This window comes from Hemiscyllium ocellatum, chromosome 4 (genome assembly GCF_020745735.1).
Source record: "Hemiscyllium ocellatum isolate sHemOce1 chromosome 4, sHemOce1.pat.X.cur, whole genome shotgun sequence".
In the NCBI taxonomy this organism is placed as follows: Eukaryota; Metazoa; Chordata; class Chondrichthyes; order Orectolobiformes; family Hemiscylliidae; genus Hemiscyllium; species Hemiscyllium ocellatum.
The window spans coordinates 74,884,972-75,029,150 of NC_083404.1; the positions used below are offsets into that span (position 1 = coordinate 74,884,972).

Here is a 144,179-nt window from a genome sequence, read left to right on the forward strand (position 1 = left end):
TATCTGATCAAGATCCCGTTGTAATCTGAGGTAACCTTCTTTGCTGTCCACTACACCTCCAATTTTGGTATCATCAGCAAACTTACTAACTATACCTCTTATGCTCACATCCAAATCATTTATATAAATGATGAAAAGTAGTGGATCCAGCACTTGTGGCACTCCACTGGTCACAGGCCTCCAGTCTGAAAAACAACCCTCCACCACCATCCTCTGTCTTCTACCCTGAAGCCAGTTTGTTGAAGGTGATTATAAAAGGATTTATGGCCAGTTAGAGAAGCAAAAATTGATTGAAGATAGACAGCATGGTTTCATGCAAGGAAAATCGTGTCTTGCAAACTTGATTGAGTTTTTTGAGGAAGTTACCAAAAAGATTGATGATTGCAGAGCAGTCGACATTGTCCATTTGGATTTTAGTGAAGCCTTTGACAAGGTTCCGCATGGTAGACTAATCAGTAAATTTAGGTCACATGGGATTCAGGGTGAGCTTGCTAATTGGATACTTAATTGGCTTAATGGCTGGAGACAGAGAGTAATGGTGGGGGGTTGCTTTTCGGACTGGAGGCCTGTGACCAGCGATCCACAGGGACCGATTCTGTCTCCTCTTTTGTTTATCATTTAAATAAATGATTTTGATGAGAATATAGAAGGCATGGTTAGTATGTTTGTGGATGAAAACAAAATTGATGGCACAGTAAAGTGTGAAGAAAGTTTTCTCGCTTTACAAAGGGATCTTGATCAAATGGGTCATTGGGCTGAAAAATGGCAGATGGAGTTCAATCTGGATAAATGCAAGATATTGCATTTTGGCACACCAAACAAGGGTGGTGCTTGCACAATTAATGGTAGAGCCTTGGGTAGTGTTGTAGAACTGAGGGACCTGTGGTACAATTACATAATTCTTTGAAGTTTGTGTCACATATAGGCAGGATTTTAAACAGGTATTTGGTACATTTGTCTTAATTGTTCAGTCCTTTGAGAACAGGAGTTGGGAAGTCATATTGAGGTTGTAGAGGACATTGGTGAGGCCTCTGCTGGAATACTGTTTTTTGTTCGGTCACCTGGTTTTAGGAAGGATATTATCGAGCTGGAGGGGATTCAGAAGAGATTTACCACAATGTTGCTGGATATGGAAGGTTAGAATTATAAACAAAGGCTGAATAGACTAGGACTTTTTTTTAATCGGAGACTAGGAGGTGAGAAGCGATCTAATAGAAGTTTATAAAATAATGAGGGGTATAGATAGAGTTAAGGGTAGTTGTCTTTTTTGTAGGATATTTCAAAAATAGGGGTCATATTTTTAAGGTGATAGGACAGCTATGTAAAAAAGACATCAGAAGCACATCCTTTACACAGAAGGTGACACGAGTATGGATTGAACTTCCTGAGAAAGTAGTGAATATGAGTACACTTACAATATTTAAAAGACATTTGGATAGACACATGTACAGGAAAGGTTTGGAGGGATATGGACCAGGAGCAGGCAGATGGGACTAGTTGAGTTTGGGATTATATTCAACGTGGACTGGTCGGACCAATGAGTCTGATTCCGTGCTGTATGATTATATGACTCTGTTACTTTCTTATAAAGGCTTACATTTTTATCAGTAGCAAGGACACAGATTGTACTTTGGATAGGAAATGTCAACAATTATCACTAAAGATTCTTCAGTAGCTGCAATACACACAAATTGACTGAAGCCTGAAGAATTTTCAGGGATGTGAGTGGCTAAAGATAAAAAGAACTGAAACTTTTTTGTGATGAATATTTATCTAGCTACCATATTCTCATTGAATATTAACTCCCTCAGCATCATCTTTTCCTAATTCCCCTCCTACCAAACTGGCCTTTCCAACAGCTTTTAGGCAACATTAAAATATCTTGGGCTGTACGCATTCCTTTATGGTTAGATCATTATGATAGAAGATTGGCAATAAGTTTTACTGAAAATCCACTGGCTTTTGATGTTATATTAAGTTGGGCTGTGTAGCATTTTTGCATTTCATTTTGATTGTTGTTTGCTGCTCTAATTCAACAAAAAAACAACAAAGTGGCAACATTCAAAAAGCTAAAACCAATTCACTACAGATAGCTAAAACCCCATTTGTACTGCTTCCACTTCTAGCCTTTGCATCAAACCTCCTCTGCACAAGCAGCAAAAAGTGCATCCTTCTGGTGTTATGGTGATAGCAATGAGTCCGAGTTGACTGAAGGCTAAGTGGCAGCTGCCTTGGTCTTGCTCCTAATACAGGCAGAGGTCTGAAAAAACTAGCAGAGTTTCATTCTCTAAATAAAAACCGAATGAACTGTGGATAATGTAACTCAGAAACAAAAACAGGGGTAGAAAATTACACAATTTAGTGGAATTCCAAACTGTAGAGAATGGGCACAAAAATAGAAACTGTTGGAAAAGCTCAGCAGGCTGGCAGCAACTGTGGAAAGAAAACGAGTCACTGGACCCAAAATGTTAACTCAGATTTCTCTCCACAGATACTGCCAGCCTGCTGAGCTTTTCCAGCAGTTTCTATTTTTGTGCCCATTCTCTACAGTTTGGAATTCCATTAAATTGTGTGATTTTTACCCCTGGGACCTATTCACTAGTTTGGGCTGCAGGTGGTGAAAGAATCAAGAGAGAAAACCCTACTTGATCTCATCTTATCCAATCTACCTTTAGGTGCATTTGTTCAGGATAGCATTGGTACAACTTACCTGTGCACAGTCCTCATGAAGATATTGTCCCATCTTATACTGAGAATAGTATTGTGTGGCAGTAACACCATGCTAAATGTGATATATGCAGAACAGGTCTAGCAACTCAAAACTGGGCATCAATGGACTATCATTAGCAGTAAAAATGCATTCAATCACAATCTGTTACCTTATAGCCAGGAATATCCATCATTCTTCCATATTTACCAAGACAGGGGGTCAACCCTGATTCAATGAGACATATAGGAGAGAATGCCAGCAGCAGCACCAGGTTTGCTTGAATTGATACGTCGACCCAATGACACTGCAACACAGGGATACATGTACATTAAACAGTAGATATTTGTGATAGAGAAAAGCAATTGCACAACTAAATAACTAACTGGAGAAGGAAATTCTATAAATATGGTGCAGCCCAGGCAGTGCAAAGAATAAAGTTGACGCACATGCAACTACCTTTACCCAATCGATGATGCATCTATGCCACTTCCAGTAAATCCAGATCACAGATCATAATAGTCTTCGACAAATTCAGTTCATTTCTTGTAACCATGCAAGTGCTTACATGTTTCAATTTTTTTGGGCAGCAATTCATTTTATGTTGCACCAATATACTTCACCTGCTACTTTAAGAAAAGATATAACTGAAAACAAGATCATGAGTATGCACAGTTCAACATAAAAATGGAGCTGTTCTATTAAGTTTAGAGAAATAAGGTATCAGGAATAGCTTCAGATATGCAAGGAAGCTGACATGCCCTCTAATGTGCCCAGTGCTATGGATTTGGCCATGATATCTGTCACTTTTCTCTTAATTTGTGCCAGCATTGCCTCTTCCAATGACTGAAAGGTAAGATAGCCAGGTTCTGCTGACACTGTTAAGTGCTATCTTGTACTGGCGGACGAATTCAGTGAATGGATGCTTTGGTTGCTGTGCATGTAAGTGTCTCACATGGTACAAGTTGCGCCTGTGAATATATGATATATTCAGTTGTGTGAATGTTTACGCACAGCTTGTGATGGAAACAGTCAGTTAGAGAAGTATTACTGGAAGATCTTTGCTGACCAATCATGCCAAATCATTAAATGAATAGAGCACGCTAGTCACATTCTGGATGCAACGCTTATGGTTCTGACCTCCTCCCACTGTGCCTCATTCACCAGAATTGTCAATGCTGTCTGACAACCTCTCCTTGATATATGCATTTGTCTGCCTGTTGTCCCAGCCCTTTAGGACTGGTCAGACACTTCGACCAATAGATTATAAATGAAGTTACCTAGTTATCTCTCAATACCAGACAGTCAAATCACTACAGACACAAGTTGCTACTGATGCAAACTGTCAACACTAATAATGCTAATTCAAATCCTACCCAATCCCTTTAGTTGTTACAATACTTACAAACCCTCTTGTAACTTTAGGCAGGTTTGCAAGTTGTTGTCCTTTCTCTCTCACTCCGCATATTCAGTTGGTCTGTACCTTTGTCATGCTAGTTGCTCCTTCTTCCTCTTCTATAGGCCCAAGAGATTGATCTACAGGTAAGGCCTTTTCTTAAACCTTTTTTAATGTTTTTCTGAAACTCCCATCATTCTCATCAATCAAGGAGACTCGCTTAATGTTTTGAAACACTGTTAATCTTTTGGACGGATTGCTAATGTTTGTTTCTTTGTGTAGTCAAGCTTGGGTGCCTTTCTGTCTGTTTTTTGGTTAAAAATATGTGTTTTCACCTTGTTTGGTTGAGACGCTCTTGGGGATGAGTCTGTCCAGGATAATTGTTGATGAGATGTGTCCTTTTACACAGTGCTAATATCATTAGTACCTGACTGCTGGGTTTGTACTGTGTCTGGTTTCTGGATTTGCAATTTGTAGAGCTTTACTTGCTCAAAGTGTCACATCCTCAGCATCCTTTGCTGTTTGGCCATATTGACAATCTACTTGTGTTTTAGCAGACATTTCCCCCTTTTGAACAGAAAAAGCCCATGCAAATGCAATACAAACCTAGTTGTAGAAGGTTAGTTTTGGTTATTGTCAGAGAGGGGACACTAAATGATCTAGAGGAGGGGCTTGAAAGCTGGGTGAGCAAGTTTGCGGATGACACGAAAGTCGGTGGAGTTGTGGACAGCGAAGAAGGATGTGGCAGGTTACAGCGGGATATAGATAAGTTGCAGAGCTGGGCAGAAAGGTGGCAAATGGAGTTCAATGTAGCTAAGTGTGAAGTCATTCACTTTGGTAGGAGTAACAAGAAGATGGATTACTGGGCTAATGGTAGGCTACTTGGTAGTGTGGATGAGCAGAGGGATCTTGGTGTCCATGTACTCAGATCTCTGAAAGTTGCCACCCAGGTAAATAGAGCTGTGAAGACGGCATATGGTGTACTGTGCTTTATTGGTAGAGGAATTGAGTTCCAGAGTCCTGAGGTCATGTTGCAGTTGTATAAGACTCTGGTGCGGCCTCATCTGGAGTATTGTGTGCAGTTTTGGTCGTCATACTATAGGAAGGATGTGGAGGCATTGGAACGAGTGCAGAGGAGATTTACCAGGATGTTGCCTGGCATGGTAGGAAGATTGTATGAGGAAAGGCTGAGGCACTTGGGGCTGTTCTCATTGGAGAAAAGAAGGTTTAGGGGAGATTTGATAGAGGTGTACAAGATGATTAGGGGTTTAGATAGGGTAGACACTGAGAACCTTTTTCTGTTAATGGAGTCAGCTGTTACTAGGGGACACAGCTTTAAATTAAGGAGTGGTAGGTATAGGACAGATGTTAGGGGTAGATTCTTTACTCAGCGGTTTGTGAGTTCATGGAATGCCCTGCCAGTAGCAGTGGTGAACTCTCCCTCTTTATGGTCGTTTAAGTGGGCATTGGATAAGTATATGGAGGTTATAGGGCTAGTGTAGGTTAGGTAGATTTTGGTCGGCGCAATATCGAGGGCCGAAGGGCCTGTACTGCGCTGTATTTTTCTATGTTCTATGTTCTATGTCATTGTTAAAGTCATTGCATATACTGGTCAAATCTCTACACATTTCACAAATGATTTGGTGACAAAGTCATAGAAATGTACAGCATGGTAACAGACCCTTTGGTCCAACTCAACCATGCCAACCAGATATCTTAACCCAGTCTAGTCCCATTTGCCAGCACTTGGCCCATATCCCTCTAAACCTTTCCTATTCATTTACCCATCCAGATGTCTTTTAAACACTGCAATTGTACCACATGTATAGACTGAGAGAAAAAAAGTTAATCCGTCATAAAAACTCTGACAGAATGTGTGAGACTCAAACGCATATTTATAAACGTTACAACATACAAAATCCAGTATTAAATCTAATAGAGGTGAGAGTAGCGGTATAATAATCATGAGAGTTCTTTCTCTGCTACAATCTCCGCGCACATGCATATGTATTACTTGTAGTGAGCATGTCCATCTGCTGGGCCATCTCTCCCTCTTCCAGGTGATAATCATAACTGCCATTACAGTGAGGTACACTAAAGTAACTGCAATTAGGACTACAGCTAAATGTAAAGGGAGGCAGATCCACAGAAGAATGCGTATATTTGAGCACTAATTCTAAAAGTCATCCCATCAGTTTATGGGTTTAATCTCATCTCTCTCATCTTTTAACTGTTTTCTGTTTGCATTTTTTGAGTAAATGTTTGGGCTCTCATTAATTGAATTCAAACTTGATCCAACTTCTCTGGCAGAGGTTTTAAATCTGTGTGATATTTTTCAAAATATTTGCCAAGCCATTCTCTTAAGTTGTCACTAGCATTTATGAATGCCATTTGACTTTTGATGGATGTTGGTTAGTTGTTGTGGTTCTGTTCGCCGAGCTGGAAGTTTTTGTTGCAAACGTTTTGTCCCCTGGCTAGGCGACATCATCAGTGCTCTGGAGCCTCCTGTGAAGCGCTTCTTTGATGTTTCTTCCGGTATTTATAGTGGTCTGTCCTTGCCACTTCCGGGTGTCAGTTTCAGCTGTCCGCTGTAGTGGTTGGTATATTGGGTCCAGGTCGATGTGTTTGTTGATGGAGTTTGTGGATGAATGCCATGCCTCTAGGAATTCCCTGGCTGTTCTCTGTCTGGCTTGCCCTATGATAGTAGTGTTTTCCCAGTCGAATTCATGTTGCTTGTTGTCTGCGTGTGTGGCTACTAGGGATAGCTGGTCGTGTCATTTCGTGGCTAGTTGATGTTCATGTATGCGGATTGTTAGCTGTCTTCCTGTTTGTCCTATATAGTGTTTTGTGCAGTCCTTGTATGGTATTTTGTAAACTACATTAGTTTTGCTCATGTTGGGTATCGGGTCCTTTGTTCTAGTGAGTTGTTGTCTGAGCATGGCTGTTGGTTTGTGTGCCATTATGAGTCCTAAGGGTCGCAGTAGTCCGGCTGTCAGTTCTGAAACGCTCCTGATGTATGGTAGTGTGGCTAGTCCTTTTGGTTGTGGCATGTCCTCGTTCCGTGGTCTGTCTCTTAGGCATCTGTTGATAAAGTTGCGCGGGTATCCGTTTTTGGCGAATACCTTGTATAGGTGTTCCTCTTCCTCTTTTTGCAGTTCTGGTGTACTGCAGTGTGTTGTGGCTCTTTTGAATAGTGTCCTGATGCAGCTTCGTTTGTGTGTGTTGGGGTGGTTACTTTCATAGTTTAGGACTTGGTCTGTGTGTGTTGTTTTCTTGTGTACCCTTGTGGTGAATTCTCCGTTCGGTGTTCTCTGTACTATCACATCTAGGAATGGGAGTTGGCTATCCTTTTCTTCTTCTCTTGTGAATCGGATTCCTGTGAGTGTGGTGTTGATGATCCGGTGTGTTGGTTAGTTCTATGAGACCTATCTATGCAGGAATTTGAGATACAGCTTGAATCCCCATACTTACATTTCTTGACACAGCAATCACACTTCCCCTTTTAGAGACTTTTGCGATATCAATACTCAGTCTCCTACCATCCAAAGTGCAGTTTAAATCAATAGTTTTAAAATCATACAGGGTACAGCCATACATTGGTATTGGTTTTTTGTTGGCATTTAGAGTGATCCTGATACAGCATATAGGAGAGTACCATGATATCCCATCCACACTCCTTTCTTTATAATGTCAATGTTTTTGACTTCAAGGGTTCTCAACCCCACTCTGTCACTAGGAATGATTGGGATTCCTAGCACCAAGCCTTGGGCCTAACTGAAAGCTTCCAGCTGTCATTAAATTATAGCTTGAGCAATTGCCTCAGTTGGCAGCTGTACATGTCGACATGTATTCTTTCCAGTGCCAGGTGTTCCAAATTTTCATCGCTGATCCAGAATGGGACATTCCCTTGGCTAGCCTGTCAGAGATCCTGCTTCAGTTGCTCAACTATCTAGTTCCCATGGTTGCCATACAAGGTGCGATATTGCCACCTACGATCATCCATTTTACCCTGGATGATCTTATTGACAGTTTTGCATCACTTTGGAGTATGGTCACTAGGTAGTGGTTCCCTGTCAATTGTCCTGTTATCTCCTTTCAGTTGTCCTTTAATTCCTCCAAGGTTTGTTTGACTTGTTGGGCCAAGACCCTGAATTTATTCTCCAAATGAGATCAAGTATATTAACTGTTGACCATCCTGCCCCATATGCTGTAGCTGTATCATGATGGAGTTCTCTTCTCTCACGCTTAGTTACAGGTCATAGTTTACCCTCATATTTCCTGTCTCTCCTCCCATTATCCTATGAGTCAAGTGTGAGCACTGTTTAATTGGGGAAGGGTACCATCCCAAATAGCTATGTCCCTGCTATATTTATCATTAATGACATGAATTCATGGTGGATATTGTTGAACAAAATTTTGCCTGCGGACTTAATCACCAGTCTGTTGAGAGGACCTGGAATGCTTGTGGAACATGTTGAAGCAGGAGCTTTTACTGCCACCGTGGTCTGCTTTTAATTTCATATTCTTGAAATTCTACCTGGCAAGGCCTCCAAAACAGGATTCGAATTTGTCCAAAGCTTTGTCCAGGCTGTGCACTAGGCATCTCACTATCGTGCACCGATTTCCAATCAATCATCTGTGATCATTATTTGTGGGTGGCACAGTGGTTAGTACTGCTGCCTCACAGCGCCTGAGACCCGGGTTCAATTCCCGCCTAGGCGACTGACTGTGTGGAGTTTGCACGTTCTCCCCGTGTCTGCGTGGGTTTCCCTGGGGTGCTCCGGTTTCCTCCCACAGTCTAAAGATGTGCAGGTCAGATGAATTGGCTATGCTAAATTGCCCACAGTGTTAAGTAAGGGGTAAATGTAGGGGTATGGGTGGGTTGCGCTTCGGTGGGTCGGTGTGGACTTGTTGGGCCAAAGGGCCTGTTTCCACACTGTAAGTAATCTAATTTAATCCGTGCCACCACCTATGAGCCTGCAGCAAGCCCAATAGCTTGTGCTAGGGAGCTTTAATTTTTTTTCCTTTTTTCTTCATTTCCCCTCACCCCCATCTAATGACAGTAGTACTTATTTTTCCCCAGCACCCATGTCATGTATGTGCAGGTTTAAGACAGTGAATAACAACAAGTGCATAAATCTTTATTTATAGTTCACAACCAGGAAGAAAGGAGACACCAGAGTAGCCAGTGACAAGCAGTGCCCTTCTCAACAAAGGACAATGCTGCATGGTCAGAAGAAGTGAAGGGGAGGGCAGGGATTAAATCAAAATAGAGCCAGAGGGGGAAATAAAACACTTCACTCCCTGCAGTACCCACCTTTCCTTGAACAGCTCAAGGGTGTTCGTGAACACCGTGTACTCCTTCTCCGAGACACTCTGTGCACTTTCTCTTCAAGGAGCCCATGATCAAGATCAACATTAAATTTAAAATTTGAGGTCCATTCAGAAGTTAATAAGTAAGAAGAATCTGTTCTTGAATTTGTTGGTACATGTTTAAGCCTTTGTATTTTCTGCCTGATGGAAGAAGTTACAAGAGACTATAATCTGAGATCCCTCCCACCCAGGTTATGTTGGCTACCTTCCAAAGGCAGCGAGAAGCATAGATGGAGTCAAAGGACTGGATCACGACCGTTCACCTTAATTTCTGGTTCTAGCTCACCATGCCAATTTAAGTCTACCATCTAACAGTACAGGTAGTTGTCCTATAATGCATGTGTATTAAACACTATTTGGTTGTAACGTAATTTGCGAATACCCTTCGGATTTGTTGGGCCAAATGGCCTGTTCCCACACTGTAGGGATTCTTATGATTCAGGAATTTGCTTGATCATAATTTTGGGGCTAGTTTATTGCCCAGAGACAAAAACTGCAGATGCTGGAATCCAAGGTAGACAAGCAGGAGGCTAGAAGAACACAGCAAGCCAGACAGCATCAGGTGGTAAAGTCAACCCAAGCACTACCCCAACAGTCCTTTAGACTATGGTATTTACATCCTATACAAATTCTCTCTGTTCTTAAATTCTAGTTGGGATTTCTTAGCGTCTGCTTGGTTTTAAGTTGTGTACATCTCAAGCTGTAAAAATACAATAGTTGGAACTTGTGTACAAGTGTCAAAATCATATGTGCAAATTGAGAGAAATTCGGAAGAGACACAGTAGAGGAAAAATTTAACACAAGCAATAGAAAAAACAGAAAGAGTCATAAAAGGATTGCAAGAAAGGATAGAAAAGAAAGACAAGTAGAAAACAATACATTGTAAAGATTAAAAGTTAATTTATTTTAATTTTTCTCCAAGAGCACCAGCACAGGAGAATACAATGTTAAAATACATTGTGCATTAAATCAAAGAACAACAGTACATCTTCCAAATCACCATGAGCAATACCACCAGTTACTAGCTAAGTTTTAATGCCAGTATCTACTTAAAGTCAATAGAAAACTTCAACTCAGAAATACATAACCAAGTAGAAAACAAACATTTAATTCATTACTTAGTTCACATTGACAAATAATCAACATTAAGTTACAACTACATCATTATCAGTTTCAAGAACTATAGTAACTACACAGCTCTTCATCAGTTGGTTTTAAAATTTTCTTTTCTGATAAGTTTACCACCCAACCAGGAGCAAGCCCAAAGAAAATTTGTCGAGGATCTTTACGCATTGTTAACATGTTGTACATTTCATCTTTAGTGATGTCTGGTAGAATATAGCCATATTTCTTAGCAAGATCTATCCGTGCTTCTTGAACTTTTGCTGGGTCTGCTAAATAACCACGATTTTGTGCATCTGTATAGTAAGGAACCAGTTCTTCAGGTGGAAGCATGCGTTTTGGAATAGGTTGTCCTCTTAGAAAAAAAGGCACTGGCTTACATAAAACATCTGTTGAAATGCAGAAACATTGTTAAATGGTTAAGCATGCTGAAACATAACTTTTTTTTTGAAACCAATTAAGATTTTAAAATCCATAAGTTTATTGCTAAAATCCATGAATGTAAGCCATGCCTGTTACAAATACTTCCTTCTGATAACATTTCACATGCTTACGTTTGACCTTTTGTTTTCTGTTGATCAGGAAGAACAAAGAGTACTACTGCATATTTACTCATTTTGTGCAACTCCGAGTCATGCTAAATCCATCACTTTAGTGCCAATTGTGAGCAGTTTAGTGCATTACACCTATACCCACTGTGAAATTACACAAGGCATTTAGATTTTAATAAGTACACTTTCAATTTGCTGTATCTGAAGCTCAAGCATCTATTTATATCCTGAGAATTAAGCATGAAGGTTGCAAATTTCTAGGCCAAAGAATCAACAGCATAAAGCCCTTAGAGTGAAAAATTAATTGTAGATAATTTCAACAGTGGGAAAACTCTTAAATAAAACAAAGAACTGTGGATGCTGGAAATCTGAAACAAAAACAATTATTGCTAAAGCAAGTCAGCATGAGTAGAAGGGTCACTGGACTCAAAGTATTATCTCTGCTTTTTCTCCACAGACACTGCCAGACCCAGTGAAAAACTCCACGGTTTAAACAAATATATGCATAAATGGCTAAAAACACTTACCCAAACTTCGTGGATCATAGAATCCTGTAGTTATAATTCCACCATTCTTTTCAATTGCAGCTATAGCAAGCTCTGATACCCACTGGACTTCAATGCTTACTTTTGCTACAAAGTTGTCAGCACCCTATGATAAATTAAGCACAAGCTGTGGGAATTGTAGTAGATCGTGTAACTTACATTAACTAATGCAATAAACTACTGGTTCACACCTGTGGTCATATTTTACAGTAATTTATACAAAAATGTTATGCTAACAACAGTTTGCGAATACAAACAGATTTCACAGTTTCTAAAATTCTCGATAAACTATAAAAGACCTCCTAGAGGAATAGTCTATAAGTTCACATATACTGTACATTTGCTGCCATCTAATGGCAGCAAGAGAAATAACTATCCAAAAAAAATTGCTTTGTTTTGCCTTATGCTGGTCATATGTTAGCAAGGAGAACAAATCAAAACATTTGATAAAGAAGTCATGTGATTAAAAAATTGCAAGGTTAAGTATTTTAATGATCTCCTAGATTGCATCCCATTAAACTTCAGCTCACCTGTTCTTAATCTATCTGGTGCCAAGCTGCTTTCATTTTTACCATAGCTAATAAACCTAACCCAAACATCCCTGGACGCTATGGGTATATTTTTAGCATGGCCAATCTACCTTACTTGTATGTCTTTGGACTGTGGGAGGAAACCGGAGCATCAGAGGAAATCCATGCAGACTTGGGGTGGACCTGCAAACTCTATATAGACAGACTTGAATCGAACCTGGGTCCATGGCCCAGTGAGGCAGCAGTGCTAACCACTTTACTGCCATGCTGTATATTGGCCCAGAATTATAAAATATGTGGTGGATTTATTTCCTATTGTTGCATACAGATAGATTTCCTGAAATAACAAAGCAACTGGAAAATTGCTGAGCCAAGTTGAGATATAGTAATAGAGCTGTGACTTTGTGTCATTGTTGTGACAGAACAATGCTGGTTTATATTACCTCCTCCACTAGCTGGATTCCGTAGTCTCGTTTGAGTGGCTGGACAGTTACTCCTCTCGCATTCACTAATTGGGTCAGATCAATAGGTTGACTGGGATCCACTCTACCCAGATCTATTAAATACTGAAGACGATTTAGACTTAGTGGTTGGTATTGTCGTCGATAACTAGAAAAGAATTTTAAGTTAAGAATATTTTAGTTTTAAAATATGGTACAAGAAATGATAATTCCTTTACAGATCATTTGTTTTTTTTAAGATTAGATTCCCTACAGTGTGGAAACAGGCCCTTCGGAGCAACAAGTCCATACCGACCCTCCCAAGAACAACCCACCCAGACCCATTCCCCTACATTCACCCCTGACTAATGCACCGAACACTATGGGCAATTTAGCATGGCCAATTCACCTAACCTGCACATCATTGCACTGTGGGAGGAAATTGGAGCATTCGAAGGAAATCCACGCAGACATGGGGAGAATATGCAAACTCCACACAAACAGTTGCCTGAGGCAGGAAGTGAATCCGGATCCCTGACGCTGTAAGGCAGCAGTGCTAACCACTGAGCCATCGTGCTATCTCCCCCAAACAAAAACTACCTTTGGCATTTTGTTCTTCAATACAAATCAACATCCATTATACATAAGTACGCAGGCATATAAACAAGTACACACAATTCCAAACAGGAGTAAACCATTCAGGCCCTTGAAGCTGCTTTACCATTAGATAAGATCATGGCTGATCTCATGGTCGTTTAATCTTCATTCCCCTCTCTGCCATTTCATGAAATTACAACATTCAAATAGTGCATTTCACAAGTTTAGAAAGGCTGTAAGTTTTTTCTACAGTGAGTCAATGCAAAAACAAAACAGGCAATTGTCATACAGTAGGATTAACAGCAACATAAAATTGACCTTTTGCATATTTATGGAATGGGCTTAGATCCCCAGCATTATGAACCTTGTGATTCAGAAATGAGAGTTCTATCAAAAGTCATTGTCAAAATACATCTGCATAAGATACAGAAAACCACCCTTGGCGTTTTGCCCAAATGTATCAAGCTCAAGTGGTTCATCTTAATAACAAGGCAAAAGGCCTCCTCCAGCCAAAACTGAAACTTGCTCCAGAACCCCACCATCACTAAATCCTGTGTATGTGCTCTGTCTTTGGGAAGCTGCTCAGTTAAGTCTTCATTAAACATCATTTGCAATCGATGCAAAGGTTGCAGTCTACAAGGCTATCATATTCCTGAAATTCATCTAAAAACTATGAAACGTGGGTAGATTAACAACACTCAAGAAAGCATTGAGGTGCATCACAGCTAACCATGTAATATACACCCTCCAAAAACAAATAACAAAGAGCAGTAAGGTGGAGGACATGAGAGCAAGGACAAAGTGCAAAAAGCCATGCAACCCCTCATCAACCACAGGCCAACCAAAAGACCAGCTGATGAGTGACTGCTTTAATGGAATGTGGAAACTCCCCCAACCCCCACATGCTGTCTCTTCTTCATCCTTTTGCTTTTCCTCTTTTTATCTTTCATTGACTTCACTTATCTCTTACAGCATCTCTCGCTCTCTCTTTTTATTCCAGACTCCAATGCAAAGATCAGCACAGAGACCAGAAAACAGAGGTATGAGTGCATATGTACATACCATTAGATATGAATATTTGTTCATATATACATATTTGTGTGTATATATACACACACATATCTGTATCACTAAATTATGAATGTCTAATTTGCCTGTACATGCCAAGTAGTAAGTAACAACGAAATTCAACACCTTGTTAAAACATGCAATATTTGCCTCAAGCTCCATGCTTGCGAATGTCATCATTGGCAGAGGTTGTCAGGAACAGAACCCTCACAGATACAGATGAATGACTGTATGCACTTACCCCCAGCCACTTGCAAATAAGTACAGATATGCAACAAGCATATGTATACAGCAGGTGGGCACATATGCATGTGCATACATAAGGCGTGAAATCACTTCCGAATAAACTGATACACATGTAATCAGGCAAACGCTGGCATTGAGATGTATAAGCATGTACACAGCAAGTTATCTATACACAAGAACATGGGTAGCTATTTATATGTTCATATGAATGTTTAAACATGCATGATCTCATTGCACATACACACGTACAACGAAATCCATGTACATCTTCCATGAAAACCATGTTTTCAAAATATAGCATACCAATAGGTTGTAATGTGGATAACCACTGCATAGTCAATAGATTTTATTTTAAACCAACCTGTGCCCCTCATTGTATCCATATTTTGGAATAACAATGTAAAATGGAGTCTGTCCACCTTCAAATCCTAATCGGGGCCGATTTCCACGCTGGGTTTGCCCCTTGTGACCTCGGCCACTCTTTTTCCCTCCATGGATTCCCCTGCCACGTCTTTTTTCCTGAAAGTTGAGCATTAGTTAATTATCAACAATACATCTTTTATTCATCGTAGTTAGTTGGCTATGAAACCTTTTTAGTTCCCATTTCTAGCAACAAACACCTAAGAATATTCATTTCAGAAGTCACAGAAAGTTGCACTTGGGCTTACATGAATGGCAAGAAATATTGCTAATTTGGCCACAGCAATTTTATTACCACCTTAAATAACATTAAAGTTATTTCTAAAAAGACTCCATGAGGATTCAGGACTAATCAGGACAGAGTTAACTACTGTCAGCACTACAGAACACAGGTGTTGGGATGACTAGGCAATCAAGAACAAGGGGACATAATACAATCGGGGATATGGCATGGACCACTTAGGAGTGAAGAGAAATTTCTTCAAAGGTTGGTGAAGCTTTGAAATTCTCTACTACATTAAGGTGGGAGACCAAGCTACTGAAAACAGATTTGTAGACTTTAACAGCATTAATGGGTATGGGAAGATAGACGATCAACCATAATCATCGAATGACAGAGTAGAGTTGATCAACTTCATGACCTACTTTTGTTCCTATTTTCAACATCCAATGTTTCATATTTCTACCTTTACGTAAGTTACTCTGGCTATTATGTTTTGGCTGTTTTGTAGTTAACTTAGTGTTGTAATGCATGCCTGGGATCATATTAACGGACTCCAGTAAAAGATAATGGTAATACACTGTGATAGGCTAGTTTAATCACTGGTAAATGACCTAACGATGATGGGGTAATGTGATAGATTAAGTGTAATGTAGGGAACCAGTGTGGCAGACAATGATTAGTTTAGAAAGACAAAGGAAGCCAGTATGATTGGTTACGCTAATGTTATACGAAATAAGGTAGGTGAACTTGCAGCGTGGGTTGGTACCTGGGATTTCGATGTTGTGGCTATTACGGAGACATGGGTAGAACAGGGACAGGATTGGCTGTTGCAGGTTCCAGGGTTTAAATGTTTTAGTAGGGTCAGAGGTGGGGGTAAAAGAGGGGGAGGTGTGGCATTGCTTGTCAAAGATAGTATCACAGCAGCGGAAAGGACGAAGGATGAAGACTCGCAATCTGAGGTAGTTTGGGCTGAGCTTAGAAATAGGAAAGGTGAGGTCACCCTGTTAGGAGTTTTCTACAAGCCTCCTAATAGTCCTAGAGACATTGAAGAAAGGACTGCGAGGATGATTCAGGAGAAGAATGAAAGTAATAGGGTGGTTGTTATGGGGGACTTTAACTTTCCAGATATTGACTGGGAAAGCATAGCTCGAGTACGTTAGATGGGTCGGTGTTTGTCCAATGTGTGCAGGAGAGTTTTCTGACACAATATGTAGATAGGCCAACAAGAGGTGAGGCCATACTGGATTTGGTTCTGGGTAACGAACCAGGCCAGGTGTTAGAATTGGAGGTAGGTGAGCACTTTGGAGACAGTGACCACAATTTGGTGACTTTTACTCTAGTGATGGAGAGGGATAAGTGTGCACTACAGGGCAAGAGTTATAGCTGGGGGCAGGGAAATTATGATGCGGTGAGGCATGACTTAGGATGCGTGGCTTGAAAAAGTAGGCTTCAAGGGAAGGGTACAATAGATATGTGGAGCTTGATCAAGGAGCAACTATTGAGTGTCCTTGATAAGTATGTACCTGTCAGGCAGGGAGGAAAGGGTCGTGTGAGGGAGCCGTGGTTTAATAAGGAATTGGAATCCCTTGTTAAAGGGAAGGGGGCGGCCTATGTAAAGATGAGGCATGAAGGTTCAATTGGGGCAATTGAGAGTTATAAGGTAGCCAGGAAGGATCTAAAGAGAGAGCTAAGAGCAGCAAGGAGGGGACATGAAAAATCCTTGGTTGGTAGGATTAGGGAAAACACAAAGGCTTTCTATAGGTATGTCAGGAATAAAAGAATGACTAGGGTAGGAATAGGTCCAGTCAAGGATAGTAATGGGAAGTTGCGTGTGGAGGCTGAAGAAATTGAGGAGACACTGAATGAATACTTTTCGTCAGTATTCACTCAGGAACAGGACATTGTTGCCATGTGAATATTGAGTCACAATTAGAATGGATGGCTTTGAGGTATGCAGGGAAGAGGTGTTGGAAATTCTGGAAAGGGTGAAAATAGATAAGTTCCCTGGGCCTGATGGCATTTATCCTAGGATTCTCTGGGAAGCAAGGGAAGAGATTGCAGAGTCATTGGTCTTGATTTTTATGTCCTCTTTGTCTACAGGAATAGTGCCAGAAGACTGGAGGATAGCAAATGTGGTTCCCCTGTTTGAGAAGGGGGATAACCCTAGTAACTATAGGCTGGTGATTCTTACCTCTGTTGTGGGTAAAGTCTTAGAGAGAATTGTAAGGGATAGGATTTATTCCTATCCAGATGTTCATAATGTGATCAAGGATAGTCAGCATGGTTTTGTGAAGGGTAGGTCGTGCCTCACAAACCTTATTGAATTCTTTGAGAAGGTGACTAAGGAGGTGGATGAGGGTAAAGCGGTAGATGTGGTATATGTGGATTTTAGTAAGGCGAAGTTCTGGTTACCGCATTATAAGAAGGATGTGGAAGCTTTAGAAAGGGTGCAGAGGAGATTTACTGGGATGTTGCCTGGTATGGAGGGAAGGTCTTATGAGGAAAGGCTGAGGGACTTGAGGCTGTTTTCGTTAGAGAGAAGAAGGTTGAGCGGTGACTTAATGGAGACATATAAGATAATCAGAGGATTAGATAGGATGGGCAGGGACAGCCTTTTTCCAAATATGGTGACGGTGACTACGAGGGGGCATAGCTTTAAATTGAGGGGTGATTGATATAGGACAGATGTCAGAAGTAGTTTCTTTACTCAGAGAGTAGTAAGTGTATGGAATGCTTTTCCTACAATGGTAGTAGATTCGCCAACTTTAAGTACATTTAAGTCGTCATTGGACAAGCAAATGGAAGTAAATTGAATAGTGTAGGTTAGATGGGCTTCAGATTGGTATGACAGGTCGGCACAACATTGAGGGCCGAAGGGCCTGTACTGCGCTGTCATGTTCTATGTAAGGTTCCCCATGGTAGGCTACTGCAAAAAAAAATACGGAGGTATGGCATGGAGGGTGAGTTGGAAGTTTGGATTAGCAATTGGCTGGCTGGAAGAAGACAGAGTAGGAGTTAATGGTAAAGGTTAATCTTGGAGTGCAGTTACCAGTGGTGTTCCGCAAGGATTTGTTTTGGGACCATTGCTCTTTGTCATTTTTATAAATGACCTGGAGGAGGGGCTAGAAGGTTAGGTGAGCAAGTTTGCGGATGACATGAAAGTCAGTGGAGTTGTGGACAGCGAAGAAGGATGTGGCAGGTTATAGCGGGATATAGATAAGTTGCAGAGCTGAGCAGAAAGGTGGCAAATGGAGTTCAATGTAGCTAAGTGAGAAGTGATTCACCTTGGTAAGAGTAACAAGAAGATGGGGTACTGGGCTAATGGTCGGATACTTGGTAGTGTGGATGAGCAGAGGGATCTTGGTGTCCATGTACACAGATCTCTGAAAGTTAAACCCAGGTAAATAGTGCTGTGAAGGCGGCATATGGCGTACTGGCTTTTATTGGTAGAGGAATCGAGTTCCGGAGTCCTGAGGTCATGTTGCAGTTGTATAAGACTCTGGTGCGGCCGCATCTGGAGTATTGGACTCTCCCTCTTGATGGGCATTTAAATGGGTATTGGATAGGCATATGGAGGATAGTGGCTAGTGTAGGTTAGGTGGGCTTGGATCGGCACAACATCGAGGGCCAAAGGGCCTGTACTGCACTGTATTTTTCTATGTTCTATGTTATCCAAAATGTGCGGGAACAACAACTGTATAAATTGCAGGCAGAAAGGATTGGTGGGCAATCGGGAAACTATTAGCTGATTGCCACAGTTTTTCTTTGCAAATTAAAGTTTAACTCCTTGAGGGATTTTCTGTATCTCCTGGTAATTTTTACAGACTATTGAGGGATTCTTCCACAACACCTTCCTCCAAGACCCTTGGAGGATATAATAATGTGGTGGCAAGGTCACTAGATTAATAATCCAGTGACCCCGGTGACCACCGCACACGCGATCGCCGCCCCAACAACTGCCCCGGTGACCACCGCACACAGCCATTACACATGTGGCCTCCACAGCGCCCGCGGCACCAAAGGCTGCCGCCGACCGTTACGTCACTTCCGCCTCCACCGACCTCGGAGCCTCCGCGATCGCCGCCCCAACAACTGCCCCGGTGCCCACCGCACACACAACCGCTTCCACGATCGCCGACGGACCCGCGACCCACGTGGCCACCGGGAATGACCATCATTCCTCCGTCGCCGCAACCATTTCCGCCCCTCCGGTTGCCGTCGGCGCAGCCACTTCCGCCCCCACTGACATCACTAACCTGCAGGAGCACAAATCCTCAGGTTTCCCCGCCCCCACGCCGTCTTTCGTCACTACGCGTAACCCCGCCCCCACGCAAACAATCGTCACCACGCATAACCCCACCCCGTCTTTCGTCACTTCACGTAACCCCGCCCCCACGCAAACCCTCGTCACCACGCATAACCCCGCCCCCACGCTTATTTCCGTCACAACACATGACTCCGCCCCCACATCGAGCAACGTCACCACGTCTAACTCCGCTCCTACTTCGATCTCTGTCCCCGCCCCTAGCCCCGCCCCCAGCCCCAGCTCCAGTCCCACACCAGGTCCTAGCTCCCAACCATGCCGGATTTTCACCATCCCTCCAGATCTCCCCCTCGCTGAGGATGAAAGATCAGTCCTCAGCAGGGGCCTCACCTTCATTCCACTACGCCCTCGGATTAATGAGTTCAACACGCGCCGAGATATTGAACAATTCTTCCGCCGCCTTCGCCTCCGTGCCTACTTTCACAACCAAGACTCCCGCCCACCCTCTGACGACCCCTTCTCCCGCCTCCAACACACCCCATCCACCTGGACACCCCGTGCTGGCCTCCTACCTGCCCTCGACCTCTTTATAGCCAACTGCCGCCGTGACATTAACCGACTCAACCTGTCCATCCCTCTCACCCACTCCAACCTCTCACCCTCAGAACGTGCAGCCCTCCACTCCAATCCCAACCTCACCATCAAACCCACAGACAAGGGAGGCACGGTGGTAGTTTGGCGCACTGACCTTTATACCGCTGAGGCCAAACGCCAGCTCGCGGACGCCTCCTCTTATCGCCCCCTTGACCACGACCCCACCTCCCACCACCAAACCATCAACTCCCAGACCATCCATGACCTCATCACCTCAGGGGATCTCCCATCCACCGCCTCCAACCTCATAGTCCCACAACCCCGCACCGCCCGTTTCTACCTCCTGCCCAAAATCCACAAACCTGCCTGCCCCGGCCGACTCACTGTCTCAGCCTGCTCCTGCCCCACCGAACACATCTCCCAATACCTCGACACAGTCCTGTCCCCTTTAGTCCAAGAACTCCCCACCTACGTTCGGGACACCACCCATGCCCTCCACCTCCTCCAGGATTTTCGCTTCCCCGGTCCCCAACGCCTTATTTTCACTATGGACATCCAGTCCCTGTACACCTCCATCCCCCATCACGAAGGACTCAAAGCCCTCCGCTTCTTCCTTTCCCGCCGCACCAACCAGTACCCTTCCACTGACACCCTCCATCGACTGACTGAACTGGTCCTCACCCTGAATAACTTCTCTTTTCAATCCTCCCACTTCCTCCAAACTAAAGGAGTTGCCATGGGCACCCGCATGGGCCCCAGCTATGCCTGTCTCTTCGTAGGATATGTGGAACAGTCCATCTTCCGCAACTACACTGGCACCACCCCCCACCTTTTCCTCCGCTACATCGATGACTGTATTGGCGCTGCCTCGTGCTCCCACGAGGAGGTTGAACAGTTCATCAACTTTACTAACACCTTCCATCCCGACCTGAAATTCACCTGGATTGTCTCAGACTCCTCCCTCCCCTTCCTAGACCTTTCCATCTCTATCTCGGGCGACCGACTCAACACAGACATCTATTATAAACCGACTGACTCCCACAGCTACCTGGACTACACCTCCTCCCACCCTGCCCCCTGTAAAAACTCCATCCCATATTCCCAATTCCTTCGTCTCCGCCGCATCTGCTCCCAGGAGGACCAGTTCCAATACCGTACAGCCCAGATGGCCTCCTTCTTCAAGGACCGCAGATTCCCCCCAGACGTGATCGACGATGCCCTCCACCGCACCTCCTCCACTTCCCACTCCTCCACCCTTGAGCCCCACTCCTCCAACCGCCACCAAGACAGAACCCCACTGGTTCTCACCTACCACCCCACCAACCTCCGCATACAACGTATCATCCACCGTCATTTCCGCCACCTCCAAACGGACCCCACCACCAAGGATATATTTCCCTCCCCTCCCCTATCAGCGTTCCGCAAGGACCACTCCCTTCGTGACTCCCTCGTCAGGTCCACACCCCCCACCAACCCAACCTCCACCCCGGCACCTTCCCCTGCAACCGCAGGAAATGTAAAACTTGCGCCCACACCTCCACACTCACTTCCCTCCAAGACCCCAAGGGATCCTTCCATATCCGCCACAAGTTCACCTGTACCTCCACACACATCATCTATTGCATCCGCTGCACCCGATGTGGCCTCCTCTATATTGGTGAGACAGGCCGCTTACTTGCGGAATGCTTCAGAGAACACCTCAGGGACGCCCGGACCAACCAACCCAACCACCCCGTGGCTCAACACTTTAACTCTCCCTCCCACTCCACCGAGGACATGCAGGTCCTTGGACTCCTCCACCGGCAGAACATAACAACACGACGGCTGGAGGAGGAGCGCCTCATCTTCTGCCTGGGAACCCTCCAACCACAAGGTATGAATTCAGATTTCTCCAGTTTCCTCATTTCCCCTCCCCCTACCTTGTCTCAGTCGGTTCCCTCAACTCAGCACCGCCCTCCTAACCTGCAATCTTCTTCCTGACCTCTCCACCCCCACCCCACTCTGGCCTATCACCCTCACCTTGACCTCCTTCCACCTATCCCACCTCCATCGCCCCTCCCCCAAGTCCCTCCTCCCTACCTTTTATCTTAGCCTGCTTGGCTACTCTCTCTCATTCCTGATGAAGGGCTTATGCTCGAAACGTCGAATTCTCTATTCCTGAGATGCTGCCTGGCCTGCTGTGCTTTGACCAGCAACACATTTTCAGTAATAATCCAGAGGACCAACTAATTAGTTCATGGGCTCAAATTCAATTAAGATAGCTGGTGGAATTTATATTAAGTTAATAAAACTTTTAAGACATCTCCATTATTACCTGGTCTGACTAACATGGGGGCAGCAACACCCTCTGCAGCAGCCTAACGAGCCACTCAGTTGAAGAGTAATTGAAGGTGGACAACAAATGCTGGCCTTGCCGATGATGTCAGCATTTCATGAAAAAAGATCAATGAAATAAAACTTAACCAAGTCACTTCTCTTATTCAAAAGCAAAATAATACTAGTTAGAGATCTTAAGTAAAAACAAACAAAGTGCTGAAGAAATACAGAAAGGATATTGGAGACATCTCTGGAGAGAAACAATTAACATGGAGTCCAATATTTGAGTAATAACAGTTTTTCCTCTCCCCACAGATGCTATCACAATTGCTGAGGTTACCTGATTTGATTCTCCTTCTCTTAGTATCTCCTTCTTTGTTTATGATCACAACATGAAGGAGCAGAAGTAGGCCATTCTGACCATTGAATCTGCTCTACAATTTAATGAGATTTTAGCAGATCTTATCATCCTCAACTCTACTTTCCTCTTTCCCTATAACATTCAATTTCCTTAGCGATTAAAGGTCTATCACAGCTTTGAATATACTTCTATGCGGCTGCTTTCCATAGTCATTCTCCATTTAAATATTCAGGTCTTATATTCTTCCTACTAAAGTGCATAATCTAATCTTTCCACGTTATATTTCATGTGCAAACTTTTTGCTCACTCGCTTAACATGCCTATATCCCTCTTTAGACTAATTTTGTCATCGTGACTATGTACCTTCCCATCTATTTTTGTATCGTCTGCAAACTTGGCAAAACTTCTGTCATCCAAATCATTAGTATATGTTGTAAATAACTATAGCCTCAGCATGGATTCCTATGCCAATCTGCTAGTCACAGGTTATCATCCTGAAAATATTCCCTTTATCCCAACTCTGCCTTATAACAATTAGCTAACCCCACTATCCATATTAATATACTTAATTGTGCAATACCTTATCAAACACCTTTTGGAAATTCAAATATACTCCTGCTACTGATTTTTCTGTTTTCTGTCCCCTTAGTGGATTGGAATAAATTTGTCAGGAATGTTTTCCTCTTTATGAAGCCATGTTGACTTGGCCTGTTTTCCTCTTTACAAAGCGATGTTTACCCAGCTTGATTCTGTTACGGATTTTTAAATGCTTTGTTATTACATCTTTTATGACAAACTGTGGCATTTTCCCAATGACAGATGTTCAGCCAACTAGCCTATAGTTGCCTTTTGTCTTCTTTTCCCATTGAATAAAGTTCTTACATTGGGCTTATAACCCTCTGGGAATTTTCCAGAGTCTAAAGATTCTTGAAAGATTACTATTAGTGAATCTGCTATTTCTGTTGATACTTATTTTAAAATCCTAGGATGTAACCCATTAGGTCCAAGGGACATGTCAGCCTTTAGACCCATTAGCCTCTCTAGAACCTTTTTTTTCCTAATGACAACTATTGTGTTTATTGCCCACCTCGATCCACAGCAAGGCTTTTATTACTTCGTATTTTTGGAATGCTCAGAGAGTAGTAGGGCATGGAATGGCCTGCCTGCAGCAATAGTAGACTCGCTGACATCAAGGGCATTTAAATGGGCATTGGACAGACATATAGATAATATTGAATGGTGTAGGTTAGATGAGCATCAGATTATTTTCACAGGTCAGCGCAACATCGAGGGCCAAAGGACCTGTACTGTGCAGTAATGTTCTATATTCTACATTCTACTAATGTAAAGGCTGATGTGAAATATTTATTCAACTTTTCTCCTATTTTTGGCCCCCATTATTACTGCCCTAGCCTCATCCTCTAAAAGTCGATGTTCATTTGGGCATTGCACTTTCTTTTTGTATATGCAAAGAAACTAACACTGTCTGGTCCTATATTAGTTTGAGTTTGCACTCAGCTTATTTTCTTCCTCAATTATGTTTGGTCATGTTTTGTTAGCTTGTAACTTTCCCAATCATCTGGTTTACGAATAACCTTTGTTAAATTGCATTTTTTATTTCAATTTGGTACTATACTTAACTACCTTGGTTTATCATGGTCACTTTATCCCCTTCCTATAAACCTTCCTTTGCACTGGGATAGATCTTTGCTGAGAGCCATGAACAATTTTCTCAAGTTGTAAGCCATTGCTTCTCAATTTCTATTAAGCCCCTTTTTCAGTCCACTCCAGCTAACTCAGCCCTCATCCCTACGTAATGATCCGTATTTACTTTTAGCACAGTTGTTTTCAACCCAGGTTTCCTACGCAAACTGAATGCTAAGTGCTATCATGTCATTTTCACTGTTCTGCAGAGGTCACTTATTCCATCTCATTATACATTACCTGATCCCTGACTGGATCCACAACATATTGCTATACACAACTGTCCTAAATACACTTTGAATTCCTCTTCATTAATACCCCTGCCAATTTAATTTTCCCAGTCAAAGTTATGGATGATTAAGATTAAGGCCTTTTCTACATGTCTTCATTATCTCATGAGTTGTTCTTTGTCCTTTCTCAGAACAAAGCAGCTGTCAAGCAGACAACAGACAATCACATCATCTTCCCTTTCTATTTCATACTTCTACCCACATGATTCTACGTGTTTCAATCGAAGACCGTTTCTTGCCATCGTACTTATTCTACTCCACACTAACAAAGCTACTCCATAATTCTACCTTTCCTACCTCTCCTTTTGAAAAATCATATATCCCCGAGTATTTAGTTCTCAACTTTAATTTGCTTGTAGCCATGTATCTGTAATGGTTTAAAAGAAAGAAATGGAAAATACGAACAGTCGGCCAACTAGCTCTTCAAGCTTGAAACAATTCATTATGATTGTCATGATTTGGAGATGCCGGTGTTGGACTGGGGTGTACAAAGTTAAAAATCACACAACACCAGGTTATAGTCCAACAGTTTAAATTGGAAGCACACTAGCTTTCGGATTGAGCAGCCAATATGAAGCAGTCAATATATGATTGGAATAGTGCAGGTGAACATGAAACAGCCAAACTGCATACAAATCACTTACCAATGGATTCAGCAACAAAACCAATTTGCAATCTGAACTGCCTGTACCCAAGTTCTTCTTGAAATTATACAATGTTTCGGCCTTGACTGCCTTCTATGGTAGTGAATTCCACAGGCTGCCTAAATGGTTTACTCCATATCACTAAACTGTGACCTCTATTTCTGGACTCCCCCTGTGATTTAGTCCTATTAGAAATTTTGTAGGTTTTTATGAGATTTCGCTGCTATCCCCAGCACTTGCCGATTTACCTTCAGTGACTAGCGTACAAGGATACCCAGGCCTTGTTGCACATTTTCCTCTCTCAACTTATAGCCAAACAGATAATAATCGACCTTCCTCTTTCGGCTCCCAAAGTGTACAGCCTTACATTTATCCATGTTATCTTGTATCTGCCAACTCACTCAGCTTGTTCAAATCACACTGAAGCATTGCTGCATCCTCCTCACAGCTCACCCTCCCTTCCAGCTTTGCATCATCTGCAAATTTGGGCATATTACATTTAATTCCCTCATCAAAATCACTAATATATATTGTTAATAGCTGGTATCCATGCATTGATCCCCACTATTTAGCAAGAAATCTTATTTCCCAACTGCCAACAAGCATTCCATCCATTTCAATACACTATCCCACATACACTTTAACTTTACACACTAATCTCTTATGTGGCAAATTGTCAAAATCCTTCTAAAAGTCCAAGTGCATCACATCGCATTGATGAAGGCAGAGCGATAGATATTGTCTGTATGGATTTCAGCAAGGTATTTGATACAGTTCTACATGGTTGACTGGTTTGATCACAAGGAATCCATTGGAGCTAGTCAACTGGGTACAAAATAAGCTTGAAGGTAGGAGACAGAGGTGGTGGTAGAGGGCTGTTTTTGGTCTCGAGGCCTGTGACCACAGCAGTGTGCCGCTGGGTCTACTGGTTTTCATCATTTATATAAATGATTTGAATGTGAATATAGGAAGTATGGTTAGTAAGTTGGCAGATGACTGCAAAATTGGTGGAGTAGCGGACAGAGAAGAAGGTTACTCAGAGTACAACGGGACCTTGATCAGATGGGCCAAAGAGTGGCAATTGGAGTTTTATTTAGATAAATGTGAGAAAGAATGTCATGAAACTTGGAAGATTTCAGAAAAGATTTTGAAGGATGTTACCAGAGTTGGAGGGTTTCAGCGATAAGGAGAGGCTGAATACGCTGGGACTGTTTTTCCCCCCAGAGCAGAGATTGAAGGGTGATCTCAAAGAGGTTATAAAATCATGAGACACATGATAGAGTAATAGCCAACGTCTTTTTCCCAGGGTAGCAGAGTCCAAAACTAGAGGGCATAGGTTTAAGATGAGAAGGGAAAGATTTAAAAAGGGATCGGAGGGACAACCTTTTCACACAAAGGGTCATGTATGAATGAATGAGCTGCCAGAGGAAATGGTGAAGACAGGTACAATTACAAAATTTAAAAAGCACCTGGGTGGATACATGAATAGGAAGAGGTTAGAGAGAGATATGGGCCTAATGCTGGCAAATGGAAGTAGATCAGTTCAAGATGTATGTTTGACGCAGATGAGTTAGACCAAAGGTTCCGTCTCTGTGTTATATAAATCTATGACACTGGCTCCCCCTCAGTAACTCGACGAATTACATCCCTAGTGAATTTATAAGAGAGAAAGTACTCTGAACAAATTTATGTTGAATCTGTTTGATCCTGCCACTGTTTCCAAATGCTTGGCTTATATTTCTTTTACAAAGGTATTCTAGCAAGATTCTTCCCCACTACCAACATCAGGCTGACTAGCGAGTTTTGAGATGATTTGTAGCTCAGGTTGAGGTTCTGGATGTAGGTTTGCTCACTGAGCTGGAAGGTTTGTTTTCAGACATTTCGTCACCATACTAGGTCTTCAGTGAGCCTCTGATTGAAGCTGGTGTAGCCCGCTTTCTATTTATATGTTTGAGTTTCCTAGGGTCGGTGATGCCATTTCCTGTGGTGACATCATTTCCTATGGTGATGTCATTTCCTGTTCTTTTTCTCAAGGGGTGGTAAATGGGACCAAGGACAAGCCAAACAGAGACATGCACGAGACCGAAGGATCTGTTTCCATGCTGTACATCTCTTTGACTCTATAAGCATAGCATTCCAACCAGACCTTTATCAACAAATCTTTATGCCCGTTTCTTGGATACAATACTGTTTAAATTTCCTTGTAAGCCATACTGCGGCCACTGTTCCTATTTTGCATTTGGGCCAAACAGGAATGAACAATTGTTGCAGTTCATCATGCACTCTGAACACTTACCATTGACTTTCCACTATCCTTCAAGTGAACTCACTCCTCCACCCGTAACACCAATCAAAGTCAACTTGCATCTCCAGAAGACCATAAGACATAAGGAGCAGAAATTAGGCCATTTAGTCCATCCGTCATTCAATCATGGCTGATAAGTTTTTTCAACCCCATTCTCCCATTTTCTCCCCATGACAATCAAGAACCTACCTCAGTCTTCAATGCACTCAATGACCTGATCTCAACAGCTTTCTGTGGCAATGAATTCCATAGCTTCACCATTTTTGGCTAAAGACCTTCATCCTTACCTAAAAAAAAGTCTTCCCTTTACTGTAAAATTGAGCCGTCAGGTCCTAGTGTCTCCTACCAATGCAACATCTTCCCAATATCCACTCTGTCCAGGCCATTCAGTGTTCTGTATGCTTCAATTAGACAACCCCACCATCCTTCCAAACTCCAAATATTGATCCAGAGTCCTTAGAAGTTCCTTATATGTTAGGCTTTTCATTCCTGTGACCATTCTTCTGAACCACCTGAAGGCCAGTATATCCTTCCTGAGATATGGGGCCCAAAACTGCACACAATACTCCAAATGTGGTCTGACCAGAACCTTAGAGAACCTCTGACATACATCCCGCCTTTATGTTCAAGTCCTCTCAAAATAAGTCCCATCATTGCATTCGCCTTCCTAACTACTGACTCAACCTGCATGAGAAGATCCTGGATGAGAACTCCCAAATCTCTTTGTACTTCACATTTCTGAATTTTCTCCCCATTTAGAAAACAGTTCATACCTCTATTCTTCCTACCAAATTGCATTACCTCACACTTTCCCATGTTATACTCCATCTACCACTTCTTTGCCCATTCTCCTAATCTGTCCAAATCCTTCTGCAGCCTCCCCACCTCCTTAATACTATCTGTCACTCTACCTATCTTTATATCGTCTACAAACTTAGCCAGAATATCCTCAGTTCCTTCATCTAGATCGTTAATGTATAAAGTGAAAAGTTCATCTGTTGTCTTTCACTGTGTCTCACACCTGCACACATGCGCGCGCGCGCACACACACACACACACACACACGAAAAAAAAAGGTGAAAAATTATGGTCCCAACACTGAGCACTGTGGAACACCACTCGTCAGTGGCTGCCTTCCTCAGAAAGATCCTTTTATTCTCATTCTCTGCTTTCTGCCAGACAGCCAGGCTCCTATTCGTGCTAACTCCTTGCCTCTAACACCATGGGCCCTTATCCTCCTCAGTAGCCTCCTGTGCAGCACCTTGCCAAAGGCCTTCTTGAAGTCCAGACAGATAGCATCCATTGGCTCCCTTTGGTCTAACATGCTCATTAATTCCTCTAAGAATTCCAGCAGATTTCTCAAGCATGACCCACCCCTTGATGAAACCATGGAATTGCTCTATTTTACCATACACTTCCAAGTACAGAGGAACCTCAATTATCTGAATATTGGATTATCCGAAGAAGATCTCAAGGTCCTGATAGAAACATTACATCAAAGATGTGTTTCCAACACTGATCGCTTCTTTTGTTTGCAGTGATTAAAAGTGAATTCAGCTTACTGAAATGCTGCCGAGAAGAGTCCTGGACATCGATGGGAGCCCAGGCACTGTCTCCTACCCTCTTTCTCCCCATACACTTTCCCTGGAGTTCTACATAGGCGTGTACCCTAAACTCCCCCCTTCCCCATATAATTTTTCCAACATTGTCCTGTAAAGGGCAAAGGTAAACTGTCAAAAGGTTGCAGTAAAAACTTGCGTGTATGCACGCTATTTGGACACTCAGCCCCCAAAAGGCAATCTTGTTGTTTGTGTCCAGTCCGGCTGCCCAGGAGAAGGGGTGGTTGACGGACAGGGGATGGTGTTGGTTGTGATTGGGTGTCGGGAGGTGTTTGGGGGGTGGGGGGAGCAGAAGGGTGTGGGGTTGGGGGGTAGTGTTGTACGGGCGAGCAGATGACTTCGGGGGGGATGTTGTAAGAAGGGGTTGAGTGGACAGAAGGGAGATGGGGGATTCGGGGGTGCGGTGTTAGACAGGTTGGGTGTGGTTGGAGGATTGGTGTTGGATGGGGGTTGGGGGCAGTCGGGGGTGGTGTTGGACGGGGTTGGGGAGGTGAGGCGGGCTTGGGGGGCAAGAGGTGTTGGATTGGGTTGGGGTGGGCGGGGTGGTGGTGTTGGACAGGGTTGACATGGTTGGGGATACAGTCAGGAGGGGGAGGTGTTTGACTGGGTCGGAGAAGGTGCAGGCTGGAGGCGGGGAGGCTGTGTTGGTTGGGTTTGGGAGGCGGGTGGGGGCGCAGTGTTGGACAGGGTTAGGGGGCGGATTGGGTTCGGGGGTCATGTGCAGTGTGCTGTTGCGTTGTCTCCTGAATGGGGAGCAGACTTAATAGAAAATGAGCCCCAGAGGAAAGGCATTGGATCAATTAACCAAATATTCAATTATCCAAAGGAAATAGTGCCCGCCCATCTCTTTCAGACAATCGAGTTCCTCTGTATTCAGAAATCTCATCTATCACAATGGATTCCAGAATCTTACCAATGATTGAAGTTAGGCTGATCAGTTTATAATTTTCTGTCTTTTGCCTTACTCCCTTTCCACACAGGGATGTCACGTTAGCAATTTTCCAGTCCTCTGGGACCCTCCCTGACTCTAGCGATTCCTGAAGGATTATCATTAATGCCTCCATTGTCTCTTTAGCTAACTCCCTTAGAACTATGGGGTATTGTCCATCTGGTCCAGGTGATTTATCCACCTTCAGGACATTCAGTTTTTCTCCTTGGCAACCATACTCAGCTCTGCTCTCTCACTCTTGAATTTTTTTTGATATTACCAGTGTCTTCCACCGTGAAGACTCCTCAGCCATTTCCTTGCTCCCCCCCTACTAATAATCTGGTGCTATTTTCCAGCAATCTAATGTCCACTTTTACCTCTCTTTTGCCCTTAATATATCTAAAGACTTTTTTTTGTTCTTTATATATCTGAAAAATCTTACAGCATTGTAATTTCCTCTCTTTAGATTCAGGACTCTAGTTCAAAATCAACTACATCACTGTCCATTGTGATGAGTAATTCTACTATACAATGTCACTCATTCCCAAGGAGCCACGTGGTACTGGATTGCCAATGGTTTCTTTGTGGTTACAAAATAATTAGTCTGGGATGGCCCGTTTCACTTGCCTCCTCAATGGATCAATTCAGAAAACCATCCTGTATCGACTCCAGGAATTCCTCCTATGGAATTTTAACTAATTTGATTTGCCAATCTTATATGTACATTAAAGTTACCCAAAATTACAGATGTTCCTTTATCGCATCTATCTCTAATTTCCCATTTTATGCCATTCCCAACTTCACATAAGACATAGCAGAAGAAATTAGGCTGTTCAGCTGCTCAAGTCTGCTCAAGCCATTCAATCCTGGTCGATAAGTTTCTTAACCCCATTGTCCCGCTTTCTCATTGCAACCCTTGATCCTTAAAGAACCTATAACTCTGTCTTAAATATACTCAATGACCTGGCCTGCACAGCCTTCTGTGGCAATGAATTCCACAAGTTCATCACTGACTGGCTGAAAAAGTTTCTTTTATCTCGAAGACTGTGTCCTCAGGTCCTAGCCTCTCCTACCAATGGAAACACCTTCCCAATGTCTACTTTGTCCAGGCCATTCAGTATTCCGCATGTTTCAATTAGATCCCCCCTCATCCTTCTAAGCTCAGAGTATAGACCTAGAGTCCTCAAATATTCCTCATATGTTAAGCTCCTGGAACCATTCCTCTGAACCTCCTCTGAACACGCTTCAAGCCAGTCCATCCTTCCTGAGATGTGGGACCCAAAATTGTGCACAATACTCCAAATGTGGTCTGATCAGAACCTTAGAAACTCAGAAATACATCCCTGCTTTTATATTCAAGTCCTCTCCAAATAAATCTCAGCATTGCATGTGCCTTCCTAACTACTGACTCAACCTGAAAGAATACTGGACAGGAATATCCAAGACTCCAGACTTCTGAATTTTCTCTACATTTAGAAAACAGTCCATGCCTCTATGCTTCTTACCAAAGTATTACTTCACACTTTCTGACATTGTAATCAATCTGCCACTTCCTTGCCAACTCTGTTAACCTGTTCAAATCCTTCTGCAGCTTCCCACCTCATCATTGATACAAAGATAGGTAGAGGAAGAGGTATCGTTTGCAAACTTAGCCAGAATGCCCTCAGTTCCTTCATCTAAGTTGTTAATGTATAAAGTGAAAGGTTATGATCCAACGGAGCCTTGTGGAACACCACTTTTCACCAACTGCCATCCTGAGGACCATTCTATCCTCACTCTGCTTTCTGCCACAGTCAAGTTCGATCCATGCTAGCACCTTGCCTACAAAACCATGGCTGTTATCGTACTCAGCAGCCTCCTGTGCGGCACCTTGTCAAAGGCCTTCTTGAAGTCAGAGTCATCACATTCATTGGCCCTCCTTGGTCTAATCTGCTCATTATTTCCTCAAAGAATTCTACAAGATTTGTTCGGCATGACTTCCCCCTGATGATGTCATGGTGATTTGCCCTATTTTACCATATATTTTCAAGTATTCAGAAATCTCATCCCTCACAATGGATTTCAGGATCTTACCCACGATCAAAGTTAGGCTTATCTATCTATAATTTTGCATCTTTTGCCTATCTCCCTTTTTAAATAGGGGTGTTATTTTAGAGATTTAAGTCCTCTGGGCCCCTCCCTGACTCTAGCAACTTTTGAAAGATCATCAATAATGTCTCCATGTCTCTTAAGCTATCTCCCTCATAATTCTGGAGCGTGGACCTGAAAAGGAGTCGCAGAGAGAACAGTCTCTCCGAAACTGAGTTAGGGGTGGGGATGAAATATATACCTCTGATGGTGGGGTCTGTTTATAGGTGGCAGAAATGGCAGAGCATGATGCAGCGTATTCGGAGGTTGGTTGGATGGAAGGTGAGGACCGGGGGATTCTGTCCTCGTTGCAGATGGAGGGGTAGGGTTCAAGGGCAGAGGTGCGGTGGTGGGCATCATTGACCACTAAGGAGGGGAAATTGCTGCCTTTGAAAGAGTGGAATGTTCTATGGTGGAATTGGTCCTCCCGGGAGCAGGTGCAGCAGAGGCGGAAGAATTGGGAATAAGGGATAGCATTTTGACAAGAGGCAGGGTGGGAGGTATCTGGGTCCAGGTAGCTGGGGGAAGTTGATGAGTTTGTGTTGGATGTACATGTTGAGTTGGTTGCTCCACGTGATTTATCCATTTATCCACCTCACGCCATCCTTAAAAAGAAACCCCACAAATTAAATTTATGCCCCATGGTATTTATCACACACAAAGCCATTCATTTTGTACTTTTACCATGCCTAATCTGCTGGTGGTTTGTTATCCTTGTACACTCAGTTTCTTCCTGTCTCACTCTGGTTATTGTTATCAAATTAGTTGCTCTGAAAGGCTCCTTCTGTTTTGTAGGTCATTGTATGACCTCTCCAAAGCCCTACCTCTCTAATTAAAGCCTTTTCTACATTTCCATTCAATTCTATAAGACAGTGGTTCAAGTGAAGCCCATTGAATGGAACAGTTCAAACATCTTAGCATATTTCTTTCCATGCCAAAGAAGCTTTATAAATGCAAAATTTGACAGTGCTGATTTCCAAAGTGACAAAAATCATAAAATGTTGAAAAAACTCACCAGGTCTGACAGCAGTTGTGGAGCTAAAGCAGAGTTCAAGTTTTGGGTGCAGTGGCCCTTCAGAACTGACTGTAGCTAAGACAAAGTTGGTAGAGTATATGTGCTGGAGAAGAGGTGGGGAGAGGGGACAAATATTAAACTATAGGTGGAAATGGAATCTGAAGAGAGAAAAAAACAGTTGGGCAAAGAAATGGGGAAAGGTCAGCTTGAGAGAATGAATGGGGACCGTTACGACTGATAATGGGTTGTTTCTAGTCGCAGTCATGTAAATGACCAGCCTGGTAAAGAGACAGAAGATGGTGTTCTGGCCATAAAGTTACTGAACTTGATATTTTTCCATCTTCATGTGGCCTTTTCTTTGGACAAGACTCCATCCTAGACCCCTTCACCCACCTCCAATTCTCTCTCACCTGGATTCCTCCTTCTAGCTGTTTACTGACATTGAGAAACAGTGATCATTCTCTCAGGCTGACCTTTATCCGTTCATTTGTCTGCCCAACTCTTTCTCTTCCTCTCACTGGTCTCCATCTCCACCTATAGTGTACTCTTTACCCCTCCACCTTTCATTTCTTCAGTATATATACTAACTTTTTCCTATCAAATTTGAAACGTTAACTCTACTTTCTCTCCACAGATGCCACTAGAACTGAGTCTTTTTCAACAATTTCTGATTTCCACCATCCGTAGTTTTTTTTTGTTTGTGTTGAAATGAGTTGGACAAGCTTAAGAGAACATGTGCAAAGTTATGGGGAAAGAGCTGAAAACCAACCGAACCACTCTTGCAGAGTAATTACTGTGACTAGGGGCTGAGTGGTCTCTCCACCTCTTTCCGTTCTGCAATTATTCTGTGATCAGAATAATGTGGTTAAGCAGTAGTCCATCACGGTCATCAACTTCTGAATGGGCTTTTAGAAGCAAGCGACTCACGCCCTCCTACTCGTGGGGGGGGGGTGGAATCGAAAGTTCACCCACCACCTCAACCATCGCTTCCCCAATTCTAGAAACTAGTAACTCTCTCCTCGCACTCTCCTGCTATGCAGCAACAGTCATATGAACTCTCCCAGCTGCTAGCTGTCTCCGGTACGTTTGTCTGGATCTACCTCCTTCCCAATTCTCACAGTGGACTCACCTTCTTCTTCGCGCCAGGGTTCGGTCTCAGGTTGGCAAGAGAGACTCGCGGCAGCCGCCGAAGCAGCTCGAGCCCAGCCGAGCCACCTCCTCGCGCCGCCATTTTTCACAACCGTCAACACCAACAGCTTTGTCGTAAAGGTCAGAGCGACTTTACGACATATTCGAAAGCGGCGGGTCCCTAAAATCTCCAGATGACCCATTAGTCCTCTATTTTTTAGTTAATGACTTTTATTTTTAAAATGATACGCGTGACTGTTAAATTTATTTGTGTGTCGTTCACTGCTTAAAAATGCAAATTGTGAAAGTACCAAATAATCGAATCTTGACCAACAGCCATATTTAGTTTTATTACATTGCTGATTAACGTTAATATTTGTATATGTTTACCAGAGCTAGATTTGGAGAGTGAAAAAGACGAATCATTCACGGTCGACGACCACAACTTGGCAAGCGCGCCACTGCAACTGCGCAGTCAACCCATTACCGATTGTTTCCTATGATTGACATCGGACTCAGCCAATCATATGGCGCAATACGTATTTCCGTTTGTAAAGGCATCAAATTCGGCTGAGGGGGAGGCGGGATATCTGACGGGTGAAGGTGGATGTAACGGTCTGAAGCGCGGGTAGGAGGAGTGTGGAAAACGGCGGCTGGGGCCGTGTCTGTTAGAGGTGACCTGCGGGTTAGCTGGACGCTTTCCTTTTGATTGTGTATGTGTGGTAACAACATGTCAGCGCCAGTTCCTGCTATTGTCCCCGCTGCAAAAAAAGCCACGGCCGCGGTGAGTCTCACCTGGGAAGGCGATGGGAAGAGGGTGGGTCCAGCTTTCCAGTGTTTGATTTCAACACAACAGCAAGAATTGTGCGTTAGCCTCGCACAGTACCGAGAAAGCGTGGCCAGTGATTGATTACAGGGGAAGGGAGACGCTATTGGAGGGTTCGGTAATTGCCATTCGTGCTAAATTGTCCTCTACTTTCTAAACTCGTTAAGCTAACATAATTTTTGTGGTGGAAAGGGTGAATATACATTATGTACAATGACAACCTAAAGAATTGCGAATTGTGTAAAGCAGAAAACCAATTTGCTGGAAAAGCTCAGGTATGTATATTACGTATAATTGGAGGAAACAACTCAGAACAATTTACAAGGGTACTGAAGAGAAGAATATTAGACAGTTGGGGCAGAAACGTTAACCACTTTCAAAAACTGATTAGTGTTGCAAAATATTAATTTAAGTTCCTTTGCTACCCTAAGAATCCATTTAACCTCAACTTGGGAACATTTCAATTTCTTTAGTCTTTAACACTCCTCTGCTATCCAATATAGTCTAGATAGCTGTATTCTGCCACCTAGTAGAAAGTTGGAGACAAATTAAGTCAGGGTGTTAGCTTAGCCTAATTTCTTTCAACTTTGCAAAACCTGTCTGATCAGATGACGTTCACCCGAGTCTTGTAAAAGGGAGGGTGTATGTTTTTAAGAGTTCCACGCTTGCATCTCTCAAAGCACAGAAAGAGAGTTCCGAGAGGCATAGCACTCATCTACTGATGCAATCAACAAGCACATCGACCTGGACCCATATACCGGCCACTGGAGTGGACAGCTGGAACTGACAACCGGTAGTGGCAGATATAAATCCCTATAAACGCCGGAGGAAACCTCACCGAAGCGCTTCACAGGAGGTTCCCGAGCACCGAGGATGTCACCTGGACAGGGGACGAAACGTCTGCAACACAAATTCACAGCTTGGCGAACAAACCCACAACAACAAGCACCCAAGCTACAAATCTTCTCCCAAACTTTGTTCAGAAAGAGAAAACTGGATAACAAAAACCAGGATCTAGAAGTAAGAAAAGCTTGAAATCATCTGGCATCTTGATATCCCAAAGCATTCATAGCTTTTTAAATACTTTTCAGTTTTGAGTTTCGGAAATGTGGCCAACAATTTGCCCACTTCAATTTTCCACAAGCAGCATTGTCATAAGGATCACAACGTTTGTAATTTGTGATGCTGATTTTCGGATTAAATCTAGCCATGACGCTAGTGAACAACCCTGCTCTATGTTTTTGAAATTTTACTGGGATTTTAAAATTCTACTTGAAAATGTTATCCAAAATACACTACCCCTCAGTGCAGTACTCAAAAAAAATCTTTGATATTAAAGTCTGAATTAGGCCTTCTGATTCAAGTTGCATGATTGCTACCAACTGGGCCATGACTGACATGGCAAACCTGTAAGCTAATTAGTTTGACCAGCTTTTGACGTGATGCTCAAATGAATTGCAGTCAGTTCTAACCTAATAGTAGAATACCTAACTAGTCTTCTGGAAAAGATTAATGTTTTACTAAACTGAGTGAAATTTTGTGAAGAAAGATGGCCTCCTATGAACACAAGTAGCTTTTTTAAGTAAGTTCTACCATTCAATTAAATCGTGATTCTGTATCTCAAATTCATTTACCAACCATTGTTCCTGACTTAGTTAAACACACCTTTATCAAAAATCCATCAACTTCAGTGTTGAATGCTCCAGTTGTTCCAATAATGGCAGCCTTTTGAAGAGTGTTTTTTGCACATTTTCTTGACATGCTATGTGGGAAAGAATGCTTCCTGATTTCCCTCCTGAATTGTCTGACCTAATTTTGAGATTGTGCTCCCTTATTTTTCCTCACTAGAAATAGTTATTGCCATGTTTCATCCTATTGAATCCTTCACACTAAATTGTCTTTACCAGGGGGATTTCAAGCCAAATTTGCGTATCCTGTCCTCATAATTAACTTTCTGCATCATTCTGGTAAACTTGCCTCACACTTGCCTGTGGTTTATCTGTATTTGAACACAGTAGTCAAATGGAGTCTCACCAAAGGTCTATATGATTGAAGTGTAACTTACTCTTTTAGTTTTGTATTCCAGCTCCCAAACATCATTAAGCCAACATTCCGTTAATAATTTGTCTAACAACCAACTTTTAATGACTTATGTAATTTGGATGACCAAATTTCTCTTGTTTTACCTCCTCTTAGTTAACATTTGAACATATTCCAATTTTTTTGCACCTAATGCAGTTTTGCCCATGCATCCTCATCTGTATCCTTCCTTACGTTTGCTCCAGCCTGTACAAATTACTGTGCTTCTAATTTACTATTATCTACCGACTTGAATGTACAACTTACTGCGCAGTGATCCAAGAAATGATGTTGATGCTGAAAAACTGGCTCCTTAGTACAGGACCTTGGGAGCAGAACCTGTTCGATCCTTCCATTCTTTCTCTCTCCTAATTCCCAACCAATTTCCAACTCTTGCAGCAAACATGCCCCTCATCATTTACGTTTTTATTTTTGTTGCTAAGCACCTATATGGACTTTTAGAAGGTATTTAATAATATTCAAAGACAGTCCTTTATCCATCATGTTAGTAATCTAAATCGGAACCTGAATTATCAAATGTGACCTATGCTTTATAAATTGAGCAGTTCATACTTAACACTATAAGATATCGGAGCAGAAGTAGACTATTCAGCCCATTGAGTCGACTATGCCATTCAACAAGATCATGGCTAATCTGATGACACTCAACGCACCTTCCTGCCTCTTTCCTCTCTTTCTTTCTCTTTCTCTTCCCCTGCCCGAAAAAATATTAGGTCCCTTACTGAGTTAAAACTCTGTCTCTTTTGGCATTGAATAGACTTAATGATCCAGCCTCGATAGCATTCTGTGGTTTAAAAATTCTACAGGTTGAAATTGCTCCTCAACTGTCTTAAATCTGAAGTTTGTGTAAGAAGTCCTTTCTCCATCCTCCAATTTATCATAACCATTTTCTTTGTTCTCTACTTTCTCCCTCCACCATTTTCCTTTTCCTCATATTTCCTTGCAAACCTTCTAAATCTCTAGCTCTGTTCAAAGGTCACTGACCTGAAATGTTAACTATTTCATTGTTCACAAATGCTATCTGACTCATTTTTCCAGCACTTTCTGCTTTGCTTCAGAATACACTGGAACAGGAGTGAGCTATTTAGCCCATCAAGTTTTCCCTGCCATTCAAAGTGATCATTGCTGATTAACTTTTCAATGCCTTTTCCTTGCCTCATCCCTATAACTGAGTTGAAAAATGTGGTTTGGAAAGGCTGAATGGATTGGGCTATTTTCTCTGGAGCATCAGAGGTTGGGTGGTGACCTTTTACAGCAGGCCAGGCAGCATCCGAGGAGCAGGAGAATCGATGTTTCTTTTTTAGATGACTTAGTGTGGAAACAGGCCCTTCGGCCCAACAAGTCCACACTGACCCGCCAAAGCGCAACCCACCCATACCCCTACATTTACCCCTTACCTAACACTACGGGCAATTTAGCATTGCCAATTCACCTGACCCGCACATCTTTGGACTGTGAAAGGAAATCGGAGCACCCGGAGGAAACCCACGCAGACACTGGGAGAACGTGCAAACTCCACACAGTCAGTCGCCTGAGGCGGGAATTGAACCCGGGTCTCTGGTGCTGTGAGGCAGCAGTGCTAACCACTGTGCCACCGTGTCACCCGCCACCGTGTCACCCACCACTGTGCCACCATGCCACCGTTTCAGGTGTGAGCCCTTCTTCAGGAATCATCCCTATAACTCTCTGCCACTGGAAATCAGAAATCTGTCAGTCTATACCTTAAATAAATTCAAAGACTGAACTTCCTTCCAAGTGGCATCCCCCTTATTTGTCAATTGTGCCCCCCAATTCTAGACATTTCAACCAGGAAATGCATCATCCACTTATAATTTATTTTATACATTACGTACATCTGGCATTGCCATTCATTATTTTTATCGCATCAAGGCCAGATGGAATTTAAATTTATAATTATGCTTTGCATCAGATTCAAACATTGATTTGTCAGGTTAACCTAACAATGTTGTAAACATCCCAATCCAAGTCCATATGGAACAGAAACTTGACAGCGTAATTTCAATAATTTGTTAAGAGTAATTGTATTTTAAATGTCGTATTAGAAATGTTTTCAGCACCCAAATATACTGGTGCAGTTTTTGATCTTCTGCGGATTACATTGATTTGTTTTCTCAATTTCTGATGAACTTCATTTTATTTAAACAAAAGTGACCAACCTGCAAGCAAACAAAGCCAAACTTTTCCACTCCGAGTATAACAAAACCCATATCAGATGGATGGAGGAGTGGCGTATGAAGATTAATGTAGATAAATGTGAAGTGCTGCATTTTGGTTAGGCAAATCAGGGCAGGGCATACACACCTAATGGAAAGGTCCTGGGGAGTGTTGCCAAACAGAGACTTTAAGTTGCAGGTTCATAATTCCTTGAAAGTGGAGTCACAGGTAGACAAGGTAGGGTACACTTGCCTTTATTTGTAAGTGCATTGAGTATAGGAGTTGGGAGGTCATGTTGTGGCTGTCCAAGACATTGGATAGGGCACTTTTGGAATACTGTTCAATTCTGATCTCCCTGCTAGTGGGCGGCACGGTGGTTAGCACTGTTGCCTCACAGCGCCAGAGACCTGGGTTCAATTCCCGCCTCAGGCAACTGACTGTGTGGAATTTGCACAATATCCCCGTGTCTGTGTGTGTTTCCTCCGGGTGCTCCGGTTTCCTCCCACAATCCAAAAATGTGCAGGTTGGGTGAATTGGCCATGCTAAATTGCCTGTAGTGTTAGGTGAAGGGGTAAATGTAGGGGAATGGGTCTGGGTGGGTTACGCTTGGCGGGTCGGTGTGGACTTGTTGGGCCAAAGGGCCTGTTTCCACACTAAGTAATCTAATCTAATCTATAGGAAAGATGGTGTGAAACTTAAAAGGGTTCAGAAAAGATTGACCAGGATGTTGCCAGGTTTGGAAGGTTTGAGCTATGGGAAAGGCTGAATGGGTTGGGGCTATTTTCTCTGGAGCATCAGAGGTTGAGTGGTGACCCTTTATAGAAGCTTATGAAATCATGAGGGGCATGAGTAGGATAAATAAACGAGGTACTTTTTTTCCAGGGTATAACACTGGAGAGCATAGGTTTAAGGTGAGAGAGGAGAGATTTAAAAAGGACCTCTGGCAACTTTTTCAAGGAAAAGGTGGTACGTGTATGAAATGAGCTGCCGGGGAGTGGTGAAGGCTAGTACAAGTAAACATTTAAAAGATGGTTATGTGAATATGAAGGATTTGGGGGAATATGGGTGAAATGCTGGCAAATAGGACTAGATTGATTTTTGGATATCTGCTCAGCGTTGGATGCGTTGAACAAAAGAGTCTGTTTTCGTGCTGTAAATTTCATTGACTTTACGTGCCTGCAGAAAATAGACATTCGTCTATCATTGCAAATTTAAACTGAGTGCTTTGGTGCAACGTTAGGTGAAGATAAACAAACAGTTGGCTTGCTGATTAAGGACATATTTCTCCAATTGTTCAACCCTTTTGCCCATAATGACAGATCCTGGTAACTTTCCCAAAATAGATGTTGAGCTCATGGGGCTGTTGTTCCGATATTTTTTTTCCCCCCCTCTATTTCTGTTGCCATTTTCAAACAATGGAGTCGCTTTTGCAAGTTTCAAAGCTTCAGGAATAATTACTGAATAATGACTGCATCTGTAATTCCCTTAGCTGTTTTGTTTTTCCTTGTACCTCTCTTTGTCACCATTCTCTGCTTACACAACATACTCATTTATAAAGTTTACCACTTGTCTGTTCTTTTCTCCTCTGTGTATCTCTCGAGTGAGCCTGAAATCCTCTGTAACCATTTTTTTCTAACAGTACTTGGAAAAGCTGTTACTAGGGCTTTGATATTCCTTTAAGCTTTTGTCTTTTGTTCTGCCTTTCCTTTTCATAGACTCCCAGCGATTGATTTGTCGCATTTTACATTTTCTTCCTCCATTCTTTCCTTGTACCTTAAAATTAAAACTTAGCTTGCGATAGTCCTCTGTCTCTCTCTCTCAAATATACCCAACTTGATCCTGTTATGTTCTCAGAAAGAATGTCTATCTGGAATTTCAGAAAATGTAATTTTCACAATTTGTTCTGCCAAATAATGAATGTGAAACAATTGGGAAATGTTCATCATTGATAAAGTATTGGCTGCATGCCTTTCAGCAGAAAAGTTTTATCAATGAATAAGGATTTGCTTGAAGATCGATTTACCAGTGCTGTTGTGCGTGATAGTGTTGATCCCTTTGTTCAGTGACCTTGATGAAAATGTTGAGATTGATGTGGAATTTTGAACTAATGTTATTACTATGGAGGAGCCTTAAAAACTGAGATCAAAATCAAATTCATGGGAATGAGGCCGTTTCTGACAAAGTCTTTAACTTGAAACAAAATGTTATGTACAGTGGAAGGTTATCAGTAAGCATTTTTTAAAAAAAAATCATGGGATGTAGATGTTGCTAGCTGGGGCAGCATTTGTGGCCAATCCATATATGCCCTTATCACACACAACAGCACTTGGTGGTGATGAGCAGCCTTCTTGAACTGCTGCAGTCCATTTGGTGAAGATCAATATTGCTGTAAGGAACTCTTTCCAGGATTTTAACCTTATGGTTATAAAGAAACTGCCATATTCAAGTGACGATGGTGAGTGGTTTGAGGGTGATCTTGCGAGTTATGCTGTTCCTAGGTACCTGCCCCTCTCCCTCTAAATGATAATGATTATTAGTTTTGAAGAAGTAACAAAGAAGATTGAGGGGAGAGCAGTAGATGTGATCTATCTTCAGTAAGGCGTTCGACAAGGTTCCCCATGGGAGACTGATTAGCAAGGTTAGATCTCATGGAATACAGGGAGAACTAGCCATTTGGATACAGAATTGGCTCAAAGTTAGAAGACGGTGGTGGTGGAGGGTTGTTTTTCAGACTGGGGGCCTGTGACCAGTGGAGTGGCACAAGGATTGGTGCTGGGCCCTCTACTTTTTGTCATTTACATAAATGATTTGGATGAGAGCATAGGAGGTACAGTTAGTAAGTTTGCAGATGACGCCAAAATTGGAGGTGTACTGGACAGTGAAGAGGGTTACCTCGGATTACAACAGGATCTGGACCAGATAGGCCAATGGGCTGAGAAGTGGCAGATGGAGTTTAATTCCGATTAAATGCGAGATGCTGCATTTTGGGAAAGCAAATCTTTGCAGGACTTCTACACTTAATGGTAAGGTCCTAGGGAGTGTTGCTGAACAAAGAGACCTTGGAGTACAGGTTCATAGCTCCTTGAAAGTGGAGTTGCAGCTGGATAGGATAGTGATGAAGGTGTTTTGTATGTTTTCCATTATTGGTCAGACTATTGAGTACAGGAGTTGGGAGGTCATATTACGGCTGTACAGGACATTGGTTAAGCTGCAAATGTGTTGCTGGTCAAAGCACAGCAGGTTAGGCAGCATCTCAGGAATAGAGAATTCGACGTTTCGAGCACAAGCCCTTCATCAGGAATAAGAGAGAGAGAGCCAAGCCGGCTGAGATAAAAGGTAGGGAGGAGGGACTAGGGGGAGGGGCGATGGAGGTGGGATAGGTGGAAGGAGGTCAAGGTGAGGGTGATAGGCCGGAGTGGGGTGGGGGCGGAGAGGTCAGGAAGAGGATTGCAGGTTAGGAGGGCGGTGCTGAGTTGAGGGAACCGACTGAGACAAGGTGGGGGGAGGGGAAATGAGGAAGCTGGAGAAATCTGAATTCATACCTTGTGGTTGGAGGGTTCCCAGGCGGAAGATGAGGCGCTCCTCCTCCAGCCGTCGTGTAGTTGTGTTCTGCCGGTGGAGGAGTCCAAGGACCTGCATGTCCTCGGTGGAGTGGGCATTGGTTAAGCCACTGTTGGAATATTGCGTGCAATTCTGGTCTCCTTCCTGTCGGAAAGATATTGTGAAACTTGAAAGGATTCAGAAAAGATTTACAAGGATGTTGCCAAGGTTGGAGGATCTGAGCTACAGGGAGAGATTGAACAGGCTGGGGCTATTATGATAATAGACAATAGGTGCAGGAGTAGGCCATTCTGCTCTTCGAGCCTGCACCACCATTCATTATGATCAGTATCCTGTTCCTGCCTTATTTCCATAACCCTTGATTCCACTATCCTTGAGAGCTCTATCTAACTCTTTCTTAAATGAATCCAGAGAATGGGCCTCCACTGCCTTTTGTGGCAGAGCATTCCACACACCCGCCACTCTGGGTGAAGAAGTTTCTCCTCATCTCTGTCCTAAATTGCCTACCCCTTATTTTTAAGCTGTGTCCCCTGGTTCGGGACTCACCCATCAGCAGAAACATGTTTCCTGCCTCCAGAGTGTCCAATCCTTTAATAATCTTGTACGTCTCAATCAGATCCCCTCTCAGTCTTCTAAACTCAAGGGTATACAAGCCCAATCGCCCAATCTTTCAACATAAGATGGTCCCGCCATTCCAGGAATTGAACTCATGAACCTACACTGCACTCCCTCAATAGCCAGAATGTCTTTCCTCAAATTTGGAAACCAGAACTGCGCACAATATTCCAGATGCGGTCTCACCAGGGCTCTGTACAGCTGTAGAAGAACCTCTTTGCTTCTATATTCAATCCCTCTTGTTATGAAGGCCAGCATGCTATTAGCTTTCTTCACTGCCTGCTGTACCTGCATGTTTGCCTTCATTGACTGGTGTACACAAACACCCAGATCTCTCTGTACTGCCCCTTTACCTAAATTGACTCCATTTAGGTAGTAATCTGCCTTCCTGTTCTTGCCACCAAAGTGGATAACCATACATTTACCCACAGTAAACTGCATCTGCCATGCATCTGTCCAGGTCACCCTGTAATCTCCTAACATCCTCCTCACATTTCACCCTGCCACCCAGCTTTGTATCATCAGCAAATTTGCTAATGTTGCTATTAATACCATCTTCTATATCATTAATATATATTGTAAAAACCTGCGGTACCCCACTGGTCGCTGCCTGCCATTCTGAAAGGGAGCCGTTTATCACTACTGTTTGTTTCCTGTCAGCCAACCAAGTCAGTACTTTGCCTCCAATACCATGCGCCCTAATTTTGCTCACTAACCTCCTGTGTGGGACTTTATCAAGGCTTTCTGGAAGTCCAGGTACACTACATCCAGTGGATGTCCCTTGCCCATCTTCAGAGTTACATCCTCAAAAGATTCCAGAAGATTAATCAAGCATGATTTCCCCTTCATAGATCCATGCTGACTCTGACCTATCCTGTTACTGCTATACAGATGTGTCGTAATTTCATCCTTTATAATTGACTCCAGCACCTTTTCCACCATCGAGGTCAGACAAACTGGTCTATAATTTCCTTCTTTCTCTCTTGCTCCTTTCTTAAAAAGTGGTACAACATTAGCCACCCTCCAATCTGCAGGAACTGATCCTGAATCTATTGAACTCTGGAAAATAATCACCAATGCATCCACGATTTCTAGAGCCACCTTCTTTAGTACCCTGGAATGTTGACCAGGCCCTGGGGACTTATCAGCCTTCAGACCTAACAGTCTCTCCAACACCAATTCCTGGCAAATATAAATTCACTTCCGTTCAGGTCCTTCAGCCACTGTTACGTCCGGGAGATTGCTTGTGTCTTCCCCAGTGAACACAGATCTGAAGTACCAATTCAACTCTTCTGCCATTTCTTTGTTCCCTGTAATATATTCCACTGTTCTGTCTTCAAGGGCCCAATTTTAGTCTTAACCATTTTTTCCCCTTTCACATACCTAAAAAAAGCTTTTACTATTCTCCTTTATATTTTTGGCCAGTTTACCTTGGTACCTCATTTTTTCTCTGCGTATTTCCTTCTTAGTAATCCTCTGTTCTTTAAAAGCTTCCCAGTCCTCCGTTTTCCCACTCATTTTTGCTATGTTATACTTTTTCTCTTTTTTGACTTTATATGTTTCTTAACTTCCCTCTTCAGCCACAGCTACCCCTGCCTCCTCATAGGATTTTTCTTCCTTTTTGGAATGAACTGATCCTGCATCTTCTGCATTATACCCAGAAATATCTGCCATTGTTCCTCCACTGTCATCCCTGCTAAGGTATTCCACCATTGAACTTTGGCCAGCTCCTCCCTCATATCTCCATAGTTCCCTTTATTCAACTGAAATATTGTCACTACCGATTGTACCCTCTCCCTTTCAAATTGCAGATTGAAGCTTATGGTCACTACCTCCTTTTTATAAAAAAAACCTACTTCTTCAACCAGGATTTTCGCCCACCCTCTGACGACCCCTTCTTCTGCCTCCAATACACCCCATCAAAAAAACACCTGGACACCCCGTGCTGGCCTCTTACCCGCCCTCCATCTCTTCATAGCCAACTGCCGTCGCGACAATAACCGCCTCAACCTGTCCACCCCTCCTACCCACTCCAACCTCTCCCCCTCGCAACATACAGCTCTCCACTCCCTCCGCTCCAACCCCAACCTCACTATCAAACTGGCAGAAAAGGGAGGCACAGTGGTAGTTTGGCCCACCGATCTTTATATTGCTGAGGCTAAACGCCAGCTCGCGGACAACTCCTACTGCCCCCTTGACCATGACCCCACCTCCCACTACCAAACCATCATCTCCCAGACCATCCATTACCTCAGGGATCTCCCATCCATCGCCTCCAACCTCATTGTCCCACAACCCCACACCACCTGTTTCTACCTCCTGCCCAAAATCCACAAACCTGACTGCCCCAGCTGACCCATTGTCTTAGCCTGCTCCTGCCCCACCGAACTCCTCTCTGCATACCTCAACACTGTCCTGTCCACCTTAGTCCAAGAACTCCCCACCCATGTTTGGGACACCTCCCATGCCCTCCACCACCTCCATGATTTTTGCTTCCCCGACACCCAATGCCTTATCTTCACCATAGACATCCAGTCCCTATACACCTCCATCCCACATCACGAAGGCCTCCAAGCCCTCTGCTGCTTCCTTTCCCGCCGACCCAACCAGTACCCTTCCACTGACACCCTCCATCGACTGACTGAACTGGTCCTCACTATGAACAACTTCTTCTCTTTCCAACCCTCCCACTTCCTCCAAACCAAAGGAGTAACCATGGGCACCCGCATGGGCTCCAACTATGCCTGCCTCTTCGTCGGGTATGTGGAACAGTCCATCTTCTGCAGCTACACTGGCACCACACCCCCACCTTTTCCTCCACTACATCGATGACTGTATCGGCGCTACCTCATGCTCCCATGAGGTGGTTGAACAGTTCATCCACTTTACTAACACCTTCCACCCTGACCTCAAATTTACCTGGACCGTCTCAGACTCCTCTCTCCCCTTCCTAGACCTCTCCATTTCTATCTTGGGCGACCGACTCAACAAGGACATTCACTATAAACCGACCGACTCGCACAGCTACCTAGATTACACCTCCCACCCTGTCCCCTGTTTTAAAAAAAAACACCGTCCCATATTCCCAATTCCTTCACCTCCGCCGCATCTGCTCCCAGGAGGACCAATTCCAACACCAAACAACCCAGATGGCCGCCGCCTTCCAAGACTGCAATTTCCCCTCAGACATGGTTGACGATACTCTCCACTGCATCTCCACTTCCCACTCCTCCACCCTTGAATCCCGCCCCTCCAATCGCCACCAGGACAGAACCCCACTGGTTCCTCGTGTACCACCCCACCAATCTCCAGATACATCGTATCATCCTTCTTCATTTCCGTTACCTCCAAACAGACCCCACCACCAAGGATATATTTCCCTCCCCACCCCAATCAGCATTCCGGAAAGACCACTCCCTCCGTGACTCCCTCGTCAGGTCCACACGCCCCCACCAACCCAACCTCCACTCCCGGCATCTTCCCCTGCAACTGCAAGAAATTCAAAACTTGCGTCTACACCTCCCCCCTCACTTCCCTCCAAGGCCCCAAGGGTTCCTTCCATATCCATCACAAATTCACCTGCACCTCCGCACACATCATTTACTACATCTGCTGCACCTGATGTGGCCTCCTCTACGTTGGGGAGACAGGCCGCCTACTTGCAGAACATTTCAGAGAACATCTCTGGGACACCCGCACTAACCAACCCAACTGCCCTGTGGCTGAACACTTCAACTCCCCTCCCACTTCGCCAAGGACATGCAGGTCCTTGGCCTCCTCCATCACCAGACCATGGCAAGACCATGTCTTGAAGAAGAGCGCCTTATCTTCCACCTAGGAACCCTCCAACCACAAGGGATGAATGCAGATTTCTCCAACTTCCTCATTTCCCCTCCCTCCACCTTATCTCAGTCCCAACCGTCTGATTCGACGCAGCCTTCTTGACCTGCAATCATCTTCCCGACCTCTCCGGCCTATCGCCCTCGCCTTAACCTCCTTCCACCTATCGCGTTCCCAATGCCCCTCCTCCCTACCTTTTTATCCTAGTCTGCTTGGCACACCCTCCTCATTTCTAAAGAAGAGCTTATGCCCGAAACGTCGATTCTCCTGCTCCTTGGATGCTGCCTGATCTGCTGCGCTTTTCCAGCAACACATTTTTCAGCAGTACCTCCTAATAGCGCCTTCACTTCGAGATCCCTGATCAGTTCTGGTTCGTTGCACAATACCAGATCCAGAATTGTCTTCTCCCTGGTAGGCTTCAGCACCAGCTATTCTAAAAATCCATCTCCGAGGCACTCCACAAAGTCTCTTTCTTGAGGTCCAATACCATCCCGATTCTCCCAGTCTACCTGCATGTTGAAATCCCCCATAACAACTGTAGTAACATCTTTGCGACAGGCCAATTTCATCTCCTTATTCAACTTACACCCGACATCCATATTTGGGGGCGTATAGATAACTCCCAAGAGGGTCTTTCTACCCCTAGAATTTCTCAGCTCTATCCGTACTGGCTCCACATCCCCTGATTCTAGCTGCCCCCCCCCCCCCCCGTGCACAGGGCCATCCCACCCCCTCTGCCAGTCAGTCTGTCCTTACGATAGCACGTATAGCCTTGAATATTCGTTTCCCAGGCCCTGTCCCTTCAAACCACGTCTCAGTTATCCCCACAATATCATAGCTGCCAATTTCCAAAAGAGCCTCAAACTCATCCATCTTATTTCTAATATTTCGTGCATTCATATATAGTATTTTTAATTTGTTACTGCCCTTACCCTTCCTATCAACCCCTATTTCACTCAACCTTACGGCATGATCCCTTTTTGAGTTTTCTGCTTCATTGATACCGTTGTCTTGACTTCCCGTGTTCTAAATTTCCCTTCAATTTCGTTCTTAAACTTCCAGTTTGTCCCCTCCCCCCACCACTATGTAGTTTAAACGCAGCTGTGTTGCAGTCACGAACCTGTCTGCCAGCATGCTGGACCCAACCTATTAAGGTGCACACTGTCTCTTTTGTATAATTTATGCTTACCACAAAACATACCCCAGTGATCCAAGAATTTAAATCCTTGCTTCTTGCACCAGTTCCCTAGCTGCACATTCAAGTCCATTATCTCCCTGTTCCCAGCCTCTCCAGCCCGAGGAATTGGAAGCAAACCGGAGATAACCACTCTGGACGTCCTGCTTTTCAGCCTTCTTCCTAGTTCTCTGAAGTCCTGCTGTATTATATTCCTCCTCCACATCCTGACGACATTTGTGCCGACATGTACCACCACCTCTGGCTCTTTACCTTTCGCCCTTGAGGATTTCGTGCACTCTGTCTACAATGTCCTTCATCCTGGCACCAGGAAGGCAACACACCATCCTTGAATCCCACCTGTTGCCGCAGAAGCCCCATTCAGTCCCTCTCACTATGGAGTCCCCTATCACCACGGCTCTGTGCGATGCCTGACTCTTTGGCTCTGCCTCCATGCCAAATTTTGATCGACAGACCTGACCGCCTCGCGGACTGGCAGTGTCATCTGTCTCTACTGTTTTCAAAAGATTCAACTTGTTCCTGACAGGTACTTCCCCAGTGATCTCTTGCACCTGTCTCCTCTCTGCCTTCCTCATCATCTTCTCTCTTCTGCTCTCTTCTGGTATGGTCGGTGTAATAACCTCGCTGAAGGTCCTGTCCAGAAAGATCTCGTTCTCTCGGATGAGCCTAAGGTCCTCTAGTTCTTTCCTCAGTGCTGCGATATGCTATGTCAGTAGCTGAACATAAACACACTTTCCACAGATATACAAGCCAGATACACCAGAGTTGTTGACCTCCCACATCATGCACGCAGCACACTGAACCCGCTGGGCAATCATGTCTTCACCCTCTTCAACTGTGGCGTAATCACTTCACTTAACCTCCTTGTCAAAGACTCCTGAGCTAAAGTCTCTCTCTTTGTGGGCGGCACGGTGGCACAGTGGTTAGCACTGCTGCCTCACAGCGCCTGAGACCCGGGTTCAATTCAGACTCAGGCGACTGACTGTGTGGAGTTTGCATGTTCTCCCTGTGTCTGCGTGGGTTTCCTCCGGGTGCTCCAGTTTCCTCCCACAGTCCAAAGATGTGTGGGTCAGGTGAATTGGCCATGCTAAATTGCCCGTAGTGTTAGGTAAGGGGTAAATGTAAGGGTATGGGTGGGTTACGCTTCGGCGGGTCGGTGTGGACTTGTTGGGCCGAAGGGCCTGTGTTCACACTGTAAGTAATCTAATCTAATTCTCTCAATAGGAACTTCCCTGGCCCCTCTTTTTGGGGCAAGTCTGTGGACTTTAAAGTTAGGTTAGAGGAGGAGGGTGGGAGGGACGCCCTACTTTGTAGGACCTGGGGGTCTAGAACACACCCACTCAAATAACAATCACTTACCTTCCCAACCGGCTCTGTGCTCAGACTTCACTTCTGTCCAGCTCCTGCCGCTCTCTGCTGCAAAAAGCGTCTGAGGCTGAGGGGTGACCTTCATAGAGGTTTACAAAATTGAGGGTCATGGATAGGATAAATAGGCAAAGTCTTTTCCCTGGGGTGGGGGAGTCCAGAACTAAAGGGTGAGAGGGGAAAGAACTAAAAGACACCTCAGGGGCAGCTTTTTCACGCAGAGAGTGGTACGTGTATGGAATGAGCTGCCAGAGGATGTGGTGGAAGCTGGTACAATTGCAACATTTGAGACATTTGGATGAGTATATGAATAGGAAGGGTTTGGAGGGATATGGGCCGGGTGCTGGCAGGTGGGACTAGATTGGGTTGGAATATCTGGTCGGCATGGATGAGTTGGACCGAAGGGTCTGTTTCCATGCTGTACATCTGACTCTATAACTCTATGAAGATACTATCAGAGGAACTTGATGAATTTCAGTTGTGCATCTTGTAGATGGTACACGATGGGGCGGCGAGGTGGCACAGTGGTTAGCACTGCTGCATCACAGCGCCAGAGACCAGTGTTCAATTCCCGCCTCCGGCAACTATCTATGTGGAGTTTGCACATTCTCCCCATGTCTGCGTGAGGTTTCCTCCCACAATCCTAAGGTGTGCAGGTTAGGTGAATTTGCCGTGCTAAATTGCCCGTAGTGTTAGGTAGAGGTGTAAATGTTGGGGAATGGTTTGGGTGGGTTGCTCTTCGGAGGGTCAATGTGGACTTGTTGGGCTGAAGGGCCTGTTTCCACTCTGTTAGTTATCTAATCTAGTCTACACACTGCTACTATGGAATGTCTGTGGTATTGAGTGTTTGGCGCTGCCTCCAGAAACAATCAGTGCACTTTGTATTAGATTAGATTACTTACAGTGTGGAAACAGGCCCTTTGGCCCAACAAGTCCACACCGACCCGCCGAAGCGCAACACACCCATACCCCTATATTTACCCCTTAGCTAACACTACGGGCAATTTAGCATGGCCAATTCACCTGTCCCGCACATCTTTGGATTGTGGGAGGATGGTGATGGCTCGTACGAGGGGATGTAACTTTAAATTGAGGGGTGATAGAGGCAGAGTAGTTTCTTTATTCAGTGTAGTAAGGGCGTGGAATGCCCTGCGTGCAACAGTCGTATGAGCAGGTGAGGAAAGAGTTCTGTGTTTTGTGAAACAAGAAGTTTAGCTGAGCATGATTCAGATCAGATAGAAACTTGCAGTTAATAGGGTGCAAGGGTAATGGGTTGACAAGGTGGAAAAGCATTCATTACGTAGAACCATTTAACAATATTAGAAGCATTTGGTATGTAAGGTCAGTTTAACAAGGTGGAAAGTATTCATTATGTGAAACTAGTTAAGGTTAAGAACATTCATTCTATAACGGCAAATGACTTAATTTTTGCTATTAACACTTATTCATTGGGTGACCATTACAACCAGTATGTATGTTGCCTTAGCTGGATGCTCCTCCCTGTAAAATGACTATATAATTAATTAAGAAACTGTTCAAGAGAAAACCGAGAACTCATGTCCCTGTGCACATGGGTGATTGTTCTCTCCCTTCAGAACGCAGAATAAAGATGGCAGTAAAACTTGTACTGTGTTGCTGAACATTTTGCTTTGACTGAAGGAGAACGGGATGACATGTAGACTTGCCAACTTTAAGGATATTTAAATGGTCATTAGATAAACGTATGAATGAAAATGGAATAGTGTAGGTTAGAGCATGAACACATGATCAACCATAAGCCAAAAAGACCACGCCTGTGCCCGGTCCACACAGAACTAGCCCTGACAACCACCTCTGCAAGAGGCTCTGCAAAGGCTCCATGCACAGGGAATACAGCTGGCAGGACCTGACATATTCTGAAGCGAAGGGTCGCCATTAGGGACCTGTTAACTTTAACCACACAGTCAGCAGCAGTGTACAACTGTCAGATCTGGGTGATTGTGTCCTGAACCGGGTTGCCCGCAAAGTCCTGAGCAGATACTCTTGATTGATCCTGTCAAACACCTGATCAAGAAAGCACACAACAGACTAGTCCATTGACAAACATATAAACGAGAAGAGCCCCGACCAGATGGATGTTGTTGTGAATCCTTCTGCCCGGGTCAGTTTTAACTGGTTAGGGTGGGTCGTGTATGTTAGCACAGATACCAGGTGAGAAGCCAGCACCCTGGCAAAAAGTTTGTAATCCATGCTGAGGAGGGAGATCAGATGCCAGTTCTTGAGAGAACACAGGTCCTCTTCTTTGGCAGCAGGGCTTTGATCACCCTGTGCCAAGCGCTCCAGCAATCAGTCACTTCCCCAGCACCTGTGCATAATCATAGCACACGACATTCCAGAGTGCACTGAAGAACTCCACAGTAGCCTGTCTGGCACTGTTGACTTGCCACATGGGAGCCAGGTGAGGGTATCATTCAGTTCTTCAAAAACAACCAGAGTGTCAAGCCTTCTGGTGTCCTCCGGGCTGAGCAGTGGCAGGTCCTGTCACAGAATTCTGTGACCTGTCGTACACACCCCAGGGACCCAACAAACTGCAGTCTCGAAGCACAGCTGCCTTCTCTCCACACTCCTGCCCCACAGGGAGGAATCTGCATTGAGCTGACTGAGATGTGACTCCAGGTCAAGCATCTCCTTCTCCAACAGTTTAATCCTCGATTTCCTACCTCTTTATCAGATTTGTACTTCTGACAGCCTTGCTCACGCCCCATTATCCCCTCCAGGAAGAGGAATTCCCCCCCAACCCACTCCCTTCTCCAATTGGTCTAGAGCCACTTGTCCTCCAGCAGGTTGTTAAAATGCCTGAAAGTGGACCCGAGCTAGACGCTGAATGGAAGGAAGGTCACCTTCGTCCTGGGCCAAGCAAATAAAGACCTGGCGCTGGAAGGAATAAATATGTTGCAGGGTAGAGTCCTCTAGCCCAAGCAGGAGCGGTGTTACACCTGACTGGATTTCTTCCCAATATTCTATTTTGGGGGGAAGAGAGAGGAGGAGGAAGAGCTCACTGGCAGAAAAAAGGTGCGATATCAGGACCGTGACCTCCAGTGGGTCTAAGGGTAAATATGTCCTGCCAACAGTGAGCCCCTTCTACACAGCCAGTTGCACTGCCTGCTCGGACTGCAGGAAAAATATGGCCTTTCCGTGTGTTGGCCGCAACAGTGATGGCTAGTGGGCTGACTACACTAGCTATGGCCTTGCTGTGTATCTGAGTGAAGGTAGGCCTTAATCCCTTGGTCCTTGATAAAGGGCCTAAAGGGGATGGGGTTGTGGCCAGGACTGAAGCAGCTGAACCCAAGGTCATGGCTAGTGCAACAAGTGCAGTTGAAGCCTTCTATTTTGGGACTAGACATGCTGTTCTGCCAGATGCTCCAGGGGTCTTCTGACGTGTGGTCCTCAAACAACTGCAGCTGTTCCGGTTCTTAATGTACCTAGGTAACAGTAACAGTCCTGATTCCTAATGGGCCCATGCTATGCTGGCAGCAACAGTAACAGAAGAGGGACACCCTGGAAACAACCTGGGCCGTGTCCCCCGGTTCTGTTGCTAACAACCCTAATCGAGGATCTTATGGTCAACAAGATCCAGATGGTTCCACTCACTACAGGACGGTTCTGAGGAAGGCCGCATTTTTTTTTCGTTGAAAATACCTTCGGTTGAAATCCTGATCCCTTTCACCTAAGGGAGGTGTAGACTTGACCAATTTCACTGAGGACATTGACAATGGTTACGTGAACATGGAAAACTCACTCCAGCAAATAATTTTACTAAGGCCTGCATTTTACTAAGGTTATGCATTTAATTACACAAGGGAAGAAACCTGTTAGATGTTAGGTATTTTTTCTAATCAATTAGTAGGCCTGAAGAAAGTTGCTGACTTAAGCAGTGAGTGTCCTTTTCCTAGAGAGTAGACCTACATTTGTTCCTAGCTAGGGGAAGATCAAATTTTGGAAGTGGGTATCAATTAATATCAGTGTCACTTAGTTTCTTGGAGCAGTTTTGATTGCCTTGCGAGCTTAGAGGAGAATTTTCAACTTGGTTTCCTAATTGGATATAGATTTCTGATTTTTTTTTTCTCATTTTTTCCAGGACAATGTAACACCTAAGGGGCAAAGAAGTGATTGATATGCATTAGACTGAACTACAGTTTAGGAGAGGTTAGATACAACAACCTCCGCTCCTCTTTTTTGTTTCAGATGTTGCATTTCTTTTCATGCAACCCCTCAAATGTTACATGAAAAACCCACTGATCTATTAAGATAATTGTGATTTCACCTTGAAACTCAGGAGGAACAGCGTGTGCTATGTGCGATTGAATTATGCTTCACACAGAAGAAGATGGCTTGATCGGGAAGAACCAGCATAGATTTGTAAAGGGAAAATCACATTTAACTAAGTTGCTGGAGATTTTGAAGTGGTAACAGGGTTGATGTGGGTAATACTGTTATGTACATGAACTTTCAACAGGCATTTTGATACAGTGCCATGCAACAATTTTGTGAGAACTTGTAGCTCCTCAAAAGTGAGTACAATTGTGGTCATGGGATTATTTCGTAATATTCAGCCAGAGTAAAGGCTGTATGTTGGCCTGAAGGAATGTTTATAGTATAGTTCCCCAAGGATTGATGTTGGGACCCTTTGTTTTTCCTGATAAATATGAATGCTGTAGATCTTGATATGCAGGGAACAGTTAAATAATGTGTGGATGATACAAAACTTGTAAGCACTATAAATTTGTGCCAAGGACAGTGTGAGACTTCAAAGGCATGTAGACAGACAAGTTGACATTTACTGAACAGAAGTTAAGTGACCGCTCAATGCAGAGACTAATACACTTTGGTAAGAAACAAATGAACAAGCAAGGTAAAATAAGAGTACAGTTCTTAAGAAGGTGCAGGACCTGAGTGTCTCAGTGAATAGAACAACAGTATCCTGGTCTTTACTATTTGCAGCATAGAGTATACAAGAGAGGATGATGCTTAATTTGTTTAAGATACTTGTTCGGTCCTCGTGTGTGAAAGTTTGGTTCCACACATTAGGAAGGATGCAAATGCATTGAAGAAATTGCAGAAAAAACTTACAAGGCTCAATGATTCTATAACTTGGGGAAAGAAAAGTAATTCTCATTGGTATTGTCACATTGGCTTAAGCTTCACCTTTGAGTAATGTTAATTTTAAGGAAAGAAACCTCCTCAAACTACAGTTCCTAAAAGGAGTAGTCTGATAAATAGCAAGTTCACAGTGAAGTGTGGATCGATAAAGGTGGTTTGAAAATAATAGAAAAGTTTCAAGAACTCGACCAGGAGGATTGCAAGTAGTGTTCTTGAAACCTGGTGAGCAGTAGGCAATGTAGATAGTTCATATTCCTGCTATGATACATTAGAATGATAGTTCAGATGGGGTATTTTGGTGCAAATACCAGCAAGCTATTAAGTCATTGTTGATTTTGAGTTTCCCAAGTGTTGGAGCTGGTACCTGAAGTTCAGATTTCTTGCTCATGTCTCGGAGATGATTTGATAACAAGGACATTTGCTATCATCTCTGGAATTCAGGTCCTATCCATGTTGAATCAGGGCTGCAGTGAGGTCTGGGGGTGAATGTTTGTTTCTGCCAAAACACAAAGTGAATATCAAATTGTGTTTTCTGTTGCTTTGCTAATATTAGAGTGGTTAGTTGGTGATGTTCCTGGCCAAATTGGGTTTGTCACTCTTTAGTCAGGAATATGATTAAGATTTTCAAAAGTGTGAAGTGATTCGTTTTGACTGACCTGAAGAGGTTTTATAAACTAAATGGTAAGATTTCAAATGAGGTGCAGAAGCATACATTAAGTTTACACATAGAAATCTTTTGAAGGTGACCAGTTGAGAATGCTGTTTCCAGACAAAAATGTTCTTTGACTTTATAGAGGTGTGCATTCCATAACTTTGTTTTTTTTTGTAATTTTGACTCCTTTTATGGAAGGAAACTCCTGTTCCTATCTGCTTTGGCCTACATGTGACTCTAAAGACACAGCAATACAGTTGACTGTTCTCACTCTGGGCAGTTTTTGGAGTGGGCAATAAATGCTGGTCCAACCAATGATGCTTACATCCTGTGAAATGGTTTTGATATATTTTATCATTCAATCATAAAAAGCCTAGATTTCCCCATTTGGAATGATATGTCTTAATCTAGGTACCACATCTCTGCAAAGACGCCAAAGTCTTGGACAGTTTGCAGAACAGAAGAAATTCCCAAGCATAGTAGTAAGGATATGGGAATGGAATGAGTGAAGTTGGCATAGTTCTCCTTTTAAAACAGATAAAATTGGAAGAAAATTTAATGTTTCAAAATCCGTCATGATTTTGAAAGAGTAAGTGAGGCTAACTTGACAGTGGCAAGAGATCTGGTAATTGGTAGATGTACATTTAAAGTAATTGCTAGAAATTGGGAGTTTTGATCCTAATGCGTTGCCTGAGATTGGGGAGGTCAGGTTCGGCCATAACCTGTCAAAAGATAATTGCATAAATACTTGAAAGGGAAAAGTCTGTAAGGGAGCTGATCTGACATTGATGGGCAAAATGACCTTTTTATGATTGCGTCAATTATCAGGATTTCAAATCTCTCTCGCCCTTGTCAAGCTGTGGTCAACTTGCAATGCAAGCTATTTATAAGGTGGTAAATGTTTCAGATGCCTGAGATATTTGAACCATTTTTGAGGAAATGATATCATGGTGTGATAAAAGAACACATCTATCTCATTTGTATTTTCTGTGCAGTAAGTTTTTTGTTTTTCTTTAAACTTCATGTTGATTTTATTGATATAGTTTTTCTTGATCTTTTTATTTTGTTATTCCCCTTTTACTTGTAGGTTATCTTTCTCCATGGACTAGGAGACACTGGGTAAGAGACTTTTTTTTTGTGTATATTACTTCAGGTATATAATGAAAGTTGGTTATATTCAATATGTATTTGTCACTGATTTTTGAATAAATGTGTTCTAGTGTGTTGTGGGAATCGCATGTCTCATTCCTGAAATGTGGCTGGTTAGCCACCTTTGGAATGATTGATTGGCACTGCAAGAGCCCTTGGCACACCTCATCCATGGGTGGATCAAAAAATGTGTATGGATTCTATGCTTTATTTTTCCCAACAAACCAGTATAGATATGCGATCAGACCCAAGTTTGTGTTAAGCACAGGGTTGATCACTTATGAGGAGGTGATGGCCAAATGGTTTTATTGCTATTAATTCAGAAGTATGGGTAATGTTCCAGAATCCTGGGTTTGAATCCTGCCATGGAAGATGATTAAAATTTGACTTCAAATATTTTAAAAAATGAACTTCAGTATAATAGCGACCATGAAATGGTTGTCAATTGTCAGGGAGAAATTTATCTTATTCATTTGTGTCCATTATGGAAGGACAACTATCCTTGCCTTGACTGGCCTGCATGTGACTCTAGACCTACAGCATTGTGATTGACTCTTAACAACCCTATGTGGTTGACACTAAATGCTGGCCTAGTCAACAACCACCTCCTGTGAATAAATACTAAAAAGCTGATTTTTCTGCCTTAATGATGACTTGACATCCCAAACCCATTTCCTTGCATTGTATGTGATGAGCATGCATTTGGCAAAGCTATGAGGAGAGAGTATAGGCACACTTAATGCTCAACCATTGCTGTAATTATTATTTCTTTCTTGAATAATCTGAAAATTCACTGGAATAGCCGTTGATAACTTGAGTGCTTCCCATAATAAAAATAAGCTGTATAATAATTAGAAAATGTAGAAAAAGCATGAAACCACTGATATTGGAGAGTTATTGAGGTCTTTTATCAAACTGTAATTTTGATAATGCCAATTCGACAAAAATGTTTTTTTAGTGTATTAGAAAGCACAGCATGAAAAATTAGCTTGTTCTTTTTCTGTTCAGGACATACTGTCTTTTTTTATGCGCATGTGAGCCTGAAAAGTTTTTCTGCAAACTACCCTTTTGAAAATAAATCAAGAAGTGAGAAACAGGAGTAGGCCATTCAACCCCTGAGCCTCCTCTGCCATTCAGTAAGATCATGGCTGATCTGTGACCTAAATCCATTATGCCTGCCTGATATTATCTTTTGAAAATCTTAATACAAACTTGTGTACCTGAGATTAAAGTTGAATTAACATTTTTGAGAGAAAATTCCAAATTGCCATTATACTTTGTGTGTTAACATCTCTCTCAAATGGCCTGACTGAAATTCTTAGACTCTGTCTCTTGCTTTTTGAATTTTCAACCGTGGAAGTAGTTTATCTACTGTCTTTCATTATGATGGCAGAATCCCTACAAAGCAGATATAAGCCATTCGGCCCACCGAATCTACACTCTGTGAGGAGCATCCCACCCAGACCACCCTCTTCCTTATTCCCTGAAAACCTGCATTAGCCATGGCTAATAGACCTAGTCTACACATTTCTGAACACTATAGGGCAATTTAGCATGGGAATCCACCTAATCTGTACATCTTTGAACTGAGGAATTATCCAAATTGTTATTGAATATTGTAAATAGCTGAGGCCTAAACACTGATCCCTTCAGGACACCACTAGTCCTGTCTTGCCAGTTTGAATACTTACCCATTATTCTAACTATTTCCTGTCACTCAGCCAATTTCCTACCCACATCAGTAATTTGCCTTAAATTCCATTGGTTTCACTTTAGCGAACAGTCTCCATATGAATGACATCCATAGTCTTCCTTCTGTCCACCACTTTTGACACATCTTCAAAAAAACTCTTGAGATTTGTCAGGTGTGATCGATCCTTCATGAATTCATGCTGACTCTCCATGATTTAACTGGGGCGGGGAGGGGGGGAATTGAACGTTTTGGAAGCGTTGAAGGGTGTGGGGTGTGTCACAAATGTAAGTAGGGAGCTCCTGGGCCAGTGGGAAAAGAACAGTGTTGAGGTAGGAGGGGGTCAGCTTGGTGGAGCAGGCAGAGACAGGGGTACCGGGCAGTCAGGTTTATGGATTTTTAGATAGGAGATAGTTAACTAACTCCACATTGCCCATTTCTATCAAGTTGGAGGCTATGTATGGGAGAGCTCTTGAAGTGATAAGGTTTTTGATGGTCTGAGAGATGATGGCTTGTTGATCAGAGGTGTGGTCATAATCGAGGGAACGGTACAAAGAGGTGTCAGAGTTGACATCTGGCCTGAGCAATGTAAAGATCAATTCAGCATACTACCACCGTTCTCCTCCTTTTCCCCCCCCTCTTTCCCCCCCCTCTTAAATTGGCAGTCTAATGGTGAGGTTAGGATTGGAGCTGAGGGCTGCACGTTCTGAAGGGGAGAGGTTGGAGTAAGAGGAGTGCAGAGAGATTCAAGTGATTGATGTCATGGCGGCCATTTCAGATGAAGGTGTTGAGTGTAGGAGGCCAGGATGGAGTACACCAGAGGCTGGAGAAGGGTCGTTAGAGGATGAGTTGGATGCCCATTCAAAGAAATGGGTGTATCAGCAGTGGAAAAAGAACTTGACATCATGATTTGCGTGGAATTCGTTCACGTGTGGGCTAATGGATCATTGTAACTGTCTTTATGTAATTTGTACAATTTGTATATATAAATGGTTTCATAAAGACTCATGCCATTTTCAACTACTCTAACCCAAGCATCACCATCCGAGGAACTAAGCAAACCTGCAAACCATGTCATTCATACTGAGTTGCAAACAACATCTGGAAGGAGACATTTTTAATTTAGTATCTGAAAGGACAAATTAATTGTCTGATTGTAGATTTGTCAGTGTTGGAAATGAGGGGAAGTGCACAACTTAAGAGAATGGAATAAAATAAGAGGGGAAAAAATGGTATAACTAAGGATACTAATAGCTGTTGCACTAAGATGTTGTCAGCCTTGGATGTTCTCATGATTTGGAGATGCCCGTGTTGGACTGGCGTGTACAAAGTTAAAAACCACAACACCAGGTTATAGTCCAACAGATTTAATTGGAAGTACACTAGTTTTCGGAGCGATGCTCCTTCATCAGGTGATAGTGGAGAGCTCAATGGATTGAGCCCTCCACTATCACCTGATGAAGTAGCATCACTCCAAAAACTAGTGTGTTTCCAATTAAACCTGTTAGACTATAACCTGGTGTTGTGTGGTTTTTAACTTTGGATGTTCTCAGCAGTGAAAGATTTGTGAGAAATGCTGAATAATAGGTGAAGTTCATCTAAATCAGGCAGGTTGACTCATTAAAAATAGCATGCGGACAATCCCATGTCTTTCGTAACGATCCAGATTTTAAAGTCATCTGTTTCAGGTCTTCCACTGAAGACATATTATGAAATGTCTGCAGAATTGTGAAATTTCTTGGCTGTTCAAATATTTGAGCACAATCCAGAGCTGCAACATTTACTGAGTCAAATACTTTGGGTGAGTGCAAGAAAGAGTGTAAAGAATTGTCCAACTGAACTCTTAAATCTCTTTCTCTCTCCACATAGACCTCCACATCTGCAGTAATTCCATCTCTGGAATTACTTCCTGTTTTGTATTCGTTACTGCAGAGCTCCCAGTGAATTTTTATTGGGTTTTTTTCATATTTCTTTGTTTGACAATAAAGGCAATGTTACAGGTATCTCTGGATGGTATAATGCATACAATTTCTCTTGAAGGATTTCCTCAGCTAACAGATCAAAAAAAGTATGTCAGGATTTTGGTCCTGCAATGGGCAGCAGGGAAAAACCTCAACAGTTTCCATTTTTTATGTGGAAAAGTCTATTTTAAGAAATACAAATGAGCATATTAAATAGATTTACAGATGTTGTTTAATTATTGAAGATCAAACTTATTTTGTGACAGCTATCTTCTAGCACTCAGCCACTCAATCGTGTCTTATGTTGTGCACTAAGAAGTATGATGGCCCAACAGAAACCTAGTCAATTGTTGAAAATTTGCAAAATACCTAAAATAATCATTTAAAAAATTGTCATTTTCAAAGAGATGTATCTTCTATTGGTCTGACATCTCCAGCTTTGGGCCTTGGCACTTCTCAATGAGGAAAGAAAGGTGGTTTTCAGTGTCTCATTATGACCCTGAGCATAACATTGAAAGGGCCGACGTAAGCAGTTTGATAAAAGATTTTAAACATGTGATTTATATTCAGGTTATTTGCTGTTTAGTTGATATTTGCACATATACACCCTTTTGGTTGTGCACAAATGTGGCTCACATCCATTGTCGCTGAGATTATTTCACAGTTTACGTAAAATTCGTAGTCACTATCTTCTTTATTTTCTAGGTATGGCTGGGCAGAGGGCTTGACAGCTATCAGGGCACCACATGTAAAATACATATGCCCACATGCGTAAGTACATTAATTTCATTTGTTCAATTTTGACTTCTGTGCCTGTACCAAAATAAAGTTATAGTTAATTGTTTTACTGAATTGAAGTACCTTATTATAGATCTTGTCATTCTTGTGTTTCCTATACAATTGAATCTTTCTTCCGTGCAAGTCTTGTGACACAACACAACTGAGTTTTATTGAGACAAGGTTAGGACTGCAGATGCCAGAGAGTCGTAGAGATGTACAGCATGGAAACAGACCCTTGAGTCCAACCTGTCCATGCCGACCAGATATCCCAACCCAATCTAGTCCCACCTGCCAGCACCGGCCCATATCCCTCCAAAACCTTCCTAATCATATACCCATCCAAATGCCTCTTAAATGTTGCAATTCCTCTGGCAGCTCATTCCATACCCGTACCACCCTCTGCATGAAAAAGTTGCCCCATAGGTCTCTTTTTATATCTTTCCTCTCTGACCCTAAACTTATGCCCTCTAGTTCTGGACTCCCCGACCCCAGGGAAAGGATTTTGCCTGTTTACCCTATCCATGCCCCTCATAATTTTGTAAGCCTCTATAAGGTCACCCCTCAGCCTCCGACGCTCCAGGGAAAACAGGCCCAGCCTGCTCAGCCTCTCCCTGTAGCCGAAATCCTCCAATCCTGGCAACATCCTTAAATCTTTTCTGAACCCTTTCACATTTCACGACATCTTTCTGATAGGAAGGAGACCAGAATTGCATGCAGTATTCCAACAGTGGCCTAACCAATGTCCTGTACAGCTGCAACATGACCTCCCAACTCCTGTACTCAATACTCTGACCAATAAAGGAAAGCATGCCAAACGCCGTCTTCACTATCCTAAAGTGTAGCACTGGAAAAGCTCAACAGGTCATTCAGCATCCAAGGAGCAGGAGAGTCTACGTTTTGGGCATAAGCCCTTCCTGACGAAGAGAATGTTGGTGAAGAGAAATAAAATTTCTAAATGCTCACTGATAAGAGGCGGATACTGATTTTGAAAGACATACTTAGAGTCATAGAGATGTGCAGCACGGAAATAGATCCTTCGATCCAACTCGGCCATGCCAACCAGATATCCCAACCCAATCTAGTCTCACTTGCCAGCACCTGGCCCATATTCCTCCAAACCCTTCCTATTCATGTACCCATCCAGATGCCTTTTAAATGTTGCAATTATACTAACCTCCACCACTTCCTGTGGCAGCCCATTCCACACATGCACCACCCTCTGCGTGAAAAAGTTGCCCCTTAGGTCTCTCTTATATCTTTTTTTCCCCTCCCCTCAAAACCTATGCTGTATAGTTCTGGACTCCCCTACCCAGGGGAAAAGACCTAGCCTATTTACCCTATCCATGTCCCTCATGATTTTATAAACTTCTGCAATGTCACTGCTCAGACTCAGACTCAGACGCTCCAGGGAAAACATCCCCAGCCTATTCAACCTCTTCCCTCGAGCTCAAGTCCAACCCTGGCAGCATCCTTGTAAGTCTTTTCTGAACCCTTTCAAGTTTCGCAACATCCTTCCAATAGGAAGGAGACTAAAATTGCATGCAATATTCCATAAGTGGTCTAACCAATGTCCTGTACAGTCTCAACATGACCTCGCAACTCCTGTACTCTGACCAATAAAGGAAAGCATACCAAACACCATCACCACTGTCATATCCACCTGCAACCCCACTTTCAAGGAGCTATGAACCTGCACTCCAAGGTCTCTTTGTTCAGTAACACTCCCTAGAACCTTACCATTAAGTGTATATGTCCTGCCCTGAATTGCCTTTCCAAAATGTAGCACCTTGCATTTACCTAAATTAAACGCCATCTGCCACTCCTCAGCCCATTGGCCCATCTGAACAAAGTCCTGTTGTAATCTGAGGTAACCGTCTTTGCTGTCCACCACACCTCCAATTTTGGTGTTATCTGCAAATGTACTAAGTATACCTCTTAAGCTCACATCGAAATCATTTGTATAAATGATGGAAAGTAGTGGACCCAGCACCGATTTTTGTGGCACTCCACTGGTCACAGGCCTCCAGTCTGAAAAACAACCCTCCACCACCCTCTGTCTTCTACCTTTGAGCCAGTTCTGCATCCAAATGGCGAGCTCTCCCTATATTTCATGAGATCTAATCTTGCTAACCAGTCTCCCATGGGAACCTTGTCAAATGCCTTGCTGAAATCCGTATAGATCATATCTACTGCTCTGCGCTCATCAATCCTCTTTGTTACTTCTTCAAAAAAACTCAATTAAGTTTGTCAGACATGATTTCCCTTGTACAAAGCCATGTTGACTATCCCTAATCGGTCCTTGCCTTTGCAAATACACGTACATACTGTCCCTCAGGATTCCTTCCAACAACTTGTCCACTACCGACGTCAGGGTCGCCAGTCTGTAGTTCCTTGACTTGTCCTTACCAACTTTCTTAAATAGTGACACCATATTAGACAACCTCCAGTCTTTTAATACCTCACCTGTTACTATTGATGATACAAATATCTCAGCAAGAGGCCCAGCAATCACTTTCCCAGCTTCCCACAGAGGTCTAGGGTACACCTGATCAGGTCCTGGGGATCTTTCTGCTTTTATGCGTTTCAAGACATCCAGTACTTCTGCTCTATAATATGGACATTTTTCAAGATGTCACCATCTATTTCCCTACATTCTATATCTTCCATGTCCTTTTGCAGAGTAAACACTGGTGCAAAATAATTGTTTAGTATCTTCATCTCCTGCAGCTCCGCACAAAGTCTGCCTTCCTGATCTTTAGGGGGTCCTATTCTCTCCCTAGTTACCCTTTTGTCCTTAATGTATTAGTAAAAACCCTTTGGATCCTCCTCAACTCTATTTGCCAAAGCTATCTCATGTCCCCTTTTTTTTGCCCTCCTGATTTCTCTCTTATGTATACTCCTATTGCCTTTATAATTTTCTAAGGATTCACGTGCTCGGTCCTACCCATACCTGACCTATATTTTCTTCTTTTACTTAACCAAGCTCTCAATTTCTTTAGTCATGCAGCATTCCCTACACCTGTCAGCCTTTCCTTTCACCCTAACAGAAGTATACTATCTCTGGACTCTTGTCTCATTTCGGAAGGGTTCCCATTTTCCAGCTGTCCCTTTTACATACGAACTTCTGCCCCCAATTGGCTTTTGAAAGTCCTTGCCTGATACCGTCAGTTAGCCTGCCTCCAATTTAGAACTTCAGCTTTTAGATCCGGTCTATCCTTTTCCATGACTATTTTAAAACTAATAGAATTATGGGGCCAGCGACCAAGTGCTCCCCCACTAAGACGTCAGTCACTTGCCCTGCCTTATTTCCCAAGAGTAGGTCAAGTTTTTCACCTTCTCTTGCAGGTACATCCACATACTGAATCAAAAAGTTTTCTTGTTAACACTTAAGAAATTGCTCTCCATCTAAACCCTTAGACTGAGTGTGCCATAGTGCTATGTTTGGAAAGTTAAAATCCCCTACCATAGCCACCCTGTTATTCTTGCAGATAACTGAAATTTCCTTTTACAAATTTGTTTCTCAATTTTCTGCTGACCGCTCGGGGGTCTATAATGCAGTCCCAATAAGGTGATCATCCCTTTTCTTATTTCTCAGTTCCGCCCAAATAACTTCCCTGGATGTATTTCCAGAAATGTCCTCCCTCAATAAACTATCCCTTATCAAAAACACTGCTCCGCCTCCTCTCTTGCCTCCCTTTCTGTCCTTCCTGTAGCATTTGTATTCTGGAACATTAAGCTGCCAGTCTTGTCCATCCCTGAGCCACATTTCTGTATGCTATGATATCCCAGTCCCATGTTCCTAACCATGCCCTGAGTTCATCCACCTTCCCTGTTAGGCCTCTTGCATTGAAATAAATGCAGTTTAATTGATCAATCCTACTTTGTTCTCTCTGTCCCTGCCTGCCCTGACTGTTCGATTCTTCTCTCAACTGTACTAGTCTTAGATTGCTGTCTGTTCTCACTATCTCCCTGGATCCCACACCCCCACTGCACTAATTTAAATCCTCCAGAGCAGCTTGAGCAAATCTCTCTACCAGGCCCCTTCAATTTTAGGTTCCATCCATCCTCCTTGTACAGGTCACTTCTACCCCAGAAGAGATTCCAATGATCCAAAAATGTGAAATCTTCTCCATACACCCTCCAGTTCCTCAGCCATGCATTCATCTGCTCTATCCTCCTATTCCTATCCTCACTAGCTTGTAGCACCAAAAGTAATCCAGATATTACTCTCTCGAGGACCAACTTTTTTAAATTCACGCCTAACTCTGTATTCAGAATCTTCTTTTTTTTACCCCTTTGTGCACATTGGGACCAACGACAATGACCTCCTGCTGGGCCCTTTTCCCCCATTGAGAACATCCTGCACCCTCTCTGAGACATTCTTCATCCTGGCACCATGAAATGTCAAATTGTGGCCCCAGCCCTGATCCCTGTTGCAGGTTGCCAGCCTAAAAAGGCCCCTCCTTATTTTTTATTTGCTACCTTTGCTGCATCCACACTAATACTACCTCCAATTCTTACATTAAGTAGATTCAGGCTGAGTACTTTTTGTAAAACTCCTTTTACATCTACTTTTTACAATATATTACTTTTTTAATTTCCCCTTTAACTATCCTGCTTGTTATCTCCTCCAAAGAATTTTGTAAATTTTTCAGGCATACCTTCATGAAGGAGAAATTATGCTGAATTTGCTTAATCATATTATGCATTTTATAAATATTGTGTTTGATAATAGACTTTAATGTGTTCCTAATATTGGACATTAACTGGCCTGTAGTTAGCTATTTTGTCTCCTTCGCTTTTAGAAATAAAGCAATTTTCTAATCCTCTGGAGTATTTCTCGAATCTTAAGGATTCATGGGCGGTTATTGTCCGTGCATCCAGTATTGCTGCAGTCCTTTTAATATTCTTGGATGTATTCCAATAGCTCTAGGGGATTTTCCGGCTTTAGCCCCATTAGTTTCCCAAGCACTACTTATGTCATGATGGTTAGTTAGTTTAGATTTAGATTACTTACAGTGTGGAAACAGACCCTTTGGCCCAACAAGTCCACACCGACCCGCCGAAGCGCAACCCACCCATACATATACCCCTTACCTAACACTTTGGACTGTGGGAGGAAACCGGAGCACCCGGAGGAAACCCATGCAGACACAGGGAGAACGTGCAAACTCCATACAGTCAGTCACCTGAGGCGGGAATTGAACCCAGGTCCCTGGCGCTGTAAGGCAGCAGTGCTAACCACTGTGCCACCGTGCCGCCCAAGTTTATTTCCAGTCATTTTTTTCCCCTTGTATATTTTGTAGTTTTGGGATGTTATCAGTGTCTTCCACAATGAAGATTGGTGCAAAGTACTTATTTAACTCCTCTGCCATTCCCTGGTCCTACGTTATTTTCCCAGTCTCATTCTCTAAAGTGCTGAAAAAGTGTCGCTGGAAAAGCGCAGCAGGTCAGGCAGCATCCAAGGAGCAGGAGAATCAATGTTTTGGCATGAGCCCTTCTTCAGGAATGCAAGAGAATCGACATTTCGGGCATGAGCCCTTCAGGAATGGCCTTGGATGCTGCCTGACCTGCTGCGCTTTTCCCGCAACACATTTTCAGCTCTGATCTCCAGCATCTGCAGTCCTCACTTCCTCATTCTCTAAAGTACCTATGTTGTATTTCACTTTGGCTTCTCTCCCTTTATATACTGGAATAAACTCTTGATGTCAGTCTTGATATTTGCAATTTTACCCTCCAGGTTTGTCTTTTTCTTTAAGATTTTCCCAATCCTCTGGCTTATAACCAAGCCTTTGCCTCATTGTATGATGTTTTTTCTTTCAATCTGATACTATCCAAGTTAACCATGGTTTGCTTATTCTTTTCCTTGCATCCTTGTTCCTCATTAGAATATTTGATTAGACTTAGTGTGGAAACAGGCCCTTCGGCCCAACAAGTCCACACCGACCCGCCAAAGCGCAACCCACCCATACCCCTACATTTACCCCTTACCTAACACTACGGGCAATTTTTAGCATGGCCAATTCACCTGACCCGCACATCTTTGGACTGTGGGAGGAAACCGGAGTACCCGGAGGAAACCCACGCAGACACGGGGAGAACGTGCAAACTCCACACAGTCAGTCGCCTGAGTCGGGAATTGAACCCGGGTCTCAGGCGCTGTGAGGCAGCAGTGCTAACCACTGTGCCACCGTGCCGCTGCTATGTCGTTGCTGTGACCAATGAACTATTTTCTTAAATAACTGCCATTGATCCTCAATTGTTTTTGCTGCAAAGCTGCTTTACCAGTGCAGTGTAGCCAGTGCTGTCCTCATTCCTCTGCTAATAACCCTTGTATAAGCTTAGCACAATTTTCCTATCCCAAGTTCCTGTTCAAACAGAGTGCTAAATTCTGCCATGTGAAGTCCACTGCTTCTGAGGGGATCTTCTACTCTGGTTGGTCAGGTCTCATTATATATTGCCAGATCTAACACAGCGTGATCCCTAGTTGGATACACAGCATTGTTCTTAAAAAAAACTGTCCTGAATACGCTCTGAATCTTTCCTCATGCCCCCCTTTGTTAATCTATCTCAATCTACATCAACATTAAAGTCACCATACTTAGTCTGCTGTTCTTTATTACCTGCCCTCATTACCTCTGAAATTATTCTCCATTCCACGATATTGCTACTGTTAGTGTACCTATGGGCTGCTTCAACCGGTCTGGTCTTGCTGTTTTATTTCTCTTCTCCACCCATAAGGATTATGCTTCTGCTTCAGGATCACCTTCTTGTTGTGCTTATTACTTCCCAGCAATGCTGGTCCACCACCCTTTCCTTTCTTTGAAAAGTTACGTCCCTGGGAGAAAGTGAGGACTGCAGATGCTGGAGATCAGAGCTGAAAAATGTGTTGCTGGAAAAACGCAGCAGGTCAGGCAGTATCCAAGGAGCAGGAGAATCGACGTTTCGGGCATAAGCCCTTCTTCAGGAATCTTGAAGAAGGGCTCATGCCCGAAACGTTGATTCTCCTGCTCCTTGGATACTGCCTGACCTGCTGCACTTTTCCAGCAACACATTTTTCAGCAAAGTTACATCCCTGTGAATATTCACCTTGTAATGCTTTCTCTCTAATGGCCATAAGATCATACTCTACCTATATTTGTACTGTTAATTCGTCAGATTGCTGGGTCATTTTCAGGGTGCAAACTGTAACTAGTGGAAAAACAAGAATCAGTGTTAGGTCCTCAGCTATTTGTGATCAATATTAAATGCTTTCTTAGAGGCTTGTTGGTTGTTTTGTCAGCAAAAGATAGTAGGTAGGAAGGCAAATTGAGGAGTTTACAGATAATCTGTAAATGGATAATGCCTTGATAAGAGTGAGCAAAAATTTGGCAGGTAGAGTATATGTGAGATTGTCTATTTTGTCAGGAAGAATAGATTCCAGGAGTAGGCCATTTGGCCCTTTTTTGGTCTGCTCCGCTATTTCAAGCTGATAATGGTTGATCCTCTATCACAATGTCATATTCCTGCTTTTTTCTCAAAGCCCTTGCTGCCTATTAAAATGTAAAATGTTAATTATTTCTTGAATGTATTCAGTGACATGGCCTTCACAGCCTGCCGTGATAAAGAATTTCACAGGTTCAGTACCCTTTTGAAATTTTTCTTCCTCTCAATCCTTAATGGTTCACCCCCTACCCAGAGATAGCAGCCCCTAGTTCAAGACTCTCCAACCATGGAAAGCATCCTCCCTGAAACTGGTCTGTTTAGTCCTGTTAGTTTTGTTTCAATCAGATCTTCTCTCACCGTTCTAAACTCTGGTTCATCTGGGTCTATATACACTAATGTCTCCTATTAAGACAGTCTTGCCAACCCTGGTGCCAGCTTAGTGAACCTTCACTGCACTCAATCTATGGCAATTATGTCCTTTCTTGGGTGGGGAGACCAAAACTGCATGCAGTACTCCTGCATGTGATCTTACCAAGGCCCTTTAACTACAGTAAGATATCACTACTTCTGAACTCAAATCCTGTTCCAATAAAGGCTGATATGCCATTTGCATTTTGAATTGCTTGCTGAAACTCTATCTGTTTTTATTGACTGGTGTATAGGGACACGAGATCTCTTTGTCCCTCCATGTTGCCCCATTGTTATGGAGCAGACCATACCACCTCAAAACATTCAGAAGGTAGTCTGGACCCAAGTCTTTTTTTTATATTATTGTAAGGTGTTGCATTCCAGATGCAGTTGTTAGTCAAACTACTTGATGTTAAGTAAAACGCTCTTGTGTTTTAACTAGCGTGTAAAAATAGACAAAATAAGCATAAGAAAATAATCTGTAACTATTGAAATGCTTAACAAAATAATAGATGTATTAACTACTAAAATAACTGTACCAATATAGTAAGATCTCAAACATACCTTTGGCAAAAGTCAGTTTCAGTAAATCGGATTGTCTTACAGGCACTGGAGAACTAGCCATTTGGATGCAGAACTGGCTCAAAGGTAGAAGACAGAAGGTGGTGGTGGAGGGTTGTTTTTCAGATTGGAGGCCTGTGACCAGTGGGATGCCGCAAGGATCGGTGCTGGTTCCTCTGCTTCTGTCATTTACTTAAAATAATTTGGAATGCGAGCATAAGAGTTACAGTTAGTAAGTTTGCAGATGACACAAATTGGAGGTGTAGTGGACGGCGAAGAAGGTTACCTCCGATTACAACAGGATCTGGACCAGATGGGCCAATGGGCTAACACTTGACAGATGGAGTTTAATTCAGATAAATGCAAGGTGCTGCGTTTAGCAGGATTTATACACTTAACGGTAAGGTCCTAGGGAGTGTTGCTGAACCAAGAGACCTTGGAGTGCAGATTCATAGCTCCTTGAAAGTGGAGTCACAGGTAGATGGGATAGTGAAGAAGGCATTTGTTATGCTTTCCTTTATTGGTCAGAGTACTGAGTACAGTAGTTGGGAGGTCATGTTGCGGCGGTACATGACATTGGTTAGGCCACTGTTGGAATATTAAGTGCAATTCTGGTCTTCCTCTTGGAAAGATGTTATGAAACATGAAAGGGTTCAGAAAAGATTGAAAAGGATGTTGCCAGGGTTGGAGGATTTGAACTATAGGGAGATGCTGAACAGGCTGGGGTGGAGCGTCGGAGGATGAGGGTTGATCTTATCGAGATTTACAAAATAATGAGGGGTATGGATAGGATAAATAGACAAAGTCTTTTCCCTGGGGTCAGGGCATCCAGAACTAGAGAGCATAGGTTTAGGATGAGAGGTGAAAGATATAAAAGAGGGAAAAGATATATAAGGGGCAACTTTTTCACGCAGAGGGTGGTAAGTGTATGGAATGAACTGCCAGACGATGTGGTGGAGGCTGGTACAATTGCAACATTTAAGTGGCATTTGGATAGGTATATAAATAGGAAGGGTTTGGAGGGATATGGGCCGGGAGCTGGCAGGTGGGACTAGATTGGGTTGGGATATCTGGTTGGCATGGACAGGTTGGACCGAAGGGTCTGTTTCATGCTGTGCATCTCTATGACTATGACTATGACTATATATAACACCAACAGAGAGACCAGCATGGAAAGATATATATTGTCGCTTCCAACGGCAGCTTCAAGACCCCAGTAACTGCTATTACTGCAAAACTAAAAATCTTGGTACTGTAGGAGCTTGATCCCACCCATTCAGGCTGCTTATGTTCTAACTTTAAAAAAAACCCCGGGCCTCTCGAGCTGCTTACTAGTGGCTCTGATTAGACTGGGAGAAAGTGAGGACTGCAGATGCTAGAGATCAGAGCTGAAAAATGTGTTGCTGGAAAAGCGCAGCAGGTTAGGCAGCATCCAAAGAGCAGGAGAATCGACATTTCAGGCATAAGCCCTTCAGGCTCTGATTAGACTGCTTGCTTGTCCAGTGGTTAACACAGCTTTCAGGCTATTAAATGTCTTCTGACATTCCTTTTGTCCAGTGAAATTTTCTCAGTCTGTGGAACAACCACACTGCTAAAATTCTGTACAAACTTCCAATAAAAACCTCTCAATCCATAGTACTTCCCACTTTGTCAATCGTGTGAGAAGCTCCCTAATAACATATGTTTTCGCATCCTATGGGGCCATCTTTCCCTGTTCAATAACATGGTCCAGGAACGTGACTAGCTTTTGCGAACTCACTCTTAGCCAAGCTCATCACCAAGCCTGCTTCTCAAAGTTGATTGCACAATTTCATTGGATGCTCCAAATGTTCTTTCCTTGTATGATTAAAGATCACCACCAGATAGTCAATATACACTACACAATTGGGTAGTCCTGAAATGACTTCATTGATTAGAGTTTGAAATATGACTGGTGCATTTTTCATACCAAATAGCTTGATTTTAAACTGGTATAGTCGATTTGACACCATGAAAGCCCCAAACTTCCTTTACTTTTTCGGATGAAAGTACTTGCCATATCCTCTGAGTAAGTCCAACTTTGAGAAGTTGCTTGTCCAGCCTTATCAACACAGTCTTGCAGATATGGCAAAAGATATAAATAAGTTTTTGTAATTGCATTGACTTTGATACTCCACACACAATCATTGGCTACTATCCGATTTTGGCATAGTTACTGTGGGGGAACTCAATTTGCTGCAGTTCAATTCAATTATATTGTCTTGTACATGCATTCCTCAAATTAAATGAGGAAGTTCTTAAAAATTGGGATAAATTGAGTTATCTTCCAGAGGAAAATCAAAATCAATCTTTAACCCTTGTCAATTTTAGAGAATTAAGTCTATAAGGAGTTGATAAATGTGGAGCTGGAAAAAACACAGCACGTCAAGCAGCACCAAGAGCAGGAGAGTCGATGTTTTGGACAGAACCTTTCATTAGGACTATAAGGATGTTGCTTGTATAGCATTTCTTTTGCCTATGTCATGTAATCAGATTAGTACTCCCCAGCTTATTCCCACATATCTCCCCGTGTGATTGTAATAACATTCAGTTCATTTTGATTTTCCCCTGGAAGATAACTCAATTTATCCCAATTTTGAAGAACTTCCTCATTTAATTTGAGGAATGTCCAGTTCAGAATCATCTGAGCTTGTTTCTTCATTTTGTGCTGTAACCAGTAACACCATATTTTGCTTTTCTTCCTTCTCAAGATACATTTTGAGCGTATTCACATGACGTACTGAGATTTCTTCCTACCTGAAGTAAATAGGTCATCTTACTCAGTTTCTTTTCAATTTGATAAGACCCACTAAACCTTGTCCTTTAAAGATTCACCTACTATTGGAAGTAACACTAACACTTTGTCTCCACTATCAAAGTTGCAAATTTGATTTTTTTTATCTGCTTCCTGTTTCATCACTGCTCTGCAGCCTTTTAAATGCTGTCTATCCAACTCACCCTCTCTATTTAATCTTTCCCTAAACTTTGACACCAAATTTTATCCAAATGTATGGTTTCTGAGCTCTGGCTCAACAATCTTTAGGGCAGCATGGTGGTTTGGTGGTTCAGTGGTTAGCACTGCTGCAAGATTCCAACCTTGAACGACTGTCTGTGTGGAGTTTGCACATTCTGCCTGTGTCTGCGTGGATTTCCTCCGGGTGCTCCGATTTCCTCCCACAATCCAAAGGTTAGGTCAATTGGCTATGCTAAATTGCCCATAGTGTTCAGCGGTGTGTTGATTAGGTGCAGAAGTCTGGGGTAAATATAGGATAATTGGAGAATGGGTCTGGGTGGGTTACTCTTCAATGGTCGGTGTGGACCTTTTGGGGTGAAGGGCAAGTTTTCACACTGTAGGGATCCTATGATTTCTCCTTAATTTCAGTGGTGGACTGAATTTGTTGATTTCATTAGGGGTGTTTCTAATTGCAAAAAGTACAACTGAAATTCCTTTATCCCATTTATAGTCTGGACTATAATCTGTCAACATGTCTTTTAAAGTTTACCAGCATTCTAATGCTGACTTGGCAGAGAAATAACAGGTGGAGTTCAAGCCGAACAAATGAGAGGTGATGCATTTTGGAAGATAAATTCAGGTGCAAATTATTATACAGTAAGGTAGTGCCCTTGGGGGCATTGCCATACAGAACAATCTGGGCGTACAGTTTCACATTTTCCTGAAAGTGAAAATACAGTGTGATAAGGTGATCAAGAAGCATGCCTTCCTTCATCGGCTGGATGATTGAATGTAAAAGTTGGCAAGTTGTGTTACAGCTGTACAGAACTTTTAGGCCATATTTCGAATATTGTGTGTGGTTCTGGTCATACTATCAGAAGGGTATAGATGCTTTAGAGTGGGTCCAGAGAAAGCTTAATAGAATGTTTTGTGGTCTGGAGGGTTTTAGCTATGAGGAGAAGTTGGATATACTTGGTTTCACTGGAAAGACGGAGGCTGAAGGGTGACCTGATCAATGTCATTTGGGAGTAAGGAAAATTAGCTAAAATACAAATGACTGCAGGTCAAAATTGAGAGTCATTGATAGGATGGATAGTCAAAAGCTTTTTTCCTCTGGTGGAAGAGTCAACTAAGAGAGGCACAGGTTCAAGGTGAGAGCGGAAAAGTTTTGGGGAGAAGTGCAGAGGAAAATGTTTTTACTCAAAGGCAGGTGGGTGCCTGGACCCCTCTGTCAGCGGAGGTGTTGTAGCAGGCATATTAGCAACGTTTAAGGCATAGCTTGATAGACACATGAACGGGAGGCAAACAGAGGGGGTAGAAATCACGCATGGGCCTAAATAAGGATTAGGAATTGATGGAGGCTTGGTGATCCAAAGGGCCTATTCCCGTGCTGTGCTAAATTGAATTAATGCTCCCTGCAATTTTGAATGGTGTACAGTGGATTTGCATAGTCTTATTCCTAAGTTATTCATAACTTTATTGAATAAATTTGATGTAAAATTTGACACTATCTGATTTGTATCTCTGTAGGTAGTATACGATTAATTTTTTTAAAAAAATTGAGTAACTCTTCTGCAATCATTTTAGCCTTGGGAAATCTAGTAGACACATCCATTATAGTCAACAAATAATAATTCCCAATTCATGTTTCAGGTCACATTCCTGTGCAATCAATTATGACTCTAGTACAAGGTGTCCTTAAGTGCAGGAATGGGTACTAAAGGTGGTGGTTTTATCACTGCCTGATGTTTTCTAAATAAATGACACATATGACATGCCTGTCAAAATTCAACCACATTCTTATGCAGTCAAATAAAATGGTCAAAAAGGTCAACTATGTTTTTGTAGTCTAGCTTATTTTCCTTACTCCCAAATGCTGACTTAGTAGTAATTCATGTGTTACCAACTGCACTTCTGATCCATCGATAATAATATAACTTGAACTGCCCATTTTTCATCTATCTGAATATGTGATGGTATTTATTTCCTCATCAAGATATCATTTTCAAGATAACATTCTGGGATACACTCAGATCTTCTTCTATGTATGCTTTTTGATCCAACAGCTTTAGGCTTTCATTTTTTTTTGTTGTTGTAACTCAAATAGTTTCTCTGAAGTAAAGGGAATACACCTTTTTCCTACATCTGTTATTGTTTTCTTCTCCAATATTTGATTAGACATTGACTGTGATAATTGTACTTTACTTTGTTATCTTTATTCTTTTGATTTCTTCTCCTTCTTTAACCTGTGCCTTTGTCACCTTGTTACCACACAATCGGGAAGAATCCAAGAATATACTTTCAGTTGCCTGACTTTTCACTAGTTTTTCAACCACAGTAGGCATCACTCCCACCTCTGATCCAGCTGTATTATTGCAAAGGATAAACTGTATTTCTAGAACTGAGAATTTCTGTATTATTCCTACCACCACTACTTTAGTTTTCATCAAAGTCTCCAACCTCATTTTACATATTGGAACATTGCTCACTTCACCATGATTTCCATATTGCCTCCTTTATTGGCAGTAATCCTTCTGAATTAAATATCTCCTTATCTCTCACCATCAAAAATTCACTTTCTTCTGTATCTCTTAAAATTGCAATTTCTTTACCTGCTCCTCCTGGAATAAATAAACAAGTAAATCTTGCCTTTAAAGTAAGCTCTTTAAAGAGATCTGGCAGTTTCTTGTCAACCAATACTTGACCAGGTTGACAAACTTTTGCAGCTTTTTAGCTTCTCCTACCACTTCCTTTACCATTTCAGTACTGACTGGCTTATCTTATTTTCCTGTATCAGTTTTCCCAGTACTTTGTCTGAACTACCAACGCTGCAACTTCATGTGGCCTACTTTATTATTGTGAAAAGTCCCTAGTGTTTTTAATTGTTTCCCTTCTAGTTTCCTTTTCACCCTGTCGTAAACAATCTTTACTATCTTCACTGAGATCTCCTTTTTCCCTTATCACCTAAGGATTTCTCTTTGCCCCAGTTTCTATCCCTTTCAGTTTGAAATTGATGTCAGAGACCAAACTTTGATTTATGAGCCAAATCAATCGGCCATTTCCGCTGCTAGTCTAGAAGTATTAAGATTTTGCTCTTCTACATGAGTTCTCACTGCTTCCGGAAGTAAGTTCTTGAACTCCTCCATAATAATCACTCTAAGTGTCCTATGTTTGATATAGGTTTGAATGTCCTAATTCACCTAGCAAAATTACTTTGATCCTTTGCAATTTCATATGTTTGATTTGATATATTGTTACACATATCTAGCTAAAGTGAAAAGGTTTGTTTTGCGTGCAATACAAACAGATCATACCATATAAAGTTCATTAGGGTAATCGAACAGACGTAAGCAGACAACATTACAACTGCAGAGAAAGCGCACAATGAGATCAACATTGAATCTCTCATATTTTAACGTCATTCAGAGCTGAAAATGTGTTGCTGGAAAAGCGCAGCAGGTCAGGCAGCATCCAAGGAACAGGAAATTCGACGTTTCAGGCATAAGCCCTTCTTCAGGAATTTCTGAAGAAGGGCGTATGCCCGAAACGTCGAATTTCCTGTTCCTTGGATGCTGCCTGACCTGCTGCGCTTTTCCAGCAACCCATTTTCAGCTCTGATCTCCAGGATCTGCAGACCTCACTTTCCCCTCAAAGATTCAGTCAGAGGTCTAGTAACAGCAGGAAATAAGCTGTTCTTGAATCTATCTATGCATACGTACAAACTTTTAGATCTTCTTCAATGGAAGAGGGTATAACTGAAATTAGACCAGGTTCCCCCCTCCAATTCCTAAAACATTGCCTGTAGACTTCTGATACTACCTCATCTGCACTAAAGATGGTACTTTTCACCTCCTCATACTCCAGATATCTCCTTATAGTGATGCAAATACCTCACTGGCTCTACCTACCAACCTCCTTTGAATCAACAATACTCACGTGGTCACCAGCCACTTCAACTGAACACTGACAGCTCCCAACTCTAGCTTGTTCACCAGTTCTAAAAGCTTTACTTTGCTTACTTTCTATAAACTCAGTGATATCTTCCACCCCTCGGAAACTCTTAGTGACTGAAAAAGCCATTACTACACACCCTATTCAACAATCCAAGTAAGACCCCAACCTTCCCCACTCATTGCCTTTTAAATCTAACAATCCTCAACCCAACCTGGAATTAGAGATTTTAATCATGACTAAAATCTCCAATTTATTATAGACTGGACCGGGCCAGTTCAAATCCCTCAAAATGTATTCAGAAGATTAGTCTGAGTCTAACCTTTCCTTCCTGACACAAGTGTCAGGGGTGGCATTGCAGATGCAATTCATTTGGTCAAATTAGTTAACGTTGAGCAAAATACAATTTATTTTTGCACTGCACTTAAATACAGATGAAATAAAAAGAAAAGAATTGACTTGAGTGTAACTCTATCCAAATGCTTAAGAAAATATTATATATACTAATTACTGTTAATTAACTGTTCCAATATAGTAACGTCTTATAAACACACTCTTGGCAAAAGGCAAATTCAGTAAAATAGATTATCATATAGATGATTCTCTATTCCAGGAGAAAAACAAACATGAAGAGAAAACTGACAGAGAAGCAGGGAAAGATGTACAGTAGCTTCACCCAGCTTCAAGACACCTGGAAAACTGAAACTAAAAATTGTGGTTCTGTGGAAGCTTGACTCCACCCATTCAAGCCGCTTCTATTGTTCCAACTATATTTTTATTTTAGGCCCTTCAAACTGTTTGCTTTAGTACCTCTGAGTAGACTACTCTGCTCCACTCCCACATTCCCTTGATTCCTTAAAAGGACAAACCTATTGTATTGTCACATAATATATTAACTGTTTAATTAATACTCTTTTTGTTTTTCACACCAAAGAATATAACTTCACATTTAGTCACATTGTACTGCATCTGCTAAATGTTTACCCACTTATTCAACTTCCTTAACTCCCCTGGAAGCTTCCTTGCATCCGCCTCGACGTTCAATCCTGCCTAGTTTTGTGTTGTTACGTAGAGTAGTACAGGCCCTTCGGCCCACGATGTTGTGCCAAGCATTTATCTTAATCTAAGCTCAATCTAACCTACACATCACTCATGTGCTTGTCCACTAGCCGCTTAAATATCCCTCTGTCTCTGACTCTACTACCATTCCATGCACCTACCACACTCTGCATAGGAGGCCAAGGACCTGCATGTCCTTGGCGAAGTGGGAGGCACTCCACCAAGGACATGCAGGTCCTTGGCAGCCTCCATTGCCAGACCCTGGCCCCACAACGCCTGTAGGAAGAGCACCTCATCTTCCACCTAGGAACCTTCCAACCACATGGGATGACTATAGATTTCTCCAGCTTCCTCATTTCCCCACCCCCCACCTTATCTCAGTCCCAACCCCCGGATTCAGCACCACCCTCTTGACCTGCAATCTTCTTCCCAACCTCTCCGCTCGCCACCCCCTCTCCGGCCTATCACCCTCCCCCTCACCTCCTTCCACCTAACGTATTCCCAGCGCCTCTCCCCCAAATTCCCTTCCCCCTACCTTTTTTTTATCTCAGCCCGCTTGGCACACCAGCCTCATTCCATTTGAACTGAGGTGGACAAAGTTTAAAAATCACAACACCAGGTTATAGTCCTACACGTCTATTTGGAAGTGCAAGCTTTTTAAGCACTGCTCCTTCGTCAGGTAGCTAGTGAGGCAGGATCATAGAACACAGAATTTATAGTAAAAGATCAAAGTGTCATTCAAGTGATGAAATGTATTGAGCAAACCTTGATTGCTAGACAGATTCCAAACTTTTAGACAGATTTTTAAAATTTATATTTTTATGTCACAGGAATAAATAATTAATTCGTGCACATGTTCTTTAAGTATAAACTGGTGGCTATCCACAGTCAGTTCCCTTAATCAGATTTGTCAATTCATGTCTCGCCCTCATAGTCTCCCTCAGTCACTTGACCCCAAGAGACCCTGCAAAACAAGATTGGTAATTAATCCTTTTCTCATTGCAGAGTACTCAGTCTCAAATAGCCTGATTTCTACTTGTTTCTTAAATGTATTAGTTGTCTTAAAAAAACTATCAATTGAAACGCAAGTTTAAGTCACCCTTCTTTTGCATCTCTGTGGCTGTTTGGCGGCCTATGGGCAATACCCAGCAATGTTTTCTGCCCCTTCGTATCTCTTAGCTACCACACACACACATTCCACATTTATGATTTCCCAAGCCGATATCCTTCCTGTTAGGTACATAGTTTACTCCTTTACTAACAATGCTATCCCACACCCTTTCCATTTTTGTCTGCCCTTCCTAACTAATGAATGCTCTTGGATGTTCAGTTCCCCTCTTGGTAACCCTGCAGCTGTAATTGCGACTATATCAACTGACAATATCTATTTGCATTACTAATTCAATTACTTTATTGTGTATGTTCTAAACATTAAGAAATGACCCCTTTAGACTTGTCTGTTTAACCTTGTTAGTCATCTTAACTTTATTTTGCACTATGGCTCCATTTGTTTCTTGACCTTGTTCTTCTGCCTTCCACTTTTGCTGCTTGTGTTTCTGTCTCTTGCTTTTCTCTCCTCTGTCTCACTGCTCAGTTTCCCACACCCTTGGTCTTCTAGTTTGAAACCTTGTCCAATAGCATCAAATGCTCCTTCTGAGGACATTGGGTCCAGACCTGCCCTGATGCAATACAATCCCTTCTGCTTAGAATTAATATTTTAAATAGAGGGAGTTTACAGAATACTGCAGTATAAAGGGATCTAGGTGTCCTTGTTTAGGAATCTCAAGATCATCATGCAGATACAAGAAATAATTAGCAGAAGGGATGAATTATAAAAGTAGATAAATCATCTTACGAAGATTTTGATTGCCTTTCTTGAAGGGACCTTACTGGAACTGAGAAGCAGTTCAGGAAAGGTTCACTATCCTGATTGCTGGGGTGAGGGGTTCATTAGCTTGTGCCAAATTCACTAGAATTTAGAAGAATGAGAAAATATTCTGAAAAGTGCTTTGGATTCTCATAGGGAAGTCCAGAGCTGCACTTTATAAAATAAGGTGCTCCTCATTTAAGAAGGAGACAAAGAGGAATGTCTTGTGAGTATTTGCTGTTTAGAACCATCTTCCCCAATGCACAGTAAAAACTGGATCATTCAATGCTTTTAAGACTTTTTTCATTTGTTTAGATTTTTGATTAGTAAGGAAGTACCAAGATATAGTGTATATTGTGCATCTTCAATAGTCCAGCCCTCTTTCTGCTTGCTCCTGTATGATAGTTGACCTATTTTCCTAACCAATCTCTTCAGACATTTGCATTCCAAATGCAATTAATGCACAATTTGTTTAGAATAAACCACTCTTCCCAAGTAGGTAAAAACAATGACTGCAGATGCTGGAAACCAGATTCTGGATTAGTGGAAAAGCACAGCAGTTCAGGCAGCATCCGAGGAGTAGTAAAATCAACGTTTCGGGCAAAAGCCCTTCATCAGGAATGGGATTGCCCGTTAACCCTACTCTAAATTAATCTCTTCCCTCATTCGTTCCACCACATAATATTGCAAGAAACTCTCGATTGCATGAACTCGTCCTCCAGTTGTCTGATTATTTTGTCTGACTTAGTGAAGGTGAAAGTTTATCACATTTATTGCATAATGTTTGTTACAAACTGCTCTCGTTTTTTTGATTCAGACTCTGTCCTTCCTTATGGTTATTTTGGAATCATTCATAGATTATTCCGAGCAGTCTTCCCTGTGTGTTAGCTCTTATCTCATTTCCTGATTCTACTCCTTGCTGTTCTGAGCCAAGATTCTTCCTTAGTATTGAACTCCTTCTCTATTATCAAATTTTTTTTCTGTCTTTGAAATGTCAAGCTGATTTCATTTTCCAGTCTTACTGTGCAATCCTATCTCTGGCTTCTGTGTCAAGCCTATTTAACTTTTTGTGCCATTAACGTATGCAAGTATTTTAAGATAGATGATCAGATAAAGCATCTTTACTTCTACTGGTTAATATTTTCCCCTTTTTCTTTTGACCTTGCTTTTCATTTTGAAAGGGAGAATAGAATATTTAAATGAAGAACAACTGCAGAAAGCTACTATACAAAAAGCTTTGGGAGTACTTGAAACATAAAGCTAGAACACAGGTGTAGCAAGTAATCAGAAAAGCTTTTGGACTGTTGGCCCTCATTTCAAGAGGGATGGAGTATAAGAGTAGGGAAGTTTTACTGCAACTGTTCAAGGTACTGGTGAGGGAAAATCTAGAGTACGATGAGCAGTTTGGTCTCATTAAATAAGGAAATATATCCTTTCTTTGGAGACGGTTCAGAGAAGGTTCACCTGGGATAATTGCTAGCATGGAGGAATGTTTTTAAGAGGAAATGCTAAACAGGTAAGCACTCTACTTGAGTTTTGAGAAGGAGCAATAATCTTATTGAAACTTGATTTGAAGGTTCCGTGTTGGACTGGGGTGTACAAAGTTTAAAAATTGCACAATGTCAGATTATAGTCCAACAAGTATATTTGGAAGCACTAGCTTTCAGAGCGCTGCTTCTTCATCCGGTACATATTCAATATGTAAATGCTGAGAGGATATCTCCCTCATGGTAGAGTCTAGGACCAGAGGACATTGTCCCAGAATAAGGGGCTGCCAATTTAATACTGAAATGAGGAGTAATTTCTTCTGTAGGTTGAATCTTTGGAGCTTGGGGGTAGAGATCTTGTGTAAGTTTAAGGGTGAGGGAGAGTCTTGGGGCTAATGACCATAATTCTGTTAGTTTTAAAATAGTGATGGTAAAGGATAGACCAGATCTAAAGGTTGAAGTTCTAAGTTGGACAAAGGCAAATTTTGACAGTATTAGGCAAGAACTTTCAAAAGCTGATTGTGTGCAAGTGTTCACGGGTAAAGGGCTGGCTGGAAAATGGCAAGCCTTCAGAAATGAGATAACGAGAATTCAGAAAGTATATTCCTGTTAGGGCGAAAGGAAAGGCTGGTAGGTATAGGGAATGCTGGATGACTAAAGAAATTGAGGGTTTGGTTAAGGAAAAGAAGAAAGCATTTGTCGGGTATGGACAGGATAGTTCGTGTGAATCCTTAGAGGAGAAAGGTAGTAGGCATATACTTAAGAGGGAAATTAGGAGGCCAAAAAGGGGACATGAGATAGCTTTAGCAAATAGAGTTACGGAGAATCCAAAGAGTTTTTACAAATACATTAAAGAACAAAAGGATAACTAGGGAGAAGATAGGGCTCCTCAAAGATCAGCAGGGCAGCCTTTGTGTGGAGCTGCAGGTGATGGGGGTAGATACTAAATAGTATTTTGTATCAGGTATTTACGGCGGAATAGGATGTGGAAGGTATAGACTGTAGGGAAATAGATGGTGACATCTTGAAAAATGTCCATATTATAGAGGAGGAAGTGCTGGACGTCTTGAAAGGTGCAAAATTCAATAAATCCCCAGTATCTGATCAGGTGTACCATAGAACTCTGTGGGAAGCTAGGGAAGTGATTGCTGGGCCTCTTACTGAGATATTTGTATCATAGATAGTCACAGGTGAGGTGCTGGAAGACTGGAGGTTGGCTTTCGTGGTACCACTGTTTAAGAAGTGTGGTGAGGACAAGCCAGGGAACTACAGACCAGTGAACCTGACGTTGGTAGTGGACAAGTTGTTGGAGGGAATCCTGCGGGACAAGATGTACATGTATTTGGAAAGGCAAGGACTGATTAGGGATAGTCAGCATGGCTTTGTGCATGGGAAATCATGTCTCACAAACTTGATTGAGTTTTTTGAAGAAGTAGCAAAGCGGACTGATGAGGGTAGAGCGGTAGATGTGATCTATGTGGACTTCAGTAAGGTGTTTGACAAGCTTCCCCATGGGAGACTGTTTAGCAAGGTTAGATTTCGTGGAATACAGGGAAAACTAGCCATTTGGATACAGAACTGGCTCAAAGGTACAAGACAGGGTGGTGGTGGAGGGTTGTTTTCTCAGACTGGAAGCCTGTGACCAGTGGAGTGCCACAAAGATCGGTGCTGGGTCAACTACTTTATTTATGTAAATGTCTTGGATGTGAGCAGAAGAGGTATAGTTCGTAAACATGCAGATGACACCAAAATTGTAGATGTAATGGACAGTGAAGAAGGTTACCTCAGATTACAACAGGATCTTGTTCAGATGGGCCAATGGTCTGAGGAGTGGCAGATGGAGTTTAATTTAGGTAAATGCGAGGTGCTGCATTTTGGGAAAGCAAATCTTAGCAGGACTTATACGCTTAATGGTAAGGTCCTAGGGAGTGTTGCTGAACAAAGAGACCTTTTAGTGCAGGTTCACAAGTCCTTGAAAGTGGTATGGCAGGTAGATAGGACAGTGAAGAAGACGTTTAGTATGCTTTCCTTTATTGGTCAAAGTACCGAGTACAGGAGTTGAGAGGTCATGTTGCGGCTGTACAGGATATTGGTTAGGCTACCATTGGAATATTGCGTGCAATTCTGGTCTCTTTCCTATCGGAAAGATGTTGTGAAACGTGAAAGGGTTCAGAAGAGATTTACAAAGATGTTGCCAGGGTTGGAAGATTTGAGCTATAGAGAGAGGCTGAACAGCCTGGGCCTGTTTTCCCAGGATTGTCGGAGGCTAAGGAGTGACCTTATAGAGCGTTATAAAATTGAGGGGCATGGATAGGATAAATAGACAAAGTCTTTTCCCTGGGGTGGGGGAATCCAGACTAGACAGCATAGGTTTAGGGTGAGGGGGGAAAAATATAAGAGACCTAAGAGTAAACTTTTTCACTGAGGGTGGTACGTGTGTGGAATGAGCTGCTAGAGGATGTGGTGGAGGCTGATATAATTGCAACGTTTAAAAGGCATTGGTTGGGTATATGAATAGGAAGCTGAAAATGTGTCGCTGGAAAAGCGCAGCAGATCAGGCAGCATCCAAGGAACAGGAAATTTGACGTTTCGGGCATAAGCCCTTCATCTCCAGCATCTGCAGACCTCACTTTCTCCTCCTATATGAATAGGAAGGGCTTGGAAGGATAAGGGCTGGCTGCTGTCAGGTGGGACTGGATTGGGTTTGGATATCTGGTCGGCATGAACGAGTTGGATCGAAGCGTCTGTTTCCGTGCTGTACTCCTCTGATCCTAATAAGGAAAGGGTGGGAAAGTTGAAATGAGGAATGGAAGATCAGCCATGATGCTATTGAATGGCAGAGCAGGCTTGAAGGGCTGAACAACTGCCTCCTGTTCCTCCTTCCCATAACCAAACACTTCAGTACTTATGTCCTTCTCTATTCTTCCTGGGTTTGTAAATTTCCCCATGTGAGTACTTCCCATCAAGCATTGCCACCCATATCTTCACTGCCATCCTATCTCGTTGAAAATCCTTTACATCTTTGATCTATCAGGATGCCGTTCCCTAATTTAAGTGTAACCCCTCCAAAAAGAACAATGTCCTCTTTCTGTATTATTATCATAAGTATCCAATGAATTGATACATTTGACTCCCACATTGTTTTTGGGGTCATGCTTGTTCAACAATACAAATTCTAACTTGTCAAAAGTCCTTCAGTAAAACTTCACTCTACTTATGATGTCAGTTGCTATGTGAGCCATGGTATTGGATCCTGCCACTTTTATCAGCCACAAAAAAAGCTGTCATTAACCAAATTAAAAAATGAACTTCAAAACACAATAAAGTTATGAAGTGGAGGTGTTGGCCTAGTGGGTATTATCGCTGGACTGTTATTCAAGAGATCCAGGTTCGAATCCCACCACGGCAGGTAATGGAACTTGAATTCTGGAATGGAGGGTCTAATGATGAGCATGAAACCATAGTCGATCATCAGGAAAAACCCATCTGGTTCACTAACCTCTTTTAGGGAAGGGAACTGTCCCTACCTGGTCTGGCCGACCTGTTACTCCAGACCCACGGTAATGTCATTGACTCTTAACTGTCCTCTGGTCAATTAGGGATGGGCAATAAATGCCCATATAGTCAACGACGCTCAAATGTTGTGAATGAATTTAAAATATGTAAACCCATATCCATGAATTCTTATTGCCTCGATGAATGTCAGATAGCACATGGGGAAGCCCCTACCTTTAGCTTCCTCTCCAAGTCACATGCCATTCTGACTTGGAAATGTTCCTTCATTGTTGCTGGATCAAAATCCTGGAAATTCCTTCCTCTAAGGAATGCAGGTCTACCTATGAAATAAACTCTTTCGTGGGTCAAGAGGGCTACTTAACACAAGCTTCTAAACAATTAGGACTGTATAGTAAATGTTGTCCTTGCCAGCAATGCATTCATATCCTATGAACAGATTTTTTAAAAAATTAACATGTGGTTCATGTTTGTGTTTTAGACCTATTGCTCCTGTCACAATGAACTTCAGAATGAATATGTCATCTTGGTAAGTATTGGATTACAATGGGTGTCATTTGTAATTACCACTGGAGTTTGGCTTGTATGGTGTGTGAAAGTAATCTTTAGGAAAATATTTTGTAATGTTTCTTTTAGAGTATTAATTTTTGGCAGTTCCTGTGATGTTGCAAATAGGTTCTGCCCTTATCTGCCCATTCCTGTCCGTCTGTTTGTCAGTTATATTTTTAGTGTTTAGTATCTTGTTTTGACTTTACGCAGTTGCAATCCCTACCATGCAATAATGAGAGGATTCAAATACAGCAGCAGGATGTCCTGCTGCAGTTGTACATGGCCTTGATGAGACCACACCTAGAATGTTGTCATTTTGGTCTCCTTATTTGAGAGAGTATGTTCTGCATATGGTGGGAATATAACTAAGGTTTACCGGTTTGATTCCTAGTCTGGCAGAACTGAAGTGTAAAGGGACACCACATCATTTCGGATGATATTCACTGGCATTTAAAGGATTGGGGAGAGATCTTGTAGAAACCAGTAAGTTCTAAAAGGCTTAGACAAAATAAAGGCAGAAAGGATGTTCTCATTTGTGGGCGGCACGGTGGCACAGTGGTTAGCACTGCTGCCTCACAGTGCCAGAGACCTGGGTTCAATTCCCGCCTCAGGCGACTGATTGATTGTGTGGAGCTTGCATGTTCTCCCCATGTCTGTAGGGGTTTCCTCCGGGTGCTCCGGTTTCCTCCCACAGTCCAAAGATGTGCGGGTCAGGTGAATTAGCCGTGCTAAATTGCCCATAGTGTTAGGTAGGGGGTAAATGGGGTATGGGTGGGTTGCGTTTCGGGCGGGTCGGTGTGGACTTGTTGGGCCGAAGGGCCTGTTTCCACACTGTAAGTAATCTTAAAAAAAAAAATTTCATTTACCCGGAGGTCTAGAACAAGTGAACACAACCTGAGGTTGGCCATTTAGTAATGAGGTGAGAAGAAATTTCTTTACACAGAGAGTTGTGAGCTTGTGGACTTCTCTGGAGCTAAAACATTGAATATTTTTAGGGAAGAGTCAGATGTAGTTCTTGGGGTTAAATGGATCAAAGGCTACAGGGAGAAAACAGGAACAGGGTATTAAGTAGGATAATCAGCCATGGTCATATTGAATGGTGGAGCAGTTTTGAAGGGCCAGATGGGAAGCACAAGTAGGCCATTTAACACCTCAAACCTGCTCTGCCATTCAGTAAGGCCATTGCTGATCCATATCATAAATCAGTTTATCCAAGAACCTGTATCGATTTGATACCCACATCTAACAAAAATCTGGCTATTTGTCTTCAAAATTGTTTTGAAATGCACCACCTTTTGTTACAGAAATTCCAGATTTCTACAAGCCTTTGTGTGCAGAAGTATTTCCTGATTTTATTCTTAAATTGCTCTATTCTGATTTAAGATTTTATATTTTACTCTACAACCACACAACAGTTCATGTCTGCAGTGAATGAAATGATGTCAGCCAGGTGGACCTGATTGGGGCTGTTTTACCTATCCCGTTCAGACAGTCCCGGCTGACCGATATAAAAAGAAGTGTCAGAGGTTCTATTCACTCTGAGAACTGGCTCTGAAATAACTAGGTCAGTGTCACATGCTACGCACATGTAAATAAAGGGTGACTTGGTGATGGGATATCTGCCTTTGTGGGGTTATATCCCAAAACACTAATTAATGAAATTTAAATCCATAAAGCTGGAATATAAAAATACTTTTGTATGGTGAGTATAAAGCTAAATTCTCATCTTGGTTCACTGTCCCTTTCAGAAAAGGAAATCTGCTGCTTTGGCCTAGTGGAACAACAGTGGAAGACAGTAGCATAGTGGCAATGTAATTGGACCAGTAATCTAGAATTCCTACTAAAGGATGAATGCGGCTGGTAGAATGTAAATTGATTTAGTAAAATCTGGAATGTCAACCTCATTCTAGTATCACTGACCATGAATTTATCATTATATCTAGTTCACTAAGGCCTATCAGGTAAGGGTAGCAGATATTATGGGGGTCAACATGAGAAATTAACATGGTCTTTAGGTAAACAGAACAATAATATTGTATTTCACATTCCATACGGAGCGGAAATTTTAATGTACCAAAGTTAAACATCACTGTCTGCTGAGATACAGAACAACTTCAAGCTTTATACAAATTCCAGTATGACCACAACAATTCCATATTTGAGTGTCCATATGTCACCACATTATCTTTGTTTCTCACACACCTTTGTAGGCATTGTCAATTCTCTTTCAAGGCCTCTGATAGTATGGCTTCTACTTAGTAAACATTCTGAATGCCTGGTTTACTAGTTTTCACATGATATTTTAGTTTTGCTTATTATTGATTTTATATGGCTAAAGTTTAACTCACTTAACTCTTTCAACTGACTTCCTTTCACTTCAATTGACAAAATTCTAGCCAGAGAGACAATAGCCAACCTCCTAGACAAGCAGAGCAGACAACACAACAGGGAACCTATCAACAAGGACTGCATGCCCAAACTACTAGACATGTGCTTGACACTAAAAGGATATGAACAGATCGATGGAACATCTATGAGCTAGCCCATCTCTGGGCTCATTGTTTCTGCTGTGATGCAAAGCTTGGGACAAACAGCCTTCCCACAAATCCAACCTAAATTCTGATCAGATATGTGGAGGACGCTACTTATTATTAAGAGAACAGAAATCGAGAACGCACACCAGATTGTCAGCACCATGCTCACAGAGACAAGATTTACAAGAGAGAAAAAGCTAACAATCAACTCCCATTCCTGGATGTGATGGTAGAAAGAACATAGAACGGTGAATGCACCAGAAAAGTCTTCAGGAAAGCCACATGCAAGGACCAGATCCTGAACTACAAAAGTAACAACCCAACACACGCAAGAGAAGCTGCATTAGGATTCTGTTCAAAAGGGCTACAAAGCACCGCCGCGCACCCAAACTACAAAGGGAAGAAGAAGGTTTCTAAAGGTTATTCGCCAAGAACGGATATTCCACAACTTCATCCGCAGATGCCTAACAGACGAACAACGATGACATGCCATGACCTAACTCACTAGCCACTCTCCTTAAAACAAAATCTTGGAACTTAGGACAGGCTTCTCTGACCACCGGGATTCGTAACAGCCCGTAAACCGACAGCTATGCTCAGACAACAGCTCAGGGACAAAAGACCCTATACCCCTCGTGTGTAAGACAAACGTAATTTACAAGATTCCATGCAAAGACTGCACAAAACGCTGTAGAGAACAAACTGGCAGACAACTAGCAATCCACATCAATGAACACCGACTAGCCACCAAATGTCACAACCAGCTGTCCCTAGTAGCCCCACGTATACATGACAAGGACCACAAATTTGACTGGGACAACAGTAGGATCATAGGACAAGCCAAACAGAGGACAGCCAGAGAATTTCTAGAAGCCTGGTACTCATCCATGGACTCCAACAAACACATGGATCTAAACCCAATACACTGGCGACAACCACAAACAACTGGAACTGGCAACCGGAAGTAGCAGGAATGGAACCAAATAAATTCCAGAATACAGTGCAGCAATGCTTCACAGAAGGCTCCAAAGCACTAGCAGGGAATGAAACATGTAAAAATCAACTTCCCAGCTCGCGAACATACCCACAACTACGTCAACTGGCACCCGAACTACAAAACTTAATACAAATCTTGAACTAACTTCCTTCCACACAACTTCCCCTCCCCACCCCTTCCAAAAATATGCGCGCACTCACACATACCCCCACCGAATCCACTTGAGAATACAAAGTAATAATCAGAATGTGCAACTTCTCACAAGAAGAGAGAAACGTCATTGTCTCCTCAAATTGAGAGAACTGAAATTGAATCAAAAATGAGTTATTTCACATTTGTCAATAAGACTTTCCTTTTTGTAGGTTTGATATCATTGGGCTTTCTGTGGATTCTGTGGAAGATGAAGGTGGAATTAAAAATGCAGCAGAAAGTGGTAAGTGTGTACAGCCTCTAACTTTGATTAAGTGAAAAATTGATGTTGATAAAATAATTTATACCCATGCTGAGAATTTCTAGAGCTAGACTAAATTGGAACTTCTGCTTCATCTATTAACTGTTTCTGAAAATTTAGAACTGGCTAACATTAAAAAATTATATTGCTCATCTGCCATCTGTTAAGTCATCAGTGTTCTTACTTATATTACTGTTGTTACACATTTTCTGGCACACCCTCAGACTTTTTCCTCTTTGCCTATCTTTAATATTTCATGTTGTCTTTTTTAAAAAAAATGAAAATGGCCATGAAATAAAATAATTTTTTTTTAAGGTCCAAATGTGTTCTCATGAAATAATTAACTTGCAACTCTCTTAGATTAACAGGGTTGTAGTAAGATATTGCCATCAAAGCTATTTGTTTAATAAACCAGTGTTACGTTTGCAAGGCATTGTACCTTAGCTTACCTCACTGTTTACCAGCATAAGGAGTATTGTAGATTGTGGGATGTAGGAAGCCTCATTATCTCGTGAAAAATCACATTTTTACTTATTTTCAGTGTGTAATTTTAATGCCCCCAAATAAAAGGCCAAGATATAGTGTATACTTGCATTAGTTGTCAACTTTAATTCTTCACTTCATAGGTTGGTAATTACTTATTAGTTTAGAATCACAACAGTGTGGAAACAGGCCCTTCGGTCCAACAATCCACACCGACCCTCCGAAGAGTAACCCACCCAGACCCATTTCCCTCTGACTAATGCACCTAACACTATGGCCAATTAAGCATGGCCAATTCACCTGACCTGCACATCTTAGGACTGTGGGAGGAAACCGGTGCACCCAGACGAAACTCACGCAGGCAAGGGGGGAAAGTGCAAACTCCACACAGACAGTCGCCCAGAGGCTAGAATCTATCCTGGGACCCTGGTGCTGTGAGGCAGCAGTGCTAGCCACTGTGCCACCCAATTCTGTTTTTTTTTGGTAACCCACCCTATATTTACCCCTAACTAACACACCTAACATGTTGGGTTATACCTGTAAAACTGGTGCAAGGGATCAAGCAGACGATGTGAGCTATGTTGCAAAATTACATGGGGATCTTTAAAATTCTCTGCGGAATAGACACCACTTAATGAAGAATAAAGATGACGAACACCAACGCACATGCTGGTGGATGACTTTATTTATACTCTGTAGACAGGTGCACCTTGTTTTTGGAGAAACTTTCAAGGCTTAAAGGGCAATTTACATGTTGACATTGTAATTGTCAGTCTTTTAATGAGACAGTTATTTAATTTAATCTGCCAAGGTGTCTCTGCAGTTTTCTGTATATTTAGTAGTCTGCATGGTATCAACTTGACACTTCAGCATTAATATCTGGATATAGAATTAATCACCTGTTACCTTTCATTTTAATATCATATACGAGCATGGGGGTCAGGACCTATGAGCGTATTGCCTGAAAATTCCAAAGCTCCATTAGCATAGTCATCTTTTCAATGATTGCTTTTTTTTTTGTCATTGCCTGTTGAGCTTAAAAGTCAAACTGCTTTGGTTGACTGTTATTACTATTAAGATTATTTTAGTACCACACCCACCAGAATCCATATCTGCTTTTTTGGATAAGTTTAGTGTCGTACAACATTCAGCATCTTGTGTGAACCTAAATTTTCCCCTTGTACCTGTTAACCTCTTGCAGCTTCAATTACCCCAGGACCGTGTGTTAACTTTGCTTTTTTACAAAGTTCATCATCTATCTCTGTTCGTACCTAGCCCCTCTACCTCGAGGACTTACCTTTTGTGATTTGAACCCGCTTGTTCTGCTATTGTTTCCTTACTGATGTTTTAGCCTGGACTCCTGTCCAATGCTTTCTCTTGCATTTCTCTTCAGTTTGAAGGTATTCTGCTTTGCTCTCTGCAGCTCTGATTCAAGACCACTGCTGTCATATACGCTTCCAGACTTTTTAAAACTACTTTATTCCTTCCTTTGCATATATCACCATCTCCTTGTACTCTGAGAAATTCTCAATAAATAAATTGAGCCGTGTAGAATACACATTGCTTCTAATGTTTGATTACTTGGTTGGCATTATGGGAAAATAAAATCATGCAGTCACTTGTCATTTTGAGGTTCTGTGTCAATGGGTTCCTGGAATACACTGCAACTTTTTTTTTTAAAAATGCATTTTTTTTTTTAAATAATACATCCGTAATGCGTAGATAATATCATTTGGAAATGCCCACCTTTTATTCTGTGTACTAAACAAAAAGGTATTTGTTAAAAGCCATTTTAGATCACTTCAGTTAATTGCTCTTCAAAAAAACTACTTGCTGTGGATGTCTTCAGTTTGTTTTGCTAATCTGGGTGAAGGTGCTATTTAATGGAATTAAATAGCATTGGCTCAGTTTTGGTACTCTTGCCTTTGAGTCAGAAATTTCAAATTTAGCTCAAAACTGGAGCATAAAATCCAGTCTGACACTCCAGTGCATGGCGTTGAAATTCTGCGCTTCTGAGGTGCCATTATATCAAATGGGAAGTTAAATTGAGGTTCCATCTGTCCTCTTAGATGTACATTACATGGAGCATTCCATGAAACACTTTCAGAGAACTGTGGAGAATAAATAGTGTTGGAGAGGAGGCCCATGACTGACTAGGAGTGAGTGGTGATCAAGGCCAAGCAGAGAAATTGAAGGATGGATGCATTGGGAGCTGAATATTGTCATCAAAGGCAGGAATCAGAAGCGTGAACCTGTGTCGCGTTCCTGCCTCTAACCTACCACGAAGCATTTTTTTTCGTGTGGCTTATTGACCCTAGAGACAGGTATAGAGATGGGACACCAGGAAAGCTGATCACATTCTGGGCAAATGTTTGCAGATTGTGAAGGCCCTAAATTATCAAATCTTCTAACTGACCAGGGCAAATGGAGAGTTAAGGTCTGGAACAAGAGTCAGTCTTAGAGTGGTACAGCTTGTCAAACCAGTCTGCACTGAACATACATCACAATCTGACCAAGACCCATTGGCCAAAATTTGGCCTATATTCTTCTAAATCCATATTAGATTAAATTCATATACCCATCCAGATTCCTTATAAATGTTATAATTGCACTTGTCTCCTCTACTTCTCGCAGCTCAGTCCTTACACTCACCAACCACCCTCTTGAAAAAGTTAATGTTTGATTTTTAAAATTAATCCTTCAATTAGTTTATCTAAGCTTTCAATGTTTGATCAAATAAAGCTGCTCCCACACTGCAAACCCTGTGCTAATCATCTTCAGAAAGGTCCTAATCACGGACACCCAAAGCCATGAAAGTTCCTGGGAAGTCAGAAGCTAACTTCCTTAGTTGCCTAGTGACCTTAGCATGCTCAGTTTAGAAGATTGATGTCTTTACTTGCCCCACTTCAAAATCCCCACCTCCCCCCATGCCGTGCTGATGATCTGAAATACAACTGTTTGGGAATGGACTGACTAGCTTCTGGAACAAAATGTCAAAGTAGGATGTTGTCCAAAAGAAAGTAAGTATTGGTTGGCACTTCAGTTTTTTTTTGTCTGTGTTACTTTGAAAGTTTTAAACTCACAGCTTAAAATAATCATAGTAACTATACCTAATCAATTCATAAGATACTAGCTCTCAGCAAGCCTAGAGACATGGATAAATTCCAGGGGATGAGACACATGTACACATGCACGAGCATGCACTTTAGGAAAGCAGATGGATTACTATTTGGAAAAGTAAGAGGAGGCAGGAAGTGCAGGAGTCTTCAGTGAGTGTTATTCACATACTGGTATTTGGCATTGAAGGCTATGGGGATTGATTTCCTCCTTGGAGTGTTGCTTATACCTGTCACCGGTGAGCAAGGGGTTTCATGATGAGGAAGAGTGGATAACAGTAAAGAATAAAATACAATTACAATAGGAGATTGCATAGTGGACAGACAGACGACTCCAACAATCATTGAGAGTGCCTCATAGTGTGTTGCCTCACTGGTGCTTGGATGAAGGACACCACAGAGAGTGCACAGCATTCTGTAGAGAGAAGAGCCTGAGCTGGCAGTTAATACGTACTGATACCAACAGCATAAGGGAAAAAAATATTGAAATACTACAATTAAACTTCCAGGAGCTTGGAAGAAAGTTTTCTCGTAAGGACCTCTAAAGATTTTAACACAGGATTATTCCCAGTAAGATGCTATGATTGTCAAATTAAGAATATGGGATCAGCGTGTGACTTGAGATTCTTGAGTCATGCAACCAGTCCTCAGACTAGAGAAACCTACTCAAAAAGGATGAGTTACACCTCAACAGGGATGAGGTCTGTGTCCTCCATGGTTTACATTCAGTAGTGTGGTTTGGAAGGTTTTAAGATACAAGGGATCGGGAACCAACAACTAGAAGTATAAACTGGGAATAAGATGCATGTAGAAATGAGACTATTGGATTGTAATCAGAGAGTAGCTAAAGTTAATGTTGGTCCCTCAAAAGACTGAATTAATAGTAAAGAACACATGGCAAAAACAGTAAATTAGCATTTTACCACCGTTTTCACTGTAGTAATAGGTAATGCTGAGGGAGGATTTTTCAAGGCTTCTTTTTGATGTTAAGAGCTAGAAGTGATGAGCTTTTAAAATTTTAAAAATGAAAGTGATATGCTTAGTTTTCCATGGATTGCATCATTTTCTGTGCATTGAGTAAATAATGTGTTTAATTTCGTTAACATTTATTTTGCAGTTAAAGCAATGATAGATCTAGAAGTTAAGAATGGAATACCGTCCCATCGAATTATTTTGGGAGGATTTTCTCAGGTGATGTATTTCATGCTAATGAACAAGGCATTGCATTCTACCGTAAGATGACTGATTTATTAAAATAAATTAGCTTTTTTTCCATTATAGTGTGTCTGTAGAAAAGATCGTGACAAAATCTGAAGCAGAATGAATCCTAATTTTTGCAAACTTTATATTTAACATGAAGGAGTTTTTCACATTAGTTTCAGCATTACCAATTTAAATAGTTTTTTTTTCCTGTGCATTTAACAGTGGTTTATACTTTAACATTTATATTTCAAAAATATCAATCAGGAATATTTTTAGAACTCTCTAGTCTGTGACATGATTGTCAATTTAACAACATTCCAATGTTGTCAGTAAGCATAATTGTTTGCACAATTTCTTTGTTTGAGTTGTATGCACAATTCAAGTGCCTATCAGTCCGTTCAGAATATTAAGTTCTGGTAACCGAGTGAATTCAGCAAAACTTGAAAGATCTTAAAATTTTGTTGGCAACATTTGCTGATGAATGGAGGTAGCAATTCTCATCACAATATAGGTTGAGGATTTTGGGGGGAATTAAGTAATGCTGATAATGAATTACCTTGTGCTTTTCTCTAAAGTTACTGTTCTGCAAATATATTCTGATGTGAAGATATGAATTACACTTCCTGCCACCTGATGACCTTCCATTCCTTATCAAGAATCTACCTACCTCTGAGTTAAAAATATTCAGACTCTGCTTTTACCAGCTGTAGGAGATGAGTTCCAAAGACTTTACTAATTAATTATAATTTCTCAATTTTTTTATTTAATCCAAGTTACTTTCACAAACCTGGGGAAATGCTTGTTAAAATCTCGATTTTATTTACACCCACCATTCTGAAGATGCTAATTTGTATGAATAACATAGAAACTAAAATAGGTAGCGAAGTCTCTTGTGCTCATCCCAAAAGGCAAAGAAGAGAGGCAAAGGTCCATACCTGAGCACACCACAACTTGCTGAATCATGATTATTTGGATTTTTCAATGCTTGTAGATGTTTGTTTTTGCGGCTTTGTGTGAATGGATATAGAAGTTACCAATGGGTAGTCGACATCAATCTATTCGACATGTTCAAAGTAACTTTGTTTATTTCACAGTCATTCATGGGAAAAGTGCAGTAAAACAAACTTCATCCAGGATTTTAATTTTATTTCTGCACAATAAATTTAATCAGCTGAAAATAATGGATAAGCAAACCTTGGAATGCACAGAATCAGGTGACAAATGGTGATTGATACCTTCAGGTCCTCTTCTAATAGAAGCATTCATGTGTTATTATTGAATTTTTTGTTTAATATGCATTATGTATATTATCCTGTTAAGCATAGTTAATATTTAAAGAAAATTCGAATGCCCAGAACTTTATAAATCTGGTGGAACAGTTCTGTTCTTGATGTACTGTATTCCTCAATACAGTAGCCAGAACGTAGTCTTCAGTTAAGGAGACCAAACCAGTACACAAAAACAAAGGCTGGTTCACATGTGGAAATGCTTTATACTTTAGCATTTATGCTTGTAAGTGATGGATGTGGACACATTTATAACATTTAAAAAAAAAAATTTGGATAAGTTTATGAATGGGAATAGTTGGGTGGTATATGGGCCAGGAGCACTGGTTTCTGTGATATGTATGTATGTATGTATGTATGTATGTATGTATGTATATATGTATGTATGTGTGTGTGTGTGTATATATATAAAACTATATAAGTTAAGCAAAACAAGCATCATTAACGTAACACAATAGTTTTATAACTACTTGTGCTACAAACTCAATTCTAATATTTACTTTCCCCCATATGTTCCCTTGTCTTACAAAATCCTGAATGTTCATTCATGTTTCCTGGGTCTGACTCAAAGGTATGGGACAGTGCTTCAAAGTTTACTTGAATTCTCAGTATTTCAGTTTTCTACAAGGTGCACAAGATTTAAGGAGCCCATTCCATTAACTTTTGGTTAATCCGTGCTCCAATTTTCCTTAATCTCTCAACTGTGCACTTTTTTTTTTAAGCTTCTTGTCCTGCATTTGCAACCCACTCTCCATTCCCAAGTCTGCTCCCATAGCTACATGTATTTGTTTAACTAATCAAGCTGACGGCATTCTGCCATGAGGCTCATTGTGGATCACTGTAAATTCCTTTGAACTTCACAGGTAAATCTTTCAGCTGCCTTCCCCCTCAATATTTCCAAACTGAGTTCAAGGCCGCACCTGCATTCCTTGTAAAGTTTGCATTACTTATAAAGTTTGCATTCCAGCTCCGAGGACTGACCGGACCAACTAATTTCCTTAGGCCCCCTCCATTCCGTAACTGGCCCAATTTTATTAGGTATCTGGGCAATGACCAAAACTTGCTCAGATCCAAGCAGGCGTCTGTAACTTTTGTTTATGTAGGCAAAATTTGAAATACCAGACATTCACTAAGCGAATAAGCTATAAGATTCCACTGTTCGAAATAAACAAATTTTATTGTATCATAATTGACAAAGTTACGAATACTGTCTGCCTTTATATTGTTAGCATCCAGAATTAACATGAGGTAAGCATAATTAATGGGTACACTGTGGTTGAACACTCTACTAACCGATCATTTAATAGCATACACGTCCAAGACAGATTCCATGAATTTTTCACCAACCACCTTGGATGTCACCAAGTTGTGTAAATTGTTTGTTTGCAGTTGTTTTGCTCTCAAGGGATTTCATCTCATTTCTCTTCTGATTTTCCTTCAGCAGTTCTGATTCTGACTGCCCTAATGATTACTCAGTTCCCACTTGGTCAGTTTTTTCCTGTAACTGCATCACACTAGATTTACTAGGTTATATTCTAAACATCTAATCACCGCACGTTTCCAATCTCCAGTTGATCACTGTTCATGGGTCTTTCTTGGCTCCAACTGCCAGTTTAACAGCAGACAGCTCTAGTTCAGCTTTGTGAACTTTACAGCTGTTTCTGCTTCTGATTTTCAGTTCCTCTGCAGCACTAAAATGACTGCTTCAGGGCTATCTGCATTGTGCTTATGAATCCCCTTCAACCTCTTTTGCACATACTGACCTCTGTGTTGTGAAATCTCCCAATAAGGTTCAGTCTCTGTTTTTGTGGTCAAATCTAGGAACTGCAGAACATTATCTACCTTTTTTAAATGTTACAATATTCCATTATGCCCCAAGAAAATCTATGTAAGTTCTTTCACACAACCCACACAAAACATCTGTTCCCAATCTAAGCTGCTTGTCTTTCAGCAAAAAACACTTGGTTAAAACTTTCCTAGTTTTATTCTAAGACTGTACCCTGAATCACTTCCTCTGTGCTGACCTGGGATGATTTAAATGAAAGTGCAAAGAAATTTATTTTGCCGTCAATCAGTTCTTTGTTTCAAACCATATCCTAGATCCATCTCGTTTTACGTACAGAGTTTTTGACCTCGTTAAGAAACTCTTGTTTGCAACCTGGTTATATCTCCTTTGGATCTGGGAAACACAAATATCATTTAAATATTCTATTGAAGCAAGTGTAAACTTGATTCCATTCAAGTTTAAAATATCTTCTACTTACATATAGGTCAACTTTTAATTGTAATTAAGTTCAAACTTGTTCCAATTACTCATTAGCTTTTCAAACAAATGCCTTCATTATTCTACAATTAAAGCTTTAATTCCTAAAATTAAAATTTATATTCTAAAACGCAATTAATCAACTAAATTTTTGCAACAATATTAAAATCAAAAACAGGAGTTTGATCTTAATGTAAACTCTTAAGATAACATGGATGGGTAAGGTTTCTATTCATACAAGAACATAATGCCACTATTGCTGAAAATCTGAAATCAAAACAGGAAATTCCAGGAATAATCATTGGCATGGGATAAGAGAGAGACTTAATATTTCAGGTCAATGACCTTTATCTGAATTGATGAAAGAATTGACCTGAAATGTGCGTTGTTTTCTTTCTGTCTGCTGCTGGAATTGCTGAGAATTTCCTGGAATTCCAACCTGGTGGTGTTCTGCAATTCCTGTAAAAATGTGTGCATATGGATCTTGGGTAAGGATAGGATTGAGTTCTGCAATACTGTATTGTACCATGGGAGAGTAGTTTGATGAAGAGTACCTGATCAAATGAGAAAAATTGAAATGAAAGTGTAGGAACCTAATTTAGTGGATCAAACTAGGTATTCCTATATGTAAAGCTACCTATTTCTTAACATTGAGAATCCTTGGGGCCACTGTTAATTTGCCGAACTTCATGCTTTTAAGCAAAGGTTGATGAGGCCCTGACAGCACCCCCCCCCCCCCCCCGTTCTTTTTCCAAATTAAACTCCTTGAAATCCAGCTTCATTCTGTTACCAAATTTCTGGTGGATTGAGAAGCGGAGAACATTTTGCCTGCTGCCTGTCTACTTGACCTTGCTGCTGTTGTAATTTTATTAACAGTAAGTGACATCTTGGGATAGCTGTCATGGGCCACCTGAGCTCTTAAGTGGCCTTTCTCCCACCACCACCAAAACTTAAGCAGCAGTGGGAATAGGTCAGCCTGACCTATTTTCCACCAAGGGCTCATTGCTGGGAGAGTGGGGTTGTCCCTACTTAATGGGCCTCCATAGCCCCTCCAACCTTGATGATACTCTTTACTTGGTGTGTTACTTGGTTTGTTGTGAGGAAAGATGCCCTATGCAAGCAGCATTGGCCATGGCCATTGTTCTGGTGCAACTGGTGGATGAAAGTGTTACATTTGCAAACACTGAAGAGCATATGCAGTATGCTATAGTGGAATGGTTGCAGATGTGCTAGTGAATAAGATTTATTCAGAAGTGTCTGCATGAGTGTCTTTGCCACTGGACTGGCTGCTTATGTGCAACAGGCTGGATCCAGCGCTTCTCATTTTTATTGTGTCCTTATCTTTGAATGTCTGCATAGTTTCAGACTTGTTATATTTTTGAACATTTCATGAATATGTAATTTCAATTTTTTATCTTTTAAGAATCTAAGGATTGGGTTGGGGGGGTGGTGCAGTGCAATGCAGTGCAGGGAAGATCAGATGGTTGACATTCTCCCCTGCTCTTGGGCCTATTAATCCCCGCAGTCTATCCGTTTTCTTTCTATTCTCCTACATGGCAACCATTCTTTGCTTGAATGGACTGCATCCCAACCTCTTAGTCATGTGTATGAGGAAGGGGACTGGGGACCACAGTGCCTCATAAAATTCAACCCTTGAGTTTATCTTGCACAGTGGTGATATCCGATTCTTTCTTTACACTGCATCTTTCATCCTCGCCATTGCTGCTTTCTTTAGACCAGTTGTCTGACATTTTGTAATGTTGAATCATAACTTTCTGGGGAAGGAGTAAGTGTTGTGGGCCATTATTCCAAACTATTCTTCTTGGCCCTTGACATTTATTCAAATCACCTCCCTGGATTGAGCCAGCCAATTCATAACTTTGCCACAATAAGATTCTGATTCTGATCCTCTCAACTTGACCTGTCTTTGTTCCTGCTTCAAGCCTACTATTGAATTTTTTATGTATTCCTTTTCACTTCAGCCAAGATTATATCAGGAGTCTAGATCTTTTCTGCATACTCCGTAAACTTGAACTCATCCAAACTTCTAAAAGTGCTCACCTGTCATACTAGTAGTAGTTTGTGTTTACTCCCGGTCAACCATGTTTCATATTAAAATTAGCTTTAAGTCCCATCATGTCATCTTGCTCTCTGTCACCGTAGCACCTCAATCCAAAGCTCACATGGTGTTTGGTCAGAACATGCTAAAGCACTTCACAGATGCGATATACATCAAATTCTATGCTTTACCATGTCCAGATAAGAAAGAGAGCTTTTCATTTAGTGCATTTCATACTGTTGCATGTCTCAGCACTTCACAAACATTCAGTACAGGGGCTCGAGGGAGGAACTGAAGGAAATCAGTATTATTTGGGAAACATCGGAGAAATTGATTTGATTGAAGGCTGAAAAATACCCAGGCCAATAATCTACTAATGTGGTCTAAGAATAATGGATGGGTGGGTGGTAATCTTTCATTATTCAGTACACTTCATATTAGTTCCTATGGATTGAAAGGTCACTAACATAACCCCTGTTGTAGGTAAAAATAATGCTAAAATATGAATTTAGCAGTGAATCGGACACAGTTTATTGAACAAAACCTTTTGGGAGGAACAGCGTGGCTTTAACCCTAATCGTAGATTTTGACCATGCCGTCTCTCCCTGAACAAAAAGTGCAGCAGTTTTTTATACCCTCGGTGACATGTTTCCTTGCCATGTACAGTTCTTCAGGAGCCCACCCCCAATTACATGTTCTTTGTCACGTACACACAGTTCTTCAGGAACCCACCTGTTCCATGGCCTCTTATCTTGCCTGTGCAGCCATCAGCACTTTCGTACTTTGAAACAAGTTCCTGTCAGCCATTAGGACAAATTGAGCAGTTTAGCCAACAACCCCAGCATTCTCCTCTTCTTCCCCCCACCATGAGGCTATGGTCAACCATGGATTCTAGACAGCTTACAGCCATTTTCCAAATGTCTCGCCGACCCCATCAAGGACTGTCAATAGTCTTAACAATATGAACGCTGGTGGTCCGCATAACGTTTGCAGTCAAAACTTTACAACATGAATTAAAGACAGCAATAACAACACAGGTGCCACCCTGTGTCTCTAGCAAAGAGTCAAGGGGCTGGATGGTTCTGCAAAGAGACAGGAGTATCATTTTGATTTCTCCCTATCACTACTGCTCACTATCACTTTGAAAAAGTCAGTTTCTGTATGGATTATTGTTTTAGACTATTTTCTTATGCCCTGTCAAGCCACACTAATCCATTTGCTGAAAATGTGTTGCTGGCAAAGCGCAGCAGGTCAGGCAGCATCCAAGGAACAGGAGAATCGACATTTCGGGCATGACCCCATCTTCAGGAATCTCATGCCCGAAATGTTGATTCTCCTGCTCCTTGGATACCGCCTGACCTGCTGCGCTTTTCCAGCAACACATTTTCAGCTCTGATCTCCAGCATCTACAGTCCTCACTTTTTCCACACTAATCCATTTGTCAAGTAGGTGTACATGTCTAAGGCCCATTCTTCAGTACGAACATTTTTTTGTTGCTTTTTTACAGCATTCATCCAAGTCCGTTACTTCTGAGGTAACCACCCCACTAGTTTTTTTTTTAAAAAACGTTCAAAAGAAAACTAGCCTGGTGTCGATAAGGAAAATGTCAGAGACCATTGTAAAAAATTTTGTAATATTTATCAATACTTTTAATACATGGAAAATAGTGGCATGGTTGTGCTGAGTTAGTGTGGATTTATGAAAGGGAACCGTTGCTTGACACATCTACTGAAAATTTTTGAGCTGCAACAAACAAAATTGATGAGAGATAGCCAGTGGATGTGGTTCACTTGGAATTTCGGAAGGCTTTCGATAAGGTCCTATATGACAGATCAGTGCATAAAATTAAAACACATGGGATTGGGTGGTAATGTATGGCCTTGAGTAGAGAACTGACACAAGGTAGTAAACAAAGAGTAGGAATGAATGGGTCATTTCCCAAATAGCATCCAGTGACAAATAGGGTACTGCAGGAATCCGTGCTTTCAACCCAGCTTTTAACAATATATACTCATGATTTAGATGAGGATACTGAATGTAATTCCTCCAAGGAAGCCATCTGTTGATTGTCCTCCTGCTCATGAATCAGTACTTTGCCAACAAAAGAAACATTGAAGGTAGCAAGGGTGTAAAATGTATTTCAGATGAGGGATTTCGGTATTCACCACAAAGAGTGGTTCTGCAGCAGGCAGTGAGGGAATCAATAAGTGGGGAAGAATGTACTTGACCTCATCCTTACCATTCTGCTGGTTGCAGATACTTTGGTCCATGACACTATCACTAGGAGTGACGACTGCACAGTGACACTTTGGCAATGCAGTCTCAGCTTCTTGTTGGGAATACCCCTGTCGTGCTGTGTGGTACTATCACTGTTGAATGGGACAGGTTTCGAACAAATCTGGTAACTCCAGGCAGGGCATGCAGGAGCCACTGTCTGCCATCAACAGGAGCAGACGCTAATACAATCTGCAACAGCATGGCCTGGCATATCCCCCCATTCAGCAGTTATCATCAACCATAGTTCAATGGACAATGCAGGAGAGATTCCCAGGAGCAGCACCAGGCACCTAAAACTCAGGTGTCAACCGCAACTAACCAGGACTACTTTCATGCCAAAAAAAGCAAATGATAGAGCAAGCTAATCAATCCTGCAACTACTCAATCAGATCTGAACTCTGCAGTCCTGTCCTGTCCAGTCGCAAATGGGTGGTGGACATTTAAACAACTCACTAGAAGAGGAGGAGGCTCCACAAATCTCTCCATCCTCCATGATGGAAGAGCCTGTCAGATGAGTGAAAAAGATAAGGGTGAAGTGGCAACTTTGAGGAATCTATGTACGTGGACCCCAAGATCCTGCTGTTCCTCCACACAGCCAAGAATCCTGCCTTTAACCCTGCAATCTGCATTCAAATTCAACCTTCCAAAATAAATAATTTCACAGTTTTCCAGGTTGAACTCCATTTGCCAGTTCTCAGCCCAGCTCTGCATCCTGCCAATGTCCTATTGCAAACTACAACAGCCCTCCATACTATCCACAACTCCTCCAACTTTCACGTCATCAGCAAACTTACCAATTCACCCTTCCACTTCCTCATCCAAGTCATTTATAAAAATCGCAAAGAGCAGAGGTCCCAGAACAAATCCCAGTAATATTTACTGCTAGTCACTGAGCTTCACGCCAAATATTTTCCATCTACTACCACTCGATCTTCTGTGGACCAGCCAATTCTGTATCCAGATAGCCAAATTTCCCTGTATCCCATACCGTCTGAATGGGCCTACCATGGAGTCCCTTTTGAGACTGTGTGCTGGCAGCAAGGTTTTGGATTGTTTCAAGTTTGCAGTATATGGGAGGTTAGCCAGAAATGTGCATTAGGATAATCAAATCGAGAGAGAGTGCGGGCATTGAAGAGTTCAACCAGAGTAGGTAGGGAATTGACGATAGGCTGGGAAGGAGGTGGTATTGATGGCTGGATTTGGGGTCAGAAATTTCTGTGGCCAAATATGACTGAGGCTATAAGCAGAGGTGGCTTGGAGTCACTAGCTAGGAAAAAGCATTCAAAAGTGGAACTAAAAATGTTAGGCTCAGTATTTCCAACATTTAACTGGAAGAAAATACTACTTATCCAGTACTAAGTCTCAAACCAGCAGCCTTCTGTTTGCAAGCAATGAACTGGTTGATCAAAAAAGGACTGCACAAGGATGCGGTTGAATTTTGCCAGACATGTCATGCATGTCAGTATCACAGCATACAATGAAACAAACAGAAAGCAGACAAGAAATCAAAAGCTCGCAATTTTGCTCTCAGGTAACAGATTGACAAACCAAGTTCAGAGGATTCCGAATTGGACGTTCCTCAATTTGGACAATGAGGAGGTTGTCAAAAATTGGGATAAATTATTGAGTTACCTTCCAGAGGAAAATGGAAATATCCTGAAAGAGTTCCTACTATCACATGTGGAGATAAGTTGAAATAAGCTGGGAAGTGCTAACCTAATTATGCACGATGTAGATTTAGGAGATGCTGTTCCAATTAAGTATCATACCTATCGGCATAACCTGCAAAAGTTTGCATAGGTTCGAAAGGAAATTGAACGCGTGCTCCAAGATGACATAATCGAAGTGAGTTACAGTGACTGGAGCTCACCTACAGTAATGGTGCTAAAACTAGATGATACCCAGCATGTAGAGATTTGCAAAGTCAATGCACTTACAAATGCTGCCGTATTTCTGATTCCACACTTGGTAAACTAAATTGAAAAGGTGGGACAAGCAACTTAGATTTCTAAGTGGGACTTGCTCAGAGGATACTGGCAGTTAACTTCATAAAGCCGAATGGATTATATCAGTTTAGAGTCATGCTGTTTGGTATGAAAAATGCAACAGCCACGTTTCAGAGACTTACCAATAAGATCATTTTCAGATTATCCAATTGTGTAATTTGTATTGACAACCTGGTGATTTTTAGTCATAGAAGAAACTTTTGCAATATTTATCAGAATTGTCCAGTCGACTTCGGGGGGCAGGCTTGATGATAAACATGGCTAAAAGTGAATTTGCCAAAGCCCAAGTCACCTTCCTGGGCTGTATTACTAGACATGGACAAATGGCCCCACAGAAAGTAAAAACAAGGGTAATTGGGGAGTTTCCCATATCATCGACAAAAAGAGCAGAACTATGATTCCTGAGATAGACCAGATCTTATTGAAAATTCATACCAAGTTTTCGCAGTTTGGCTGCTCCATTCATTGAATTGCTAAAGAAAGGCAAGAGGTTTCAGTGGACAATGAACTGTCAGAAGGCATTTGACAGCCTGAAAGCTGTATTAACCATTGCCCAAGTGTTGGTTGCACCTAATTACATGAAGCCATTTAAAGTGCCTATCGATGCAAATGATGTGGGTGTTAGTGCTGTGCTCTAACAAGAAGATGATGAGAAGATAGAAAGGCCTATCGTGTATTTCTCCGGGAAATTGAATGTTCATCAGTAGAATATTCAACAGTTGAAAAGGTGTTACAACATTTCGATGTCTCAGATACATTATTTGTAAATAGACAATCATATGGGGAAATAGATGGTGACATCTTGGCAAAATGTCCATATTACAGAGGAGGAAGTGCTGGATGTCTTGAAACGGGTAAATCCCCAAGACCTGATCAAGTGTACTCGAGAACTCTGTGGAAAGCTAGAGAAGTGATTGGGCCTCTTGCTGAGATATTTGTATTATCAGTTGTCACAGGTAAGGTGCTGGAAGACTGGAGGTTGGCAAATGTGGTGCCACTGTTTAAGAAGGGTGGTAAGGACAAGCCAGGGAATCCTGAGGTACAGGATGTACATTCCTTTGGAAAGGCAAGGACAGATTAGGGATAGTCAACATGGCTTTGTGCATGGGAAATAATGTCTCACAAACTTGATTGAGTTTTTTGAGAAAGTAACAAAGAGGATTGATGAGGGCAGAGCAGTAGATGTGATCTATATGGACTTCAGTAAGGCATTTGACAAGGTTCCCCGTGGGAGACTGATTAGCAAGGTTAGCTCTCCTGGAATACAGGGAGAACTAGCCATTTGGATACAGAACTGGCTCAAGGGTGGTGGTGGAGGGTTGTTTTTCAGACTGGAGGCCTGTGACCAGTGGAGTGCCACAAGGATCGGTGCTGGGTCCTCTACTTTGTCATTTACATAAATGATCTAGATGCGAGCATAAGAAGTACAATTAGGAAGTCTGCAGATGACACCGAAATTGGAAGTGTAGTAGACAGCAAAGAGCGTTATCTCAGATTACAACAGGAACTTGACCAGATGGGCCAATGGGCTGAGAAGTGGCAGATGGAGTTTAATTCAGATAAATGCGAGGTGCTGCATTTTGGAAAAGCAAATCTTTGCAGGGCTTATACACTTAATGGTAAGGTACTAGGGAGTGTTGTTGAACAGAGACCTTGGAGTGCAGGTTCATAGCTCCTTGAAAGTGGAGTTGCAGGTAGATAGGATAATGAAGGTAGTGTTTGGTATGCTTTCCTTTATTGGTCAGAGTATTGAGTATAGGAGTTGGGAGGTCATGTTGCAGCTGTACAGGACATTGGTTAGGCCACTGTTGAAATATTGCATACAATTCTGGTCTCCTTCCTATCAGAAAGATGTTGTGAAACTTGAAAGGGTTCAGAAAAGATTTACAAGGATGTTGCTAGCGTTGGAGGATTTGATCTAGAAGGAGAGACCGAACAGGCTGGGGCTGTTTTTCCCTGGAGCGTCGGAGGCTGAGGGGTGACCTTATAGAGGTTTACAAAAGTGAGGGGCATGGATAGGGTAAATAGGCAAAGTCTTTTCCCTGGGGTGGGGGAGGTCCATAACTAGAGGGCATAGGTTTAGGGTGAGAGGGGAAAGAGAGAAAAAAGAGACCTAAGGGGCACCTTTTTCATGCAGAGGATGGTACGTGAATGGAACGAGCTGCCAGAGGAAGTGGTGGAGGCTGGTACATTTGCAATATTTAAGAGGCATTTGTATGGGTATATGAATAGGAAGGGTTGGGAGGGACTAGGTTGTGTTGGGATATCTGGTTGGCGTGGACAGGTTGGACTGAAGGGTCTGTTTCCATGCTGTACATCTCTATGACTCTATATACACTGATCGTGACCCATTGAAATTTGTAGAGATATTTAAGGACAAAAATTCCAGACTGTTTAGATGGAGCTTGTTGTTATAGCCATTAAAATTGAAAATTGTGCATGTGGCAGGGTGAGAAAATGTGTTGCTGACACATTGTCGAGACTTGAATGAGAAATGGAGGTGTTTGGTGGCAGGAGTGAAACAAAATGTAGTAGTGCATGTTTGCATGATTATTGTCAATGTAGTGTATATGTATGTTGTAGTGCACTAGCAATTTAAGATTGAGGTTTTAAAAGGAAGCCATCTTTGTATATTGATGCTTTTTTTAAAGGGGGAGATGCGATGATGCTGCTCCTTTAACAGGGTTATGTCATCCTTGTATTTTTTTTTCAGACTGGTCACAAATGCAAAGTTTCCAACAGGTCTGGCTTGGGTGGGTTTTAAGGCCAATTTGATTATATATGCCACAGGAAAAAAGGCTTTCAAGTTTTACAACAAAAACACTTGTGCATTGAAAGGGGAGTGGCCAGTTCTTCCAGCTTAGTTTTTACTCTGGTTTGGTCTGGTTTGATTTTAGCAAGCAGGACCCAAAAAAGCAGGTCCATGCTGATCCTCCCTCTCTCTGATATCTCTCCTGTAAGAGCCTGGTTTTATCTTTTGTGCCAAAAAGTGTTTATGGTGGCTGTTGCAGGAATTTGGAACAGCATTATTAATTTGGAGTAAATCTGTTAGCTTGTTATTCTATATTCGGTTCTCTTTCGTTTGTGCTTCATTTGGTAATCTTGCAAATAAATTCTGTTTTGTTTAAAATTAAGTGGTTGGGCCTGGTGCATCACTCCTAGAATATCCACTTTAAAACAACCAGCAAGGTTAGGGTCTGGGCTACATTATTGAAATGTTCTGAGGGATCTGGCTTGGTCCATAACACTACAGACAAGTTGAAAAGGAATTTACTGGATGTCATTTGTGACTTTGAGACCTGTTCAATACTGTGGACGGATTTCAACTATTTTACAGGATTTCAAATATAAAATTCTGGAAATAATAGGCACTAGTTTTGAAGATGATAATATGTTCACAGGATTTTGTGATGTTTTCCGAAACTTGGCTGTTCCTTCAACTATAGATTGTGCACCAAGACTCCGATGTACTGAAATTTTCTCTCTTAACTCATCCATTTCCAGGGCCCTCTTAAACTGACGTCTGAATTAACATTTGCAAATTTGCACTGCATTATTGAAAAGCTTCTGGCATGTTGCATTTCCCCTAATGTGCTCTTAATGCAGTATAGTGTGTTGATTACACCTCTGAATCATGTTGATTTTTTTTCGCTAATGTAAGAGGCACTGTGTAAGTATCACCTGTTCATTGCAAGATTTAATCTCTGTTTCTGAATGATATCCTTGTAGACTAGAGTTTTCCTTCTTTCAGAAGCTTCTAACAACACTGCTGATCGAGTAGTTGCACAGAAATGTCTTCTGAGTTGAAAGTGTTACCGGAAGTGTTCAATATACATGAAAATACATCTCTGTTAGGGGTTGTCAGATTACTGCAAGCTGCCTAAAACACAGGGGATGCCCTAAGACAGTTTTAAAATTGAGAATATTATACAGGTAGTACTAAATAATTTCTGAATTCTCCAGAGTATCAGTCTGACATCGTAAAATAAGCAAAATATTGTTGCAAGTTACACTAGGCGTGTATAATCTACCTTTGTAAATATTGTTTGTAATCAGTTTATGTAAAGGAAATCTTGTTACCAATTATTTGTTTAAAAATCTTTAAAGATCTAATGTGAATTTGACATGAAAATTAGAATTATTCCTTGTTACAACATAGATCAACTAAGTAATAGTTTGCCAGCATTGTTTAATGAAAGTATAAAATGCTATAGCAAAACAACTTCTGCTGGAAAATATTTAATGGTGATTTAATTCTTGGTGTAATTTATTCCATAGGGAGGAGCTCTGTCATTGTACACTGCTCTGACAACACATCAGAAACTTGGTGGAGTAATTGGCCTTAGCTGTTGGCTTCCACTTCGGAACTCTTTTCCAGAGGTACTAATAATCCTTACTGATGTTCAATGAGATTATTCAACAAGCAGCAAAAGGTTGTTGCAATGAAAGCAATCTTCAACCCTACATACTCCCAAAGTAGAAGTTTGACCTCTTGAAGTATTTAGCACTGTTGAAGCAGCATGTTCCCTTTGTTGAAAAAAAGCAAGAACTTATCTTTCTGTCCTTCTCGGTGATTATACAACCATCCTCTTCCAACATCTTTTCACTGTCACCCTTCTGAGTAGGACTACTCTCACTTGGTTCCTTCTTACCTAGGAGAAATTGAGGACTGCAGATGCTGGTGATCAGTGTCAAAAGGTGTGCTGCTGGAAACGCACAGCAGGTCAGGCAGCATTCGAAGAGCAGGAGACATGATAAAGGGCTTAAGTCCAAAATGCTGACTCTCCTGCTCCTTGGATGCTCCCTTCTTATTTATATAGCTATAGCCAGATAATCGCTTACAATGTTTTCTTTTCTGGCTACTTTTGCTGATGTCCAGGAGCATATGAAGTAACAGAAATTTCTGAACAAAATTGAAATAAAGAAACCTAATAAACCCATAAAATGGAAAAGAAAATGTAAGTGAAGGAAAAAGTTTTGAAGTAGAATTTATTTTAATGCAAAAACAATAAGTTCAGTTTTTAAAGTTCAAGGTGAGCATGTGCAGTCAGAATTTATCATATGGTTGGTGTTAGCAGACACTCCTGTTTTCCTACTCCCTCAATTTTACCTCTGGTGTCACTAGGGTTTAACACCTGATCCTGTCCTATTTCTCTTCTATATGCTACATTTTTGGCAACCTCATCTGAATCGGTTAGCTTTTACATGTGCTCTGACTCCAACTCCACCTCACCACTATCTCCCTTGATAACAATGTTTATTCAGCTGACCTGCTGCTTAGAGAGTGTCATGCTGATGCATTGACTTCAAATTCTGGAAGCCACCACTGCACATGAACATGAGGAGTAAAGAAAATTAGGAGAATGTAGTTAAATTATTGTTGCTAAATTATCAAGTTGCTTATCTGATTTTATAGTGGATGACCAGATATGTTTTCCATGTAAATATTGTGAAGATTAAAAGCATTGTTTTCAGTCCCTGCTACAAGTTTTGATTCCTTGGTACTGATTCCACCCTCATCCAGGCAACAATTTGAGATTAAATCAACCTGTTTGCAAGGCTGGTGTCACATTTGATTCTGAGAAGACCTTCTGACTTCATGATCACGCTTTCTCTTAGAAACACAGCTGGAGGAACTCATCAGGTCTGATAGCATCTGTAGAGAGGGAAACAATGTTTCAAGTCCAATATGATGACTGTAAAGAACTAAAATCTTCCACATGCATAACATTGGTTCACTTCACCCATCTCAGTTCATCTACCGAAACAGTCATCCATGCCTTCAGTTCCTCCAAACTTGACCATTTCAAAGTACACCAAAGTGATCTCCCATATTCGACTTTTGTAAACTTGAGGTCAACTAGAATTCTCCACCCATGTCTTAATTTCAATGTTAATATTATTGATAGGAGTAAGGCGAGGCTGGATAGCCTCTCTTTAATATTAAGGGTATTAGAAGTAGGACTGATGAGTTAAGCGCATGGATTGACAGAGCTGTGATGATGGCAATTTTAACGTTCTAGTTATACAGTCTTCAGGTGGGTTAGGGGAGTCAAAAATAGAAATTGCTAGAAAAGTTCAGCAAGTCTGGCAGCATCTGTAGAGAGAAATCAGTGTTAATGCTTGGGGTCGTTGCCCTTCCTCAGTTGTAAAGTGGAGGATAGTATCACACATAATTAGTTAATGGAATCCATTACTGCAATAAAGAGGGACGATATCTTGGAAGGGCCATCAAATGAGACTTTGTGGGTAGAATTTAGGAATACAAAGGTGGCAGTCACACTGTTAGGAGTGTGGAAAAGAAGATGCAGAAAAGGGTTTTGCATGTGGTGCACGCAGTCACCCAAGGGTGGAAGTGAACCCAGGTCCCTGGCGCAGCGAGGCAACAGTGGGAGTAGAGGCAACTGAGCTACTCTGCCACCCCATGTTGTCTTTAAGGTTAAATTTAGGAGTAACCAGCCCAGAGAGCCATAAATGTCTAGGAATACTCAGGACTGCATAAAAAAGAGATTTTTTTAAAAAAACACACAATGAATACAAAAGTAGCAAAATAAGAGGCCGTAGAGAAGTATAGGGAGTGCAAGGACATCGGGAGCAATTAGGACAGGAGCCATGAGAAAATACTGGCAAGCAAGGTTAGAGGGAGTTCAAAGATATTCTACAAATAAATCCAAGAGAGTAACCAGGGAAAGAGTAGGGTCAGTTAGGGACCAAGGGGGCAATCTGTGTGTGAAGGCAAAGGACATTGGTCGAGTGTTAAATGAGTACTTCATATCAGTTTATTTACCAGAAAGAAGATGCAAATACAGAATTTGAAGCTGGACTGTGAAGTACATCAGCAGTTTGACATAAGGTGGTCTTGGAGGTCATGTTGGATTTAAAATCCCCAGGTCTGAATGAGTTGTACCCCAGGCTGCATTGGGAGATAAGGGAGTAACTCATTTGGGGCCAGACCCAAAATTTTAAATAATCTCTGGCTATAGAAAGTGCTGGAGTGTAACTAATGTGGCTCCACTTTACAAGGAGGGCAGAGAGAGACCAATTAATCTAACCTCATGAGGGAAGCTAATGGAAAAAGTAGTGAAGGAGAAAATTAATCTCCATCTTGGCAAGGTGACATCAGGGATAGTCTGTATGGCTTTGTCATCGGGAGTCATGTCCAACAAATTTATTGGAATGTTTTGACAAGATGAGTTTTCGGATGAGGTTAGGGTAGTTAATGTAGTTTATATGGATTTCAGCAAGGCCTTATGACAAGGTCCCAGATGAGAAACTGATCAAGTAAAAGTTTGTGGCGTCAAGGGTAACTCGGCAAAATTGGCTTAGTGGTAGGTGGCAGAGAGTTGTTTGTGGGACTGGAGCCCTGTTATTAAATTATGTTGAGCATATGGAAGGGATAATAAGTAAGTTTGCTGATGACAGGTTGGCCTCATGGTTGACAGTGAGGATGAAGGGTGGTGCTGAAGGTGTCTGGTGTACTATTCTGTGCATTGCAGAGACTAAGTGCCAGCTCTTAGATAGCTTCTCCTATCTTCCCTGAACCATGACTCCATCATGGAACATCAGCCTCCTGTGTCCTCCGACGGTCAGTAAGCTCAGTGCATCTGGTGATCTCCCCTCATATCTGCATCCAAGCTCACTGCCTCCCAACTCCACACAGACCACTTTGATCACCTTCCCAAAATCCGCAATCAGGACTGCCTGGGCAAACCTATTGTTTCTGCCTGCTCCTGCCTCAGAACGTATTTCTTCCTGCCTCGACTTGATTTTTCTTCCCCTGTCTAGTTCCTTTCCGAGTTACAACTGTGATTCCTCGGATGCATCACTTTCAGAATTTCCAGTTTGCAGGCTTCAGCTGCCTCCTCTTTACCATGATTGAGCAATTCCTTTATACATCAGTCACACATCAGGAGATGGCCTTAGGGCTGTCTGCTTTTTCCTGATTTTAAAAAAAACTGAACCATCACTATCTACCAGAATACTCTTCCTCGCCAAGCTCATCCTTACTCTGAACTAGTACTCTTTTAACTCCTCTGTTTCTTCAGGTCAAAAGTCTAGGACCAACCCAGGTCCCAGTTATGCTTGTCTTTTTGTGGGGTGCATGAAACATTCCTTGCTGCAGTCCTACTCTGGCCCCAACACACAACTCTTTCTCTCCAGTATACTGATTACATCATTAGTTCTGCTTCCCCCTCTCATTTGGAATTGGAAAAGTTTATCTATTTCGCTTCCAATTTCCACCTGCTGTCACCTTCATCTGATCCATGTCTGACTGCTCCCTTCCCTTTCTCAACATCTGGTTTAATTTCTGAGAATGGACTGGCCACCAATATCCAGTACAAACCTATCGACTTGCATGGTTATCTTGACTATACATCCTCACGTCCTGCTTCCTGTAAAGAATCTTCCACTCTCCCAGGTACTCTGTCTCTGTCACATTAGTTCTGATGACGCCAACTTCAACAAGGGTGCCTCTGAAATGTCTACTCCCTTTCCTCAACCAAGGAGTCCCGAGCAGCATGATTGACAGGGTCCTCAGTCTGACCCATCACCTGCACTTCAGCCCTCACCCCCTCTCTTCCCTCCCACAATAGTGATGAGTCCCCCTTGTCTTCACCTGACATCCCACCAGCATCCACATCCATAGGATCATTAGCCACTATTTCTGCTGCCTCCAGCAGGATGCTATCATCAGACCCGTGCCCCTCCCCTCGCTAGCCAGCCTTGCACGGGAATAGTTTCCTCTGGGACATCCTGTTCCACTCCTCCACTCCCAGCACCCCCACAGCAGCTTCTCCAGAAGGTGTAGCACCTGCCTATTTTACTTTCTCCCTTCTCACCATCCAAGACCCCAAACACACCTTCCAGGTGAAGCAGTGCACTTTACCTTCACTTTGCTCAGTCTAGTTTACCTACCTGCTGCTCTCAATGTGGCCTCTTCGTTTTGAAGAAACAAAGCACAGACTGTATGACTGCTTTGCAAAAAACCTATGTTCTGTCCACAAAAAAAGACCCGAAGCTTCCAGTTGCCTGCCATATCAACAGTGTTCCCTGGCCAGCATCTCTCTCTCTCTCAGGCTCGCTGCTGTGCTCCAGCGGGTGACATAAGCTAGAAGAACAACACTTCATTTTCCACTTGGGAATTCATTGGAGTTCTGGACTATTGAGTTCAACAGTTCTGGGGCTTGAGCACCACCTCTGCTGTCCTTACCCCAACCCCCACCCCCCTCCCCCACCCCTACACCAGGCCTTGTCATCACATAGACTGTTGACTGCTCACAACTAATTATCAGTTAGTAATAGTTCCCATCAGCAGCTATTCATAATTCCAGACTGACCTTTACCCAATTCCTTAGTCTGTCCAACTGTTTTTCTCTCTTTGGGCTCTATCTCCACCTATTGTTTATACCTACTACCTCCCTCCACTCTATCTTGTACATAAATACCAAACATTTCCTAGCTACCACCAGTTCTGAAGAAGGATCACTGAACCTGCTTTCTCTCTGCAGATGCTGCCAGATCTGCTGAATTTTTCCAGCAAGTTTTGTTTTTTGTTCTGCAGAAGGTGTTTTTAGGTTACAGGAAGATATGAACAATGGTCAGATGAGCAGATCAGTGGCAGATGAAATTTAACTTTGATCAAAGTGAGGTGATGCATTTTGGAAGAGGGAACAAGTACTCAATGAAAGGCAAGACACTAGCAATCTCGGAGGAACAGAGCTTGGGGTGCTTGCCCATAGGCCCCTGAGGTGGTAGGACAGGTTATTAAGTCATTAAGAAAGCATACACGTGCCTTTATTACTCGTGATATAGATTGTAAGAGCAAGGAGGTCATGTTACAGAACTTTAGTAAGGCCACAGCTAGAATACTCTGGTCACCACACTATAAGAAGGAAATTATTGCACTGGGGGAGGTGCAAAGGAGATTCATCAGGATACTACTTGGGATGGAGCATTTCAGCAAAGAAGAAAGGCTGGATTAGAAAATGTGGGGAAGGAACCTGATATAAGGGTATGGACAATTTGAGTAGAAAACAGTTGTTCCCCTTAGTTGAAGGATCAGTAATAAGGGGGCATAAATCTAAAATGAAAAGCCAGGAGATTTAGAAGAGGTTTAAGGAAAACCTTTTTCACCTAGAGTGTAATGGGTTCTGGAATGCACTACCTGAGTGTGTAGTTGAGGTGGGAAACCTCGCAACCTTTAAAAAGCACTTGGATAGCCTTGAATGATGTGACATTTCAAGTGCCTATCAGTCTAGTACAGAAACATGGAATGAGTTTAGGTAGTTTCTTTGGTAGTACAAATTTGATGGGCTGAAGGATCTCTCCTGTACTATATGATTCTGTGAACTCTGAGATATCACCCTCCTCTAGTTCTGGCTTTTTGTGCATTCCAATCAGCTGTGCCTTCAGTTGGGCTCTAGGTTCTTTTGTTCCCTTGCTGCCTCTTTATTTTGCCTGCCTCCTGTTAAGACACTTGTGAAAACCTACTACTTTAACCAAACTTTTGGTCATTGACTTTGATGTAGTGCTGCTGTTTAAACACCAAGGTACATTTCGTTACGTTAAATGGGAGGTGATGGCCTAGTGGTATTATTGCTACACATTTAATCCAGAGACCCAGGTAATATTTCTGGAGAGTGGGATTTGAATCCTGCTATGGCAGCTGGTGGAATTTGAATTCAATAAATGTCTGGAATTCATCAAATGATGACAATGAAACCGTTGCCAATCATAAGGACAAACCCATCTGGTTCACTTTAGAGAAAGAAACTGCCATCCTTATCTGGTCTGGCCTACATGTCACTCCAGACCTACAACATTTGGTTGACACTTAGTGAAGTTGGAGATGGGTACAAAATGGCTGGCCTGGTCACTGACACCCACATCCTGTGAATAAATTAAAAATAAAATGAATAGGAAGGGTTTGGAGGGATATGGGCCGGGCCCTGGCAGGTGGGACTAGATTGGGTTGGAATATCTGGTCAGCATGGATGGGTTGGACCAAAGGCTCTATTTCCATGCTGTACATCTCTATAACTTTATATACAAACATAAATGTTGGCATATTTTAAAATAGGTAATGTCTTATTTTAATAATTAATTAGATCAACAATAGATCATAATTGATTTGATTGTAACCTCAACTCTACGTTCCTGCCAATCCCAAATAACCTCTGACTCCCTTGTTTGTGTTTAACAAAGACATTGGGTATTGTAGATAGTCACAACAGAAATTATACAAGTTTCCAAGAATTTCCACTTTGTTGGAGATTATAGTAGCAAGTAATGTTATTTCACCATTATAAAGATAATTTAATAATAAACATTGCAAAATATTACATAAAATTAAAAGTAATGCTTTTGTTTTGTCTCCTATCTCATGAAATGCTACAAATTAGATTGAAACTAGTCTTATTCATAATCTTAATACTATTAAAGAAGAATGAAATGCAACTAACACAGCATGTGCTTTTAGTGCACCAGAATGTAGAATGAGAAGTCAATCCATTATACAAGAGTGCTGGGAACACTAACTGCTTTTATTCAACTTGTGTGAAACTGTATGGAATAGTTTTTTATGAAGTATTTTTGTTTCACTTTAGTTGAATCCTACTTTTCCTTGTGCCAATTTTTATTATTGGAAAGTTATTCGAATATTGAATATCTTGTAATTTGCTGCAGTGTGAAATAGCTATTTTGAGTAAAACTAATGAGCGTTTGATATTTTTACATCATATCAGCTAAGCATGCTGTATACAATTTATCACCTTTTTATTTAACCATCAAGCACATGATAACAATTCTTCTACTGTATAGGAAGTTGAGATTTCTGGTTAGATGACTGACCAATGCTCAACATGATCGACATCTCGATGCAGATATTATTGGCAGTGAAAATTTGGCAATAGAGAAGGAATAACTGTTTTCCTTCAAATTTGAACATTGCAAAATTTGTTTTGGAAAATATAACCATTTCTTCAGACTTGCAATTTATTCAATATGTGCTTTTAAGATTGGAAGCACCTATTTTCAATATACATTTTACACTCAACATTAAGTTTACTTCAGAAAAGGGTATCCATGTTGGTTAATATTTGAAAATTTCACAACCTCTTTTTCGAATTTATCATTCTTGTTATTTAACCTATTCATTTAGAAATGTGTCATTGTCGACATTTCAGAATCTTTGCAGCATATTAAGCTGAAGAGCGCTTAGTAACTATGATGCATCTGAGGTTGTGCTTAAATGTTGTTGCACCTTTTTGGATAAGTTTAGATTTCAACAATGTTGTATATTTATTTGGGAATATTCTTGAGGGTAACATCCTTTTTTTTTATTTCCGTGTCTGATTTTAAAATTTGCATGTGATATTATTGTCTGTTTCCATACTATCCGATTAATCATCATGCTTGGTTTATAAATCAGTGGCTAGGTAATATTCCTAACTAATCTTGAATATTTGAAGTTGAAGGAATTTATGTTGCTAATGTCAATGACTTTTTTTTTACCTAAAACTTTTCAGTATAGATATGTTGTTGTAAATAATTGTGGCCTTTATTTTTCAAATGTCTTGGCAGGCAAAATCTTAGTGTAAACCATGTTCCTTGCTAACATTTTTTGAAATAATTTGGCAAAACCTCTACTGAGATTTCTTCACCTGTGTTGGAACAACATAATAGAATTTTGTGTACTTGAAATGAGAGTACTAATAATTTTACACTGTAGCAGATAGTCAACGTTAACCCAAGGAAAATACTGTTAGTGTTTTTTTATTGTATAACTCCAAGTTTGAGCCCTTGATTCTTTGTCTTCCACTTGTAGAAAGGTTAAATTAGACTTAAATGTTTTCAACTAATAATCAGATTAAGCACTCCTTTTACTCAACAGAAGTCTAATTTGAAGAAGACAAGAGTAGCATTAAGTTTTTCTGAAACTAATTTCTGTAAATTTCATTGCACAACTTCTAATGTTCTTTTATTGCTATTTCTATTAAGCTGTGGATGGAGACAGATCATACAAGTTGTTGCAATTTTCTTTCCCCTAAGGCAGCTGCTAACAGTCCAAACAAAGATATCCGTGCTCTTCAGTGTCATGGAATAGCTGATCCTATTGTGCCTCTAGCATTCGGTGCTTTCACTGCTGAAAAATTGAAAACCATCATCAATCCAGATAATGTTATTTTCAAGTCCTACGAAGGCATGATGCATGGTTCTTGTCCCCAGGTCAGTAATTATATATCTTGAAATATTAGAAGTAAAATCTATTCCTCAAAACGTCAACATTTAATGTTTAATAGAATATAGTGAATTTGTTGGTGGTTATAATAGTGACTCAAGTGTTACAATTTATATATGTACAGGAACAATGTTCCAATGCGCTAAGATCTTCTAGCTGTTAAAAAGACAGGATTGAGCTTTTGTTAATTTCTACTTGAAACTGTGTTAAAGGCGTTTATTGAAATGAGTATTTTTTTTGTTTTATTACCCTTTATTTGACCCTAATGTCTCAAAAAAAAAGTGAGAGCCCAATGGCTCAATGATTAAATCTGTTATCTGCTTGATACAAAAGTTGAACTAGAAAGGTTACAAATTGTTGTTTGGTCTGTGCCACATTAATTGTGGTCCAGAGTAGTGGTAGAGTCTTGGGCGAGGGTTGGCTATCATAATACAATACTATCTCTGGATAGGTAGGCAATGTACTTTGCAACTATAATTTTTAATGGCTTTTAAAACAAAAGATACATTTTTAAAAATTCATTCACATGTGGGTGTTTCTGGCAAGATCAGAGGGCAGTTAAGAGTTAATCACATTGCTGTGGGTCTGCTGTGACATGTAGGCTAGACCAGATAAGGATGGCAGTTTCGTTCCCTAAAGGACATTAGTGAACCAGAAGTTTTTCCAACAGTTGGCAATGGATTCATGGTCATTATTTAGACTCTTTATTCTAGATGTTCATTGAATTCAAATTTCACCATCTACCATGGTAGGATTCAAAGTTACCTGGGTCTCTGGATTAACAGTCAGGTGACAATACTACTAGTAAAAAGTGAGGTCTGCAGATGCTGGAGATCAGAGCTGAAAATGTGTTGCTGGTTAAAGCACAGCAGGTCAGGCAGCATCCAAGGAACAGGAAATTCGACGTTTCGGGCCAGAGCCCTTCATCAGGAATCCTACTAGTGCCTTGCCAATGAAAATTAGTCTTCATTCATATTTTTGAAGCTAATTAATGATTCATTTAAGTAGTCATATTTATTCATATGTCTATGGCAGTGAATACTTGCACACAAAGGATACCTGGTCAGCATGGATGAGTTGGACCAAAGGGTCTGTGTCCATGCTATGCATCTCTATGGCTCTGTCAAATTGGCTGCAGGGTTTCTATAAAGGGGTTTATCTTAACAAGGTTGCTTGAACTAGGAATGGCACAAGTCAGGGAGCTAGGGCAGTTTGTTCACACCAGAATTCCAGGGATGTTTTAGCTTCTTCACAATGTAAAGAAGCCATTCAACTGTTTGCTGCCTTTTATGGCTCATAGTTTGTGTTGAGTGATTTCTAGAACACACTGTGGGTGGCACGGTGGCTCAGTGGTTAGCACTGCTACCTCACAGCATCAGGGTCCCAGGTTTGATTCCAGCCTCTGGTGACTGACTGTGTGGAGTTTGCACATTCTCCCTGTGTCTGCGTGGGTTTCCTCCGGGTGCTCCGGTTTCCTCCAATTCAAAGATGTGCAGTTCAGCTGAGTTGGCCATGGTAAATTGCTCATAGGTGCATTAGTCAGAGGGAAATGGGTCTAGCTGAGTTACTCTTCGGAGGGTCAGTGTGGAGTTGTTGAACCGAAGGGCCTGTTTCCACACTCTAGGGAATCTAATCTTTAAAAAAAAAATCTATTGCTGGTATTCCTAATGGAACCCAAATGTCACTATTCTGAATGCAGGTATTCTAAGCATTCTTTCTCGCCTGTCTGTCTGTCTTGTCTGTCCCCTATTTATTATGCACCAATTTTAATAACTTTTTGTTTTATAACCAGGAAATGATGGACGTCAAACAATTCATTGAAAAGCAACTACCTCCAATCAACTAATAGAAAAATGCTTCTGATGGTCTAAGAAGCTGCACCAGCATCTGATCATGATAGACCCTAATCCTTTTCATTAACTCTTAAAGATATCAGTCATACATTTTAATACTTGCACATTTTTTCACTATTTACACTCTGTAATTTTCACATTTACATTCTGTAATTTTCACAAGGAAACTTTTGAATGTTACGATGAGATGGATGCTGTGTGCTACAGTTTCTAAATGCTTAACACTGCAGTAATTGCTGGAAACGTTTAAGCTGCTCATGTTCAGATGTTTGAGCACCCTAATCTTTACTGTGCCCAAGTATAGTTTGCTTTCGCGTTTGTTCAAGTTGTGATTATTTTTGCCTTGACTGTGATAATGGTGTCTGTATCAATATATGAAAAAAAAGTACAAGAAACTACAAGCTCCCAAAAAAGATTGTCATTAGCTGGAATCTGGACATAACACTGATATAGAAAATCAAATAAAGGTCATAATTGATAATTAAGGGTGCTTACTTCAAAATTGTGGTAGTTGAATCTTAATATATATCTTAGAACAGTGCACTTAAACACACTTTTCAACAATAGTTTCTAAACAAAACATTATGAAAAACATTAAGTGATCTGTTGGAAAGTGGTGCTGTCAAAGTTAAGCATGAAACCAAGTGCAGCATTTTATCATTTGATAATTGCATCTTCTTTAACATAACATTACTTAGTGTAATACAATGTATCAATTTAAGAAACAAATGAAAGTGTGTACATTTCCATAAATCTAAAGGACAAAACTGTGCAGGGATAACTTTCATATTCCAGTTAGACATGTGCAGATGTTGCAATGGTGGATTCGCTAGTGTATTTTTATTTACTTTTGTATGATGTGAAATTTACCTAATGTTTAAGCATTACATTTTTAAACCAACTAACTTAGTATTGATTTCATTTAGATGTGACATGCAGTTTGTGTGTCACAATCCAAGATACAAACGTGCTTCACAATTCTCAAACTAATGTGACATGATTTAACAAAAGTGTCTAAATTTAAGTTTGTGATTATCACTGGTACAATGTTTAATTTATTTTTGGAAAAAACAGCTTTTGTACAGGAATTGTGTGCTTTTAAAAAAAATTGTATTAATTTACCATAGAAAACCAGATAAAACACCTCTTCAAAATAAATGTGATATACATGCAAGGTTGAAATATTTCAGAACTAAATTATGGGTGGAATTTCCCATTTCTCTGCATGGGGACAAGTATCTGAAGTGACTTAAAATACCATTCCCACTGCCGTGAAAATCTATTAGATTGTTCACAGCCTATTAACAAATGAGCATGGTGAGTTTTTCAGCGAATCACAGGCATTGACACTGGTGATCTGTGTTAATTGAAATTACTGGCCAATCAGACCAATAGTTTTGGATCCCAAAGTCTGCTGATCCTTGACCCATGATGGAGAAAGCAAGGGGTGTATGTGTGTAGAGTGGGTGGACAGATAGTTGGAGCTGTCTCTCACTCATATACACTCACACACAACACACACCTATGTCCATGGTTTGAGTCTGGAAGTGGCAAGTTGAGGTCCTTAAGGGTATTAATTGGTGGCAGGATCAGAAGATTATCCTTGGACTTTCCCAGAGTTGTCCAGAATTTAATTAGCGAGGTCGCAAGAAAAGGATCAGTTTCTGTCCAGGACCAACTCCTCTAATTATTTCCCCTTTTTGCCACCTCCCAGGGAGGGAATATCCTGCCTCTTTGTTTGACTATGTGAGAAAATTTTTTGGAATATTTAAGTGGTGTCAAATGTTGATTGTGCAGTATGAAAAGTTATTTGGTAATGTATTCATAATTCTATGAACTGTACCTAATATCCAGGTTAAAACTGAAGTGAAAATTTTTTGTGAACTAAATTCATGGATAGATGAATCCTGTTGTACAATAAACTGTGAGGCACTTGATTCACGTACATTTCTCAAGATTTCAGATGAATATGTACCATTTTTGGTGCATATAATAATTTCAGAGAATGAAAAATTTTAAAAATAAAACCACCTGTTGATAAAGACTATAATTAACTCCTGGATTGTGTGTTTTGATTTTCTACACTTAATCAAGTAACTCTGCATCAGAAGAATGTTGTTAGTCTGAAATTACTCAATTTTTGGAAACCAAAATATAATGTGGATGAGCTTGTTAAGGGCTTTGTCCTGAATCCCAATCTTGGTTAGTGGGTTGCTCATTTCTGTTATTCAGATTTGTTTATCTTATTTGCTCTTTTGCCTTAATTGAACTCTGGGTAACATATATGGCTATATATCTGGACCAGCAATTCGCAGCCTGGATCTCCATCCTAACGTGAATGATCCTGAGACCAGTTCAAATCTCATGCCAGCATCGGAGAACTTCAAACTTAATCAATGTATCCGGAATAAAAAGCCACTCTGTGATCATGGAAGTACTAGAAATGCATTAAACATCGACTGGATCATAGATTTTCATGCAGGAATGGGACCAGCATCCTTGCAGGGAGGTTTGCTCGTGCTGGTGGGGATGGTTTAAACTAATTTGGCAAGGGAGGTGGGATCCAGAGAATGTTCAGAAAGGAAAGATGAATAGCCAAGATTAAAGTGACAGCAAATGAATCAGCAAGGCATAGACATTACAGGGCAGTTAATGCACAAGAGAACTTAGCAAAGTTGTGATTATTTATTTAATGTTAGGAGTCTGAGATTCAAGGTAAAATATGAGGATATATCATTGCTATCACTGAGACATCATTAAAAGAGGTACAGAATTGGTAGTTAAATATTCCAGGATACAGGGTCCTTGGTAAAAGAGGAGGTGGTGTTGCAATTTTGATTAGGCAATCTATTATAGCAGTAAGGATGGATGACATTTTAAGTCCTCAAATGAAACTATATTGGTAAAATTTAAAAACTGAAAATAAGCAATCACATTGCTGGGAGTGTGCTCTAGGCTCATGAACAGTCCATGAGAAAGAGAAGAGCAGGTATGCAGACACATTTCAAGGAAGCAATCGGGCAATGATTGAGGATTTCAACTTCCCAAGCATTAAAAGGCGATGTCAGTTTGTGCAAGGTGTGAAGGGAGCAGAATTTTAAAAATGCATCCAAGATAGCCTTACAAAGAGGGGGTGATCCTGAGACTTTCAGTAAGAGATGGGCAAGTGGTTGAAGAATTAGTGGGAGAGCATTTTGCAGACAGTGGTCCTACCTGCTAGATTCAAGACTGTTATGGTTTGGGGTATGGCTGGGCCTAAAACCAAAGTTCCCAATTGGCTGATTTTGATCAGATCAGATTTTGCCAGCGTGGACTGACAGCTGATTTTAGGGAAATTGTCCCAGAAAATGGCCAGCACGGTAGCACAGTGGTTAGCACTGCTCCCTCACAGCGCCAGAGACCCGTGTTCAGTTCCTGCCTCAGGCATCTTTCTGTGTGGAGTTTGCACATTCTCCCTGTGTCTGCGTGGATTTCCTCCGGGTGCTCCAGTTTCCTCCCACAATCCAAAAATGTGCATGTTAAATGAATTGGCTGTTAAATTGCCCGTAGTGTTCGGTAAAGGGGTAAATGTAGGGGAATGGGTCTGGGTAGGTTACACTTCGGCGGGTCGGTGTGGACTTGTTGGGCCGAAGGGCCTGTTTCCACACTGTAAGTAAGCTAATCTAACAGTGGGATGTATTCAAGAGTAAATAAGGATAATACAGGGCCATTATGTTCCAATAAAGAAAAAGTTGGGACCATCAAATCCTGTGAACCCTGGATATCAAGGGGTGTACAGCATTGAATTGAGAGAAAAAAAGGGGAGGCTTATGACTCAAAGGGCTCAAAACAGAAGCCCTCAAAGAACATAGAATATACAAGAGAGAATTTTAAAAGCGAGGTTAGAAGAGCTAAAATTGGTTATGAAAAGATATTCGAGGAAAAATATCTGATTCCTGAAGAAGGGCTTATGCCCGAAACGTCGAATTTCCTGTTCCTTGGATGCTGCCTGACCTGCTGCGCTTTTCCAGCAACACATTTTCAGCTATGAAAAGATATTGGCAGGTAAAATAAAGGAAGATCATAAGTTGCTTTAAAAGTAGATTAAAGGTAAAAGATAATGAGGGGAAAGGTAGGTCCAATAAAGGAGTAGTTTGTTCATTTGTTCATGTAACAAGATTATTTAGGTAGGGTTTTAAATAAATACTTTGGGGCAGTGATCACCTGTGAGAGTGATGGTATAGGGATGGAAATCAAGATCTGTGATACAGTTAAAGAAATTAGCATAGGAGTTTGGGTAGTCTGGCAGGTTTAACTGTACGGGTAAAAAATGAGGTCTGCAGATGCTGGAGATCACAGCTGAAAATGTGTTGCTGGTTAAAGCACAGCAGGTTAGGCAGCATCCAAGAAATAGGAAATTCGATGTTTCGGACATAAGCCGTTCATCAGGAATGAGGAGAGTGTGCCAAGCAGGCTAAGATAAAAGGTAGGGAGGAGGGACTTGGGGGAGGGGCAATAGAGATGTGATAGGTGGAAGGAGGTCAAGGTGAGGGTGATAGGCCGGAGTGGGGTGGGGGCGGAGAGGTCAGGAAGAAGATTGCAGGTTAGGAGGGCGGTGCTGAGTTGAGGGAACCGACTGAGACAAGGTTGGGGGAGGGGAAATGAGGAAACTGGAGAAATCTGGAGGTTTAACTGTACATCAATCTCAGAACAGATGAAAGCCAGATTATTGAGAAAGACAAGATAGGAAATAGTCATTTGCAAAAACTTTTAATTCCTGTGAGGATAACCAATGTGATTCTACTATTCAACAAGAGAACAAAAGATAAACCAGGAACATACAGACCAGTCAGTCAAACCTTGGTGGGAAAACTGTCAGAATTCTGAGGGACAGATTAATCGAGAACAGTCATCATAGTTTTGTTAAGGGGAGAAGTTATGTCTGAACAACTTGATTGAATTTTTCAAAGAGGTGACTAGGTACGCAAATGAAGGCAATGCTTTTGATGTGGTCGATTTGGACTTAAGCAAGACTTTTGATAAAGTTCTACATGGGACTCTGATAAGTTTAAGGGCCCAAGGAATGTAAAGAAATTTGGCAAAAAAAAATCTACAATTCATTAATTGGCAGAAGCAGAGGACAATAGTTGAGGAACATTTTCCTGAACAGAAATCTGTCCAGTGGGCTCCCACACTGGTCAGTGTTAGGATCTTTGCTGCTTCTCATTCATAAAAATGATTTAGACTTGAATATAAGAGGGTTGATCAGTAAATTCAAAGAAGGTATGAAAATTAGTGATAAATAACGATGATGGCCTTAGACCTCAAGAGGATATAGCCTGTCCTCTGGGGTGATCCATGCTAAATGAAATTCAATCTAGATAAGTGTGAAGTGATGCGCTTGGGCAGGCCAAGCAAGGTGACTGAATATGTGATGAATGGTATAGAGAAAGTTTGGTATGCATGTACACTGGCATCTTAAGGTATCCGGACAGATGAACAAAGTAGTTATGATGGAAATTTGTCTTTATTAAGAGGCATATTGTTAAGGACATGGAGGTTATACTGGAACTGTATAAAACATTGGTTAGGCCACAGTATTGTGTGCGGTTCTGGAATCCATATTATAGGAGGCATGTGATGGCACTGACGGGAATGAAGAGATTTATCAGGATGTTGCCCTAGCTGGACAATTTCAGTTATGATGATATATTGAACAGACTGGGGTTTTGCTTAGACAGAGGAGATTAATAAGGGATGTGACTGAGATTCATAAAAATTGAGGAGCATAGATAGGTTAGACAGGAAAAAACCTTTCCTTTTGGTTGAGGGATCAATGTCTGGGCTTTAAGGTAAGGTTTGGAAAGTTTAGAGGAGATGTGAGGAAAAGCTTTTTCACCTAGAGGATGGTAGGACTCATTTCGTAAGTAGGGAGGTAATATCCACACTATAACGATGGGAAACTGATGATGTCCAAGCAACAGGAAAAAAAAATTGGGGCGTGAGTGCGGAAGGCAATATGTAAAAATTATGAGGTTATTGAATCAACCTTTTTGTTTGTTGACTGAATTCAAATTCCACCAGCTGCCATGGTGCATTTGAACCCATGTCACCAATACATTAACCTGGGCTCTCCGATTGCTCGTCCAGAGGTTTTACTATCACACCACTGCCTTTTATAATGGATTCTAACATCTTCTGTATGACTGGCATTAAACCAACAGTTTATATAACTCCATTTTCCCTCTTCCTCACTTCTTCAAAAACTGGATAACATTTCTTTCTTTCAATGCACAGGGAACCTTTACAAAATCTATTGAATGTTTGAAGATAACCACACCCACTAACTCTTTTATCATCATCTTCAACATTCTGAAGTGTAGTATATATGGTCAAGCAGATTAATGAACCTTCAATCTAGTTAAAATCTCAAGTGCTACTTCTTTATTAATACTAAAATCAAATAGACGTTTGGTAGTACAAAACTTGTACTTACTGAAAAAAGATACATTTTATCGAAACCTTTCACCTTGCACTCATCAGGTCAAATTGCAAGAATATCAATTTAGGAGAAGCTAACATGTATGGATATGAGAAGGTTGGTTGGCAAGTTAACTCGGATGAGTCGAGATAGCGCAATGGAGAGTATGCCAATTAGTAATTACATTTTTAAATTTTAAATCTGGCAGGGTGAATCTAAAATGTAACCAAAGTCAGGCAATTAGGATCAAGTTACTGCAGATGCTGGAATCTGTACTGAAAACAATAAATGCTGGAAATCCCAATGTGTCAGACACCATCCATGGAGAGAGAATAAGCTAACGTTTTGAGTCTAGATGACTCTTCGTCAGAACTCAAAAGGTTTGGTTGCTCTCCAGGGATGCTGTCTGACCTGTTGTGATCTCCAGCATTTTGCTGTTTTCAACTGTCAGTCATTATTTAGATGGCCATTCTCCATTGCAGTGTCTCTTCAAATGTCTCTTATTTTACAATATAAAAGTTGCTTTCTGCTTAAATCGGTATTCTAATTAATTGCCCTAATGAGTGCAAGAATAAAAACTTGAACACAATATATATAGTTTAAGTAATACTGATTTTCTTCATTTCCCCAGTTTCACAAATCCCTTAGTTTTCTGGTATTTCTATCATATTACAGTCGTTATTTCCCAAAATTTCCTTTACAGCAAAAATATTAATTAGTCCATTCTCATTACACAATACCATATCTACTCATCAACTACAGCTCTGCCTTCAACACCATATTCCCTATCAGACTAATCTCAGAATTCTGAGACCAAGGTCTCAGCTCCACCTTCTGCAACAGGATCCTCAGCCTCCTGAGCCACAGATCGTAATCAGTGAAGATAGACAACAGCACCTCCTCAATGATAATCCTCAACACTGGTGCAAGGATGCTTTCTCAGCCCCCTATTGTACTCCTTGTACAGCCATGACTCCGTAATCAAATTCCATCTGAATGCCATCTACAATTTATATGACAACACCACCGTGGTAGGATTGTATCAAATACTAATGAATCAGGAAGGAGATAGAGTGGTGTCATGATGCAATGATAATCTCTCTCAAATGTCAGCAAAACAAAAGAATTGATCATTGACTTCAGGGATAAAGGATGAGGACATATTCCTCGGAGCTGAGATAGAAAGGGTCAAGAGTATCAAGTTTCTAAGAATGACAATAACTGACAATCTTTCCTGGACCTACCGAGTAGATGCTTGGGTGGCTTAGGAAATTTGGCATGTCCATAAGTTACCTCACCAACCTTTACAGATGCTCCATTGAAAGCATTCTATCTGGGTACGTAACAGCCTGGCAAGGATCTGCTCTGCCCAGGATCTTAAGCTACAGAAAGTTGGGTACACAGCACCAACCATCACAGAAGCCAACCTACCATCCATGGACTCCATTTCCACTTTATGTTGCAGTAGAAAGGCTGCCAACATCATCAAAGACCCTTCCCATTCTGGTAATGCTTTCTTTGGACCTCTTTCATCAGGTAGAAGATACAAAAGCTTGAACAGACACACCATAAGGTTCAAAGACAGTTTATTAGACTGTTGTTACTAGACTGCTGAATGGACCTAACTTCAAATAATGTTGATCTTGCTTTGTGCACCTCTTGTGCAACCGTAACCTGTATGCCTCACACTGTCTAAGCACCCTATAATCTATATGTCCTTGTTTGAAATGATTGGCGTGTACTGAAAACAAAACAAAACAAAGTTTTTCACACGTGGTTCAATAAATCAAATCAAAATAGCCACTGTCTTATTGATTCTTCAATGTATTGCTCCAGAAACCCACTGTGTATACTCTCTATAAATTCACCATTCAACATTAGTGCTGATTAGGTTCACTCAGCCTATATATAAATTGAAGTTGCCCATTATTATTATATGTGCATCCCTCATGTCTTTATTTATACCATGCCACTAGTTTTTGGACTATAAACAGCTGTCAAAAATATTTGTTGCCCTGTGCTGTTTCTAACTTCTTTGAACTGATGTGACATCCTGCTTGGTTGGCACTGCATCCACAAGCATCTACCTCTTCCACCACCAATACTCAATAGCTGCAGTGTGTACTATCTACAAGAGGTGAAAATGTGTTGCTGGAAAAGCACAGCAGGTCAGGCAGCATTCAAGGAGCAGGAGAGTCGACGTTTCGGGCATGAGCCCTTCTTCAGGAACACATTTCCAGCAACACATTTTAAGCTCTGATCTCCAGCATCTGCAGTCCTCACTTTCTCCTATCTACAAGAGGCACTGCAGACATTCACCAAAGATCTTTAGACGGCACTTTCCAAACCCATACCAATTTCCATTAGAAGGATGACGGCAGCAGATACATGGGAACACCACGAACTGCAAGTTGCCCTCCAAACCACTCACCATCCTGACTTAGAAATAAATCAGTGTTCCTTCACTGTACTTGAAACAGGATCCTGGAATCCCCTCCCTAAGGACATGCGGGTCAAACTAAATTTGAATATTCAGTTCACCATTTTGTTCACCCTGCAGCCAATCAATGGAATTAAACCATAACCATTTACTCCAATTTGTGCATTAACATCATTAAACTAGTTGCAAATGTCACATACATTCAGATAGAGTGCCTTTAATTCTGTCTTTTTAACATTATTCTGCATTCTGGTCTTATTTGATGAACATTCTCGCTTTGTCTTCTAATTTTGTTTTATTACTTTTCTACTTCATGTTACCAGTTTTGTCCACCAAATCCAAGCTCCCTCTCAGGTTCCCATCTCCCTCTCAGTCTTAAATCTTTTCAACAACAGTAGCAAATCTCCCTATTAGTCCTGGTCTAGCTGAAATGCAATCTATCCCATTTGTACAGATCACACCTGCCACAGAACTGTTCCCAATGCCTCAGAAATCTGATGGCCTCCTTTATGCACTATTTTCCCAGCCATGTAATTAATGACTGAATTCTCCTGTTTTTATACTCACTAGCACGTGGATTTGGACATGATCTTGAAATATTTTATATGTACAATAGAGGAAAGAGAATAATCCAAGGGAAGAGTAGTCTGTATGCGTTATGATGCAGAAAGAAGCCATTTGATTTTTCGTGCTTACCACAGCTTGCATAGTATCAACTTTTTTTCCTCATAACTTGGGAATCAAAGTGGCAAACTGTGGGTGATCCAGAAGAGCAGGAGGTGAAATTCTAAAGTTACTTTGGTTCTGTATTCACTATTGAAAAGATAAAGGTAGGTATAGAAATTAGAGAAGGTCACTGTGATAAATTTGAACAAATCACCACTGAAAGGGAGGAGGTGTTTGCAGTTACAGCGAATTTAAAGTTGGATAAACTTTAAGCCTAAATGAGGTACATCCTGTTGTGGGAAGCAAAGGAGGAAGATGCAATAGACAATAGGTGCAGGAGTAGGCCTTTCTGCCCTTCAAGCCTGCACCACCATTCAATATGATCATGGCTGATCATCCTTAATCAGTATCCTGTTCCTGCCTTATCTCCATAACCTTTAATTCCACTATCCTTGAGAGCTCTATCCAACTCTTTCTTAAATGAATCCAGAGACTGGGCCTCCACCGCCCTCTGGGGAAGAGCATTCCACACCCACCACTCTCTGGGTGAAGAAGTTTCTCCTCATCTCTGTCCTAAATGGTCTACCCCGTATTTTTAAGCTGTGTCCTTGACATTAATTTTCAAAACTTGTCCGGACATAAGAGACATGCCAGAGAATTGGAAGATGCCTGACAGGCCACCATTATTTAAGAAAGCTGATTAGAGTAAACCAGGGAACTATAAGCCAGTGAGTCTAACATAAAAAGAACGGAAACTTTTAGAAAAAAATCTGAGTGACAGATCTTATCTTCAACTGGTGATAGAAGGATTAATCAAAGAGAGTCACCATATCTTTGTCAGGGAAAGATCATATTTAACAAAGTTGATTGAATTAGTTGAGGTGACGAGAATGTGGATGAGAATAATGCAATTGATGTTGCCTACTGGACTTCAGAAAGGCATTTTGACATGGTGTTGTATAAGAGACAGGTCAAGAAGGTAACAATCCTTGGCATCCAGAGCAATTTGGCAAATTGGATTCAAAATTCATTTAGTCACATGAGGCAGAAGTGCTGGTTGAAGGTTGTATATGCGCATTGCTGTTTGTAGTGTGCCTTAATGGTCTAGACACAAATATCAGAAGGTTTTATCAGTAAGTTTGCAGATAATTCAAAAGTTGGTGGTGTGGTAAATAGCAAGGAGAAAAGCTATAGACTACAGGAATATATAAACAGGCTAGTCAGATGGTCTGAGCAGCGGTAGATGGAGTTTAATTTGGAAGAGTGTGAAGTATTGCCTTTTGAGAAGACTAATAAGGCTAAGGAGTACATAATGAATGGTAGGACCCTTGGTGGTTTTAAAATTCAGCCGGACCTTAGGTGCATATCTACGTGGATCCTTATAGTCAACAAAGGGGTGAACATGGTTGTCAGAAGGCATCTGGGATATTGCCTTTATTAGTTGTGACATAGATTACAATAGTTGGGAGGTTATGATGGAGCATTATAGGACATTGGTTAGGCCACATTTACAATATTTGTGCAATTCTGTTCATCATACTATAGGAAGGATATGATTGCACTAGAGACTGTGCAGAGGAGATTTATAAGGTGCTACCACACAAAAACAGAGTGCAGGAGAAACACAGCAAGTCTGGCAACATCTTTAGCGAGAAAAACAGAGTTAATGTTTCAACCAATGACACTTCGCCAGTGCAGTTCTGATGAAGGGTCACTGGATGTAAAACACTATCTTCACGTTTCTCCACAGATGCTGTCAGACCTGCTGATTTTCTCCTGCACTTTGTGTTTGCATTTCAGGTTTCCAGCATTAGCAGTTCTTTGTATTTATTCTACATAGTTTATGGTTGTTTTCTTTGAGTAGAGTGAGTGAGACCTGATTAATATCTACAAGATAGTGAGGGTCATAGATATAGTCAATAGGAATGTGCTTTCCCCTTAGTAGAGGAATCAGTTACGAGGAAGCATAGACTTAAGGTCAGGAGTGGTGGGTTTACAGGTGTCTTAGGTCAATGTTTTTCACCAAGAGCCTGGTAGGGATCTGGAACTCACTGCCTGAAAAAGTGTTAATGCGGTAAGCATCACAATATTTAAGAAATACTTAGATAAACCTTGAATCACCATAGCATCTAAAGCTTTGTGCAGGAGATATTGGTTTAAATTCACCTTCTCTAAGTGTGTCATAACAACACCCACAAGATACCTTCTACAATGCCAACAAGGCTTATGGGCAAGCACTCAGAATTAATAGGTGTTTGATGACCAGCATGGAAATGTGTGCCAAAGAACCCCTTTCTGTGCTGTAATTAACTCTCCTTTTCAGGATCCCACTTTTAAATACTTTCTAAAACCCTATAAGATGCTTTCTGGACCTATTACCTGCTTCTTACCTATGACATTGGAACCAACATAGACCATGACTTCTGGCTCCCATAGAAGAACGTCCTGCAGCCACTTTTGTAACATCCTTGACTCTAAACTAAGCATTGGTGAACCAAATATTGCTGTGTAAGTACTGATGATTTCTTTGTTAAGAACAAGCCTTATACCATATTGTTGATGATGAAGTATAGATTAATGAGGTGTTCATCAGGGATGTCAGCTTTTTACAAACAGAATGTTCTTGGGAAATTTTTCACTTTCTTCAATAGGTGCCAGTGTTTTGGCATTACATCTACACAATACCTCATTCATTGACTTCATAGAATCCCTATAGTGTGGAAACAGACCTCCGAAGAGTAACCCAGCCAAACCCATTCCCCTATCCTAATACTCTACATTTCCCCTGATTTATGCACCTAACCTACAGATCCTTGAATGGACAACTTGGCATGGACAGTTCACCTAAGCTGCATATCGTTGGACTGTGGAAAGAAACCCACACAGATTGAGAGAGAATTTGCAATCTACACACAGGCAGTCGCCCAAGGGTGGAATCAAACCCGGGTTCCAGGTGCTGTGAGGCAGCAGTGCTAATGACTGAGCCACCATGCTGCCCATAGTTCTTGGGCAAAATGTTCAACACTATAACTGGGAGGTTTTGGTGTCCACGATGTTCACTGTATCTAGTGCATATTTATTGATATCATGTTGATTGAATCAAATTGACTGAAAACAGTTATCTGTAATAACGGGGACCACAAGAGGAGGCCAGGGTGGAACATCTATTCAGCAATTCTGGCTGAAAATAGTCACAAATGTTTCAGCTTTGTTTTTTTGCACTTGTATACTTGGATGAGATATAATTCAGCATGGGAACGTTATTACAGTCTCTGCCATGCATGTTAATTGTTTTGTTGTTCAGCACCAATCATGATTCCACAGGGCAGGATTGTAGAGTTTTGATCTGATCCATTATTTTTGATCACTTACCTCTGTTTATAGTATGCTGTTTTCTTCTGTTTATTGTAAGGAGTCTAGTATAGTAGGTTCACCAGGTATTCATCAGTTTTACTAAGTCTTTTGCTGCACATGTCTTACCCTTCTGTGCTTCTCATTGAACTAGGATTTGTCACCTAGCTTGATGACCTTGAGTGAAGGCAGAGTCATAATACCACAGTGAGGATTAAACCAGGTCATGAGGTTACAGATTGTGGAGCATAAATCTCTGCTGGTGAGGGCCTAAAGCACCTCCTGATATCCAGTTTTGAGCAGCTAGATCTATCTTGTACCTATTTAGCACCTAATGGAAAATATCCTCAGTTTGAATACAGCGCTTTTTCCCCATTATAATGGTAGTTATTTCTACCATGACTGCCATTGAGCAATAAAACTGTGACAAGTAGACTGATGAGGAAACATTCAAGAAGCGTTGCTTATCTCTCCATCTGTTGCAGACTCAGTCTGACAGCTATATCTTTAAGAATCTGGTCAGCTCAGTTAATAGTGCTGCTCCCAACCTACTTCAATGATGTGGCCATGGTGATAGCACCATGGTATTATTGCTGGACTATTAATCAAGAGACCCAGACAATGATCTAGGGATTCGGTTTGAATCTCCTCACTGCAGATGGTGAAATTAGAATTCAATAATGATGATCATATATCCTTTGCTGATTGTTGAGAAAAACCCATCTGGTTCACCTCACCATCCTCACCTGGTCTATCTGACATGTGACTCCAGACCCACAGCAATGTCATTGTCTCTCGACTCTGGGTAATTTGGGGTGGGCAATAAATGATGGCCTAGCTAGCAATGCCATCATCCTGTGAATGAATTATATTTTAAAAATCCCAAACAGACAATATTTTGTGCCCTTGCTGCCATCAGTGTTTCTTCCAAGTAAAGAGTACTTAGTGAGTTTTGAGAAGATTTGTAGCTCAGGTTGAGGTTCTGGATGTAGGTTTGCTCGCTGAGCTGGAAGATTCATTTCCAGACGTATGCTCACCCTACTAGGTAACATCTTCAGTGGGCACTGCTGATAATTCTTGCTTTCTATTAATATGTTTAGGTTCTTTGGGTTAGTGACGTCATTTCCTGTGGTGATGTCACTTCCTGTTTTTTTTCTCAGGGGGTGGTAGATGGGGTCTAACCTGATGTGTTTGTTGTTAGAGTTCCAGTTGGAATGCCATGCTTCTAGGAATTCTCATGCGTGTCTTTGTTTGGCTTGTCCTAGGATGGATGTGTTATCCCAGTCGAAGTGGTGTCCTTCCTCATCCTTATGTAAGGATACCAGTGAGAGAGGGTCATGTCCTTTTGTGGCTGGTTGTTGTTCATGTATCCTGATAGCTAGTTTTCTGCCTATTTATCCAACGTAGTGTTAGTTACGGTCCTTGCATGGTATTTTGTAAATGACATTAGTTTTGCTTGTTGTCTGTATAGGATCATACAAGTTCATTAGCTTCTGTTTTAGTGTGTTGGTGGCTTTGTGGGTTACCATGATGCCAAGGGGTCTGAGTAGTCTGGCAGTCATTTCCGAGATGTCTTTGATGCCGGGGAGAGTGGCTCGTGTTCCTGGACGTGTTTTGGCTGCTTGTTTGGGTTTGTTGCTGAGAAAGCAGCTGACTGTGTTCATTGAGTACCCCATCTACCACTCCCTGAGAAAAAGAACAAGAAATGACTTCAACATGGGAAATGACATCACCACAGGAAATGACATCACCAACCCAAAGAAACCCAAACATGTAAATAGAAAGCAGGAATTATCAGCAGTGCTTTGTCTGAGGCCCAGTGAAGATGTTACCTAATAGGGAAACTTCTGGAAATGAACCTTCCAGCTCAGCCATCAAACCTACATCCAGAACCTCAACCTGAGCTAAAAATCTTCTCAAAACCCGCTAAGACCTATGGGCGCAATACACTAAAAATGGCCCGAAAATGGGAAACAATTGCCATTCAACAGAGTGCCACCTGCGAACAGCTGTACTTTCTGCACGAATGCCTAAGAAAACAGGTATACGTAAATACCTTAAATACAAACCTCCCCTTAACACCCCACGAGCCAAATAAAAAGAGCAAAATGGCCGCAGAATGCTTAGAGAAATGATTAATGATGTGCACAACATTCCTGTAAATACAACCGAGAAATTTTGCACCAAAAATCTTTACTCACTCATGCAACGGACCATGAATGGACAGACACGGTACAGCAAGCCATAGATATTAGACAGCGACAAAGACAGAAAATGAAAAAACTGGACCTGCTGAAAAATTTACACAAAGTAACAACACTGACAGCATAGAAGCAGAAATAAAAAAAACGTATCTGACCAACCCTTAACAGACACTGAAAAAGCTGTCTTAGGAAGAGGATTAAATTACAACTGCCAGGATGCAGACAAGAAAGATTTCTTAGCAGCATTAGAAATAACACTAAAAGACAACCAACTCACAGAAGAAACCCAGCAAACCATCAGACAGTTGCACCAACATTAAGCAGAAAAAAGGAAGAAAACACACTCTACACACAAGAAAGGGAAGCATTGGAAAGACTGAAAAAAAAGACTGAAAACATTGTTATCCTACCTGCAGACAAAGGATGCTTGACAGTCATTCTAAATCAAAGATACCACATTGATAAACCGAACACACTACTTACAGATACCAACACTTACCAACAAGTGGTGATAGACCCAACCCCATAACTAGAGAACCGAATCACAGCCATACTCAAAAAAAATCAGAAATCTGGAGAAGTAAATAAGACTGACTTCCAAAAAATGAAACCAGATGGATCCAACACGCCATGCTTCTACGGATTACTCAAAACTCGCAAACCAGGAGCCCTCCCCCCCGCCAGACCCATTGTCTCACAACCTGGAACACAAACTTACAGATTGACCAAGGAGCTACACCAAAGACTAAAACACTTAGTAGAAGACTCACACCACTCCATCCACTCCACCCAAGAATTCCTTAAGACCATCAAAGATACTAAGATAGTAGAGGATGAAATAATGGTCTCCTTTGATATAACAGCCCTGTTTACATCAATCAACATTAACCTGGCCAAGGAAACACTGACTACTCTATTAGAAGACCCAAAGACACAAACACCAAACACCACTAACTTCATCAACAAGGGCAGTATCATCAAGCTAGTGGACCTATGCCTTCCCCCACACTTCACCTTCAACAACAAACCTACAGACAAATCGATGGAATGCCCATGGGATCTACAATATCAGGGTTCTTAGCAGAGACAGTAATGCAGAAACTTGACCAAACAGCTCTGCCAACCATCCAACCCAAACTTTGAGTCCGCTATGTGGATGACACCTTTGTTATCACTAAACAAAACAAATTAGAGGAAATCTTCAAGATCATCACTAATACCCTTACTAGAATAAAATTCACTAAAGAGGAGGAGACAACAATAAACTGCCATTCCTAGATGTCACAGTAGATGTCAACAGCCAATGGGAAACTTCAAACCAGCATGTACAGGAAAACAACACATTCAGACCAAATATTGAACTACAGAAGCAATCATCCCAACACGCACAAACGAAGCTGCATCAGAACATTATTTCAATGAGCCAACACACACTGCAGCACAGAGGAACTATGCAGAGCAGTGGAAATTCACCTATATCGTGTATTCAAAAAGAATGGGTACCCAATAAACACAGGGCCAACAGAGGGATTTGATAGAAGAGTTCAGGTTCTATTCATACTGTTTTGATCTTAGCTGATGGCAAAACTATTGGACATTAAGTTTAATCCTAGAGTAAAACCTGGTTTGAGAGACCAGAGGTTTTATTTTCTCAACCTGTTTGCTGTGATCATCAGTTACTAGGAGAAAGGGCTGATGAAGGGCTTATGCCTGAAATGTCGATTCCCCTACTCCATGGACGCTGCCTGGTCAGTTACTGTCAGCCTCTTGTGAGTATAGTCAAGATTTTTTAACAAACAAATGTCATTCTTTTTGCAAAAGAAATACAACTTTACACTATATAAGAATTAGTTGAAATGATCTTATTGCAAATAGCAGAAGTAAAGATTTGACTCCTTTACTCTCAACAATAACCTTACAGATGCTCAAACTTCAGGGGAAGATCACCCTGTTTTCATTTTAAAGTTCCATGTTAAATGCACCTAACTGTATTTGGTTTCTGCATTCACATGATGCTACCTAAATTAGTCAATGTCAAGTAATGGGCAGCACAGTGCCTCAGTGGTTAGCACTGCTGTCTCAGCGCTCCAGGGACTGGGTTCGAATATAGTGTTTGGTGACTGCCTGTGTGGAGTTTGTATGTTCTCCCTGTTTCAGTACAGATTTCCATTAAGTGTTTAGATTTCCTCCCACAGGCTAAAGGTGTGCAGGTTAGGTGACTTGGCTACAAGTGTAGGTGACTACATTGCCCCATAGTATCTAGGGATGTGTAGGCTAGTCAGATTAACCATGGCAAATGTGGGGTTATAGGGAAGGGTCATGGCTAGGACTGGGTAGGATGCTTTTTGAAGATCAGTGTAGACTTGATGGCCTCTTCCCCCATTATAGGGTTTCCATTCCTGAAACTCTTTACCGACTAATACTCCTTAACATACTCTCTTTAAGCATATACATTCAGCAGCCATGTAGAATGTCTTCCTCTCTGACACCTTAAAGCATTCTGTTTCTGGAGCTTATCACTTACTAGCTTCTAAGTCTCTTAGGACTCCTTTTCTTCTGCCTTATAGTATTGGACACTGTTATATTACATTGTTGATGTTAAAGCCTTGTTCTCTCTGAATGACTTGCTTCTCTTTCTGAAAGAAACCTGCACCCTCATTGATCTTCTAAATGATTCTGTCTCTTTAAAAGAACCTGTTTCTGGCCCTGTGTCATTGGATACCTGTTGCTAGGCAACAGCCATTTTGTCCTCTATACCCTTGTTTTCTAAAACACTGGTGTGGAGGATTTACCTGCATTGACTGGATTAGTTCACTTTTACTGCATTCAGTATCTAGAACCATGTTGTACAATCTATCCAATCTTACATTATTTTGTCCTAGTAATTTGGTATCACTAATTGAATGGCTAGGGCATTTCAAGACAGTTGAAAGTCAACCATGTTGCTTTTACTGTTAATTCTATGATTATGGTTGGAACAAGGTATAAGCCGATCATGAGCTAACTCCACAAGAACGCCAGCAATAGCCTGATTCCACTAAAAAGCAAGAAACAGGCATAACACTTTAACCATTTTGACATCCCCTGATTTATGATTACATTATATTCCATGTCATTAGAAACCAGAAATGAAAGGTTTCACTTCTGAAAATATTGAATTTTTTTCCATTGGAACAGCAGTTAATTGTAACTTAATACATAATTTCTTTGTAATAGCACAATTAAATAGTACTAAATTGTTTCTAATGGTTGGTGAATTGTTTCTGTTTAAAAAGTTTATAAGCTGAATATTATCACACAGGTTTATGCATGGAATGTTATAAGAGTTTGGCATAGCAAGATAATCTCTGGCTTCTTTTCTCCAATATCAATTTGCTTGAATTGTCCTTCTGCTTGTCTTTTCCTACCTCTTAAAAAGCTTGCAAAACACACAAACATTTGTCACCAAAGTACAGACAATCCATTTACATGTATATCTCCCTACTGTCACCATGTCACGTCCCCAACCCTCAGCTCCAACACCCACTTCCACACCCATTTTGCTTCCTTAATCCATTTTCACTAAACTACAGATGGCACATCTCTTCTTGGCAGTTAAACTAGTGGACAGTTTAAATAGCTCCATATCCTTCTGCATCTTTCTTTGAAAATCATCATATTCTCCTTGCAAACTATTGTTCTAACTGTTCTGACTTTGGTGGTGTGGAATCTGTTGGATTCTGAAAAAATAGGATTCATATGCATGTGGAGAGACAAGAGATTATTAGGGAGAATCAGTATGGTCTTGTGCAAGGGAAATCATGTCTCACAAACTTGATTTGGGTTTTGAGGAAGTAACCGAGAAGCTTGATGGGGGCAGAATGGTAGACGTTGTTTACTTGGACTTTGATAAAGCCTTTGACAATGTTCCGTATGGTGGAGTAATTAATAAAGTTAGGTCATAGGATTGCAAGGGTAAGCTTGCAAATTGGATACAAAATTGGCTTACTGAAAGGAGACAGAATCTGGTGGTGGAGCATTGTTTTTCGTTCTGAAGTCCTGTTATCAGCAGTGTTCCACAGGGATTGGTGATGGGTCCACTTTTGATTGTCATTTATATAAGTGATTTAGGTGAGAATATAGAAAACATGGTTAGTAAGTTTGCAGATTGCACCAAAAGTGGTGATATAATGGATAGTGAAGAAGGTCATCTAAGATTACAAAGAAATCTAGATCAATTCAATCAATTGGCTGGGAGTGGCAGATGGAGTTTAACCTGGATAAATGTGAAGTATTGCATTTTTGTAAAACAAACAAAGGTAGGACTTATACAATTAAAAGTAACCATGATGTGGAGTTGCTGGTGTTGGACTGGGGTGGACAATGTTAAAAATCATAGAACACCAAATTATGGTCCAACAGAGTTATTTGAAAGTACTAGCTTTCAGAGCACTGTTCCTTCATCACGTAATTAGTGGGACCTGATGAAGGAGCAGCACTCCTGGTGAAGGTAGTACTTCCAAATAAACCTGTTGGACTATAACCTGATGTTGTGTGGTTTTTAAAATTAAAAGTAATGCCTTGAGTAGTATTGTACAACAGAGGGACCTGATGAAGGGCCTATGCCCAAAATATCGATTCTCCTGCTCCTCGGCTGCTGCCTGACCTGCTGTGCTTTCCCAGCAACATACACTTAAAGGTTCGGGTACATAATTCTTTGAAGATTGTCTCATGTAGACAGGGTGTTTAAGAAGGTGTTTAGCACACTTGCCTGCATTACTTAGACTTTTGAGTGTAGGAGTTGGGGGGTAATGTTGAGGTTGTATAGGATGCTGGTGAGGCCTCTTCTGGAGTACTGTGTCCAGTTCTGGTCATCATGTTACAGGAAGGAAATTATAAAGCTATAAAGAGTTCAGAAGAGACTTGCCAAGATGTTTCTGGGAATGGAAGGTTTGAGAAATAAGGAGAAACTGGATAGGCTGGGAGTTTTTTCACCAGAGCATTGGAGGTTGCGGAGCAACCTTATAGAGGTTTATAAAATTACGATAAGGTGAATGGCAGATATCTTATCCTTAGGTGGGGTTTAGCAATTGGAACCAAGGCCAGGTGGATCTCATTGACTGGGATTGTTAACCTGAGCCAACCAGGGAGCCCTGGCTGACAAATGTAAACAGGAGGTTCAGAAGATCTCTTCAGTCTAGGTTGTGGCTGGCTGGTCAGAGCCCATGCACTGTACACATATAAATAAAGGCTGACTTGGTGATGGAATACTAGCCTTTGTTCAGTTATTTCAGGGGGATTTCAAGACTAGAGAGCATATTTTTAAGGTCAGGAGAAGTATTTTAAAGAAAACACAACGGGCAACTTTTTTTACACAGAGAGTGAGTGTGTGTAGAATGGACCTTCAGAGGAAGTAGTGGATGTGGGTACAGTTACAACATTTAAAAGACATTTGAACAAGTACATATATAAGAAATGTTTGGAGGGATTTGGACTAAGCGCAGGCAGGTGGGACTTGTTTAGTTTCAGATTATAGTCGGTATGGACTGGTTGGACTGAATGGTCTGTTTTCATATTGTATGACTCTATGACTCTAAGTTACAATCCGCCACTACAACAGCACTGGTGTTTTTACATTTTCCTATAATCTGTTCTTATATCTGCTTCTATGTCACCCGTTTGCTTTTGGGAGGCCTGTAGTATAATCCCATCAAAGTGATTGCACCTTTCCTATTCCTGAGCGCTATCCACAAGGCCTTGCTGGATGAGCTTTCCAAGGTGTCCTCCTTCCCATCTGACCTTAAACTGATTCCCTCTAGTCCTCTGTTTCCCAAATCTGGGAAGATGAATGAGTTCATTTACCCAATCCAAGCTTTTCATGATCTTTTACATTTCTATAAAGATCCCCCTCAGTCTCCAAAGCTCTTAAGAAAAAAGTCCTAGCTTTTCAAACCTCTCCTTATAACTCAGGACTCCCTTGAGTCCTGGCATCATAATTTCTTCTGCATTAATTCAAATGCAAGTCAATCATACTTAATTCTTCATCGATTGGTAAATTGAGCAGAGCAATGGCAGATGAAATTTAGTTCACGTAAATGCAAGGTGATGCATTCTGGGAGGTCTAATAAGGGAATGGTAAAACCAATGAATCATTGGTCCCTAGGGAGTACTGATGAATGATGAGACTTTGGTGTATAAGTCCATAGGCTCCTGAAGGTGTCAGCATAAGTGAACAGGGTGGTGAAGAAGGCAGATGGATGTATACCTTCATTAGCTGAGGCATAGGATATAGGAGCAAGAAAATTTTGTTATAGCTTTATCAAACATTGGTTCAGGCAGAGATGGACTACTGTGTGCCACTGGGGGCGGCACGGTGGCTCAGTGTTTAGCACTGTTGCCTCACAGCACCAGGGTTCAATTCCAGCCTCGGGTGACTGTGTGGAGTTTGCACATTCTCCCTGTGTCTGCATGGGTTTCCTCCCACAGTGCAACGATGTGCAGGTCAGGTGAATTAGCCATGCTAAATTGCCCATAGTGTTAAGTGCATTAGTCAGAGGGAAATGGGCCGAAGGGCCTATTTCCACACTGTAGGGAATCAAATCTAATCTGTATTAACTGCAGATAACAATCCAGGAACTGATTAGACAATCTGATCCACTGTTCACAAAGCTAAGGTCTCTCATGCCCATTCTCTATTCCAAGCAGCTGCAAATACAAAAAAAAGGTTTTTTTTAAATTGCAAAGATATACTTTCATTCATAAAAGATCTTAACCTACATTTACAAGTACTAAAGCAGTTCTGTGCAGTCCTTGTATTTCAAGAAAATCAAACATTTGAATTTGACAATCCCTACAGTTGCAAAACCCCAAAGGCACTTCTTTTACATGCAGGATAGTATTTGCATGTTGTGAGGCAACAAAAGGGTTTAATAACTGAAGACACTCTCTTTATAATTTAGTATAAGGACTTTGACCATTGTCTTTTTCCACTGCACCTTGGCGGCAGCTGTCTCAGGCTTCAGTGAGTCCTTCAGCATGTTGACCTTGGAAGACCAATAGATTTTGGGCAGCCCAAAGAATGTCTTTCACTGCAATCCAGGCACAATTAATGTTTGTCTTGGTGTGTGTCCCAACGAACAGACCATAGGGCACATGTCCTGCGCATGGAACTGCTCAGGATAAACCTTGACAAATCCAGACCTTCTTTGCCAAATCCAGAAGGAGATGTGTGACAGTCTGTTCACCAGTCCAACCATTTTGAAGGCAGTGTGTGATGGTGCATGGACACTGGGAATACACGAAGGATCTGACAGGCAATACTATTCTCACCACCAGCAAAGCTAAGTCCTGATTTTTGTAGGAAAATTCTGGTGATGAGCCATTCTGCCAAATGAATTTAACATATACTCAGGGATCTACATGACAGGATCCACCTTTTCATTTTCTGCAGGGTATGGAGAATGACACATGCTGACAACTTCCTGATGATCAAAGGTGTTTTCATTGCAAAGTTTTCCACAAAGGACAGGTGATATGGAATGGTCCAACAACTTTGGACATTTCGTAGCAATAAGGCCAAACCCATCCCTTGCAATATCGGGGATAGGTAGAACCTCAGTGTGTAGTGACACTTGATGTTTGTGTACCAAGGGTCTAAGTGCATCCAGTTGTAGCCACATATGAAGGTGGCCGTCAGGATGAGGGCAGCATTGGGTACTTCCTTCCCCCTTATCCAGTGCTTTCTACATGGTTTCTCTGTGGACATGGTCCATCTTTGACCTCCAGATGAAGTAGGTTTTTAATTTCCAAAATATATTTTATTCATAAAATATATCTTTATATTGTTAAGAAATTGAAGGCATAAGAGAGAGAGAGAATGCTGTTCTGAACTGAGAGCTGACAAGCACCTGTCACATGACTAACTAGCAGTCTCAGATTGTACTGGAAAATTCAGAAAACATAACCTTTAGCTGTGAAATAGATACCTGAATTGGTTGCTGTATTGACAACAATTCAAATTTAACTAGTCTAAATAATGCTCCAGGATACTAAAACCCAATCAAATTTGAATTTATTGTTTTTGCCAACATCAAACTAATGAGACAATCTGATGTTGGGGGGATTAAAAAAAGGCATTTTGGAGGGGGATCCAAGATGGCAGCGATCTAGGAGGATTGTGTTGCAGAGCTCCACACTGCAGCACAAGCGGGATGATATCCTGGGACTCTGGAAAGGTCGTGGAGCCCCAGGAAACTGTGAAAAATCAATTTACTTGTGTTTTCACTGTCCATAGATGCTGTAGAAGGGAGTAGGACTGTCCAAGGCCTGGCCTGCAGTCTGGCCTGCAGAATCCTCAGCTCAATTACATACCAGGCCCTGGTGAAGGAGCTCGTGAAGTCTTGCGAGATGCTGGGTAAGCAGATAGAGGAGTGGTTGGCCCCAATCTCTATCATGTTGCAGAAGCATGAACAACAGCTGGGAGACCTGGAAAAGATCACAGATGAGGTTGAACACAGAGTCACAGTGGTGAAAGCTGATACCAGTTCCTCCAAGGACAGGCTCCAAATCCTAAAAATACAGGTCCATAATTTGCGTGACCAAGTAGATGATCTTAAGAACAGGGGCAGGAGAAAAAAATATTCGGATCATCGGTCTGCCAAAGGTAAGGAAGGTGAGCGGCTGGCAGAATTTATTGAGGACTGGTTTCTGAAATTTCTTAACTTGGAAGTATGGAAAATAAAGAACATGATAGCCTGGAAAGGGTTAAGTAATGAGGACCACTGGCACTCTGTGGTCTGTGGAAGGCAAGATGGGATAATCATTGTGGAATGCTTTTACACCAGTTAGCAGAGTAAGGTTAATGCTGAAAGGTCGCTGAAAATGGCGTTATGAGATAACACGAGTAATAAAGCAAGTTTCTCTGTTAAGTGTTACAATGACAGGATTGGGATAATAAATATTTGAGGCATGACATTAAAATATCTAATTAATAGTTAGTAGAGTCCACTTGAGACGGGAGACTGTTGTAATGTCAATAGGTTAGTCTGGAATGGAAAGATCACTGTAGCAGAGTTGGCAACAAATATCTAACCGTGACATTAGAATAACATAAGTAGAATGTATAACTAAAGAGATAATGGAAACTAACATTACTGGTTTATTGTGGAGCTAGAGTGGGGTACTTTGATTAATTGGACATGCTGATAAGCTAACAGAAACATGATTTAAAAAAGATATAAAAATACACTAACCCTGAGGTTTGTGGGCATTCGAGAATCTGCTTTCTCAGTGTCACAGTTTTTTGATGGCAAATAAAAGACCTACTTCTTGAAGAACTCTCTGTGTCTCCTGGTGGTTCTCTATATTTTCTCCACATTTTCGGTGTTTCTAGACATTAACTCAGGCTCAGTTAGTAGCCCATCTGTCCTTTGGGAAACTGCCAAAACCTACGCCGGAGGTTAGTTATTTCCTCCTCTGCCTGTAGGAAGCGGCAGAAGGGTGAGCAGCAATGTCTCCTCGAAGTGCAATTGAAGGCAGTCGAGAAGGCTTAGTTTGACAGGCCCTCATTGGACAAACTACAAAGGATTATAGTGCTGTGGTCTGCACTGAATTCCGTGCTCATGCAGATAGCAAAAAAGGAGCTATTTTTGCAAAGCGAAGGTTATATGAGCATGGTGACAGGTCAGGCAAATACTTAGCATATCGCGCCAGTAAAAGGAATGCCCCTCAAACTATTATGGCGATTAGGGAAGGGTCTGGGAACCTAACGTGTGACTCCAAAAAGATTAATGTGGCATTCCAGGTATTGTGCTCTAAGTCTTACCAATCTGAGGGTTGTGAGGAGGAGTGGGCAAAAATTGAATTTTTTTTAAGGAACTGGAGCTCCTGGGCTTGCCTCCTGAACAAGAGTCTTTTCTTAATGCTCCCTGATCAGAGCAAGAGGTGCAGGAGGCTGTGAA

The 144,179-nt window shown here is 41.5% G+C and overlaps 2 protein-coding genes across 3 annotated transcripts; one reads left to right on the plus strand and one right to left on the minus strand.

Annotated features, from left to right (window-relative positions):
* Window positions 1-10,356: 10,356 nt before the first annotated feature.
* mrpl15 (mitochondrial ribosomal protein L15) lies at window positions 10,357-34,975 on the minus strand. Of its 2 annotated transcripts, none has more exons than XM_060823466.1 (5): window positions 34,904-34,975; window positions 14,937-15,094; window positions 12,668-12,833; window positions 11,677-11,800; window positions 10,357-10,987 (listed from the first exon to the last, which is right to left on the minus strand). In XM_060823466.1, the coding sequence occupies exons 1-5, from the start codon at window positions 34,937-34,939 to the stop codon at window positions 10,650-10,652; spliced, it is 822 nt and encodes a 273-aa protein (XP_060679449.1). In that variant the 5' UTR covers window positions 34,940-34,975; the 3' UTR covers window positions 10,357-10,649. The 2 variants fall into 2 exon arrangements, with proteins under 2 accessions (XP_060679449.1, XP_060679442.1); XM_060823459.1 differs by lacking the exon at window positions 34,904-34,975 and adding an exon at window positions 34,515-34,646.
* Window positions 34,976-35,101: 126 nt separating this feature from the next.
* On the plus strand, window positions 35,102-121,159 carry lypla1 (lysophospholipase 1). Its single transcript, XM_060823470.1, has 9 exons — window positions 35,102-35,297; window positions 57,069-57,100; window positions 61,487-61,552; window positions 85,285-85,332; window positions 89,246-89,316; window positions 94,051-94,124; window positions 108,306-108,407; window positions 117,078-117,254; window positions 119,060-121,159. The coding sequence occupies exons 1-9, from the start codon at window positions 35,229-35,231 to the stop codon at window positions 119,111-119,113; spliced, it is 693 nt and encodes a 230-aa protein (XP_060679453.1). The 5' UTR covers window positions 35,102-35,228; the 3' UTR covers window positions 119,114-121,159.
* Window positions 121,160-144,179: the final 23,020 nt, after the last annotated feature.

What these genes read in the sequence shown, in the direction of transcription:
- mrpl15 (XM_060823459.1), bottom strand. Translation starts at nt 34,616, where the DNA reads ATGGCGGCGCGAGGAGGTGGCTCGGCTGGGCTCGAGCTGCTTCGGCGG. An exon ending in GGATACAATGAGGGGCACAG is followed by an intron (nt 12,834 to 14,936) that starts GTTGGTTTAAAA and finishes ATTCTTTTCTAG; the next exon opens with TTATCGACGACAATACCAAC. An exon ending in GAATCCAGCTAGTGGAGGAG is followed by an intron (nt 11,801 to 12,667) that starts GTAATATAAACC and finishes AATTTATCATAG; the next exon opens with GGTGCTGACAACTTTGTAGC.
- lypla1 (XM_060823470.1), top strand. Translation starts at nt 35,229, where the DNA reads ATGTGTGGTAACAACATGTCAGCGCCAGTTCCTGCTATTGTCCCCGCT. An exon ending in TAAAAATGCAGCAGAAAGTG is followed by an intron (nt 89,317 to 94,050) that starts GTAAGTGTGTAC and finishes TTTATTTTGCAG; the next exon opens with TTAAAGCAATGATAGATCTA. An exon ending in TTCGGAACTCTTTTCCAGAG is followed by an intron (nt 108,408 to 117,077) that starts GTACTAATAATC and finishes CTTTCCCCTAAG; the next exon opens with GCAGCTGCTAACAGTCCAAA.